This window comes from Balaenoptera ricei, chromosome 7, assembly GCF_028023285.1.
Source record: "Balaenoptera ricei isolate mBalRic1 chromosome 7, mBalRic1.hap2, whole genome shotgun sequence".
NCBI lineage: Eukaryota > Metazoa > Chordata > Mammalia > Artiodactyla > Balaenopteridae > Balaenoptera > Balaenoptera ricei.
Window position 1 is genome coordinate 89,828,098 of NC_082645.1, and position 144,179 is coordinate 89,972,276.

Consider the following 144,179-nt stretch of genomic DNA (forward strand, 5'->3'; position numbering starts at 1 on the left):
GAATAAGAAAGGAGACTGAGATGCAGAAACTTCATTCATTCATTTATTCAACATTTAAAAATCCCTATTATGTCAGGCAGTTACTGAGCTGAAAAAGATGGTCTTTTTCTTTAGAAAACTTACAGTTATGGACAGAGAGAAGTATATTAACAGATAATTAGCTACAGATGTGAAAAGTGCTGTAAAAGATTTAAATAAAGAGTGTCAGGGAGGCAGAGAAGGATGGATGAGCAAGGTTAGGTTACCTCCTATTGGTAGCAAGGTTTGAATAGAGATACCAAGTGGTCTGATTCTTTGACTAATGCTTCTTTCATTAACAAAAATAAAGTTTACTTTTCACAAATTAATTTTTAAAACTATACAGGCTGCTCTCAAAAATATTTAAGGAGGCTTACAAAAATGTACACGTAAGACAAATTATTTGTACATGGATTTTTAACCTTTTCAAAGTGGATTCATGACACTATGCCTTCAAACAAACCGGAAAGGTATTTTTCTTTTCTCATTTTCTTACATTTTCCCCCCAATAGACTGAACACAAGGATGGCTAAGTCTATCCCATGATGTCAAGAAGCTTGGGAAAGTTTGATACCAATTCTTACCCTCCCCCTAACAGTTAACATGCAAAAAGTGTGGGAGTCCCTATTGGCCAACAGACATATGTCTCACTGTCCCTCAGCTTTGTCTAATCTTGATCCACACATCCCCTCCCCTCGATTCCAAGATTCTTCAGTTTTCAAAAGTTGTCATCAAATAGTCTTTACTGTTTACTTTATTTCTAATGTCTTTCCAGGGCAGGCTGGAGGGTGGATAGGGTGAGGGGAGAGGTGACGAAGAGCCATTCCTTTTACCAGTAGGACCCCGGGGACCATTTCATATGTAATCGTTTTCATAATCCTTCACTGGAATGGCTTCAGCTACTTGGAATTTTCCTTTAAAATTTAGTAGCAATCTAGTTTCTACTGCTTGGGATATGGTACCCACGAAAGGAGCAAGAGGAGGAGAGGGGGGAGAGAGGTGGGGAGAGGAGGACAAGGAGACAGAAGGAGAAGGACCAGCACACACTCTGAAAAAGGGGAAACAAGAGTAGGAATTCAGTGTAGTAAAATCTCATGACAAATTTGGATGAGAGTTGGACATGGTACTTAATCTGTTGGACCAAATTAAACCAAATGAGAACAAGCTATTACTGAGCTTTTAAGTAAAATGTTCAATTTTTGTTGTCCTTTACCACTTTCCTTAGAAGACAAATGCATTAAAAATAGCTCCTCTTTTCTTAAAGGAGGTGACTGTCTTATTTTCCGGTTCAGTCTTCCATCCATCTTCACTTTCTGTCTGTCTCAGAGCTTTGAGAAATGTCTTGCTGCCTAGAAAAACCCATTTCTTCAACTTGCCATCAGTTTTCCCATTCCATTCATTTAGGCTTCAACCACTTGAGTTATGGGAAGCTATTGTAGCCTTTTAACTGTCGTATCAGACAAACTCCAATTCCAGTAGTTAACTATGTGCTAGATTCACTCTTTACATGCACGGAAAATCATTTAAAAAAAATGGTGTTTCGAACACTCTGCTGGCGCTTCAAGCTCCATTTCTAGTATGTTTCAACAAAAATCTATCTGTGGATTCTTCTCTTCTCACATCTCCCTTTTCCCTTCCCCCTTAAGAAAGCTGGAGAACCTGTAAATTAAATTAATGCTTGATGTAATTTCTTGTAATACAAGACATAGGCTCCAGCACTAACTATCCTTTAATGGAAAAAACAGCTCATGGCCCCTGGATGTGGAGTTACACCCTTGAATTATGAGTCTTGAGCATTGCTGAGTGGATCACTTTGGAGCCAGAAATCAGGGTGGTAGCAGGAGAAAGGAGTTGGCAACTGAACGGGAGAGAGGTTTGCTGGGAGTGAGTGCCAGAACAGTGTTTAAGAAAAGCAGAAATGCAGTGGGCCAAGGGAAGGACCAGTATGCTACGTGGACAGAACTGAGAAGCCAGGAGAGAGTTGACTGTTCTGGGCTAGACTTCAGCCTGCCATGTGGCTGAATCTTTAACTGAACACTTAATTTCCAATGTTATTGATAAATAGAAAATCCCAGGGTGATAATGCTTTTCAAGAGATGATACAAACCACAGTCTCTGAGATGTCAAGCAGGCAAATAAGCTGACAAGGTGAATGAAATCTATCTGTGGGATGGGTTAAAAGCAATCTGTATACATTTGTAGTTCTGTGCTTATACCTCTTTTTAAATTCATTTCTAATCTCTTAGGTCTGGAAATGACGCCTACATGCGAGACTTTCCTGTATTGATTTACCTGTTTATCCTGATTTAGGTCAGGTCAAATTGCTGTGCAAATAGGACTTATCTGGTGGTAGATTATTATAGTTTCTATTGCTTCCTGACTCAGCTTAAATACACATCAAGAAACATTCATTTAAGTTACCGTGGTTCGCTCTCCTAAACTTCCAGGGACTTTGGGTTTGAGTGGATCCAATATTTGAATAAAGGGTCAAACTGGTGGGCTACCTTTCTTTTGAAATAATCTCAAACTCCATTTTTCTGCTCAAGGCAAGATATAGTCATATGGAATATCTACTGTGTCCTTGTTACCCAAACAGCAGAGAGTAATAAATCAGACCACTCAGTGAGGTATGTGTACGGCTGGGAGGCAGGGATCAGATGGGCACAGGGAATCCTTGGGATAGTAGTGAATCTTTAATCCATTTTAATTTACATTCTTCTCTAGAGATTGTTTTATAAAGACAAAGGTGCTACAAAAAGGGATAAGAAGAATAAACAATGACATTATCATTAAGGAATAGAGAAATGCAAGTTTCTAAAGTACTAAAGAAGGGAGGAAAATTGGGAAAATAATGGATTTCTGTGCAGCCAGCACATGAACTGGTCTGCAGCGTTTCAAGTACGGAGAAGCTTCAGTCATGTATACCCCAGAGCAGGAGTTCTCAGCCTCAGGACTACTGACACTTTGGACTGGATACTTCTTTGCTGGGATGCGGGTGGAGGGCTGTTCTACGTACTGTAGGATGTTTAGCAGCATCCTTGACTTCTACCCACTGGTTGCTAGTAGCACCTCCTACCCTAGTAGGAGTCAACCCAAACTGTCTCCAGACATTACCAATTTTCCCCTGGAGAGCAAAAGGACTGCTGTTTGAGAACCAGTGCACTGGAGCAATCACTAAGACTAGTCTAGAAATTAAATAATTAGACTTTTTTTATTATTATTATTATTTTGGGGGGGGCTGTGTTGGGTCTTCGTTTCTGTGTGAGGGCTTTCTCTAGTTGCGGCAAGTGGGGACCACTCTTCATCGCGGTGCACGGGCCTCTCACTATCGCAGCCTCTCTTGTTGCGGAGCACAGGCTCCAGACGCGCAGGCTCAGTAGTTGTGGCACACGGGCTTAGTTGCTCTGCGGCATGTGGGATCTTCCCAGGCCAGGGCTCGAACCCATGTCCCCAGCATCGGCAGGCAGATTCTCAACCACCGCGCCACCAGGGAAGCCCAATAATTAGACTTTTATTTGATGTATCTCAAGCAAAATGTAATGACAGGCAAAATGTAATGACAGACAAAATGTAGCGGAAAAGGCACAGGTTTTAAAGTCAGGCAAATAAGGGTTCCAAGCTAAATTTATCTTATCTAAGTCACAGAGTTTATCAAATGAGAGACACTGAAGATTGCAGAATGTGAAAGAATTGAATAGGAGAAAAAAAAAGAATGCAACAAATGTTCAGTATTAAAAAGTGGATACACTTTTTTTAAAAGTTTCATTCTTGTGTTTCCGCAAGAATGCTTGTATGTGTGTTTGTGTGTGTGTGTGTGTGTGTGTATGTGTGTATGTGTGTGGTTTACCTGAGCTTTTAGAATATAAAATCATTCATAGAGTGAATCACTTAGGTCTGTTAGTTTATTTGGATTATGAATTAATTACCTACCATGTACCATGCACTGTGATAGGCCCTTGGGATCCAATGATTGGAAAACAGATTTGGTCCTTGCCTGCCTAGTAATCCTAATAAATTTCCTGGTGGGCCATTGATGTTGTCTAGCAGAATTGGGGAGTGCACAAACTAGGTGTAGCACATATGGGTGTTGGGAAAGGCAATCTGCATGGGCTCTGAGTGTTCCTGCACATTCTAACTTTGCCAAGAATGCAAGGCCCTGACCCATCTTCACTAGGGCCATTTCTCAGGGTTATATCTGCAGCAAGCAACCTTCAGGGATGAGGCCATGTGTCCCTCTAGGACAAGGAGCAGCCTTGCTTATTGTTTGCTATAATACAAGTTCCCAGTCTCCTGTAAAGCAATTCACTGTGTGCACGGCATTCACCTGTGTGCTTCCATGTTGCCTGCATGGGACTTGAGGCAAGGGGACTGGACACAAACCTGATTCTCATGCTGCTTGCTGTGCCATGTTTAGTATAGTCCTTTGTTTCTGACCCAGGAGTCTCTTGTCTTCTTCCAACAGTTATTTAAACATTAGTAATAGGCTAACATTAAGTATTAGTAAGGGTAACTTATTATCTTGTAGGGAGAGTAAAATCAAATCCCACATCCTGACAATGGGATCCAGGAAACAGGGGCTTTAAAACATCAGCAAGTAAAGGAGGTGAATATGAAGAGAGATGTCCGTGCTTCCTCTGTGCAACAAGACTCAGGAACAACCAGTCCCAAATGAAGCAGTAGAGCATGGCTTCAGGAATGATCTCTTTAAGAAAAAAAATGAAAAGAGGTTCCTGGATGTGTTTACACATAAAGAAGGAGATTTACAGTTCTGATGGACAGTTTGAGCGTGAAGTATTTCTAGACTCCAAGAGATTTCAAGAATTCTCAGTTAACTGAAGTGATTCAACCTTAGAGCAAAGACCACATTAAAGATGTTACCATTCCACCTAAGCCTCTGGGTGCCGATGGCTTCCGGTTAGCCACTGTGAGTTAAGAAAGAGAAACAGGGGATATAAAGAAGTCAGGATTAAGGACTGTATCTAAAAAAGAACTTTGAATGAACATGGAAATGACTGGCAGCAAATAGATTAGAAATCTAATAAATTTTTGAGGGGATTGTATTGTCATGATACCCTAAACCTAGCCTCAAAAGACCTATGACTATTTGGTGAGTCTTGAAGCAACCCCCAAGCAGAAACTGTGTTTTAAAACCTACACAGTCCCCAAGGAAGACATACACGTCCACACTCATTTCAGGTGTGTCAGAGGAAAATAATAGGATAAGGAAGAATTGCCCAGAGGGCAGAATCAAGACGTATGGAAAACAATGGATAAAGGAGTTCTTTCCAGAGAACAGAATCAGGGTCTAAGCAAAGAATTTGCTAATACCCAGGAGCTGGAATCCCATCCACAGGATTCCATAATTGCTATGTACCAATGACTGCTCTGTGCCTTCTATTCTTTAGTTTTCCTGCTCTTTCATTGTCTATAGAGTGTGTGTATTGGGGGAGTGAGGGCAACAAATTACTTGCATTTTTAGGTCATAGTTTCTTAGACCTTGAGGAGTCATATCTGAACCCGACAGCAGACTGTGTATTATCTGAGGATCTTGATCTTTGATGGGGAAGCAGGGACTGCTAGGGCTGTGAGGTACTGCCCTAGTAGAAGGACTGATTATGTTTTATCCGTGGGAAGAAGAGTGAAATACATATATGTTAATTGGAATGACAGAGACAGCAATATGTTTCCCAAAACCCAACTCATTTTTAAATGTATGCTTTGAATTCTGACCAATAGGCTGTGAATGAAAATTATGCATACCACTGCGAACCTATCTCATAGAAATGTTCCTCTCAATTGTCCAGGTTTCTCTCACCCTGGCTTGCCTGCAGATATAAAGAATCCAACAGGAAACTTTAAGGTCCAGGGGATAGAGGAACACCAAGGTGGAAGGAGCCTAGGTCCTTGATTCATCCCAGAAAGGGTTTCCCACCAACTAGGAAAATCTGCTTTGAATTTCTTATTGGTAAGAAAAAACCTTCTGTTGTGTTAAACCACTGAGATTTGGAGTTTTCTTTGTTATAGCAGCTAGTAAACTTAATAAACAGAGAGGGAAAGTACAGCAATTATTAAAGCAGGGAAAACAAAAAGTTGTACAAAAAAGGAACTGTAATCTTAGTATACTATGGAATTTAGCATGAATAATACTTGTATGCTTATAATAAAGTAAATACTGATTATGGATTTAACCAAAATTTATGCTATAATTTCTTGAGAGGATAAGAGATAAAAGAGAAAGAAAAAGAGGAGATGGAGAGAGAGTATGTTTGGCAGGAGAAGAGAGTACAAAAGAGTTAAATACTCATCTTCCTAAGTTGGAAATCTAAAAGGGAAAAATCCAGAAATAGCATGTTATTTAGAACTATGGAGACAAATATCAGAGCACACTCTTTTAAGAGGGAGGAAAGGAGATCAAGGGGAGAATCAGAGGGTGTGTTTTTCACTAGAAGATTTGTAGGACTATTTGTTAAAATCATGTACGATACAACTTTTATAAAAATCAAAAGAATATAAAAGAAATAAAAAGCATGGTAAAGTAAAAGCCATTGCGGCTGGAGAAAAGCTGTGGGCTGTTGTATTCTAGAAACCAAGTAGAGAGCAAGTTTTGAGAAGAGGATGTTACCAGAGCGGGAAATGCTATTGAGACGTTAGGACTGAAAAGTGCCCGTTGGATTTAGTGTTAACGATGACCTCAGTGATAGGAGGTAGTAGGGTGGAGCACGAGGGAGGTGAAAAAATGGGTGAGTACCTTTGAAACTGCTTTAGAAAAAGTTAAGGTCTATGTATATAACATGATTTAGAGCATTCATTTTCTAAGATCCATGATCCATTTCTGCATATAAACCTCACATGGATGTGTAAAAAGGGAAAAGAAGATAAATGAGTTTACTTAACATTTACACAAATCTTCTGCCATACTTCTGAAACATAGAATTAAGGAGTTTTCTACAGTCCTGAAGCAAAACCAAAATCTGAGGCCCCAACTGCTTGGAAATCTGGGTTTGAATGGTCACACGGCTTCTAGTATGAATCTTCACTAGATGTTTCCATCTAGCAATTATTTCTTTTAAAGGAAGGCAAGATGGAGTTACTTGGAATGCATCGCTCTTAACAAATAAAATATGACTAGATACCAAAACACATCATCCATCTTCCCAGTAATTAGTGCTTACGAGTATTAGCTCTGATTGCTTTTCTTAGTAAAAAAGATTTTCGAATCACTTTCTATATTTTACACATACATCAGGAAAACAGAAGCTCAGGGAAATCCCTGCTTGACATGGAAACAAAGAAAATTAAAAATTCAAAGAAGAGGGTTTACATATTTTCATAAGGAAAAAAAAAGTAGACCATAAATCCTCTTAGTATTTTTATAAAATGTGATGCATTTCTGGTTGTTTCTAACAGGGAATTAAGGGATACACTTTTTCTTTTTCAAGTAAAATAGGGTTACTTCCCATTCTCAAGAATGGAAAAGTACAAAGTATTTTTTAAAAAGAAAGGAGAACACATGTTTCTGTTAAGTGAGGATATAAAGGTAATCACCCTGGTTTAGAAAGTAGACTATTAAGAAGAGAGAGATTTATAGAAATGAATTTGCAGAAATAAGACGAGCTATTTTGGAAACATAACTGGGATGAATGTCTGTCTCTCCAGGTGGCCTGTTCCCTTAAGATAAATATTCTTGCTTTGGGTAACTTGTCTTTACTTAGATACCCTGAGAATCACTTTCTCTTATTTACCTTCAGGAAAAGTCCTACATTAGCTATGCTCCTGGGATAACTTCCTCATAAATTCTAGCGCAGTCTGAATGAGCACTCAGCCAGGAACAGGATAAGGCACTTTACATTCACACTTCCTTTGAATTCCATTAAATTACCCCAACTACCTAATGAGATAGGTACCACCATACTCATTTTTCAGTTAAGGAGTACAAGGCCAAAGAGTTTATAAGACTTTGTGCAAGTCAGAGTGTTTGTATTAGGTTGGCCAAAAAGTTCGTTTGGCTTTTTCTGTAAGACGTTACAGAAAAACCCGAATGAATTTTTGGCCAATCCAATAAATGGTAGAACCAGGATCCAAACCAGGCTCGGGGGCTCTGAAGCCCTGTGCACCAGAACATCCTCAGTGTATCCAGGGGTGAGCCTTTCCCTCACTCCTGTGTGGTCCACATGTCTACGATTGCCATCTTGGAACACAGCAACCACCAACAACCATGCTTCATCTCTTTTCCTCATCTCTAATCAAACACTTGTCTCCACTTCCTGAAACTCTTTTGTGAAAAGAGTAATATTAGTTTATATTACTCCTTCAGCCACTGCCTGATGGACTGCGGCGGTCCCATGTTCTTCTGGAAGTATGATCTCTCCCGTTTGTGTGTACGGTGTCTATCTCTTGCTTGTTGTTGTCAGTTGGATTGTCTTCCTCTCAAAATTCATATGTTGAAGTCCTACCCCCCAGTGCCTCAGAATGTGACCTTATTTGGAGATAAAGGGGGTCTTTACAGAGATAAACAAGTTAAAATGAGGTCATTAGTGTGGGCACTAATCAAATATGACTCATGTCCTTATGAAAAGGGAATATTTGGACACAAGGCATGGACACAAGGAGGACACCATGTCAAAATGAAGGCAGAGTTCAAGGTGATGTGTCTACCAGGCAAGGATGGTCAAAGATTGCCAGCAAACCACCAAATGCTAGGAGAGGATTATGAATATTTTTCTTCAGATCCTTTGGGAGGAACCAGCCCTTGACACCTTGACCTCAGACATCTGGGCTGCAGAACTCTGAGACAATAAATTTCTGTTGTTTAAACCACCCCATTTATAGTACTTTGTTACGGCAGCCCTAGCAAACTAATAACACACCTGTCCAACATAGCAGCCATCTTCAAGGCCTTGACGTAATGAGAGAAGCCTCTGACTCTTCTTCCAAGGGCTCTCTCCCTCTTGGCCACACTCCCTGCCTTTCTGCTCACCTTCTTCTCACCTGTGCTGTTCCTCTAGACACACTGCACTCAAGACCTGGCATGTCTGCCATCTTGCCCTGTGCCCTGGAGAGAATTGTTTATGCAGCTTTTGCCCTTTTTTCCCCAGAGACTCTGTGTATGCGTGTGTGTGTGTGTGTGTGCGCGTGTGCGCGCACGCGTGCACACACGTGAGATGAAGAGCTAAGCAGGAAATACTTGAGTGCTCCCTGGAGTGCATTGCTTCATCACTTTCTCTAATTTCAGCGGGACTGGAGCTTGATCTTGAACCCTAGTCAACTTTGCTGGGGCTCTGACCACTAACCCAGTGTTCATAGACCTATTTCTGTCTCAGTCTGGATTCAGTTCCAGTACCCTCCAAGCCAACCACTAAGTCCTGCTTCATCTTTGATGGCTCCTTCTTGAGCTAATGTGTTGTAACCCAACTGCCTTTGATTTTCCCATGACCTTAAGGTTTGCCCCCCCTGCTAGATCAACCTCTTAGATAGCAAAGCGAGTTTGATTGATATTAACACTAACAGTTAATGTTTATTGAACTGTATTTTACATCTAATATCTTATTTAAAATCACACAACATCATGTGGTAGGTACTATCATTATCCCAATTATTTCATATTTTCATAATTAATATATCCCAATATTTCATATTCATTAATTCAACAAATATTTGTTGAGCACTTTCTGTTCTAGGCATTGCGGGGGACAGCAGTGGACAAACCCGGTAAAGTTCCTGGTCTCATGGAGATAACCATTTAGTAAGGGAATATAGAGAGTTAATAAATATGTATGCATCAGATGGAGTGCTAGGAAATACAAGGAAAGGAGGTGGAGAGTGCTGGGGGAAGGGGTGATGTTTTCTCTGGGAGAGTTGGGGAAGTTATTCTAAAAAAGTGACATCTGAGCAGAGCTTTGAAGGAAGGGAGAGTGTTAGCCTGATAAATATCTAAAGAAAGAAAGTTCAAAGAGAGCGAATCGCTTCCTTAGCTTGTGCTAGGACTGGCAGGGCGGTCAGTGAGTCTGGAGTAGAGTGAGTAATGGGGAGAATGATAGGATTTGAGGTTAAAGAAATAGTAGGGGATCGTCTGGTAGGGTCTCATAGGTCATGATGAGGATTTCAGATTTGACTCTGAGATGGAAAGTCACTGAAGCTGTTTGAGCAGAGGAATGACACATTATAACTTGGACTTAAAAAGAATATTCTAGATATTCTGAGGAGGAGGGACTGCTAAGGGACAAGGCTGGAAAACGAGGGACCATCTTGTAGGTTATTGTAAGAGCCCACGTGAGAGAGGATGGTGGACTAGGGTGGAAGAAGTAGAGGATGTGGGAAGGGGTCACCTTGAGGATGTATTTCTAAGGTTGAACTCACAGGATTTTGCTGACATACTGGATGTGGGATATGAGAGGTAGAGAAAAGTCATGTATGACTCCAAGCTGCTTTTGGTAGAAGGAAGTTTCCTTCTACTGAGTTGTGGAAAACTGGAAAGAGCAGCTTTGTGGGGATGGAAATAAAGAGTTTGGTTTTGGACATGTTAACTTTGTCATGTAAGTAGAGTTGTTAGGTGGGCAGCTGGATACGCAAATCTGGAACTGAGACATAGAGAAATTAAGTAACTTACCCAAGGTCACACAGCTATTTATGGCAAGGTGGTGGTGACATTTGAACCTAGGCAGTCTGGCTCCTGCCAGGCTCTTAAATAATAAACCACATCCTGAGTCAGAATCCCACACCTTCCTTTATGCAATATTTCTATGTTGATGGGTACATTTCTTATGAGCCAGTCTATATATCTCTAACCTATAAATCTCTAACCCCATTCCTGCAGCCCACTTGGTCTCAGTGTTCTCCTTTCTCGTTACAGAATGACTGTTGAAGTCAGTTTTCCTTCTAAAAATGAGTGCGATGATCCAGTAATGTTTATATGCTGCTATGCTGGAAAGGAAAATTGTTACAGAAAAATTAAAATATCTCCTTCTTTTCTTACTCTTGGACGCTGCTCCATTTAGTATATTTGCACTGAGTAGAATGAAGGAACAGAAATAACCCTGGGGTCCCACAACACACCTGTTAGAATGGCCTACATCCAGAACACCAACGACACCAAATGCTGATGAGAAAGCAGAGCAACAGAAATTCTTGTTCACTGCTGGTGGGAATACAAAAATGGTTCAGCCACTCTGGAAGACAATTTGGTGGTTTCTTACAGAACTAAACATACTCTTATCGTACCACTTAGCAGTCCTACTCCTTGGTATTTACCCACATAAAATGAAAACTTATGTCCACACCAAAACCTGCACATGGATGTTTAGAGCAGCTTTATTCATAATTGCAAAAAACTTGGGAGCAGCAAGATGACTGTCAGTAAATGAAAGGATAAATAAACTGTGGTACATTTGGACAATAGAATATTACTCAGTGCTAAAGAGAATGAAGGAACAGAAAAATTTCTCAGGAAGTCACTGGCTGACGTTGACACCTTGCTTCTGGACTATCTTACAATTCTGCATATTTGTATTTCTTTGGGCTTGTTTTATTTGGGCTAAAAGTAAGTGGTACAGAAGACAATGGTATTTATAAGAAATATTAAGAACAATGAAGCGTCTTAGTTTGGGAGACATTCTGAATGGTTGCTTTTATATCACATATCCATCGTAATAAAGAAAAATACTGTGAATAGTGCTGTTACTTGTATATAACTATTCATATAGAAGATATTTAATAAATGAATGACCATTTCTTATGCATTCCTATACCAGTGATTACCAGCAGCGACTTTAGAGGTCTTCCAGCCCGAGACCCTCATATGATAGATGAGAAAGAAAACTGAGGATGGCAGGGCTGGGAGGAGGGTTCAGACGCCCTAAGCCACAGCTCTGCTCTGCCATAGGGATTATGACTGTCTTTTGACTAGAAGCTGGGCCTGCTCCTTGCAGGGCCTTGTTCCATTAATTCTCGGTCTATTCCTTTACCAGGCCTAGTGGCAGCCCTGAATATCATCACCGCCTCCACGCTCCTGAAATCTTGCCTCTCCTACAAGCTGTGGGCCATTTCACAGCTGTTCTGAATGGGGAAGTCTTACTGAAAACCACTACCTCCAAGTTGCTTTGTACATTTTCTCTGACCTGATCACGCGGCCGTCCCCCTGCTCTCCCGATCCATTCAGTTCATTGTCATAAGTATTCAGAGGCTCCCCTTCATTTCCGTCCATCAAGAGTTAATGTTCTCTGAGAGAGTATGAACTGGACTTCTGCCCTATTACACTTAATGTGAAAAAGTGCCAGTGGAAATAAAAGAGCTCGTACATCTAAATGATTTAAATTAAGTAAAATAAAATTTTCCACTCTTGAATTAGGCCATTAAAACCATAGCTTAGTCTAAGTAAGTATTAATGAGCAATGTCACAAGGAGAGTATTAATTTTGCATTTCCTGACATAAAATTTTAAAACATGTAATTTTAGCTTTGCTTTAGGTAATATTTTATATTCCCTTGACTTTTATTTGGGGACACCAGAAATTAGGGTAAAAAAATGGGATAGGTTCAAAATTGGATGCACTGAGTCTTTATTTAGACATAGGCTACTGTCTCACCTGATGGTATATTGGGGGCTTAAACCAGATCTAGGATCATGTGGCATTTCACACCATCAAAGCAACAGTAGAGAAGGTATAAATGAACCAGACAGAGCTATTGGTTTAATAGAGTCAACATTTTTAAGTTTAATGAAGCATGGTTTAATAAAGATAGGCATGGGTACAAAGATTGTGTGACATCCTCAAAGCAATTGGGACCCCTAGTGGTTGGGGGGACAGCCTCTTGATATCCCAGTGCTAATGGGGTCCCTAAGTTGGTACAGTCTGGTATCCCTGCACTGGGACAGCCTTCCTGATCCTGATAAGTCATGTGTAAGACTCCGGGTCTAGGCTCTGCTGAGCTCTGGAGAATCCTTGAGACTGCGGGAAGACTGCCCTCACCAGTAAAGTTGCTTTGAGAAGTCTCATCATTTTCCTTTGGCTTTAGACACCACTAATCACATCAAATCAGAGGTGTAGGATTACACACCAGAGGCCTTTCCAGCCACCAGAGGACCCCAGTCTAGCAATTGCCGTCTTGGAACAATGTCCATGTCCTCTAATCAGGCAATCCAATTAGCCACACACAAATTAGGAAGTCAATGTACCTAAAGCAATTTGCCTGCAAAAAACTTAAAACCTCCCATATGAATTTGCAATCAAGGAAAACCTTCTTCCTCTCTCATTTATTTTTTAAACTGAAAGTTGGACACAGGACAGAATCAGGCAAACATTTTCGACATTGAGTATTGCTTAAGAGATTCTAAAGTATCAGCTAACATTCTGTTTGAACCAGTCGTGAGTGAGAGAAGAACACAGAGGGTAAGATTGGTGGTTTAATTGCATCATGTTCCCTAACAAGAGATGGCAAATATTGTATTTGATAAAAAATAGAGGATGTCTTATTTCCATTGTTATCCAGTCTTGCAATGAAAGAGTGCTTGTCATAGCCTGCAGCGCTGTCAGTCACAAAGGAGCAAAGTTAACCCTTGTTTTCCTGATCTCTGCAGCACCCAGCTTCTCTGAGAGCAAAATAATAACCAGGAGCCTGCATGGCAGAGCACTGATACTTGCTTATTTTTCCATTTAGCCCACGCATTGTCCTTCACCATGCACAAATCACCCTGAATTTAAAGATGTCTGAATATTCTCCCATACCCAACCCTTTATCAGAAAGGAAATTCTACTGCCTGCTTTACAGGGTTTCCCTATTTGGTTTATATAATTTTAGAGATGGAAGAGTTCTTAAAGTCAAGTACTATTTTACAGATGAAGATTCTGTGGCCCAGGAGGTAAAATGATGTGTTTAAGATTCCACAACTAGCTATTAGAAGACTCGAGATTAAGTTTCAGAGTGCCTGTCTCCACAGCCTGTGCTTTACAACACTACCATGAACCAAGTGGACGAGAAATTTCCAGGACCTGTATTTATAGACATCTCTATGAAGTATAAGGAAGAATTTTGAAAGGTCCCATGCAGGACGGCATCACAGCCTTAGGGAGATCTTTGAAAAGCAGAGAGAGTACTGATTTCCTCACTCAGGCAATCCAGATGTAGCTTGAATGTGTGTTCCAACAGGGGAGGAAACTATGTTCAGGAGAATGTCTGTCATGGAAAAGAGGGAAGGAGTGTGGGTAGCTCTGGAAACTCTGCAAACCCATATCAACCTCGGGCTAGAAGTGTGAGAATCTTGGAGTAGGCACCATCTCCTCACAGGACTGAGCCACGAATAGTGTCCAGGAATTGGCTATTCCAGAAGCTTCTCTGAGGCAAGCTGTGGTTTGTATGAAATATCTACATACCAAACACCCCAAAATAAAAAGATGAGAGATATACACCCTGTAATTATGTTGTACTGGATTTTCTCAACTAGGCTAAGGCTCAGAACTATGTTTCTCACAATTCCTTTGCCTATATCATTCCAAGCTAGAGTTGATCAAAACTTGCGTGATATTGGGAAAGCAGAAATGAAACAGAAACTAATACTCTTGGAAGGTCATCATGGTCAAATCCTGTGACCATCAAACAAAAGGGGCCCAGTGAGCCCTAGCCTCTCCTTTTTCTCAGCTCTGCATCCAGTTTGTCAGCTGACTCCTGGCAATACTGACCAATAGTGGCCCCTGTTCTGCCACGAAGCACTTGACTACAGACCCACAGAGGTGACAGCTACATTGCGGCAGTCGCCTCCCAGCAGTGGTCATTTTCATGGCTCTGTCCATGAGGTCTCCCATCAAGCTCCCATGCTGCTGGCCTGATATGCTTCCATCTCCTTCTCCATCTCCTCCTCCTCCATCTTCCCCTCTCTGGCGCAGATGTGGATAGCGGGGGAGGTTGTGAATATATTGCTGGGGGGAACATATGGGAAATTTCTGTACTTTCCACTCAGTTTTGCTGTGAGCCTAAAACTGCTCTAAAAAATAAAGTCTATATATAAAAATAAGAAAAGCTGTTCATTATACAGATTTTAAAGTTATAAAATAAAATAAAGAAGAGAATAGAAATTAGGCAGAGATAATCACTTGATATTTTGGGGTATTTCCATGACGTCTTTTTTCTATCCCTCCTCACCCCCAATTTGTTGGTAGTGTTTTGTTTTGTTTTACTTTTTACAAATTGGGGTCAGACTGTACATTCTCTTTTGCATCCTTCCTTTTTATTTAATATCGACTATTTTAATATCCTTAAACATACTTTAAAAGAGCACTTGATCATATGACATGGCATAATTCACTTAAGCAATTCCCTGTGGTTGGACAGTTAGGCTGTTTCCTTTTCTCCTTTTGCTGTTATAAATAATTTTATAATAAACATCCTTTTCCATAAATATATGTGTCTTTTTTTGTCATATCCTTGGGATAAATCCTGGGAAATGGAATTTCTGAGAAAAGACATGACATTTTAAAGACTCTTCATATGTTGCCTTCTACAAAAGTGTATCCAGCTATACTTTCATCAGCAGTGAGTACAAGAGCCAGTTTTTAGCCAATTTATTTTCAAAATTGTTAGTTAGTGGACTACATTTACCTTGATTTTCACATGGTGGTATAAAACACTGGAAAAATAAGGCAAAAATAATATCTCCAAAACTCTAATCTATAAGAAAGAAGAGTCAGGCATATATTGTACTAATAATGGCCACTAATATTGTAACAATACTTTCATAAGGGTCCTTAAGTAGAGTGTGTCATAATAGGAAGATTGGCTATAACTTCAGAGGGTGGAGGTGACAAGGGTGAGAAGGAAGAGGAATTATTGATGAGTGGTCAGAAAAATCTGGAGTATCACAAACATTTCTGAGTTCACATTTCAGACAGCAGAGGTGTCATGCTAAGGAACCCCTGTGTATATTTAGCCCGGAAAAGAGAAGATGCAGCAGGCATGTGATACGTTCCTTAAGCATCTAAAGGGCTTTCATATGGCTGAGAGATTGGAGGTGACTCTGGCCAGATTGCAGATCTAGGACTTGTGGAGAAAGCACATGGATATGGATAGATTCAAACCCAGGAGAGCGCTTTCTAACGAGTAGAGCCATTGTTGAATGGAACGGACTTCCTGTGTGACTCAGAGGTCCTCATCAAAGGAGGCTTGGTGTAGAGGACAGATGACTAAAGGGGACTCTGGTTGCCATGGAGATTGGCCTGGTTGACCAACTGCGTCTATGGGTTGTCTTAGCCAAAGAGAACTGTGACACTAGGAAGGAAAGCACATTTTCTTTAGGAAAATGAACTTTGTCTAATGAAAAGTTGGATTACCTGTACATATATGAGAAATCCTGAGACTAATAATACAAACTGCCAGTGGAGGTGATGACAACAGCTAGCATTTATTTTACGCTTATTACTTTTGAGGCGCTGTTTTAAATTTACTATGAGCATTGTCTCATTTTATTCTCAACCCTTGGGGTGGTATGGTAAATAGTAGAAGAAATAATGCCTCCTTCCCCCGTCCCCTCCCAAAACTGTCCAAGTCCTAAGCCCTGGAACCTGAGAATATGTTAATTGATGTGGCAAAAGGAACTTTATAGCTGTGCTTAAGTTAAAAATCTTACATGGGGAGATTAACCTCGGTTATCTTGGTGGGCCCACATAATCACAAGTGACCTATAAATGAAAGAGGGAGGCAGGAGGGTCAGAGTCAGATTAGAAGATGTGAGAACAAAAGCAGAGGTCAGAGTGACATGTTTGCAGTTTTGAAGATGGAAGGAGGCCAGGGAACCAAGGCATCTGGCAGCTTCTAGACTTGAAGAGAAATAAGGAAATGACCTCTCCCCTCAAGCCTTCAGAAGAAATGCAGCCCCACAGACACTTTGCAGCCAAGTCAAACCTTTTTCTGACATATGACCTTGAGAACCGTAAGACAATAAATAAATTGGTATTGTCTTAAGTCATTAAGTTTGTTGTGATTCGTTACAGCAACAATAGAAATCTAATCCAGGTGGTCACTATTACCTTCCCCAGTTTTCAGATGAAGAAACTGAGGCACAGATAGGTAAAGGAACTTTCCCAGGACCTTCAAACTGGTAAGCAGCAGTAAACAGTCCAGCTCTCAAAAGTCTGTGCATCAAGATAACATTTCCATTTATGTCTTCCTTATGCTGAGCAATCTCAGGGCCTCAGCAACAAAGTCCTTATGAGATCTCTTGAATGCATTTTATAGTCAGATAAGGAATATAAACATAAGATTTTTTATGGGTCGGACCCAGATTAATCAAGTCCAGCCTTCTCTCTCTCTGTGGAATATACCACAAATCACCATAGTTCCTCTTAATCCATTTATGGATCTCGTATTCACGAATTTAAAAAAAAAAACAACTTTACTCTTGCTACATAAAATAGAACTCTCCTTTGATATACCTAAATGTGCCTCTCGCAAAGTCAGTATGTGTCTCCTAGTACCCTAGAATTTACTGAACAAATCAGTGTTCAGTTTATCCACTATCATATTTACAGACTGAGGCCCTAATATTTAAGTCTTTCTTCATATAGTGTCCTCCCATGGCGGAATCAGTGTGGCTGTTCTACTCTGAGATATTTCTAGCTCTGTTTTTCAAGGACTTGGGGGAAAAAGTAAAACCAAGTGAACTGATGGTTTCTTAAGTTATGCTGGAAGTCGCTGGCAAAGCCAAGAACCAAGTCCAAGCCTTCTGTTTCTCGGTAAATTTCCCAACTCCCAGTTATAAGTGCTTTGTTCTAAAAATGTTCTTTTGGTTTAGTTGTTTGGCAATATGCTACTAAAGGAATTCAAGTCAAAAATACAAATGTCAATAACCTCAGGATTCAACGGCTGAGCAGCACTTTCTGAAATGAGTGGAAATTCATTTTGGGATATTGTGGTAACATACCAAAGCATGATGGTGAGAAGGAGAATGTTTCTGCTGGTGAAGAAAGCCTGTGAAGACTGGCCAGGAAAATTCAAGGGAAGAGTGAAGACACTAAGTAACTGTTGTCCTCGTGTGCGGGGTAGTGCCTTAGGCATGGAGTAACTGAGAGCCCCCAGTCTTATATGAGGAAATATAGTTTTCATTTTCCTCCGTGTCTTGGCACTACTTCCTCTTGCCTGCTGGCTGGGGGAGTTGGATTTCCTACAAATGAAGTGTTGAGTGAAGATGAGAAAGAACAGTATTGTTGCTGACAGGGATGTTTAAAAAATCGGTACTGTTTCATAAGTATTTATTGAGTGCCCACTATGTGCCAGTTACCAAGTTAGGTTCTGGGAAAATAGAGTGAATAAATCGTAGGTTTTGTCTACGTTAGATAGGCTCTTTAGTGGTTCACATAACTTAACAGTTTAGGGTACTGGTTGACCAGTCTTCAGGTGATGTCAATCAGGTCCCGGCTTCTCTTTTTTTTTTTTTGTTCCCTGACCAGGGATGGAACCAGGGCCCCCTGCAGTGGAAGCACGGAGTCCTAACCACTGGATCGCCAGGGAATTCCCCTAGCTTCTCTTTTTTTAATCTCTTACCTCTACCTTCTAATATGTTGACTATTTTTAAGGAAGGATCTTGTGGTGCAAGATGGCTGCCACTGATCCAACACGTCCCGTGGGAAAGATGCAGAATTTCATGTATCTCATTGGCTATTGTTGGGCCATATAGCCACTCCTGGGGAATGCAATGCTTTGATTGATTTAGTTCTAGTCCCATCCAAACCACATGGGCTCTACAGGAGGAAGTGGCTCTTCAGAAGGAAATTGGAATACTGTTACCATTGGATGTATGGATATTGAACCCGAGATTCCTATTCTACTCTCCTTGAGGAGCATACATTCTAGTGGACATCAGTTACTTGTCATTTCCACTGCCTTCCTAGTGAAACTGTAAAGCATGAGGAGAGCAAGAGGAAAGAAGGATTCTAGTGATGAACAGCAACTTAGAGATCCATCAGTGGATCGCCAACAGCTGACTGGAGATTCCCCCAAGCGGATATACAACAAAGAGCATGATAATACTATAATTGAATCATCCCACCAAAACAGCATTGTGTCCACTAAGTAATCAAAGTCTAGTCCCTGTTTGTTCAAGTATCTCTGCCTGCTATCTTCTCCCTCACTGACTTCCCAACTCTTTAAAAATATCCACGTTTTGTTCCTTCCCCCACACTTCTGCCTCTCCCTCCCCTCCAGCTGTTAGTCAGACTGCATGCCTAAATTTTGTAGGACAGAATTTAACAAATTAGAGTGCATTGTTTGTTTTCCTGTTTTAATTCTTGAGAACATTTTGGGAGACAGGGTGTACAAAAGATCTGATGTGCCTCAGAGCTATAATATATTATCAGGTTTGAAATGCTAATAAGAGTTTACGGAAAGGATAGTTAGTTAAAAGAAATAGTGAGCTTAAGTAGGAAAAAAAGCAAATTTTGAAGAGATGTGAAAGGTGCTCCCCCCACCAAAATGGTTACAGTTTAATAATAATGGGACAGTCCATCACGGAAAAGAAAGAACTATTTAAGATTCAACTGGGAGGCTAGAGTCAACATTTTTTTCCTATAATCAAAAATCCCATAGGGCTGTTAAACTAGCCTTGGAGAAAAGTGTCAGTGGCCCAAAAAACAATACCAAGCACAAATGTGTGAAATGCATACATTGCTTATTTCAATGAGGTATTCACTTCAAAGTGGAGAAGGAGATTGGAAACATTATTAAACATGTCAGGGTATAGATTAGAACTCATTTTAAGGTTAACACAAACTTTTTGACTGCCTTACTATTGTTGGATGCTTTATAGGTTTTGGCAAGTTTCAAAGCGTGGCTCATTAGAAGGAATGGAATGTTGGGATTTACTGGCTAATACTTGAGAGAAATCTCTCCTGGGAAACTGTGCTTTGCCCAGAAAGACAGTACTTTGATAGGAATCAGAATATTAACTTGTTCCAGCACCTTCTTTCATGACAATAATATTACCTTGATTTAAGTTGTACTCATTTCTCTCTAGGAGCTCAAACTGAGTTTTATGTGGAAAATTATTTCTGTTTATCATCACAAATTCGCTTTGAGGAAAAGTAAGGGGTAGGTATTACTGTTCCTATTTTAAAGTTAGGGAAACAGAAGCTCAGAGAATGACTTAAATAAATACCACTGCTTTCATATGTAGGTGATAGCTTAATTCTGATCCAAATATCCTCATCAATCTAAAGAAGCTGAACCAGCCCCCAAAAGCTATGTGATCATTCTTGAGAGATTGCCATTTAAGTTTATAAGAGAACTCAGAACCATCCCCTGCTTTAGAGGCGAGAAAGGAGAAATCTGTGCTAGCATCTTCCACAGCTGGATGTGTTGAGTTTGTGTCTAGTTTTTCAACTCCTCACTGAATTAGACCATGATTTTGGTCTGATTTGTAATTTGGCGTCTCCTTTTTGTCCCAGCCCAGTTTGAGCACTAACTCAGAACTCCAAACTCTTAGCTCCCTGATTTTTTGTTTCCTAGAGGAACAGGGGACGCTGAGAAGACACTTGAGAAGAGCCAAGAGTTCCCTCCTATTTGCTACCACTTTCTTCTCTCAACCCTCACGAAGCCTTGGTGCCCTGCTCTGCGACCCTCCCACCGAAAAGCTACCCGCCTAAGGTGCGGGTCAGATTGAAAAACATTGTCCCAGAACTCTGCCCACATCTTATATAGCCTGACAGACTTAGCAGAATCACCTGTGGGCCAACCCAATGGCTGGCAATCACAAAGCAGCTGATTTCTATTAGATCTTAAGTCACAACCAACAGAGTCTGTAAATCAGTGATTCTCAACCTTGACTACTCTTGAGAATCAACCCGTGGAGCTTTAAAAATATATCAAGGCCTGGGTCCTACTCTCTAATGACTGTAATTTAATTGGTCTGGGGGAAGACCTAGCTCTTAGTAGGTTTTTTTTTTCTTCCATTTTTTATTTTTTATTACATTTTTTTAAGAGTAGTTTTAGGTTCGTAGCAGAATTGAAAGGAAGTTACAAAGATTTCCCATCTACTCCTCCAGCATGCACAGACTCCCCCATTATCAGTATCCCCCATCAGAATGGTACATTTGTTACTATCCATGAACCTACATTGACACATCATAATCACTCAAAGTCCATACTTTACATTAGGGTCCACTCTTGGTGTTGTACATTCTACAGGTTTGGACAAATGTATAATGATATATATCCTTTTTTATAGTATCATACTGAGAATTCTCATTGTCCTAAAAATGTTCTGTGCTCTACCTATTCATCTCTCCCCCACCCCAACCCCTGACTTTAGTATTTTTCAATGCTTCCTGGAGTTGAGAGCCATGTAAGTCCTGAATGTGAACCTATGCATCTGTGTCTACATCAACAGTCCCTGATGCTCTGTAGGTACAAGGGGCCATAATAAAAGTGATAGCACCGCAGACCTGGTTCTATGCTAAGCCCCCTGCATGCACTCTCTTATTGCATTCTCTCCATATCTCCCTGGGACAGTTACTATTATTATCCTTATTTTACAGGTGAAAACACTGAAGCATACATAATGAGGCTAAACAAGTTGCCTAAGATCCTGCCTCTAGAAATGCCTCTGGCTCCACAGCTGAAGCACATCAACCCCTGGACTACAAAATATTTGTAGCCATGTAAGTTCTGTGCCTCTAAATTTAAACCTTTGCTGCTATTAGTATCCTTCTCTCAATGGTTGTAGACTCTTCAAGTCCGGACAGGAATATTGAGAAGACCCCAATCTAGAAACTTGGGAACAATTTTTTTTTACCTACCATCATGGAAACAAAGCTATAGATGCTTCCAATCTATCTCCAAAGAAAACAAGACTTATTTACATATAAGTCCCCTTCTCCATTGCAGTATTTCACAATCCACTCTCAGTTCTAGGTCCCTCCCACCACATGGTAAGAAGTAGAAACATTCATAGGAACAAATTTAATCTCTAGGGATTCCTACAGTTTTCTGAGTTTTAATGTTTCTGTGGCATGTAGCATCTACCCAGAGCGCTTGAAAAGTTTACGGGTGGACCCTGGCTTCCACTAACACCAAAGAGATCTTTATTGTCTCATTTGATTGATAGATGAAGGTGTAAGGTGACAGCGGGCCGGGTCATTGCCTAATGTAGAATAACAAAGGGGAAGGAATCTTAACCCAAGAGCTTTGAATCCATCTGCGTGCTAAACTGTTCCTTGGTCAATGGCAGGTGGCGGTGTGCTGAGAAGTTCATGTACGGGGAGCCCTAAATCCACCTCTGTTGGGTACAGATTAAATCACCTGCTGCACCTCCACCAACATCTGTATATGAAACAGTTTGAATAGGCATTAAAACCAGGCTTACAGGAAAAAAAAGGGGAGTAGCCTGACACCAATAGATGAAGAAAAGGATAAGGGAACCTAATTTTTCCCTTGGGATAAGGAGTTGGGGATGGCTAGGTTACTGGGGCAGTTCATGGGCTGATTGTATTTAAATAGCCCTTTTTTTAAAAAACAAAACCTAGCACTTCCTCTTTCTTCTCCTGGAAATATTGACAATATTCTTTTTATCCCAACAGGTTAGGTCTCTCTATTCCTAATCCCAATTCCCAAAAGTGAGATCCTAGAATGCCCCCATTTTCTACACTAGAAGAGTTGCTTTGTGTCTAAATAACCCTAACTCAGTGGGGCCCAAAATACATGTAATCACAAATGGACAGTTTTTATCATCAAATGCAGGATGATCATTCTGGTTTGCCCAAGGCTGCCAGTTTTTGCACTGTATATCCCACTCTTTGAGAAACACCTCAGTTCCAGGCAAACTGGTTGGGGGCGGGGGTGTGGGTCATCCCATAATGGCAACCTCCCTCATTTTATTATGGGGACTCCGTCGCAGAAAAGAATACTTGCTGCAATGTATTCACACATATTTGCTGCTCCCTTTTCCAGCCGTTATATAAATGCTCATGGAAACGTCCTCTGGTCCTGGAGGGATTTCAGGGGTTGTGCCTTTCTGACACATCTATGAATTAGGTGAGGAGAGAATGGTTTCCTACAGCTAGTACAGAGCCGGGGCTAATTTCAGGATAACCCACTCGCCTGTCTCCTGAGACATTTACGTGACCGTGTGATTCTCGTGAATGCATTTGTGTTACCCAATGGAGTAAATACCCATTAGTTCTTGGTGAATTTGAGTTCTCTCAGGCAGTTGTGAAAAACCTTAGCTGCATTGCGATTACAGGCAAATGCACTGGTGTTTTATCTCTTCCTAATGTAATGTGGAAATCACTGTTGATATTTAATGACAAGGCCTTTCCTGAGGAAGAATGAAGAATGAGAAATTCCACTTTCCTCCCCAGCATCCTGATTCCCTTTCCTTCCTAAATATGTAATTCCACAAAGGTAATTTTTAAATCTCACTTCTGAGGCAAAGAGCATTGTTATAGTTAAGAGTCAAAATGTGACCGGTTGAAATCCGGTATTTTCCACTCAGAGAAAAAAAACAGACTATGGATTGGCCAAGAAATGAAAATCCCATTTTAATAAAATTCTTGTTTAAAAAAATCAATACCATTAGAGGTAATTACTGAGCATATTTCATTTTAATGTAAATTCTTTCATTCATGGCTAATTTCCTCTTGTTTTTGTGGTAAGGTGTAATCAGGACTTAATACTCATGCTTTCTTCTTATGAGACTAGACTAAGGCAACAGTTTTAAGAAAGGCCATTATAAGCCTCTACAACTTGATCCTCAGTGCTCAAGTTACTGATGTGAAGTGCAGCTGAATGTTAAAAACAGATGTAAGAGTACTAAACAAAGTTAAGGGTAAGCAATGAGGCGGGGTGATATAGTTGGGTCATTCATTTGATTGAGTCATTGAGTACGTGCGGGTACAGTGTGCTGAGCTCAGACTACACAGGATTACAAAGCTGAATAAGACATTGCTTGGCCCCAAGAAGCTTAGAGTAATGTGAGTACGTCCATGTTTATATAATGCAGGAATGGAAATAATACACCAGGTTTTAGAATTAAAGCCAATATTTTTGTTGTTGTGAAATGATTTTATGTTTAGAATCAATTTTCCTATTAGGCATATTTTAAAGGTAAGTCCCTTGAAATATAGCCCTATTGTGAAAATTGGCTTGGTTTGGGATGCTGGGGTGAAGGGTCCAGTAGATTCAGGGTGCAGGAACAATGTTGGCATGCCACCTGACTCTGGCTCACCTCCGATTAGGCAATTAGTCCCACATTATTTGAGTATCCAATTTACTTTTACATTTTAAAGTTGTAAAATGCATAATGATTTTTTTCACTTCCTAATTATGAGTAATAAAAATTTAAGGGAATATAAAGTTTAACTTGTCTGTTAATTGAGGGGAAAAAGCCATGTTAAATCAGTCAAGAACAGAACGGTCACCGAAGAAACACAGAAGTAACTGCCCGTGAGGATCCCGTTTGCTATTTTAATTAGAGTCTGTCAATTAGAAGCGAATGACAGGGGGTAAGGAATCCTGATTAACGAAATCATCATCCCAAATTGAAGGGGAAGGTCACAAAGAACATGATGTCTCATTCGACTTCACCTTGAGGGTCTTATACACCGAAATTTCTGGAATCCTCTTTTAGACCTCACGAGACTAGACTGTTAATATGACCACTCAATTAACTCTGGGTATAATTAACTGCCTGCCTGGTCCTGCCTACAACCAAAGCTCTCTGTCAGCAAGATTAGCGCAGGGCTTCCCTGGTGGCTCAGTGGTTGGGAATCCGGGTGCAGGGGACACGGGTTCGAGCCCTGGTCCGGGAGGATTCCACATGCCGCGGAGCAGCTGGGCCTGTGCGCCGCAACTACTGAGGCCCGCGTGCCTGGAGCCTGTGCTCCACAGCGGGAGGGGCCACCTCAGTGAGAAGCCCCTGCACCGCAACAAAGACCCAACGCAGCCAAAAATAAATCAATAAAATAAATTTTTTTTAAAAAGAAAAAAGATTAGTGCAGCTGGCACACGTGAGGGGGCTGACGTGGCTTTCTCTCCTGCATACTGAAGGAGGGGGACCAGGGAGAGGACATTACAAGTCATCACTACATAGAGGACATGGTTCCTCTATGATTTGTCCAGAGCAGGCAGGGGACCTGTGAGAATATTAGCTGCTGTTTGAACAAATTTCACAGTGTTATAGGCCAAGTTCAGCAGCTAGTTTGGCAGCTAAACTAGTCTAAGTCATAAAAGGAAGCCTTCTAAAAAGCACATTCAGTCACTGAGAAGCGGCCAACCCAGTTTCCAACCAGTCACCCCTCCTGTGAAGTTAGTAAGCAGGGCATCCGTCCTCTATCTTAACCAACAAGGCACAGATGCCAATCAGAGCCCCGCCTGGCTCCACTGAACACAGCTGGCAAGCCACCACTCTTCAAGCTCAGAACAAAGTAAAATCTTAATTTGCTGGCAAAATTTAAATTTTTCTCCATCAAAATGTTTGCTTATTGAAATAATGCTCTGGCTGGAGGCATTGATGATTTCAATGACAGTGTTTTTATGACAAGAGCCTTACTCTGCATCTCATGCCCTTCTATCCCAAAACCCTTTTTCTAAGAGTATAACATGGAATGAGAAGCATCAGCTGTTAACAACATTAAATGGGAACCATTTGGAAATATCTAGATGAATGATGAACATTTTGAGGTCAGAGGTAAAAATGTTTGGAGAATGTTAAGAGAAACATAAACACACAAATGATTAGTATTTTTGTTTGTATTACTATCTTCGTCATTTACAGACGCAGTCAAGGCCTTTTAGTTACTATCAGGATAACTGAAAACATTCTAAAACAAAAATGGTTCAATGGTCATCTTAGTGGAAATAAATATGAAGATAGTATGTGTGTAAGAGTCCTATTCACTGAAGTGATTTTGTTTTTAAGTAGAGAAAGAGGGGAGAGAAAGAAGAGAGAGAGAAAGGATGAAATGAGCAATCAAATGATAGAATAAATCTATTTTAAAACATGAAGATGTGAAGATGTAACTTACTCAAGTGGTAGCTGATGGGAGAAATTTATATCATTTATCAAAATACCCAAACTCCACAGAGACCAACTGAATAAGGAGGGCTGGTGGAGTGATGTCTAGAAGTAAGACTATGAAAACTTAAGAAAATGTTCTTTTCTAAACATTTCCTCACAGGCACAGCAAATTCTATTTGACTAATTTTTTTTTTTTTCACTTGTTAGAATTCAACTGACCTGTAGGATGGATGGTGTTAAGGCAAAGCTCTGGAGTGCGACTGTCTCAGTACCAGTCCTGGTTCCATGCTTATCAGCTCTGTGACTCCAGGCAGATTACTGAACTTCTTTGTGCTTCCATTTTCTCACCTGTAGAATGGAGGTGATAATAATAGTCCCTATTCCATAGGGTTGACACTAGGATTCCATAGGCTAATATGTGTGAAGCATTTAGCACAGTTTCTAGCACATAGCAAGTCCTCCATAAATGTTAGCTTTTACTATTACTCAGTTTGGGACTGATGAAACCTTATAAATCCTGAAACTTGGGAGAAAGAAACAATGCATATGGTGGTTGTGCAACTCTGCGAATATACTAAAAACATTGGATTGTACACCCTAAATGTGTGAGTTGTAGGGTATGTGAATCACATTTCAGTAAAGATGTTACAGAAAGAAAGCAAAGTAAGAAAAAGCTTTTCCTTTTTCTAATAAGAGTTTTCTTCTCTCGTGTGAATGTAGTGAAATGGTGGAGTCCTATTTCTTTATAGAACAAATGTGATTTTCCTAAATCTGAATTTAATGTTTCCTTCATTTGTGAGGGATACCTGAGATTGAAGTAAATATTTTGAACCACCAGTGTCTGAAATAATGAAAATAAAGACATATACAATAGAATTGTGGAAAGAAAGAGAGAACAAACAGAGGCTATTTAGTCAGAGCTTTTTATAATATAGCAAGGGAGTTAGTCACCATCAATTGTGTTTTGTTAGAGATTCAAAGGCAGGCAGGGCAATGGGAAAGCTTTATGGTGAAAAAAATGGAAGGCTTCAAGTATGCTCTGATTGGAGGTCACTGGCGTGGGGAAACTGGAGGTGGGCTACCTAGAAGCGGGGCATGTATGTGCCTGGCTTAGGGAGTATATTTGGCTTTCTCTGGTTGATCCTAAATTGGAATGGGGGGGGGGGAAGGACAAGAAATGGGGAGCTGGCAGTTATTGACTAGTCCTGGCTCTTCCCGGCCAATTGCTGCGCAAGTTAATGTATAGCTTTCAGGACCGATGGCTGCAGGGATTGTGGGTCAGCATTCTAGTGCAATATATGGTTTGGCCAATGTCCAAATTGACACATATTTGGATAACAGGTCACATATTTGGCCAAGGATTCCTGCTAAAAAGGATGGGAAGTCTTAACAGAATTCTTTAACTATAACAATTTTCTATAGCTCCAAAGAATGGCGATAGGGCACATAAAAGGGATAGGTAGAGGAGAGGAATAAAGTAGAAAAAGAGAAAAATGCAAATCATCGAAGTTGCAGTTGAAGGTTTTAGAATTGAGTACAAGCACGGTATTGCAAAGTAAGAACTTAAGCTGCTCTGCTGCCAAACCTTTTTCATCTGGTTTCAAATTGCCCCAGGTGGCCCCAGTTTCACCTTCTTTCCTCTTCCCTCTTGGACTGTATGGCTGATGCTCACAGAAACCTCCAGAAGCTTAAGCCAGGAAGTGGACTTAGTGGTCTTTGAGGATATAGCTGTGAAATTTACCCAGAGGGAGCAGGCTTTGCTGGCTCCTGCTCAAAGGAACCCCTGCAGAGATGTGATGCTGGAGAAAAGCTTCAAGAGTCTAGCCCCAGTAGATTGCATGACTCGACTTAAAACCATGAGTCCGTTGTTAGGCAGGATATTCGTGGAGAAAAAGAACCCAATGAACATAAAATAGAAAGAATCACAAAGAATCATTCCTGGTTCTCCATCTTAGGAGAAAACAGAATATTATGTCATTAAAATTCAGCACAAGAACAAGGGAGATATTTAAGAAGTCATAAGGTGGCGAGCTTCTGCAAATGTAATGAATGCAATCTATGTGGAAAAAGCTTTAGCCATTTTCCACATCTTACTGTGCTAAAGTGTACCTCTATTGGAGTAAAATCCTATGAATTCAGTAAGTATGAAAATGTCTTTATGGATCATTTATCTCTTGAGACTCATGTCAGATCTCACCTGGACACAGGTAAGAAATGTGGACAAGCCTGCCACTGTATCTCATATTTAAGGACTTTTGTGAGGATTCATAATGGAGAGAAATGTTATAAATACAAAGAATGTGGAAAAGCCTTCTATCGTTCCTTATCCTTTGGGGCATATATGAGAGCTCACATTGGTAAAGTTCAATATATATGTAAATAAAGAATGTGGGGAAGCCATTAGTCATTCTTCATACATGGCAGGCAGACTCTAAGATGTCCCCCAAGGACCACCATTTCCTGGTATTCATATCTTTGGGTAATTCCCTCCCTTGAGTTTGGGCTGGCCTAATGACTTACTTCTAATCAATAGAATGTAGCAAAGGGGATGTAATATCATCTTTATGTCCTGGTATCTTAGTCTATTTGGGCTACTATAACAAAATACCACAGACTAGGTAGCTTATAAACATCAAAAATTTATTTCTCATGGTTCTGGAGGCTGGAATTCCAAGACCAGGTGCCAGCGTGGTTGGGTGAGGGTTCTCTTCTGGGTCACAGACTTGTTATTGTATCCTCACATGGTGGAAGGGAGAAGACAGAAGGGCCAGGGATCTCTCTGGAGCCTCTCTTCTTATAAGGTGCTAATCTCATTCATGAGGGTTCCACCTTCATGATTTAAGCACTTCCCAAAGACCCCATCTCCTAATATCATCAGCTTTGGGGGTTAGGATTTCAACATATAAATTTGGGGGGACCACAAACATTCAGACCATAGCATCTGGCTACATGAGATTGTGACTTCTAACTTGCTAGCAGACTCTCTCCTTTGCCAGCTTTAATGAAATGAACTTCCATGTTGAAGAGACCAACTTGGCCAGAAATTAAGGGCTGCCTCTAGCCAATCGTCAGCAAGGAACAAACGCCTTCAGTCAAATAACCTGCAAGGACTGAATCCTGACAACAACCATGTGAGTTTATAAGCAGAACTCCCTCAGCTGAGCCTGAAGATGAGCCCCCAGCCTTGGTTGATGCCTTGATTGCAGCTGTGAGAGACCCTGAGCAGAGGACTCAGTAAGTCATGCCCAGACGCCTGATCCACAGAAATTGTGAGAAAATAAATGTGTGTGGTTTTAAGAAGCTAAGTTTGTGGTTATTAGTTATACAGCAATAGATAACTAATACATTGTCCCTCACTCAACATTTAAGAATTTACAATGGAGAGAAGCCTCATGAATGTAAAAATTGAGGGAAAGTCTTTCACGGGATTTCAAAATTCACTCTACACATGAGAACATACACTGGAGAAAAACTATCAAACGGTAAGAAGCGTAGGCATTGTCCTATACACTTTCAGACATGTGAGAACTCACATCAGAGACAATACATGAAGATACGAAGTATGGGAAAGCCTTCACTAATTGTTTACATCTTACTGTACATGTGAGAAGTTGCACCATAGATAAACCATATAAATATAAGGAATTTGAGACTGTAGGAGGAAAACTTTTTTACCAATTACCATCCTGGGTTCTCTGGCATGGGTCCTGTAAACTGGACTAACAAAGACAAATTAACAAGACAAAAACAAACAGGAATTTATTAGCATGTGACCTGTGCTTACACATGGGAGCATTCAGAGATGAGTAACTCAAAAGGGTGGTTAGAACTTGAGCTTATGTAGCCCCTTAACAGAGTAACATCAAATTTTTAAAGGAGTGACTCAAAGGAGAACTTTGAGTTTCTAGGGGTGGTAAATTGTGAGAAGAAAAATACACAGGGAAACTAGTGGAAGATAAGGGTTAGTTAATAAAGTTTGTCATGTGGATTCCTGTGATGACACCTCTGGGCTGATAAGGGTCTAAAGTGTCCAGTGGTGAAATTTTGTCCTTCCTGGTAGAAAGGACAGGGGTCACATCTTTGAAAATTTACATTCTGCTTTTAGGCAAACAGTGGGAGGACAGAGAGATTGTCTTGTATCTGCTTCTTCTCCATTGCCGTTAGCTCAGAATAATCCTTATGCCAAAGTGGCATATTTCGGGATGGCATATTCTGCTATGCTACAAGACTATAAGTCTTTTTCTAATCTTAGGCAATGTGTGAGATCTCCCACTACAGAGAGACCCTATAAATATGAACGATGTGGGAAAGCCTTCAGTTGTCCCTTATTCCTGGGACACATACAAGAACACCTCTGGAGAGAAAGCAGTGTGGGAAAAGCTTCACACACAGCATTTCACTACTGTACACAAGAAAATACTAGGAGAGAAGTCGTATAAAAGAAAATTCTTCTAAATATGGATTTCCTTTATCAGTAACTCATCCTTTAAAAATGGATTGCTAACTCATTAATTTCCACTTTTTATATTCAGATATATACATTACAGTGATAAATATCTAAGAACCTTTTTAGCTGTTGCATATAGGTTTTGATATGTCATGTTTTGGTTATGTTTGGGTTATGTAGAGATTATTTTATTTCTATTAGAAAGTCTTTTGGACCCATGAGTGATTTAAAGTGTATCTTCCTCATTATCTCAATATGTTTTAAAAGTTTCAGATTATAAAAGAAGTACATATTCATTGTAGAAAATTTAAATTTTACATTGAAATATAAAGTAAAATTCACTCAGCATCCCCCACTGTTAATATTTTGGATTTTTTATTTTCAAACTTTCTGTGCAGAAAGTAAGGTTTTAAATGATTGTAGGGGGAGTGAATACAGGGAGAGTTCATTGAAAGGGAAAGTCTTTTCTTTTATGAGTAAAATAAATTATCCCTTGTAGATGATGGTAGTAAGTGGTAATAGAGGGCAGAGACTGAATATGTACAGTGAGACACACAGACTACACTCCTAGGATACTAAAAAAAAATCACAGGTTTTTAGTTATGTATCCCCTTGTGAAAGCAGTTTTGAATTTTTTACTTATTTTAAAGGATGGAAATACCGCGTCATTTTTCTTTCCTGTCATTGTAGTTCCTGCATCAGGATAAACAACTTACCCTTGCTTAGCCCTTCAGAAACCCTATTTCGGTCTAAGAAAAGTGGAGTTCCAATCCCAAGTATGGCAAATGTCTGTTATTCCTCCTTCTTAGTCAGTTTAGGGACCCATTTTAGATGAATAGTCCTCTCCATGCTTTACAATTTAAAATAGTTTATTTTCTTTTCAAATTATAATAATGACAGAAAAATGCTAGTCTGTCGGCAGTTACTATAGCAACCAGGAACAACTTACTTCTTTTAAATGGGAAATAGACACTTAACTCTAAGTTTTTGCTTCATTTTTGGAAGCCAAAATGCAGTCATATGCTTTGTAAAGACTGCACTTCTGAATAGTATATGCCATAAATTGTGTGCGTTTGTGTGTGAGTGTGTGTGGTTTGGGAATGCGTATGTATGCATAAATATTAATTCAAATCCATAAGAGACACCTATCGTAACTCTTTTTTGAACTAGTTTCTGAGAGAGACATGTGAAATTAATTGAGATGCAAACAATATCCAAGAGATAGATTTAACACATGGCTTCTCTTTATTATAATTTTTTTTTTTTGAAACTTACAGGAGATGGTCCCTTCCCTTAGAGGACAAAATGCTGCTTGATAGCTTTGAGTCATGCAAACGCATTTTTTTTTTCAGTGAAAAAGAATGAACCGAGATGACTACCAATATTTGCATTATTCAAGGCAGCCTGAACCACAGCATGGAGGAGATAGGTGGGTGGGGAAAAATCAAGTATTTTTAATCAGGAACAAAATAAACATCAAGAGACAACCGGAAATGTAAGATAAATCTGGTAGCCAAGCATGTCCAACCCGAACCTGTAGATGAACAGGTTAGGTTCAGGAAAGTAATTTGGTTCTTGGAAAATACACTTTGAAATAGACAGCTTTATAATGTAGAATGATTGAAAGACTTTGAATCTCCAGGCAAATTCATAAAAATATTCCTGCTCTAAAAAAAGTTCTGTTCAAATCTATCATGTCATTTTAAGGAGTGCTGCCTCCATAAATTCTGACTTTTATCAACAGCACTTCGGTAATGTTCAGAAAATAAACTTCACAGGAAAACCTCGGGTGTTCAATTAGTGTTAAACGTTTTAGGGCAGAAACTGAGATAATGAAATTATGAGGACAACGGCAGCTTAACGTTTTGTGGCTCACAAGAGATTTATGCATTCCAATATAACCTCGAGCTACGCATATGGCACCATAAAAAAAAGAATGGATTCCTGACAGGGGAACACAGGGCAGGGAATTTGACCATACTTGTCTTAATACTAGTTCTTTGGCTTAACGGAAAGAATAAAAATACCCCTTACTTACTCTTGGTACAAATTCAGGCTTCACTCCCCCACCCCCCAGACCACCACCATTATTACTCAAAAACATTTGAATTGCATATAGCTTCTTTCACAAGAATCATTTCCTCTTTAGTGCAAATTGCATTAGGCTCACAGGGGGTCCTGTGGGAATTGCTGGTCTAAAAAAAGTTAGTGGAGAAATGCTTGGCCTCTTCCCAAGCTCTGTACTAACAAGAGTGAGCGGTCATCCTCACACAAGTTTTTCAGAATTTTAGTGGGAGGTGAAAGTGGCAATCACTCGTGGTACCAGTCTTTATGTCAGAGGCATCTGGCTGTCCCCTCATCGTGCTTGCTGGTCCTGGCATGAACACACTCTTTTTGGGGGTATGGGAGAGGGCCTTCTTGGAGCGCTTCTGTGGATCTTTCAGGATTTCTCTCAAGGCTCATTAAGTTGGAAGACGGTTAGGAAAATTGGAAAGCTTTCTGAAACATGGCCATGTCTGACTATTGGGGCATCCCCCAGCAGTCTGCAGAAATCAAAGTATTGAATGCAAAGAGGCTCATTCCTCGTGGGCTTCTCAAGCAATTTAACAGATTCTAAAAAAAAATAATTTGGAAACATGGGGTGGCTTTTGTTTTGCCAGCTGAAGTTTACTCTTCCAAGATTAAGGGTTTTGACCATAAGGTGGTGTATCACCTGGGTTTTAGAAGGCCATCCTTGGGTAGAAATTGTCTCTTGGCTTCAATGACCTTTTGAGGCTGACTCTTTTGAATAACTGTTACTCTGCAAGGAGAAGTGCGTATTCATACATTGACATGATTATCGTTCATCATCCCAATACCAGCTCTTAGAGGGGCAGAGGAAATACAATTTAGCAGGGATGCATTCTCTGAAATTCCACATGGAATGAAGTGCAAGGAGGTTTGGAGTCAAGGAGTCCTGGGTCTGCATCTGGCCCCACTACTTGATCTTGAGAATGTTATTTAACGTTTCTGAGCTTGTGTTCTCCTCTGTGAATGGGAATAATGACTACTTCCCCTGACTGTTGTAAGGATGAAATAAGATAGTGTAAACGAAATGCTTGGCACAGGGCTTTGCACACAAGTAAAAGCCGAATAGATGGATCTTATTTTGTGAAACTCAGTTGGAAAGGTGTAAGCAGCTTTTGGCAGGAGAGAGCTCTCTGCAGGAGGCCCCTTTGTCTTGTCGCAAATCTTAAACCAGACACCTCCATGCTCTACTTATCTCTGGGCCAGGTACACCTTGCCTGATCTCTTAGTTCTTTCCATAGACCAAAGCAGTAGAAATGAAGAAGAAGCAATTAACAGATGACCAGATATCCTCCCTAGCTTCCCCTTCAGTAATCTCGTGAACAAACTGTGTGAACAAGATAACATCGAAAGAAAAATCACAAGAAGTCGACAAGCCTGCACACAGTGGGGGATTACGATCACTCTGACCCCCTATCTCAGTGATTAACTGAGATTACTTCCTTGTTTTCCTTTAAAAGCTTTCATGCCTGAGCAGAATCTTGGGAGATGGTTTTTGGGGGACACTGAGTCCACCATCTCCCCAGATTGCCCGCATTCCGATTAAAGGCAACTTTCCTTTCTACCAGCTTTTGCGAGTATTGATTTTTTTTCAAGTGGAGAGCAGCTGAACCTGATTCGGTAACAAGGGCAATACTCTCTTTTGAACCAGTAGCTGGCAATTGCCTTTGGTGATGCCCATATCTTTAAAATCCGGGGAAGCGTTAGCAGTGCCCTTTTCACCACCCTCCTGGGTTCTTTTTCTTCCTAGTTGGGATGCGCCCAGTATCCTACTTCCAGTGTCAAGCTTTGGGAAAGGTGGGAAGAGGCATATAACTATAGACTTAAAATAATTTCAAGGGGCCATTCTGCATCTAGAAATATAAAAATCAGTAATAATGGCTACCACTTATGGATTCCTTGCTATATCCTTGTCAACCTAAGTGCATTAAATCTCACTTAAGCTTCACTACAACAAGATAAGTCTCACTTTACCCCCATTTTATAGATTAAGAAACTGAGGTATAGGGAGCAGCTCATGGACTCATACCCAGGTCCATATGAGAGCACAACTCACTCTCTCAATTGTGCTATAATATTGCCCTGTAGCAATCTAGGTAGCTATCCATTCCCTCTGGAAATGTCTGTAAGGATGAGAGAGACAGTTTCAGTGTTCAGTCACCTTTGTAATCAAGAAGTCTTCTGCATAATCTAGCTGTGATTTTCATCCCCAAGTACTTCATTTGTTTTTTTTTGTTTGTTTTTTTGTTTTTAAATTTTATTTATTTATTTACTTATGGCTGTGTTGGGTCTTCGTTTCTGCGCGAGGGCTTTCTCTAGTTGGCGGCAAGCTGGGGCCACTCTTCATCGCGGTGCGCGGGTCTCTCGCTATCGCGGCCTCTCTTGTTGCGGAGCACAGGCTCCAGACGCGCAGGCTCAGTAGTTGTGGCTCACGGGCCTAGTTGCTCCGCGACATGTGGGATCTTCCCAGAGCAGGGCACGAACCCGTGTCCCCTGCATCGGCAGGCAGATTCTCAACCACTGCGCCACCAGGGAAGCCCGCTTCATTTGTTCTGATTGGTAGTCTTTTGAGACTGAAATAGAGAAAACAGTGTGCTCCCGATCATAGCAACCATTTTCAACCAAGGTAAAGTTTAAGTCACCTGTTAGTTCTTTTTCCTACCGGTAAAATTCTCCCCAATACTTCAGTTACACATGGAGGAATGCAGGAGAATAGGAAAAGTGGGACCTGGAAGGAAAAGAGGCTAAACAAGGGTACACCAGCAATTCCCACAGGGTGATTTTGGCTCAAGCCAGCAGCGGGTCTGGAGTCAGTGTAAATCACACCTTGGGTGTCCTATCAGGGACCAGCTAACTGAGTGTGGGTATATCTCCAGAACTGTCAGTCATTGGTTAAGTGTTGCCCCACTGAGGACATACATTTCCAAGAACTTCATGCTGTCCATGGAAACAAAGCAGGTTCCCTCAGCCTAAGGGCAGCCTTCAGACAAAGAGATGCAGGTGTTGGCAGCTGAGAGCTGTTATGCTTAAAAATGGAAAGAGGCCTGAGGGGTTATGGGCAGAGCACAGACAGCACCTGCCATGCTGACTACAGACAGTCCCTGACTTAAGATGGTTTGACTTTACAATGATGCAAAAACAAAGCACATTCAGTAGAAACTGTATTTGGAAGTTTGGATTTTGACCTTTTCCCAGCTAGCAATGTGCAGTATATGATATAGCGATACACTCTCTCCTGATGCTGGGCAGCTGCAGACACAGCCCCCAGGCAACCACGTGATCACGAGGGTAAACAACCAGTACACTTACAACCATCCTGTATGCAGACAGCCATCTGTATTTCACTTTCAGCACAGTATTCAATAAATAACAGAAGCTATTCAACGCTTTATTATAAAATAGGCTTTGCGTTAGATGATTTTGCCCAACTGTAGGCTAATGTAAGTGTTCTGAGCCCGTGTAAGGTAGACTAGGCTAAGCTATGATGTTCGGTGGATTAGGTGCATTAAATTCATTTTCAACTTATGGTACTTGCCATTAATCAGGACTTTCAACTTCATCAGGACATAACCCATTGTGAGTTAAGGAAGACGTGTAATGCTGGGGAAAGCAAAAGGATCTCTCCCTGGTGTGGGCATTTCACACTCTGTTAATGCTTCCCAGGGTCTCATTTATTTTCCCTCCTCTCAAGCAAAGAGACAGAATCCTTCCTCTATTACAGAAGCAGCAGAGTAGGGTTGAAAGACACAGGTTTGTGACTGAACAGTTGGGTCATAATTGGCACTCCCTAGCTGTGTGATCTTGGGCAAGTTGCTTAAAGCCTCCTTAAGCCTCAGTCTCCTCATCTGTTAGTTAGTGATATAGCACTTGCCTCACAGGTGGGTTCTAAGGATGAGTTGAGATAATATATGTAAGGTACCTAGCAGAGTGCCTGGCACATACAAAATGCATAGAAATGATAGGAGTCGTACTACTTCTCTTCCCTTCTCCTCTCCACACTACCACGAAGGCGAGCAGATAGGATGCTTCCTTTAAATAATCACCAACACTACGAAATTAGGGAACACCATTATGAAGAGTCAGCTTCTGTATATCCATGTCAGAAATACATTACCCTACATGGAAGCGAAAGATAACTGTTGGGCACATCTGTGTAACTTTAAAACTATATTGTTTTCTTGAATTGCGTCAAGATTGATCATTGAGCCCAGGATCAATCGCATTTCCAAAAGGTCACCTATATTCCTCAATGCTGCAGAGTGCTTATATTTGCAGGAGGGTAAATTCTACAATTCAGGGCTGCAGACTTGCAAAGATTCCTATAATTAGCTAAGTAGCTTCACGCTGCCACATGCCAGGGCCTCCACTAATGCAGGTCTGCACTCATCCTCCAACCAGGAGCTGACTTTTCTTTTCCTTGATAGAGCATGGCTGTCAAGCTGTTCACAAAGTGTTTACTAATTTGAAAATAACAGCATGACCTTGTAATTGTTAGTAGCCTTATCGGTTAGCATCTTGTAGAGAAAAAACAAATGAAAATGTTACTTTGCAAGTGCTTGCCACGTTTAGAAGCAAGAAGGGAGGGGCTCCTACAGGCTATAGCCATTTTCAGTGGCTTTCACCCACTGGATCAAATCTTGACCCAGGGATCCAGGGGCCTAGCTTGGATAGAATCTGAAGTGCACCCTGTATTCCAAAGTACTCCTTCGAGAATAGATAAGAGGGACTTGCAAGGAACACCTCTGCTTGGTCAAATCCAAGATATTTGCATTAGAACGTGTTAATTGCTGTCTTTACTTTTTGTGCATGTGATAAACTTATAATCCTGCACTGTATTAGAACAGACACCACACACGCACACGCACACACACACACACACACACACACACACATCCCCCTCTTTTTTTACTCAGTGCACATTCAGTTTCTCCCTTCTATTTTACACGTGGGTCTTCCCGGGCATTTATCATATAAGCACATGCACGTGTATAGTGTATAAATGAGTACTGCAAAGCCATCTTGGTTTTATTATTCCCTCCTAGTATAGAGTCATCAGACTAGTCGCATGCTCTCATCTCACAAGTTTCCAAGATTATGCTCGCTTATGGCTCACTGTGGGGTCTCGGCATCTTCCTCGCTGTACACGTGTTCCTCTCATTAATGCTAATGAAAGTTATGCATGTGTGTTATGGGGAGAAAGAGCCCTCTGGATGCTCTCTCCCACATCCAGATTGAAAGGCTGGGCTGAAAAACAAAATATCGCTTTACTGTTTATTTTTATCACACCAGTTTTTATTAACCAGATCTCCTATGATGAGGTCCAGGCATCTCGGCAGCATGATTCTGCTGATGGAGAACATGTGTAGCTGATCTCCGTGTGCTCTGATCCGTAGGCCAGGCTTGGGAAAACGGGTGTGCCAACAAGACTTCTAAGCCTTCCACCTCCGCCGTGGATGTGGAATTGTAAAAATCAGTTTTAGATTATTTGACTCACACTGGGATTTGTTCTATAACTGATGAGGATCGTAGTGACTTTTGGCTGGAAAACTGCAAAGGTCTTTATATGTCCTCAAAAATCCTCTCGGACTTTCACATCCTGAGCAGAACTCTTTCCAAAAGAAAATTGTAAAGTAATTAACCTTTCCCACTGATTGAATTTTTTAAACAAAAATTCTTTTCACTTTCTTCCCTTCTCTCCCCCTCCCAAAACCTCAAGTGACTCTCAAACAAGCCAGCCTTTTTGTAGTAGAAAATCTGAGCCTCAACATGGTCTCAAGGGTATAGATTATTAGCTCGTTCATCCAATTAGAGAAAATCAATAACTTCTTGATCTACCGCTATGGTCCCTGAACACTTACATATCATAATTCTACTCTTACTCAAGCTACTAGAGACATTTTGTATGTTGCTTTTCAAAGAAGACCCTTAAACAGCTACACATAATATGGAAAGAGATCCCTTTATAGTCAGGTGGGAGTTATTTGTTTTTGTCTCAATGTATGATTAAATATGATTAAAGATATTGTGTTGTAATAAGGTAACCTTGGAAAGTTGCCCTGGGGGAAACCGTAGCTGTTGGATTCATTAGTTTAAAGTTGGGAAATGGATGCAGCTGCTAAGCTGAATTCAATGAGTGGAAAATGGAAACAGGGGGCAGGTGCAGGTCCCCACAGCGAGCTCTGTAGTTGTAGTTGAGCTGGGAGCTATTGGTGTAGTAGCTTCTTAGGAAAACTAAGAAAATAGCAGTCAAATGCCTAGACTTCATTGATTCAAACTGATAAAATGGCAGCACTAACTTGACCATATAGAAGCTTGAGAAATAAATTCTGCATAGGAGCTTAGCTCAATAAGGCAAGGACAACATAGTTTTATGTGTCTTTGAATCATCTGCACACAGATGTGTTGAAAGAGAGGCAACTGTGATGTACTAGGAGGTGTGCAGGGTTTGAGGGAGGTCAGGCCTGTTCACTTTTCAGCTTGCCCAGCAGAGTGCCTGGCTTTGGATGGTCTCATAGGCACTTCATAGAGGACTTTGTGAAGCAGATGTTATGGTCCCTTTAGGGAGGAAGTGGTAGAGTTAGACCCCAAGAGATCTCAAGACACTAACTAAAGGGCATCAGAAACCAGAGGAAAGGGTTATCTTGAGAACCAGACCCAGTAGCCAGGGTAAAGTAAGAGGCAGTGTGGAGCCCACCTGTGGGTCCCAGAAAGGAAGTCCCTCCTTCTCCTTTGCAGACAAGGGATCAAGGCAAATTTAAGAAGGAGACGAGCAGATTCAGACTATATGCTATGGCAAATTCTGAATCCTGAGTGTGCTCTCCTTCTTCTCTTTTCTCAGACTACACTCACTCACTAGGTGGTTTCATCTTGTCTCATGGCTTCAGTACTACCTCTATACTGCTGTCTACGAGATTTATACCTCTAGCCTTGATCTCCCCATTGCCTGTGTGATGTTAACTTATAGAAAATAAGTTGTACAATGCCTAACAGGCATCTCAAAAATTTCTACATCCTAAACTGGACTCTTGATTCCAACATCTCCCACCCCAAACCTATTCCTCACTAGGTCTTTCCAATTTCAGTAAATAGCACCAACATCCACCCAACTGCTGATGTAATTCGTAGTATCATTAATTCTTCTCTTTCCGCACCTCAACCATCCCCCCCTTCCATTCAGTCTATCAGTAAGACCCGTGAGACGGGTCTCCAAAATACTATACATCAGGGTTTCCTAAACTTGTCTGCGCATTGGAATTACCTGGGGAGCATCAAAATTTGACAGCTGTGTCCTACCCTCAGTGATGGTGATCTAATTGGTCTGGGGTGTGGCCTGGGTTTTGAAAACGCTAAATGATCTACACCCCAGGTGACTGTAATGTGGAGACCAGTATGGGAACCTTGATGTATATTTCAAATCATATATACCACATTGCTTCATCTCCACTGCTTGGACAATTGCAGTACCTCCCAACTACTCACTCCATTTTTTCATTCTTTCCCTCCATCATCTACTTTATACACAGTAGCTAGAGTGCTCTTTTAGGAATGTGGGTCATATCAAGTCACCTCCCTGCTTAAAAGACCCAAGTGACTTTTCACTGCAGTTAAGAGTGAAATCAAAACTCTTTACTGAGTCTTCCAGGTCCTGTAGGATCTAGTTCCTTTGTTCTCTTCTGATCACACCTCTTTCCACCTTCTTTTCTTCATTCTGTGCTACAGCCACACCGGCCTTCTTTTTGGATTCTGTAACATGCAAGCTTATTCCTATCTCAGAGCTTCCGTATTTATTGTTTCTTCTGCTTTTAGCCTCTTCTCCCAAATTTTTGCACTTCTGGCTTCTTTGTCATTCAGGTTCCAGCCTTAATGTCATATCTTCAGAGAAAACCTATATAAAATAGTATGTTCCACTGCAATCATTCTCATATTTCCTTCTATTTCTTTACAGAACCAAAATAATGCATTTGTTTACTCGCTGTGTGTGTATGTATGTGTGGGTGTACAAGCATGTTTCTCTCCCTGTTAGATCAGAAGCTTCATGAAAGTGTAAACCTTATTTCTTTTGTTCACTCCTGTATTGTCAGGTTTTAGCCCCTGGACTGTAGTGGTTACTTATTAAACAGATGTTGACTATCTGACTCTCTGAATGACTGAATATCTTATCCAGACAGTAGCATGATTAGCAAAAGATGGCTTTGTCCAGGAGCTTGTGTCATTGCACATCTGTGATTCAAACAATGGTGCTAGGACTTGGTGCTTGTGACCAACAGTAAAATGGCAAGTTAAGGCCTAGAACCCAGATCTGGTTTCTATATTCTCTTTCCCTTAACTTCTTTTAGGATATATCTTTAAATCCATTATTGGCCTCATGTGTGGACTTGAGTAGGAGACACAGTAATAGAAAGTAGTAGAAGAAATTAGCCAGAACAGTCTAGTTTATGCTGAGATAACAAACGGCACCAAAATTTTTAGTGACTTAACACTGAGCAGTGACTTAACAAGAAGGTTTCTTACGCATGCAAAGTCTGCTGTGGGTCTGGGAAACTCTCCAGGAAGCTGTTTTCTTTCTGGGAAGGCTCAGCATTCCAGACTGCTTTGTTCTTAAGACCACTCCCTATCAACATGGTCACAAAGGAGTAGATAGACAACTGTACACAAATTTACACATCGAGTACAATTCTTAAGTTCATATCCACTGGCCCAAACAAGTCACATGACATTCCCAGAGGAGAGAAGAATTGTAAACCTTGGTGAGTAGTAGGAATGTCTACTACAGAAGGTACAGATCAAGGTGGTACAAAGAAAAGAAACAACTAGGAAGCATTTTTAATGCCTGAGTCTGGTGTTGGGTACTGTCTCCACTTCTGGTCAGTTTTAGGAATATAATGGTGAAACTAGACTTCCAAAACCAGATAAACATAACAGAAACAAGAAACTCCAGCAGAAATAATTTGATCTGAGAATAATCATCCCACTCATTTCCCCATTACTCCTCACACTCTGTGGCAAGAAGAATTAAAACACTGTAGCTGGGGCACAGGTTCGATCCCTGGTTGGGGAACTAACATCCCACAAGCCATGAGGCACGGCCAAAATAAATAAAATTAAAACAAAACAAACAAACAAACAAAAACACTGTAGCACAGGGAACTATATTCAATATCTTGTAATAACCTATAATGGAAAAGAATTTTTAAAAAGAAAATATATATGTATAATCATATATATGTATGTATAATCAAATCTCTTTGCTCCACACCTGAAACTCACACAATATTGTAACTCAACTATACTTTATAAAAAGAGAAAATAAAATAAACTAAAACAAAACGAAAAAAGAAAAAAAAGAAAAGAAGAATTAAGATACTAAGATTGTAACTGCTTTGTCCTTAGGAGATCAAGTAAGTCATCCTTTGTGATGGGAAGATATTTGACGTAGAAATTCACTTTGTATCCATTGGTTTACTGTGGCAAGCTTTCCCCATAGGGTATATTATATACAGCAGAAAAACAAACCAAATGGACTCTGCCAGACTTCTCAAACAAGTCCCAGACCTTTGTGGCCTCAAAATTGAATTATTACAATGTTTGTTATCAGGGCCTCCCTTGATCCATCGGCTGGTAATTCAGGGTGTAGTTTGACAGTCTCCTAATTGGTGTGTCATATAGAGCCTGTTACATCTGTATTTGAAGACTGTATTTACTGTCATCTTGCTTCAGGTGCAATTCAACTCAGTAACTTTGATCTTTCAACTCACTCAAACAATTTTGTAGGCTACTTTCTTCTTAGGTTTCCACTAAAATAGTGAAATAAACAAAAAAAACACTTGGCTGTAAATGCTAACCTGGAAAACTTAGGATGTCTTTGAATCCAAATAGATAATACTGGAGTCATGATTTTCAAAAAGAAGTCCCAATTTTAAACTTTCTCATGGCTCAGTACAAATTTCTCTGTTCCCTTAGGCTCACATAATGACTATATCAGAAAAATTTCACTTGGCGACTTACTTTAAAGATACTTTGTAGTTCTAGACAAAAAGAGAAGAAAATAATGACAGGGATGGTTTCCACTCTTTGGTAGTATTAGCATTTGTGGTCACAGGAAGGGCATTTAGTAAATTAATTCAGCCATTCTGTCAATGCTGTCATGAGAAGGAGCAATTTCCAGCGTTCAGCTTTGCCCCAGGAACATGTCTCTCATCCAGCAAGATGTGTTCCACCCAGTATTTGTGTTGTAACTATAAAAGGCTAGGTTGAGCTATGATGTCTAGAATATTCTGCTAGACTTCAATATCTACCTGGATGTTTCACAGGCACATCAAACACTGCAGGATGCTTCTCCTTGTGCATATCCTATCAATTTCCTATTTCCTATTGCAGTGAACTGTAAGATCCCTTGTGCCTAACACATTGCTCCCCACATCTTTATGGAATGAATGAATACATATTTGGATGATATAAAAACTCTTTGATATGTATAAGCATTTACTTTGGTAATATTAACAGTATTATTTTCATGTGCAGACTGGCAGATCAAGATGGTCTAAAGTTACTTTCCTGGCTTTTTTCTCAGCAGCCTCCCCTCTTAAATATGTCTCTACTTGCAATTGTTTGAGTGATCTGGCAATGCATGGTAGGCGTGCATTCCTGTATTTCTTTTATAGCTTCCTACTCCAGGAGAAGAACTGTATTTTCTCTATAGAATAGAGAAAATTCTCATATTGGTGTTTTGTAGGGTCAAACATAGTAAGCACAGGCACTCAGGACATGTTTTTCTGCTGGATGGTAGATTTTGAAATGTATTTAAAAAAATACATCTATAAATATGCATAAATGTATACTTTCTGAAGCCTAGTTTTTAGGTATATATTTACACATTTATAGCTTACCTTATTTTAGAAAGAGTATAAGGTCACTGGACAAGATATATGTGTGTATTATAACATTCAATTCAATTAAAAATAAATAGTTGAGAAAATCAGAGTAATAGAAAAATAAGGGCCATTAGAAAAAAAAGGGTAACTGCATCAAAGAATCTAGGGTACAAAAATGTATCACGAGTTCCTACTTATTTGCTCTAAGCTCTCTGATAGGCAATACATAAATCAGAACTCCATGTTTAAACTCTATAAGATAAAACTAGGTGCTCAGGCATGGCTCAGCTATTCCTAAAGCCTGAAAGAAATTTGTCCCTCAGTATAGGCTGATGTCCCTCAGTATAGGCTGATGACACTGAAGTCAATGTGAAAGCAATTCTACAGAGGAACAGTGTGATGAGGTCCAGGGACACAGCTCTCTGCCATCTAGCTGAATTTCAAGATATATTTTCAGAAGGTCAGAGTCATGGGTGGACATCCATAAATTGTTTCTTTCTATTAAGCTTCGGGTAACTATTGGTGGAAATATACATCTGAGTTCAAGATGATACCGTTACTGATAGGGGGATGCCCTAGGAGCCACGGGCTCCTGAGGTCTCAGGAAATGTCATAAAGATAGAGACTAATCAGACACAGAGATTCGAGGAAACCCGCTGGCTGTTGGAGATCCTCCAGTATCAAGTAAAAGCCATGACTCAAATATAGCTCTAACTTGTTTATGTAAAAGAAAATTCAATATAGTTTCCACTTAAAAACTTTTAAACTTTTTTTTATTGTTAAGGGACATGCGTCAGTCCTAAGCATATGCCCTGAAAGTTAAAGGGTAGTAATAAAAAATATCTAAAAATGGAAAACCTGCTTTTCAATAAATGGTAACTTCTTATTAATTCTGAGATCAAAATTCCTTAACTGAAAGATGACTTCAGCATCTGTAGACTCACAATAGAACCCCAAAGATTCAATTAAAGATACAATTAAACAATCTCATCTCTGAAGCAATGACCCAGAAGAAAAGTGTGTCTGTCTTCAGTAAACATGTAGTATTTAGAATATACTTCCAGTGCAGTTTACATGCATAAATAAGAAAGAAAAGAATCCTGGAGCATATACCAGTGGTGTTTGGATGGCTACATAAAGAATTCAGCAACCATGCCCTGTCCATTGTGTAAGTGGTTGACTGTGGAAGCAGAAAGAGCAGACCGACAGGGTTCATGGCAACGGGGAGAGCGTTGGTGTCATTTATATTGGCCTTGCTGAATCTACACAAAGCTCTTCCTTAGTACTTAGGGTTTTAAAAATCTGTCAGATGGCACCACAGCAGGCTAATGTGGTGGCATGTTCTGGAGGCATTCATTTGGTTTGTTCCCCCCTGCTAAATAAGTGGGAAAATGTGAATTTTAGTAATTAATAGGCACTTACCCTTCTTTCGTCATACTGTCAGCTTCGTTTGGTTTCTGTCTTGCCATTAACATGTCTAATGCATATGTCAAGTGGAAGGCTGACATGCTAGTGGCAAACAGAATATTATGTGAAGGCGGCAATGTGTTAAAACAATTGAGCGAACAAGCACTAAAGTTTGCCACTCAGGCCATATGTTGCAGTGTTTAATTTCCCGTAGTGGAGAAACATGGTTGTCAGAGAAAAAGATGATGAATACATTTACTTTGGGCAACTTATTACAATGAAGAATGACTTTCCAGAGGAAGAAAACAGAAGAATTAGGCTTGCATCGGGAGCATATGGGAGGCATTCAGACGTAGGCAAGGATAACGGGACTGCGTGCTTTCAAGTGAAAGACATTTAATCAATGCATGTGGCTGGTGTTGACATATGGAAGTGAGAAATGGGTTTTGATTTGGAAGACAGGAAGAAGGTCAACGGTAGTACAGGTGGTTACAGAATGATTGATAATTTGAGTAACTAACAGAGAAAGACTATGTGACTCTTTCAGTTGGGCAACAGACTCCAGAGAACAATGTAATTTAGAAAAATACAGAACATGAGATGATCCAGGGCAGGTCACCTGGCTACAAGAAGAGATGACAGACAGAAGAAGCTGATGATCGAATGGTAATAAAAGGGATGCACTGGGGAAGGAGCAGTTGGCAGAGGCTCTAGGTGGGCAAATCAGAAATGGCTGAGGCTGGGATTGAACCTTGTCCACACCAAGGAGGGAATGAGGGCAAACAATCTTCCCAGGCTGAAGTTGGTACAACTTTGATTTGCTCCCCTACAGCTGACCTGGAGACTCAGAAATTCTACTTAAAGTTAGAGAAAACCATCATCTGCCGATATCAAAGTCTTGCTGCAGGGGCATGAAACACAAACTAAATATTGTTTGTAAATTTTCTTCCCTGCAACAAGGATTTCTAGGTAAACCCATAGATTCACTTTCTTTTCTTGGTTCCAAAAATACATAGGGTAGAGCTCTTAAATTACCTTTATCTGAGTTATATTTAATCCCATCCTTCCAGAGATGAAAGGTTAGCTCATGAACTTGGTGAAGCAACAGATGATTTAGTATTTAATTCCTGCAGTCTCCATTTGTTTTTTTGTTACTTGGTTAGGGACATGGCCTTGGAAAGATAATGTTTCGAGAAAAGCGATTTTGATCACTAATGATTATTACAAAGAATATGTAATGACCAGATCCTACTCAAAATACCACAACTAACTACACCCTAGAAATAGTGTGTTCACAAAGATTATATAAATCAGTGCCTCATAATGGTTCATTTAAAGTGTGATTAGGGTAATGGATTTAACAGTCAAAGGCAGCACATTGTTCTTTTCTAAACTGAAAGCACTTCCTAGACACTTAAAGTGTTGATTTAGCTAACAAGATCTTTCTTTTCTTAAAAACTTCCACTTCTCATGGGTCAAAAAAGTTAGAAGTCTTCCTTCAGATGTTTCAAGAATAAAACATTAAAATAAAGGCTGAACATAAGCAGCTGCTTTCACACTAGTTTAGTGTGAGAAGGTGAGGAGGGAGGACAAAAAGGAACTATTGAAAATGGAGGATGGGGATTTTAAAAATTGGTATTTACCTCTAAGTCAGAGAGTAGCCTATCTGATTCTACATTTTGCCTGTGTATGCTCTTTTAGTCCTCACATTTTTCCGAAGATTAAGCTTTAGCCAAGGACAGCCTGCAAGTTGCAGATGGGATTGATTAAATTCTGAGAGGGAGTCTAAATTGACCTAACATAAATTACCCCTGAAATCAAAGAGTAAGAATGAGTAATTAGGGATGGGGCCTGAAATAAAGATAATTAAATTTAACTACCAGTTAGTTCTCTTGTAGAGAAGTCCTTACAGCGGTGAACAAACAGTGCCTCAGTTTCCTCTATCTGCGACTGAGCAAAAACACTTCCCTTTCTCATCAAGGGCTGTGAGGCTCACTTACTGCCTGAAACCTACTTGGAAATCTTCACACAAAAGGTGCTATGGATGAGAAATGAAATGTTAGCATCCAATAGCATGAAGGTCTCACTCTCTTTAGGCCTTTTCAAGTGTCTACCACTTCTTCTTTCAGCCTTTTGTCCTGCCACCCTGAGTCCGTTGACTAATTCTCTAATGTCTAAAGATTGCAGATAAGGTGAGCACAGACATGGAGCTGCCATTACACTCCTTAAAAATTACCTAAATCTGGGCTTCCCTGGTGGCACAGTGGTTGAGAATCTGCCTGCCAATGCAGGGGACACGAGTTCGAGCCCTGGTCTGGGAGGGTCCCACATGCCGCGGAGCGGCTAGGCCCGTGAGCCACAACTACTGAGCCTGCGCGTCTGGAGCCTGTGCTCCGCAATAAGAGAGGCCGTGATAGTGAGAGGCCCGCGCACCGCGATGAAGAGTGGCCCCCGCTTGCCGCAACTAGAGAAAGCCCTCACAGAAATGAAGACCCAACACAGCCAAAAAATACATAAATAAATAAATATTTTGAAAAAAAAAATTACCTAAATCATATTTTTATCTAAACATGTGCTACACTCTTGGGAGTTTGATGAGTGATACAGAAAGTAGCAGGCCAAAACAATAACCAGAGAAGTCATCAGAACCTGTATGATTTAAAAATTGGCAATATGAGCTTCAGAAATGACATGGGTGGATCATTATCATTGTCAAAGTTGCATGGGCTATGCACATCCAATATGAGGAAGGAAAAATAAGAAAGTCAGTCCAGTCACTGTAGGATCTGAGGAGAGCAGGCTAGCCGGGGACTACGGTGAACTGGCAAATTCAGATCTGATTTTTTTTTCAAGAAAGGCTGGAAGCATGGATTTTGATGTAAACTCTCCAAAAATTTAAATGTTGTTGACAATTAAATTATAACATGGTGTGTCGAACAAAATATGTATGGAGGCCACATGTGACCTCTAGATCACTTGTTTACCACTTTTGATTTGGAAAATGTTCCATGCCACAATAATGTACTTTTCAGATAAATGCTCAGAGATGTGTGCTCTCTCTTACCTTTTGGAGCAAAAGAGCTCTTTTTTCAAGTGCCTGTAGCTGAAATTCTCCCCATGTTTAGAACCGTCCAGTTCAAAAACAATAACTCCTGGAGACCAACCATGTGCCAAACACTATCAGGCATACAGTGAGCCCCATCCTCAAAGTACTCACAGAATAGCAGACAGGATCAAACAAGTTCACTAATGCCCGCAGCATAAGGAGGAGAGAAACAAGTACTGAAACAGCAGCACAGACCAAGTGCCATGGGCTCCAAGGAGAGAGTAAGTGATGCAGTTGTGGATTCCAGGGAAGAGACTTCAGGGAATGTGCAGCCTGAAATAAGCCATGAGGTTGGATGGGGTTTGGACCCATGGAGATGCTGGAGGAGGGCATTTCCGGCAACAGCTTGAGCGAGGGCATGGATGTGGGAGAGGGTGGGGCACAGTTAAGGAAGCATGCAAAGCCAAGTTTGTCTGGAGCATAAGGTAAGTGTGGGAGATTTGCAGAGACAAAAGCTGAGCACAGCGGCGGGCTCCATATTGCGGAGAGCTTTGCATGCTCGGGTGGGGTATATATACCAACAGTGTAGGTGATAAGGGGCAAATGAAGGAGATTGAATTGGATAGACTTGGGGCTTGTCCGTTTCTGCTTACCTGAGCCCATCTACCTACAGATACTGAAGACTGTCCACTGGCATGACTGCACTGAGGTCTTGAGCTAATCTTGCCCAGGTGGGCTGTGTCTTATGAGCTCATTCCCACCAGTGAGTGAGGTCTAAAATTAGGTTGACTTTCCTAACTCTAGCATTCATGATGTCCCTTGGGTATCCATCTTCCCCCCCCCCCCCCAACACAGACTGAGATGCTCAGTCCATGAGATGGCATTTTCTCCCATGTTCCTGATGTATACCAAGGACTGGAATTCAGCCTTGAACCCTAATAAGCCTGCCTAGAGTTTTAAGCAAACCTCCCTGATGCTTGCTGACTTCCTTTTCATGACTGAGTGTGAGAGGAATGCATTGTGCTCCATTTTATCTCAGTAATTATCTGGAAACCATCTCTAATCTGGGGGGACTACTCCTCCTCCTCACAAAGCAAGAAGCCTTCACCATCTCATTGGCATACCCAAGATTCAGAGACTCCCATAACTGTGGCCTTTCTGCCCTTGGAGGCTGCAATTTGGATGGCTGGCTACTCTCTTTGGGGCCATATACCTTGCATTCACATCTTATCTCTCTCCTGCCAGCTTTTCAAATTTCAATTAATTTAAATAAAATCAAGCTAAAAATACAACTTCTCAGTTGCTCTAGTCACATTGGAAGTTCTCAATAGCCACAAGTGGTTACCAACTGCTGTATTGGACAGGACAACCAGAGAATGTTTCAGTCACCACAGAAAGTCCTATTGGACAGCCCTGAAAGCACTGCTTTGTTTCATTAACCAAATGGGCTCAGTTCTGAACTCCGGTGATGTAATTATAGATGCACACACATTCATGCCCAAACACACACTGAGCCTGAAAGCTTTCCCAGCAGCTCTTAGCTGCTTGAAATGGAATAGGAGGACAGAAAAAGAAGGCAATGCTGTTCAAGGCCCTGATATGAACACCCAGGCACAGATATTTGGCTGGAAAAAGTAATCATAATGGAATGTAAACTAATAAAACTAAGAAGAAAAATAAAACAGAAAGGAAAGGAATGTAGTGATACGCTGTATAATACTAGAACATTAATAAAAAGCCATCAATGTAAATCACAGGAAATTATTACGACCTTAGATAAGTATAAGCAAGGCCCATTTTTGGAATAAAGTTTCAAATTATATTGTATTATACACAATAAAAGATATCGTGGAACTTTACAAAGAGGTGCCATTGAGAGAAACCAAAAATGCCTTCAGCCTGTATACATCTTGTTTGCTCATAAAAATCAAGGATATTGAGTTTTTGAATTCTGTACCAATGGAGATTTAGTGTGCTTGCACTTGAGATATCATAATGAAGTGAAACTTGTCGATATGGGTCCTAGAGTCTTTTCATGCTAATTGGGGACCCCCTGCCCTGACTCCAAATAGAAGAGACCCTGGACGAGAACGTGGATTCCATGAAGCAAAGATCTAGTGGGTCCTATTCTCATGCATCCCCAGGGTCTAGTACAGCACCTGTGACACAGCAGATTGTAAATAAATAACTGTTAAATGAATGAAGGAAAGAAGGACAAATGTGTGTTTCAAGACTCTGGGCAGTGGCATATTAATCTGGAAATCTTAACCTTTATACTAACAGAAACCTGTTGGCATCCTCAAAGTCAAACAGGGGACTCAATTATTTTTTTCTTTGATTTAAAAGTGTAGCTTTTGAAAAGGTCATATATTTACATGGTTCTAAAAATATAAAGAGGCAAACTATTATATATAGGATGGATAAACCACAAGGTCCTACTGTATAGCACAGGGAACTATATTCAGTATCCTGTGATAAACCATAATGGAAAAGAATATGAAAAAGAATATATTTGTGTAAATGAGTACTTTGCTGTACAGCAAAAATTAGCACAATATTGTAAATCAACTTTATTTCAATAAAATAAAAAAAAATAGTAAATAAAAATATAAACAGTTTGAATCTTGCTATTTCTGTACCCCCGTATTCCCAGTTCCTATGCCCAACTCTTACTAGCAACCACTATATTTAGTTTCTTGTAAACTTTTCCAGTTTCTTTATGTGTATAGTAACAAATATAAACTCAGGTTCTTATTTCTCCTTTTTAATATCAAAGGCAGCTTACCTTACACATTATTCTGCATTTTGCTGTTTTTTTATTAAATAAGGTCTCAAGGATCTTTCTATGTTCCTATATATAGAATCCCCTCACTCTTTTTTTTTTTTTGGTTTCATAGTATTCTAGTGTATTAATAGATCATGGTTTATTTAAGCAGTTAACTGGATTTAACAATTTAGGTTATTTCAATTTTTTGTGTGTCTTACAAACAATACTATGATGAATATCTTAAACATATGTCTTTTCATTCATTTGCAAGTGTATTTGTAACATACATTTCCAGAAGTGGAATTGCTGGGGCCAAAGATAGATGCATCTGTAATTTTGATGGATTTTGCTAAATTGCTCTCCATATGGGGTTATGCTAACATATACTCCCACAAGCAATGTTTGAGAGGGCCTGTTTCCTACAGCCTCACCAATGGAGTGGTTTATCAAATTTTTGGATTTTTGCCAACCTGATAGGAGAAAAATGGTATCTCAATGTAGTTCTAATTTGCATATCTTTTGTTATGAGTGAAGTCTGAGGATATTTCCACATGTTTAAGAGCCACTCATATTTCATTTTCTGTGAACTATGCTTATATCTTTTACCCAGATTTTCCTATCAGCTTGTTGGGCTTTTATTTCTCTATTTGTAGAAACTTTTCGTCTATCGGGGAAATTAGCTCTTTGTTTATACATGAGTTGCAAATATTTTTTCCTAGTTTGTAGATTTTTCTAGCTTCTGACTTAGCTTATATGTGTATGTGTGTATCTTTGTCATGTAGAAGATTTTATTTTTATGTATTCAGATTTATCAATTTTTTTATGGCTTCTGGATTTTGGATCAGTTTTTAAAAATCTTTCCATTCCATGGATTAAAATTTTTCCAAGTTCTTTTAGTAATTTTATAGTTTTATTTCTAACATCAAAATCCCTGATCCATTTGGAATTTATCATCACATAGAGTAGAGGTAAAGATCTAACTTCATTTTTTCCAGATGCCTACCCTTTTGTACCAACACCATTTATTAAATAGCCCATCTTTTCCCTGCTGGTTTGCAGTGCCACTTTTAACATATACCAAATTCAGGAATGCTCATCGTTGGGCAAAGTTTAAAGAACACTTGAACATCTTACTTGCCCATTATGAAATCTGTTGGGTCTGCCTTATGGGACAGGGAAGAACTTCTCCTGCATCTCCTAGCTTTGTCACAGGTCTCCTATAGGCCCTCTTATGGCTCCAGGAACACTGGGTAAGGAAGGCAGAGTTTTGCTGTCTTGTCGTATAAACACTTAGGGTTTCAGGTCTCTGTATTTAATGCTTCTGGCTTCCAGGCAGGAGTATAGGCTATACCTTCTTAAAGAGATTACAGGGGCAGGCATTCCAGATGAGTAGAGAGAGGAAGGTGTGTAACTTTCAGGAAAATCACTTCACCTGTGTTTTTATCTTTACCTGCAAAAGGAAGGAGCTGAAGGAGGTGCACTCCAAGGTCCCTTTAAGCACTGACATGCTGTGAACGGTAAGCAGGAATGGTATGATGAGAGCATTTCACCTGCGTGACAAGAGGGCTGGATTGTATTCCACACTCAGTCACTGGCTCCACTACATAAATCGTGCCCTCCAGTGAGGTCAGTTCCAGGACTCTATGTGTAAATCTGAGGCTAAGACTGACCACTTGTGAAATGGCTAGAGAATAGGGCATGAACATAGAAAGATTTATGACATAGCAGAAGATTTGCAAGACTATGAGGGAATGAGAGAAGGCAGATATGCTCTCCCTCATTGTGATTTCTAAGCCTGGAATAATCCATCTACCTGCAAACTTTTGAACCTGTCCTATTGCCCTCCTGGGCTTATATACTTTGACATTTTCAAATATAGTAGGAGCTCTTCTAGTGTGAAAGTAAAGACTCTTGCTCATTGCAAGGGCAAATTTCAAGATGACATGATCAAAGATGGTAGAAGGACCAAATGTTGGGGGTAGTTATTTATATCATCCTGGATAAAGAGCCCCACGGGTACCATATCAAAGCTCTGTTTGTGACATTCTAAAACCCCAGCCAACTAGCAGCAGGAGGTATTATTAGATGGGCTGGCAAACATTCATTTTTTTAATGTAGATACTAAAAGCATCAATATATTTGAATCATAGATCAGAATAACATATCTAAAAATGGCTGGGAGGCAAACATATTTGAGTTTAAACAACATGCATTAAAAATATGAATAACCATCTTCCTGTATTAATCATATCAAAATGATTTTGTTTTTCTACCGTATGCAGATGTCTCTCACTAAGCAAAGTAACACATTTCTATTTCAAGGCTATTAACAGTGGAGCAGCTGTACACTATCAGAGAATTTTTAGAAATTATAATGAAATTAAACAGCAGATAGAAAAGAAAAAAGAGAAGATGGTGACTTTAGAGCTATGCTTGGTTGATGGTGTTATCATATTAAATATATATTTCAAGTACATGATACATTTCCATAGGGTGATGCTAGATCAGTATATTGTAGCTAATTGGAACACAGGCTTGAGGTTTAAAAAAAATACCATGTTTAAGAGAACAAAATGCTTTCCTCTGAAGGAGCAAGACAACCTTTTATTTATATATTATGACTCTCTACTGAATGTGTAAAGTTGTTCTGTAGGTGAAGCTGTAGTGGATGCTCTATGAAGTTCCTTATAGCATCACTGGTCAACAGTATTTGCCGAATACTGAATAACCGTTGTGCACCAAATGTCATTCAGCATTCAACCCTGGAAATTATTTCTATTTTGCCCATTACTTCCAATAAGGGGGATGGAGTGTTCTTTGTTTTGTTTGGCTTTGTTTTCAAGAGAGAGAACCTCTGTTGTGTCTAATCTTCTTATGTTCTAAAGTGACTCACTAACCACTGACTTTTGAAACATTTACCCGGTTTTTAGTTGTGCTTATTTTTCTCACCTCTGAATAAACTCTTGGAGTAGTCAAAAAGTGCATCTATGCTGACATATCATAACATAAGTAGGGGAAAATATCTCAGAGGATAAGTTTTTATGAAGGAAAGTTCATATTCTGAGTTAAAAATTGTATAATAATAATGAGGGTGTATGCTAGCAAAATAAAGTAAAAATGAAAACCCCATCACTATACCTTATATATATACATACATATGTATGATTATTAAGAAATAGTTGAAGCTTTGAAACTGAGATATGTATATAGTTTTAATTTTTATTTATTATATATATAAACTTAATTCCACAGTTTCAACTATTTCTTACATCAGGCACATAAAACCCAAATGAAATAATAACAAATTTTGCCTTTGGAAAGCACTATTTTATGGAAAAAATAACTTCTTATTTATCATATGTCAGTATCTAATGTCAGTATCTTTAACTCCAGAAAAGCAAGACAATGAGTTGAATATTCAGATATTGTATTGTCGATGAATTAAAACAGACAAAAAACAAAGAATAAAAACAAACAAGTTATGTTGGTGGCTATGAGGTTACAGGTTATTTTTGTTTGTATTGAAGAAATATTTTTAACTCTTTTATCCATACTACCTGTATGTGCCACCATTTTGTTTTTACAAAGCACAACTGAAAACCTGTTCCAAGCATTATGATGTATCATAGATAATTGGTTATTGTTGGGTTGCTTATGAAAGCAACTTGAACTCCTGTGGTAGGAATTTTATTTTAGAGAAATATTAATCTTCAGTTTTATGTATTTGAATTTCATCTTAAAATGAGCTACCCAATTTATTACTATTTTGATTTTACAACATATTTTGAATATCACTAAAAATATCTCTCACTGGAGTTGTACACACTAATTTTACACGAAGCAAAAATAGAGTTTGTGTAATGGAATTGTGTGACAAAGCACACTGTTGGTGACCTTCCTTGCTCTTGCAAAGTTTTGGTAAAGCCAACCCATAGAGTAGACACCAACCAAAGAAGTCAGCCAACAGCCTCTTCCTCTGGCACGAGTAGAAGAGAAAGCATCTATATATTCGATGTCATTTTGTCCCCATTCCTAGGTTATCCAAATTAAAAGCTAAATACATAACAAATATGCTGGTAGACCACATCCTTTTTATTTAGGAGGTGCTGGTGTTGAGGACGGGGCCAGGAGGGAATAACATTAAGCCACTATTTCAACTTGGGTCCTCCAGGGAAATCAAAACAGGACAATGCATTTCAATGGATTCCAGACTTGCAAAAGTATTCTAATTCTCCCAGACAAGCCTTTTTTATTTAAATAAAAAAGCTCAGGTTCCAATCTTCTTTTCCTGCCTGACTCCAGAAAACTTCTAAGGGAGCAAAGCAAGAGAGGGCTCCAATTATCTCCAGCTCTCTCAGGGAGCCTTTTTAAGGGCAAAATACAATTTGTTCTACAGCAAAGCACCTCCAACACACGGTCTGTAAGAGAACTTTGATGTTGTGCCGTGGATTCTTTTTGCCTATCAGAAATAGTCTCTTCCTTTTTTCCCACAGAGTCAACACACAATATTAAACAGCCTGTCTGCAGTATCTAATTAACAAACTGACTGCAGAAGATCACTGACAATGTAAAATATTAACTCATTCTAAAAAGTAATATTCTCCACACCTCAAAAAATAAAATAAGCAAGAGACTGAAATGAAATAAAACCCTGATGCATATCATTCCGGGCTTTTGCCCCCCAAAGAGGCTCTACTCCTTGAAGCATTTAACCATTTCAAAGAAAAAAATACACACAGACACATGCACACCAAGCAATTTTAAAATGCTTTCTACCCCCAGTCTATACTTTATGGTAGAGAGTCCGACTTGAGAGCTCAGTCTGTACTTCTCTTGATCTTATACTTCACAAATCATTTTAAGTTCAGATATGGAACTCATCAGTTTTGTGTCTTTTCATTATAATTGCAAAGCAGTCTTAGAGCTTGGTTCTGTTCCTATTGGCTCAATGGTCATCATTTATCTGCTTTGTATATTTAGGGCATTATTTAACAGAAGCAGCAATCTGTCTGAAGAATGCAAGGGCTGTTTGATATTAACACAGAGAATGATTAATCAAAGAGCCCTTGGTCCTAAAGCATCAAGAGAGAGCTGAGGTCATTAGCAGGGCAAAACCGGGAAGCAAGCTTTGACTAAGAAAATGAGACAAGCCAATACTTTGAGGATTAAAAAAAATAAATAAATAAGGCGGTTATGGTCCTTCATTTCCAGAGCTTTCACTTTAAAGGATCACTGTGTTAGGAGATCTGAAGAAATATTATATTATTTCTAATGCTAGAAATCATTTCCTCTACAGTAAAATATGAAACTATTTGCATCTAGGTAGTAGCTAAATCCACTAGTGTCTGGAACAATAATTATTTCTAATTCTGGAATGTTTAGGTTATTTCATGTTTTAAGTGAGAAATATCAACAGATACAGAACCAGGCTTTGGATATGAGACAGAGCTGGGCTAATTAAAACTGTTACCCGATTGAGAGAGACTTCTTTGGTGCTCCAAGGTAAGCGCTTCTCTGCCGAAGAGACAGAGGTTTAGTGTAATTAGCCAGACATGATTCCAAATTAGTTCACTTTTCTACATGGTTTTGGCAGTCAAAACTGTAAAACATTTACCCCCTCATATATCACGGAAAGTAGGACTGAACATCCCAAGAACAATAAGAAAAGAAATTATCATCTAAAATTTGGGTTTTCCCCAAAGTGAATCCTGAGACAAGGTGTATTAGTTTTCTACTGCTTCTGTGACAAATTACCACAAACTTAGTCATTTAAAACAACAAAAATGTATTATCTTATACTTTCATAGATCACAAGTTCTACATGGATCTCCCTGGGCTAAGACCAAAGTGTCATAAGGGTGGATTCCTTTATGGAGTTTTAGGGAGAATCCATTTCCTTCCCTTTTCCACTCTCAATAAGCTGCCTGAATTCCTTGGCTCATGACCCCCTTCCTGAATCTTTAAAGCTAGCAAGATCAGGCCAAGTCCTTCTCACAGTAACATCCCTCTGTTTATTTCTTCCAATTCCCTCTTATACCTTTAAGGACCATTGTGATTAAATTGAGTCCACCTGTATAATCCAGGCTACTCTCCCTACATTGCAATCAGCTGGTTAACAACCTTAATTCCACCTGCAACCTTAGTTCCCCTTTGCCTTGTAATCTAACACGTTCACAGGTTCTAAAGATTAGGATGTAGACATTTTGGGGGCAGCATTTTTCTGCCTACTACACAAGGATTTAGGTGTAAATATTTTATTTGGGAGGTGATCCCAGGAAGCACTATGAGGGAGTAGGGGAGACACTGAAGGGAGAGAAGCAAACAAAGGAAAAGTTCATGAGCAAGTTACTGTTACTATTGTGGGCAATTGAGGCTTAATCTACTGGGGACTCTTTAGAGAATAGGTAGAACATGCCTTGGAATTATACCACTGAGTGATAAGAAAGCTGGGGTATATATTCACCAGCTTCCATTGTTTACTGCTTGAGGGTTATTCCAGGAATATTATTTTCTTGTTGCAGGTATCTTTCTCCATGGAGTTAGAAAAGACAGCTGCAAGTAGATCTAATTTACATTGTTCTCACAGTACTCAATTCCAGAAGACAATATCTAAATATTTAAGCTCATTGGATACTCTGACACTATTTGGGTCATGTGGCTATCCTTGAGCCAATCAGTACAGTTCCAGAGGGATAAAATGCCCTGATTGGTCAGGCCTGAGTAATGTGCCATCAAGTATATGATTGCCAGTTCCACTGGAGTTGCAGCGGGGTGGAGGAGGAGAAATACTACAATGGAAAGAGGGGTCTTGTGCAGAAAAAAGTAGTCAATAGTTTCTGGAAGAATGAAAATAATCTGTAGGGTTCAGAGAGGCGAAGATCAAAGAATAGGCATCAGGGCTTACAGCTGCAGTAAGACCCTCTGGCATCCAGAGGTCCCAGCTCATACTTCTGTGTCTACAGAGACGAGGAGCATGGTTGCCAGGAAAGAAGAAAGCAAAACTACCAGATGCATATATCGCCACACTCCAGGGCTGTGAGTTCCTGGAGTGCAAAAGCCAGGTTGTAGACTTCCTTGATGTGCTGCTTTAGGCCTGATCCTAGGAGCTTACAGAGAGAAGCTGCCCCAGAAGGCAGTGGTAGAAAGGTCAAAGCTTGAGAAAGGGCAAGAAAAAAAATGTCATGGAAAAGGGAAAGAAGAACCACAAACAAGTAAAAGATACATTAGAAGATAAAGCAATAAAGGAAATGAAGAGAATAAGCCATGGAAATTTAGGACAAATGGGGTAGGAACAAGTATTTTAAAAAAGGAGTAGGGCATGAAATTAGGAGGACAGGTGAAATGACAGCATTGTTTAGGAATAAATTAGATAATTGGGTGCTTACTTGCTAGGCCTTGTATCTATCAATCTATCTAATCTAATATCTATTTAATCTGGATCTTCTAGGGTTAGGATTTGTCTCTGAAAGCTAATACATCTTAAAAAAAAAAAATCAAACCTAACTCCTAAGTGCTTTGAAAAACCTTTTATTTTGAGAACCCTTTTGAAAAAGTTGCAAAGGGAGAATTTTAGGATATAACACACTGAACCTGTTCCTAAAAATCTTAACCTCTTTTCCCGAATGTGTGATGATGTCTCAGTCTGTGTCTATGCCATTTCCCCCTACCACCTGACCCCCAATTTCCACCCCTACTGGCCTACTGTCCTAGTCTTTCCCTTGTTCTCCCACTTTCCAGATTTTTTTCTCTAAGGGCAGCTTCTCGCCCTCAATCAGTTCAGTTGAGTCAGCAGCCAATCGGCAGCATAAAGTATCCTCTCAGGAAGGAGGGAAGAGAGGCTCTGAATTCTGCACTTGAATCTTCTTGGCTCTGCTTCTCATGCATCATCTCCTTTAATCCCAACGACAGAGTTAGATGTAAGGCGGATTATCGTCATTCAATAGATGGGAAAACTGAGTTTTAAACTAAGATCTGTCTGATTCTAAAGTCGATGTTCTTGAATACTACACTACCATATATATCAGTGGTTCTCAGATTTTGGCATGAGTTAAGTCACCTGGGGATACTTGTTATTTGTTAATAAGGATTCCAAGGCCCTACCCCCAGAGATTCTAACTTAATCGTTTTGCGTTAAGGGTCAGGAATCTGCATGTTTCACAAGCACTCAGGTGACTCTAATGCAGGTGATTCTAATGCAAGTCAGACCCAGAACATACTTTGAGAAACATTGCTAATAAATCCTTCACTGGGGAGGATTGCTTGGGAAGTGATGTAAGACTGAGCCGTCATATGCATACATGAGTTTACATTTTTAAAATACAGCATGTGCTACTACCCACAGATGTATGGATTTTTTGTTTGAATCCTGCTCGACCATTTGTGGTCTCTATTGGGTCTGTGCACAGTGTACTAGTATACATAATATTCTTATTTAAAACCTTGCACAATATGAGAAAAGAGTTCAGTCTCTTGGCTATGATTCCGAAATAATACGCAGACATACCCCGAGGTGTTTCAGGTTTAGAAACCATTATAAAAAGCCATTTGTGGTCTCTGACAATGCCTTTAATTAAGAAGAGTGCTGCTTCTCCAGTGGAAACTTTTGGGGGAGAAAAAAAGAAAATGAAAGAAAGTTCAGCTAAATGACAACCCTCAGAGGTTAATAGCTCTGAAGAGTTTTGTTTCTAAATTGATAACTCCTTTGCGGAAACTCTTCATCTTTTGGAAGTTGAGTAGGGTCACCCTCTCTCAGAAGCAGAGAGCAGTGATTCCGTGGGTTCTTAGAAGCGGCCAAAGTGCCTGGGGACAGAACGCTCCCTGCAATGGCGGAGGTGAAGATTGCTACAGTAATGAGGCTCTCTAAAGGAAAACTCTTCCCACTTCAGTTTTGTCTTTTCTTGGCTTTGGGTGGGAAACAAGCAGGGCAGCTCATAGGGCTGCCTTCCCGGACATATGGGTCTGAATCCAGGCCCTGCCACTTACCAACCAGGGGAACTCTGGTGGGCAAACTTCAGTTCCTCCTCTGTAAACATTGATGATCACTCAGGATTTCTGTGTAGGGGGTCCAAAATGTAGCAAGTGGCTCCATAAATGTTAGCTCTGATCAGGTTAATCTATAATAACGAAGATTCACTGTACGCCATTAAATGCCGCAAAATAGGCATGTGTGGAATTTTCACTTACCCTGGCCCAACAGTGAGTTCATCAGACATGGCCCTGCCCTGGGAAACTGACATCCTAGGGAGGAAAAGAGACATTGGTCAAATTCTGAGCGCATTTGGATAATTCTTATATCTTAGGTGTAACACTTTGTTAAGGTAATTCTTCCCCAATTGATAAGGAAACCAAAGTTCAAATGCAGTTAGAGAGCTTGGCGAAAAATCAAGACCTGTAGGCAGCATATTAGAAACTGGAATACAATTCTGCTTTACTCCCAAATCCACATTCCGTTCACTGCTATGTGGTTTCAGCAACAGATGATTGATCTTTTGTCAATTTTTAACCACCTTCTCACCAAAGGGCCTGGATAGCATTCCTCATGCTGTGTGTGTAAGCAATTTCTAACTGACAGGAAGCTTGGATGATTATGTTTTATTTAATGTTTGGGAAATGTAGAAGTGAGGAGAAACTTTTAATTCATGGGATTATTTTGTTTGTTCAAACCCTGAGTAAACAAAAATCAGAGACTGGGGAAGAGCAAAGGTCTTAAAACATGTATCAGTTATTTTTGGTTATACCTCAGGAAGCAGTAAGCAGAAAGCTATAAATAAAGTGCTCAATTCTGCAAAGTACCCATCTATTAGGAGGGGACCATATTATGTAAACATACCCAAATGTCATATAATAGCAGAGATAGAAACAAGCTTTAATATATATCACGGCTTATGGCTAAATTTGGTGGGGAAAACTCCCCAGCATTGCTAAAACAATGAAAGAAAATATTCTTTTTATTCAGTTTTCTTAATTTAAGCTTTATAGTTTCTGTGACGTGGATAACTTTTGCACATCTAAACAAAATCAGAGGAGACGATGACTTCAGTATCCACCACAACTGTGGATGTACAATGAAACCTAAAAATAATTGAAAGATTTTTAACTATACTATTGGTTCAACCTTCTTCAGCACCCAATGCTTTCTAAGGAAGTTGAGGATTTCTTCTCTTTGCTCCCCGTCACCCTCTAGTGATAATATAGAGAGCAAAAGTAAGGCAGTAAAAGAAGTGAGAAGAGAAAGTAGGAAGAGTAGAATCTAACTAGACCAAATGAACTAATTAGACCAAAGGGTGGGACTGAAAACACTTCCATTCACACAGTCTTCCAAAGTCTTTTTGTTTTTCTGCTTTCAACTACTGTCACTGCAACCAAGAATTTAGCAAAGAGGGTCAGAATATAGTAGCCAAATCTAAGATTATTTTAAAAAATACTAGTAACAAAAACAGAAGCTCTTATTGGGGGAGAGTTGGTAAAGGTCAGCTGGACCCACTGGAAGATGCATTAATTCTTTCAAGGCACCAGGGCAGAGTTAATTGAATGTCACCCCAAAGGGTCCCCCAGAGCTTTACCAGGCTCACACCCAGCTCTACATCCCAGATGCATGACAAACAGCCCCTGATTAGTTAAAATAAATCATTTTAATTTTATATAGATTTTTCTACTTAAATAATAAACTCCTTTTGGCATTGCCATTTGTGTGGATGGTGACCCTCTTCAGAGAGGGAGCCCCCAAAAGTCATAACCATCCCCAGTGCCTGTCAAATTTCCAGAGTAACTCACAATCAAAAGGACATATTTTGAAGAGGCTATTTATTCTGCATAAATCTTGAGTATTTTTGTTTTCAGCAGTTTTCCTTTCTGTAAAGAAATCTTACTTGACATCTAAATAGGCAACCGTATATTTTAAGCTTCATCTGAATTTCTTCTCCTGTGGGATCACAACAGTCTTCATCGTGGACGGACTGCAGTCTTTCTCAGCTTTCTTTTCCTTTAGAGAAGCAGTTCTCAACCTGGGCTCTATGTCTTGGCCTGAAGAATTCTGTGAGCATCTACAATTGTGTGTGCACCTAGGTACTTTTTTTTTTTTTTTCTGAGAAGTGGATTCACTAACTTCATCAGATTCTTAAAGATATCTAGGAACAAAATATGGTTAAGGAAGCTGGCCTCCCAGTCTCTGTTTCTTGTCTGCTACCCGGAAGTCCACTCACTGTCTCGATCCTTAACCACGTGGCAGCATCTTTGGTTCTTATCGATCAGTACAGGTCTTTTCTGGATTCCTGATCACCACCACTCAGAAAAATGTTTATAAATTATATGCTGAAAGATCTGCAGAGTCTGGCAAGCTTTAGAAAGCTACAAATTAAAATGCTTGAATCTTGGGTTCTATCCCCGTTTCTGATTAAGTTTTCTGTGACATACATTAAAAAAAAAAAAAGAAATCAGATAGAAAGCTGCAGGGTTGCATCAACCTAGCCACATTCCTTGGTACAAACAAAACTCCTGTTGAAGTCAAATGCTCTCCTTAATGCCCTTTTTTTCCCCTTCTTTATAGAGAATAAGGTACTGACTGAAGTCCTGCTAATTCTCCATGAAGCCTCTAGGAGCCTCACTATTGCCTAGGATGACAGCCCAAATGCCCTCTCCTTCCCGGGACACTGCGGGTGGAGGCCAAACGCCCGAGAATTTCCCTCCTCCTCCTGCAGGGGTCAGTAGAGGCCCACGCATCTGCCTCCCTCCCTGCCCCCTCCCTGTCCATTCATAAAGTGGCGGGTGATTTGTGACCGCCTCACTGTGACTGTAGAGGGAAACAGCCATCTTTGCTTGGCTCGATACTAGATTTGTTTTTCTAATTTCTTTTTACTTGAAGGTTTACCAGCTGCTTTATTACCAGAGCGCGGCTTCCTTGCAGTCTCTTTTCTTTTTCCTCTCCTCCTCTGTTCCCCTCCTTTTTGTTCCTAGAGACAATCAGTGTCTCTGGTCCCAGCTGCCACTGCTGATTTTTCATTACAGTTTAATTTAAAACTGGGATTGGAATGGAAATGCCTTTTTGCCATTTGGGGTTTGCGAGGCCTGTGGTTTTATTGCCAAAGGCACAAATGTTAGTTACTACTGTTTTTCCAGCGTTTGCAGGGGAGGGTGAGGGGGTGTGGGAGGGAAAGACAGACTGATGAGCAGAAGTGGGAGGGAAACAAGAGGGAAAATCCCTCTCAGAGGCAACAGTATTCTGCAGATTGTTTTGTTTGATGTTTTGAAGAATACGAGTTGGGTTAGGAGGAGGAGAAAATAGTGTCTCCTCTCCTTAAATGAATGCTTCTGCGGGTCAAATACTTGTCAACCCTGGGAGAGAGGAGAATGAGGGAGGGACATCACACCCATGATTTGGGACTTTACAGAAAAGCATTTTTTCCTTTTATTATCATTATTATTTTTTTTTTTAAAGAAATAGTAACATCTCCAGCCCTTCAGTTGGCCACAGCTCCACAGCTTTAAATGGGAACACCTGAGGAGGGACTAAATCGTATACAACCTCGGAGGGAGCAAACTACGTATATATTTATATACTTTCACCTAGAAGGAGACATCAGGCATCTTTCTCCACCAGCTTCTGTTTTCTCTCTCCTGTTACACTCTTGAGCTCCAGTCCTGGGGTTAATTTACAAGTCGCCCTGCAGTCATGAAACCCAGCCCAACTACACAATTAATGTCTCCTATAATCTCTTAGAAGCCTCTTGGTGACTTATGGTTTTGATCAGATTAAAACCAAACAGTCCTCTACAATTATGCTTTTACCTATCTCAGTGTGAAATTACGAAGGCAGGGCATTCTTATTTACGAGTAATCTTAAAGGAGGAGGTGGACAGAAGTCGAAGACTGTGCACGCCCTCATAAATATCAAGCTAGTTTCCCGGATGTGGGGCATCCGAGGAAGCCAGATCGGCTTATCTATCATGCTAAAAACAATTACTGTCTCCCCTCGCAGCAAGAATCCCGCTTCTCCTGGAGACTCCAGGTTCGGGTGTCAAGCTGAATGCTCCATTATCTCTACCGGTCACGCTGCTTCCTGCGGCATCCGTGAACCTGTCTGCGGTAGACTCATCTCACTGTAAGGGAGCAGCTCCAAGACACCTCACGGGCTGCTTGGGGCCCCGGCTGCCAGCGTGCTCTGTGTTGTGTGCTCTTGGTTAACGGAGACATCATTTTACCCCAAAGCCTACATTTTTTCGCTGCTGGACATCTCAGCCAGGTGCCCTCTCCTCCTGATTTGCCCCCATCCACTCCTCTCCCACGTGTCTGGTGGCTTCTCTTTCCACTTGGAAGGGAAGAGGGACTTGGCGAGGGGGCCCAGCCATCACTCCGCAGACAAATTTCCAAGACTTCTGCGGTCGTCTTTGCAACTCACGGGACATTCCAGTGGTTGGAATTTCCTCACAGAAGCCACTCCGCTAAGCAAAAGTGGAGATCTCGTTTCTGCAGGTCAGAGTTCAGGACACACAAAGGGGGAAAGAAAACAATAACAATGGAAACCGTGTTTAACCCCAGCAGCTGCCCTGACTCCACTCCAATAACAACAAAAAACAAAAACAATCAGAACAACAGCAAATCTTCTCCCTACCCTGGGCCTAATGCGGTTAATGCTAAGCTCACTGTCATAGACATAGCCACAGCCAGTGTGTCAGAAATTGCGTGCGGCTGAACTCAAATATGTGCAGAGGAAATACCTCCCCAACCTCTGAGTGAAGTTTAAACCTTCAAGGAGCCAACTGACATTTGAGGAAGATGGTTCTTTTTGCGTACGGGTGCGATCTTCCTGGATGAAGAAAATTCCACAGTTATCGCCTTTGGTTGATCAGCCCTCCCCTCTGGGATGAATTTAATACCAGGCAGGACGCTCTGAGGGCTGATCTACGTGTGTTGTGAGGAAGCAGGCTCATCTTGAGATGCTTTCCTGCTCTGGGGCACTGCACAGTGCCGTCAGCTCCTTGCAAAGCAGATACTGCAGCCAAATTTTCTTCCCGTGTTTACGGAGGGGAATGCAGGGGGAACTATGGATTGAACATTCCTTGTCCTGTTTGACAGGAAAAATGAGAGTTTGATCTTATTTTGTGCTACAGGAATTTCTTCAGAAACCTCTTGGAAAAATCTCATAAACCTAGGTTAGTGGCCACATATGGAATCCATTAACTCCTCATTTCTGCTTGTTCTTAGCAAATTTTTGTCTGGTGACAACACACGAACTTTGGGGTGTTTTTGTTTTGCTTCACACCGCAGAACTCTGTTGACTTGCTTTAGTTTCGAGAAAAATATTTAGGCAACAAAGGCTGTGGTCGGAGTGAAATAACTGACCGCAAGTAAAAGTGGGTGGGATGTTTGGTTTGTGAGAAATCACGGGGACAGTTTTCTTCAGACTTCAGGGGGATTCCAGGGTTTCCAGTGTTCTGGGAAGAATGTTCCTTCCCTGATGAAACAGTAAGAAATCTGGGTTCTCTTCCTCTCTTCATCCGCGCCTCATGGTGTAATGCTGGGAGAGAGGAGTGGTCTCTCTTCCTTTCTAAATTGTTTTCTAAATATAGCGTAAAACAGCAATGTACCTTTGTCGCAAGACAGCCCTATATCTCCAGCTTAAAAGATGTTAAATAATTACATCACACCAATATTTGGAACTAAAGTTACTCGTGTATGACAGAAAAAACAGATTGGAGGGTAATTCGAAGAAGGAAGACAGGCTGAGAAATTTAGAAGAAAATTAGCTTTTATTTTTCTGTTTAAAGTAATTAATAAACTAAACATAACAATCAGCCCTTTCACCCACAGTCAGCATCAGGGGACTTCAAACATTGCTTTTGAAGTGGGCCCCCAGTCGGGGGGACCCCACTGTTCAGGCTACTTTATAGTGGTAATACACTGCCTGGAAAAAAACAGATGCCAAGAAAATGCACAGATTGAATCTCTGAGCATCTGAAACCCTGAAACTTCAGGGGGCCAAGGAAGGTCCCAGTCTTTTGATTTTTTTTTTTTTCTTAAAAAAAAAAAAAGGCCTAAAGTATTAAATTGAAGCAGGCACTTCATTTCTTTCCCTCATTTTCTCCTTTCACCTCAGGAGACCTACGTTAAATTCCACTTAGATCACAGCTAGACGTGGGTTTGATGGTCTCAAGCCACCTTTTAACTGTACGTTCATCCCATAAATAGAAGATGAATAAAGACGTCAAACTTCATCCATATAGTATTCTGACACACGTGGCTCTCTGTGAAAGAGGATCCCGGATGAAGGTGGATTGCAGTGGCTTCTAGAGAGCAGAGAACTTCAGCATAACTTGGTGAATTTACACACATAAACAGGAACGTGTGGGTTATGAGCCATAGCAGGTGGGGCTTCAGCTGCCAACACTGTCCTGAACGGACATTTGTGGAAGGATAGTGATTGTGCTGATACAGTATGTGTTCAGTGTGGGCCACTTTCCCAAAGCCATCATTGTCAAACTTTGTGCTTAAATGGCTTTTTTCCAGGACAAGCCAACTAAGGCCTACACTTAAAGCAAGGTGTCCTGAGACCAGATTCAGTTATGTTCTGAGTAAAAATATAGGGATTGTGATTTGGAGATTATACTATTAAGATTTATTCATCTATCTGTGTCCTAAATAGGGAAAGAACCAAATCTAACAACCGGAAAGCAAGGAATACACGGCTAAATATTGATAATTCTTTCCCTGGAATACTCAGAGCTATTTTTAGTTTGTTATGTAAAAAGCCAGTGAGATGAAAAGTGAAGTGATCCGTTTCCAGAAGAAAACCTAGTCAAATCTTCATTAATAATTCCTTGTAGAACGCTCCATAGGCCTTTATCTGACAGCCTGACAAGCTGAACTAAACAACAGAGACTGTAGGAATGTAAAAGACATAATCTTAACACCAAACCTTCTGAAGTTGTGGCTGTCATTTTACATTAAAGGCAAGGAGTAAAAAATCTCCACTGAAACAGAAAGAGCTTGCAGCATGATTATAGAGCTAGAATTTAGTCGGGGAACTAAAGGCGGGCATCAGAGTTAGCAAAGGGTGGTATGAAGGGTATTGAACAACCAAGCTTCCTTTCCATGTCTGGCTTGGGATTTTTGAGAGCAAAAGATGAGGCAGGTATGACAAGAGACAGTTTAGCTGTTCCTAGGCCTGGTGACAAATCTTCGTTGTCAATAAAGACTATGTAACAAGTATTGGGCTCATCATTGTATCAATATAAAAACAAACACAAAGATCTAGATTCTGCTTATGTTTCTATAGCAATGTACACTTTCCAAAGTCTTTTCACATGGGAGAGTCTCACTGGACTGTCATAACACCACAGGGCAGTCAGGATAAACACTGCTGTCCTATGGTACACCTGAGTAAACCATCATTCAGAAGTACTAAGGGACCTGTCCAGGGTTAACTAGCTGGTAAATATTGGGGTTGAGAGAAGATCCAGCTTTCCTGCCTTTATACCTGTGCTCCCAGTACATTTTTAAAATAAAAACAAGTGCAAGCAGCAAACTTCGGATAGTCTAATGTCCATCAAAGGCCCAAGATCTGCAGAGAGGAATTGGAATCAGTGAGAACAGAATATTGTCAAAGAGCAAGGAACTATGGGAACACCTGGCTGTTGCTGCCCTTCTGCACTGAGGGTCTTCTTGCCCATAACTTGAGCAGAATCAAGGTGAGAAATTGTCTGTTATTGTTGGTATGGTTACTTTCCCCCAACCATGTTATAATTAGTATTAAAATACTGACAGTAATTCACTCCTATAAAGTACTTAGTTTATGTAGGCTGTATTCTAAGCTCTTTTCATTGATTGGTTCATTTACTCCCTATGAAGTAGGTTTTAATGTTATCTCCATTTTATAGGTAAGGAACCCATGACTTTTTCTGACAGAATTCTTAACTGGGAGCAATTCTGCAACTGGGTGAGATGCATTACAGAAGTCTCTCAGAGCCAGCCTTTAAAATAGCCCACATTCCTCAAGCTGCAGGAGAGAGAGTGTGTGTGTTTAAGTGTCGGTAGGGGTGGTGTGGGGAGGCGTCCCTCTCTCTCCTCATTCTCTCTCTCACGTTATCGATATTTCCTGAGCACACCCTGTCCTGTGGCCCCTTTGTTAACAACCTTCCAATGCTCCCGGAGCAAAGGTTGGCTTGCAGCTTTCTCCCCTTCCTGCCGCCTGTCAGGAGAGGAAATCACAACTTTCAGAGGGACCTGCTACAGGGGGAACTGGATAGCACCGAAGGGTCAAGGGTAAGAATGCAGGGAACAGTGAGAAATCCCAGATAGCGTCCAGCCGGGGCTAGGAAGGAAGGACTCCTTCACATGTGCTTCTCCTGTTTGCTGCCTCTGGTTCCTGCAGGAAAGAAAACCACAGCAGATTTTGCTGTGACGGTGCTAGAGAAATGTTGAGGGCTTCAGGGGAGGTGTGACCCTAGACAGTGGGTTTGCCAATCTCCTAGTTCAAATGAGCCAGGAAATTTAACTGAAATAGTAGTATTAGTTAAGTAATGCCAATTTAATGTGTAATCCATCACCAGGTCCTATTGCTCTAATAACCTAGATGGCTAATCACACTGTGTGCTAGTAACAACGGTGCATGGTGAAAAGGCTTCATGAGAAGAGCACATGGTGAAACCTCCCTATAAATTCATCAAAAGAATTCCCCTCCCTTCCATGCCTCTCATGCCGGACCGGGATACTGACACAGTTAAGGATGGGGTGCGAGGCACACATCTCTCCTCCTTCCCATCTGTCTTAGCTTCTGCTCTGCTATGAGGACCTGGCCTTGATGAGAATCCGTCTTTCCCATAAAGGTCAGTGTATCCTGATGTTATTTCCTCTGAGCCGGTACTGCTCAGGGTTAAGGCTTCCCTAGTTAGGACAAAATGACACACCAAGAGGTCATGGGTTAAAGGTTTGGGTGTCGATTGTTTGGCTAGTGATATTTCTAATTCCCATTAACTTTCATTAAGAATTATGTATATGGAGCAGGAGAAGTCACGCTTATTAACTGAGTCCTTCTCTCCTACCGGCAGTAAATACTACTGTTTCTTGATGAAGCTGCATGTTCCCAAAGCATGGAATGGTAAAGATCATAGAATTTTAAACCTAGAATGGGCATTAGAGGTCATTTAGTCTAACTCTTTCACTTCAAAGAAGAGGAAACGGGTCCTGCGAGACTCATCAATTGCTTGAGGAAGGCCATTTAGTTAGTTAGTGACAGAGTCCCGGCTACACCCACAGTTCCCTACTTCCACCCCACCTCTGCCACACTGACAAATTAACAAGTATTAAATCGCTCCCAGCACCTCAGGAGCCAGAGGGTAATGTTAAATCTGTATGGCTTCCAGTGTGGGTGGAATTGGAAGCATATTTAGTAGCCAGAGGCTATGGGCATGATATCTTTTTAAAATGCAAATTGCTATCTACTAAATAAAACGAGTGTAAGTTTGAGGAAGTTAGTTCAGCTGGAGCTAATAGGCAACAGTGTTAATTAGTCCAAGGGCATGGGTCCAATTTCCATAAGGGCCAATTAGCTTCACACAAAGGAAAAAAAAAAAAAAGACTGTTTTCTAGTTTTGGTCTGGACCCCAAACTCAGCCAACTGGGTCCCCGGGGAAGCCAGGTGAGAGAGTGAGGATGACACAGCACAAATTCCCCCTCTGCTGCTGGAAAAACAACTCAAGGCATTTCTCAGTGGAATCACCTCACTACCTTCAGGGCAGATGTTTTGTAAAAAGTTTTACTGAGGTTGAAAGATGGGGATTCCTTGGAGCATTTTTTCACATCCGTTCGTTCTCTTCACATCTTTGGATAATAGTAGCAAAAGGGATTTTTATTCCAGTTTTGCAGATCAGCACCTAAAACCCAGAGAGGTAAAATTATCTTTAAAAACTTTGTTTTTTTACCCAATATCAGGCACTGAGAGAATATTGGATTCAAGACCTAAGCCTAGGTGTCCTAGACTTTGTATTGCACTAGATGCCACAGCTTCTTACAAGCGCAGAGCTACTGCTTCGCTGACAAAAAGAGAAAAATAAAGGCATTTTGAGTTGCATCCGTGTGCCAGGTCACTACTCAGCTGGAAAGCCAGCTGCTTTCCATGATTGGGCCAAAGATCAAACAGAAACATGTAGTCAACAATTCAACTGCAGTTTTCTTTGGCAAAATATAAACAGGCACCAATGAGAGGTCTCCTTTAGTCCTACCTGAAAGGCCCCAGCCCTGTTTCACAAGTCAAAATCTGAGACACGTTGATGAGGACAGGAGCAAGGCAAGAGTGTCCTCAGCTGAGAAAAGAAACAAGGGAAGGCACATCACATAAGTCTCACATGTCTGTATGGTCCCTGTGGTCTTTTATTGTTTTATTTCAGGCCATGCTAGTTTGTGCAACGATGACCTAGTTAACCAGATAGACTTTGTCCTTTTTAGAAATAACTAAGAAGTTGTCAATATCAAACATAGGCAGTCAAAAAGAGGCGCTGGGGGGGGCTACAGATATAAGGTGGAGCCAAGCGACTAAATAGTAACTTAGACCTCCCAAGGATATATAGGCAAGACACCACATACCATTTTCCCCAATAAAGCAGATTTTAAGCATCATAACAGAGATGGCACCTGATTTTCACTCTGTTGTCTTTTGACAACTTGAGCAAGTCAGCCATTGTTCAAAAAGAATTTTACACATTACTACTCAATTCAGCCAGCACTTAGATTAAATTCTATTTAATCCAAGAATTTCTGACCATGATGCAGAGTTTTGGCAGCTTCTCTTTTATTCCTACCTAAGGTATTTTATTAAGTGCTTATGGTTTCCTTGAGACTTATATTCGTAGGTGAACAGAAAGCAGCCAAGGCAAGTAGTAACAGCTTCTCAACGGACAGGGTGAGGCAACCTCACCCATTCTTTATCCCCGGTGTCTCACATCCGTTTGGGTGGGAGTTGTTCTCAGATAGGCTAGCAGGCTTCTCTCTCTTTGTGCTCATACGAGAGGCCTGATCTCATCTGGTTGTTCAGTGCTGGGATGTTTAAGGTCGGGAATTACAATTAAGAACCTACTGACAATCAGGTTATTGTTTGATCTAAGCTGAAGTGGTAATAGAAAGGTAAAAATTTGGGGGAGAATTGCAGGTATCACCTAGTCAAGGCCTTAGTTCTAACCTTCCGGTCTCTCTTCCACATCTCTGATCATGGGAAATTCATTCCCTCCCAAGGAAGCCGATTCCAGTTTGGGTCAGTTCTAGTTGTGATAAAGTTGTTTCTTAAAATAAGGAGATTATCTGCTTCCCATGTAACTTTGAATCACTGGCCCTAGTTCTGCCCTCTGGAGCCAAAAAGAGTAAATTTAATCTCTCTCCCACCTTATAGTTGTATTAAAACCCAACTGTCTTTAATTTGTGAATTTACTCCTTAATCCACTCAGTTTGAATTTATAGTGTCTATTTTGTCACATACAGAGTTGAATAGACCTACATTCTCACTTAAGGAGTCTTCAGCACATTTGTGCTTATTTCTCTTCTTCAATCCAGAAATCACTCGGTTCTCTCAACTTTTCATAAGACATGGAGGCCTCCACAATCTGGATCTCCTCCTCCAGACCTCACAATGGAAACACTATTACTGAGTATAGTTATTGAGGATCCACAATGTCTAGGTTCTGAGCTAGCTCCTATAGTATTCTCAACTACCCTGCAAAGTAGGTGCTGTCAATCCTCTATTAGCCAAGAGGAGCTGTGGCTCGTAGAGCTAAAGTAACTTACCTTGGCTCATATGGGAATGAGCCAATATGTAGTAGGTAGGATGTGTGACAAAGGCTGATTCCAAAGCCTCCAGTTCTGGGGTGTTCCTTTTATGGGCAGTACCTGGAATTGAAGATGGCCCTGGCATTTACCTTGTCCATGTAAGAGAAGACCATCGCTTCCCTCATGTGATAGCAAACAGCGTAGCAGTCGCCCTTTCCTCGGACACTCCCTACATCATATAAAACATAGTAAAGTACTTTGCTAGCCTACATGAAATGTATTTTCTCTTGTAAAATTTCTGAAGGGATTTAAAAAATCATTTGCTTTTGGGATAAGATTTTTTTATCCAAGACTAACTCATTTAATTTTCGATTGGCAATGATTTCTTGACCAGCATCAGGCATACTCAGGAATTCTTACAAAATGAGAGAATCTAACCTACAAATTGCTTTCAAATGTAGTGAAATTTTTATGAACACTAAATATAAAAAATAATGAAGTTGACATCATGTTACATTTTGTAGATGTTTAATTAAACATTTAATAATTTCAGTTTATCAATTTTCTATTTTGGAAGCAGTAAATCTTTTGAGATCTTAAAGCATTTTTATAGGCCTTTGAAAGAAACAAAGCTGTGAGTGCTGTGTTTTCAGTGACTGAATAATGCTGAGACTTCTGTATTCTTTGACAGAGGTAAAGAGCCAATACAGCCATATGTGCAGCTTACGATGGCAATAGCTTCTTTTGGAGAACACTGTGGCTTCTTCTGGCTGCCCTGTTTGCTCACCTTCTACATGATAGAAACCAGATAAAAGAGTACTCTTTTGGACAACTTTGTGTGTCTTTCAACTTTCCTTGATCACATTCATCTCTCTCTTTCTTGGTCAGCACCCCATCCATGGTGCGTTGCTCCTTTGCTCCCAATCTTAGATGAAAAGTGAGATGGATGCATTTGATTTCATGATCTGGTTTCAACTGAGGGGCTGGATCACACAACCTGAAAGTGAGGAGAGTTCCGTTGGCTCTTGCCCAATAGGAAACAGGAGAAAGGAAGGAACCAAATAAATCTTCCGTCCATTTTCCCTTCTTATCTCTCTTCTGGAAAAGTCCTGTTGGCCAAACAGATATGCCTGCTATACTTCTTCAAGACTAGTGAAGCAGGGCCAGCATGCAAATGTGTTGATCTGCATCTTTCTTTATCTTATATCCTTTTTTCTTTCACCCCCAGCATCCTGGGTTTGTACTTTAATTCTTGCCTCTAGCTTCACCTTCTAGACGAACCCAGCCAAGAGAGTGCCAAGCACCCAGTTGTCGTTCGTGGGTCTAACGTGGGTCCAACATCCTTGGCCTGTTCTTTAAACTGTATCCTAGTCACCTTTCCAGCTTCTGACTATTACTTTTTGTTTTCCTGTTGGTTTTTATTCCCAGTTCATCCTTGAGTATCACGTTTTGTAGGGTAGACCAAGAAAATATTGAACTTCCTATTGACTAAATGTCCAAGCCAGGTCTCTCTTTTATCTTGCCTATATACAGTTATATTTTTTTCAGCCCAATTGCAAGACCTTTTATTTATCCCTGTTAAATCTGATCATTTTAGTCAGCTCATTATTGCTCTCATCTGTCAAAAACATTTAGAATCCTGATACAGTCATTTTCCATATTCCTCGCCGTTTTGTGTCATCCGTATTTGATGAACCCTTTTTTTTTTTTTTGCCTTCATTCACTAATATGAGATTATACAATCCATGGTGGATGAAAGGGCCTGGGACAACCTGTAGAAAACTTCTAAGCCCTAATCTTCACCATTTAAGCATATTTGTTTATTCACTTACTAATTCAATTATTCTTTGCCTTCAGGCAAAGTAACTCAATTCCATTTCACAGACATGATTGCCTAATTTGGGCAAACCTCAGTGTGGTGTTACTTGCTGGGTCACAGAGATAAACAAGATGCTAGAGAATTTTTATTGGTGGGGATTTCTCTTCTTTAAAGGAAGATAGGGGAATTCCCTGGAGGTTCAGTGGTTAGGACTTGGTGCTTTCACTGCCTAGGGCAGGGGTTCAATTCCTGGTTGGGGAACTAAGATCCCACAGGCCGTGTGGCCAAAAAAAAAAAAGGAAGATAAGACTGTGGTAGAGATATTGCAGAAGAGACCAGCCTTTTTTGTATACCCCTCAAATCACACAGGATGGTCGCTACTTATTTCTTCTCCATGAATACGGCTCTGATGAAGGAAAAAAGAAATGCAGTTTAATAATGCTCTAAAAAACTAGATAAACTAGAAGAAGCACCTTCTCTCGCTGAAAATTGAGTTTACGAAGGTGTGAATTCAGAAACTAAAAATAGCCTCCTTCCTAAGCACCTACCCATGTCGATAAAAATTCTTTGCCAATTCACAAAGTCCTATCATGGTTGCAAATTCCTCTGTCACAATAATTGTTTCCTGTTAAATTTTAAGGCAAGAGTGAGAGGTTTATTGAATGGCAAGACGAGCATCTGGCATTTCTGGTGTAGTATCTGGAATTTCAGTAAATGTCAAACACATATTTCTTAGATGGAAAAAGGGAAGAAGTCACTGGGAAAAGAAAACTAAGAGATAGCAAAAGTATTGGGAAATTACATACGAATTTTCAGAAGTGTATAAGAACTTTTCTTAAGCTTATTATTATCATTTAAAAATGAACTTTTATTTGTAGTCTGAGAAAGATGCTACTTCAAAGTAATTAGTATAAACTGCCCTAAGGAGTAGAAACAGGAAAAAATGCATATCTCTGAAAAGGACCTACTAATAAAAATCATAGACTAAATCACCTGGATAATTTAGTAGTTACCGCAGTGAAATCCATAGAGAAAAACAGAAGCCAAAGCATAATTCAGTATATGAGTCAAAGGATATCTTCAGGAAAAAAAACCAAACAAACCATCATTACTAGGTGACTCAATTCCAGAGAAACCATTGATTAACCAGGATGCCAACTAAACACGAGGGGGGCAACACGCTATCTTTTTCAATTTTAACGATTCTAAACTCAGACAATACTTTCCTCCCCTTTTATTTGTCTTTTTCCTCTTATTTTAATGGCTTGAGTCTTGTAGAACATGGCTAACTGATTCTCATCCTTGTTAGAGCAGGCAACCAGCCACTACATAAGCACGTACATATAACACACACACACACACTTGGGAAGAATATTTCATGAACAATCTGTTAGACATTGAAAGCCCAAGCTCCCCTGATGATGTCTGGACTATGATAGAACTGAGATGGAGAGACGAGCCTAAATCAGACACGGGGAAGGTGGTGGGATCATATATCTGGTCTCAGCAGCTGCCCGGCCGCTTCCTGACAGTGGCCTCATGGGTGGCAGCTCAGCGACCTGTTCTCCCACAGGGAACTGAAGAGGAAGAAAACAGGAAAAATTACACTGTTTGCAACCCAAATAAATCCCTAAGGATTTATGACTTAATCTTGGGGCAGCATCACTGAAAGAAGCACAAGCCAGTTAGCTGAAAGTAATTTAAAAAGCAATTTTAATCTTTGCTTGTTCGCTCAAGGAACACTAAAGGGGGGCCAATTCATTATCTACAGCAATACATGGAAAAATCCCCTCTTTTCTCCTTTCCTTTTACACACACAACACCCTACGCACAGGGTCTCTGGAATTTCTCTTTCCCTAAAGCCCTCCCTCTCAATCCTCTATCCCTCTAACTCCCAGAGACACTGCACAGTCTCTTTCTTCTTTCCCTGGGGCCACCCAGACGCACCTGTCTGATGGTCTAGGAATGCTGGAGACTCTGCAATTCCTTGCTGAAGGAAGCACAAAGATTCCCCTTGCTGACTCTTCCCCATTGTTCTCGTTCCTTCTGTGGCATTGCCAGATAAAACACAGGCCACCCAGGTAAATTAGAAGCTCAGGCCAACAAGAAGTAATTTTTCAGTGTAGGTCCCACGCAGTATGTGGGACATACTTACACTGAAAGATGATTTGTCATTTATCTGAAACTCAAGTTCAAATGAATGTCCTGTGTTTTTATTTTCTAAATCCAGAAATCATATAATTCTGGAGAATACTATTCCCCAGAAATTCTTGTTCCCATCAGGGAAACAAATAAGACACCTTTTAGACACTCCCAGAGCTATCTGAGAGGAAATTGGTCTAGAATTTCCACAGAATGAGCTAGAACACTATTTAATTTTGTTATCAGGCACATGAGTCACTTTGTCCAGCTTCACCCATAAGAAAATGCTTGGCCAAAATTAATTTGCACGTATAAATTAACTATGTTTTCATATTCTATCTAGAAGTTTAGGATCTGCCTAGCATAGTATTTGCTATACAGCAGAGGATACAAAATAGATCTTTTTGAGTGTAATTAAAAGATTCCTCTGTTATCTAAAAAAAACTGTGTCCAATATACATATCAACAGTATTAATCGCATGTGAAATTACATGAGACTGTGAGCTTGGTCTTTGTATAAATGTACCCGAATGCTGACATGTGAAGGCACAATCTCCTTTTCTGAGGAGCCACCTTGGAAGGTGATGAATTTTCTCTAATGATGTTGCTCTAAACATGCAGTGTCCTCTCCAGCCACTCTCAGCGCCCGTTTCCGGTCCATGCAGAAGAATCACTCTTCTTGTTTTATGTTCTCCCTTTGTTTTGTCCTCAGACTGTATTCCCCAGCTGGTCTCCCGCGTAACCCACCCTGCTTGGTTCTAAATGGCTCTTTCCAAAAGGTCATAGCAAGCCTCCAAGGATGAAGATTCACAACCTCTGGGAACCCAGTGACACCTCAATTAACAAGCCCCCCTGGGAGCAATGCTCTTTTATAATAAAGTCCCCTTATTAAAAATGAGATTAACTCCTTATAAATCATATACAGTAGAGCGCCCTATATGTGCACCCTGGGCAAAAAAGCCTTCTCAAAGAGCTTCTGTTTGTCCCCGTCCTGTTCAAAGCAAAGAGATTGATTCCACTCCAAATGGCAAGTCGGGGTGAGGGTCACTCTGCCCACCCCCTCTCCCTGTTGGGTGCCCTTCACCCCACCCCCTACCCCAGAGGCAATCTCCTCCTGCCTTCACACCCCATCCCCAACTTCAGGTCCCCAATATCCTAGCCACACTAACAAGAATTTACACTGACTTATTCATTACCTGATTATATTTCACTGGGAATTCATTTGCTCAGAAATATTTATTTAGAGTAAGTTTCAGTCAATGGGCATATTTTAACCAGCAACTTGAATGATAGTTGGCATTAAAATCTTTGTCCCTATTACAGGAGAGCCAAGAATCATCAGGCAGATGTGGATATATTTTAGGAAATGAGAATGCATCTGAAATTACTGTCTGTTCCTGAGTGATCAAACTGATTTGAGAGGGAGTGGAGAGAGGGTCAAAAGTGTTATCTTTGATACTCATATGGTGCCCTTTGTCTTAGACAGAAGGAGAAGGTAGGCTGAGTTTAGGTTTCTGGAAGCCCATTTCTCAGAGCAACTGGGAGAGACTTTATAACTGTCTTCTCTGAGAACCTCCCCTGACACCCTGCAGTGTCTGAGGAAGTAAATGCCCCAGGGTGGTGAAGGGCAAAATGAGAAAGGCATATGGATTTTGGTGAATGTGCCTTCCATTAGTAAGGAGGACAAAGTAATACTTGGTCCATCTTCAAACCCAGTAAAAGTTCCCTTTTTGCATCACCAAGGGCATCACTGTAATTAAGAAAAATTATGTGACATCCTAATTCGCATCCCTGACATCATTAAAACCAACCGTATAGCCAACCTTAATATCAACAAATATATTTATATTCTTTTTAATATTTCTTAACCAAATGTTGGGCAACTATCTGGAAGATTCGGTACATAATTACCTTAATTCTTTGCCTTAAAAAAGTAAACTTCTAGCTAGTACATTGCTGAGAACATTCAGCATTTAGAGGTTCAGGAAAGTGACATGTGGGTGATGGTGAATGCTTAATATCATTCATTCGTCTATATTCAGGGAGAAGTGGAGGTGTTCCTACCCTATTCATGTCTCTCTCTAGACCATAAAGGCAGGAATAAGCAAAATTATGATGCATCGTGATGATGAATAATAATAATGCAAAACAGCAATACCTGTCTTCAGGTTGTGATGCAATTTCTTAGCCTTTTTGTATGCAGATGAAGAGCTGGATTTTTATAGCAAATCTGCCTTTAGGCCCCCAATGTCTCCCTCCCCATATCTCACACCCACTTCCAAACACACACTCACATGTTGGGGTTGGAAAGGTGACTTTCAAATTAGGATGTCAGAAATGATACAAAATTGGTTTTGTACTCCTCAAAAAATTATCCTGCTCATTTTAGTTGGACATACTTATATAATTGTTATTAACAGTCATTTATTGGGTGTCAAAAATGATCTGCATTGACATTGAGGAAAACATAGACCAAACGGTCGTAAGTGACTATTTCTTGATTAATGTATCTTCTGAAAACTTACTAGAAATGAAAAAACACAAGAACAGAACCTATGATGGCAATTTTTTCTATCTAAAGGCAAGAAAGAACTGAAAATGCTCAAATATATCAGTATGTACAACAGGTTTTTACAGAATCTTAATTTTTATTGAATCCCAAACCACTTGTTAATTCAAGTCTCTTCAGAACCTCTAGGAGATATATTCTGTACTGACTTCTCCGAAAGGTCTCTCAAATTACTGTCGAAGTAGTTTGAGGGAGACTGAGAAAAATATCTTAACCTTTCTAGTCGTTGGTTCAAAACTCCTTTCTCTGAGGGTCTCTTCTAAAGAATTCCTAACTTTTGCCTCTGTGGAATTTGCAATCAACTGCAAACCACTTCCTTTTTGATTTTTACGCTTAGTAAACAGAAGAACACCGTGAAGATGACTCTAGGAAATTCCAGCATGCATGCAAATTATCATCAAGTTGACAGGATCCACTGTTTTAACTCTTAAATTGATATCTTAGAAAATGAGGGAAAATAATTTATGCAGACCATGTGACTAAACTGACCTAATTCTAAAACTTTACTCTGGGAGGTTGTGTGTGATATGATGAATACATTAAAAAAAGAGGTTTTGTAAATTAATAACCAATTTGGATTCGTAATAGATCTTTAAAGAAAGGAAGGAATGATCAAAAGGGTATATTCTGTATAGATTAGGGATTATAACCTATTTTCCTATGGAAAAACTTATGGTTTTAAACACGGATTTTAGATATGCTAATATTTGCATGAAGAGGAGGACAGGTGAGGTAGAACGGTAGTAATACTGGAAGCAGGGAGACCAAAAGGCAGCATAAGGAGAAATAAGAATGTTTTGGGAGAAAGTGGACAAAATAGCAGGAGAACCTGTTCATTTCTTCAAGGAGAAAGCATAAGAGCCAGGGAAAAAATGAGGTGGAAGGGTTACGTAGGGAAGCTGGCCAGAGAACTATAATAGCTGATCGAAGGAAAAGAAAATGTCTCAGGGAGAATAGAACTTTAACATTGGAATTAGTGCAGCTATGTACAGTTTACATACTTCAAGTTCATTTCCCATAATAGTAGGTGATTTTTCCCGTTTGTTTATTGCCTATTACCAAACAGTGTCTGGAACAGGTGTTATGTGGCCAATCAATGGAGCCTGGAAAGGTATAAAGGAAGGGTCCCAGGTGCATAGTCTTTGGGAGGTAATACTAGAAATTTACCACAGGTAGGTCATCAGGAGATGTTCACCTTGGGAGTTATCCTGAGCTTCTGACTACTCTAATGTCCCTTGAAGAAGCCCAGTTTCTGGGCCCAGCTCTGCCACTGATTTCCTGTGGGACCTTGACCAACTGGCTTGAATCCTGTAGCATCTTGGTCTCCTTGCCTGTAAAATGAGAAGTGGCTTTCACATTATGCTCACAAAGCCCCACGACCCTGAACAGGTGCCTCTGGGTGGCTCCACTGTGGACCCTTTCACACATACACTTGAACCACTTTTCATCCATTTTCCATATTGTGAGTTCAGATATGATTTGCTTTTTTTCCTGCTTTGAAATGATTTGGAAACTACTATTAAGCAGACAGGCTCAAAAACTCTTTTTTTTTTTTTTTTTTGGCTACAATATCCTTCTATATGATTCTTCTCCACAAAACATTTCTTTATCACTTGTGCCTAAACAAACACTGAGATGTGGGGAAGGTCATTTTTGCCACAGAGATGCTGAGTAACAACCACAAAACTTGGTACAACGGTAAGCATTCATTCACACATTCATGTGTCCCCGGGCTAGTGATCTAGGCTGGTGGAGGTGGGTGGTGGGCTGATGTTCAGGTCTCAGCTGGCAGTCACCTGGGGACTTAGCCACCTAAACTCAGCTGCAGGTGCGCTGGCTGTTGGCAGAGCAACTCGGCTCTCCTTGTATCTCTCACATTCCTTCAGTGGGCTAGCCTGGTCATAATCTCATGGGGATGGCAGGGGGTAAAGAGAGGAAGCAGAAAAGCACAAGAGCTTTTTCAAGTCTTTGCTTGTGTCAAGTTTGCTATTATCTTGTTGGCCAAGACAAGTTACGTAGCCTAGCCCAGTGTCAGTGTGGCAAGGCACTTCCAAAGGGTATTGATACAGGGAGGTGTGAAAAATAGGGCCATTGATACATTCAGTCTACCATGGGGAAATCATAAGTCTTAGGTTCCAAAATGGCCAAATAGGGATGAGACTCTAGGTTGGTCATTTATAAGCAAAAAAATATCTGATGGTAGTCTGGTTTATCAGAAAAGAAGAATTTCCAGCAAGGTTCTAAGCAGGCGAGTATAAGAATATGAAGGAAATTACTCTTCTAATGAGCCTAAAAACCTTGATTTCTCTCTAAATTACTCTTGTAAGCCTTTAAAAATTTTCTTGATGTGACCTGCGAGGTCACATCACTCATGTATTTAACGTTGAGAACTCAAATATGCGTGTAAAGCATAAAATGAGTGAACACTTCAGTTGTTCAACAGAGTAAAGCCCCTTTACTCATGCGTGCACGGTCTGAGTATGAGATGGGACATTCTTAGCTGCTGTGTGTCCCTCAGAGTATAAAACAGAAGCCAGGAAAATTCAAGCTCACTGAGTCATCTTTTACTAAAGCAAAGAAATGGTGGCCTGTACTAATAAAGGGGAAAAAAACCTGCACGTATTTGAACAGTGATTTCAATCATGCCCACTTTTGGCTTCACCTACTGACTTTAGAATCTTGTTTAAAATAAAATTCTATAAATCACCCTTTGTAGAAACAGCAGACTTTCTGGTTGAAGTTGGGACACCCTGCAGACTCATCACAGACCTTCCATCTGATGAGCCCTGGGCTAGTCTGGAAGCACCAACTCTCTGGGAATCCTGCTCCACCCACGGAGGAGAAAACCAGGACCTTCCTGCCCAGTGATGCCTTCAAGCTGAACCTGAATGCGGATTCAGGCTGAGCCGGTGGTTCAGTGGGTGACACTGGTTGACTTTTTACAAGATTAAAATAAAAAACCCTACACCAAACTGTTCAACCTGGATGACAACTTCAACCTGAATAATTGAACGGGTCCATCTGCGTTCACTGTCAGAGAAGCCGGTGAAGAGCGATATCACAAATGTTGAAGAGAACTTGTGTACTGCTCGAGTATTGTTTAAGTGGTACATAAATAGAGTCGTTACTTCTCTAGATGGGTGTCTGTCTAGCTTTCTGCCCAAGAGATGTCATTTAGGGTGTCACATCCAATTTCAAGGATGTCAGTTAGCAGCCTGTAAAATGTTCCTGGGATAACCCCTCTCAGGAAGAAAAGCATGTCCTGGGCACTGACAAGTATGACCTTGTCCCGGACACACACCAAGGCAACCACTCAACATCGGCATCCGTTTCTGCTCCTCTTTAAGAGTTCTGAGTGACAACTGTGGTCAGATGAAGGTGGGAAGGGAACAAAAACATGAAACACAGTGGTTTCCAATACATCTTTTTCCTTGTCTTCGGGCAAAAAATTACACCATTATGTCATTTTCGTGATGTGCTCATCAACAGGCGTGGAAACCTCATTTGTCATCTTTCATTCTGATAGAAAATAAGACTTTAGGGAATTCAGCTGGGCTGTCAGCATTCTCTGCTGTCAAGTAGAGCAGCGGAAGGAAGGCAGCAAGCACTTAGGGCCAATGAGGCTGCTGGGCGCTGGTGCCAAAGCCGAAGGTAGAAATCCGCGTAAAGATCTTCCGTTCCTCGGCATTTCTATCCAATTTGTTGGAGCTGTTTATCAAGTTTCCATGCAGACAGGATGTAAATATGCCACTTAAATCTGCAAATACAATAATGAAAACTGATATTTGTAATTGTATCTGTGTGGTCCTACTGCCTCAAAACTAAATGGATTTCCAACCTAATATTGCTAAATGAATCCTTGAAATATGTGAGGTCCATTACAGCGGAAGGGTGGCATCACTTCTCACATCCTGACACAATAGGGACATCTCTTCATTTTGCATGATTGAAATATTTTTATCTGTCTCCCGAAATTGCCTTACCACAGTTTTAACCCCATCTTTTGTGCTGGACAAGTATGTGCTGTGGAGGTGTTCTCTCCATTAGCTCTAGTCTACAGAATAGCTGCTGTGCCGTGACAAGGAAAGAGTTCTAGGTGCTGGAGAGAGACTTCTAGACACTCCACCTCCCATCTGCATTGCAAGCATCCTCCCACAGGTGGCCTCCACAGAGTTCTTACGGTAAAAGGTTTGAAGCCAGATTCTGTCCTTTACCATCAAGTGTGTAGCAAACGATGCGCTACCATCCCAGAAACGTCATTTCAGCATTAAAGGTCACCAAAGTGCAATTAAATCTTTACCGTGCACTCTCTTAAACAGGTAGAGGGGAGAATACATTCTTAGTGAATATCATCTTAATGTTTACCGTCCACCTTTTCCCTTCTTTCCCTTTCAATATTTCTATGGCAAGATTTCTTTTGCCCTTGCAAATTCCTCAGAACTCTTCTGGGTCTCAGCCCACACACATTCTCTAATCTCCTCTCTTCTTTCGTCTCAGACTCAGCTCTTTATCTGGTGGAGGGACTTGGCTTCTCAGTCCTCAGTCCCCAGGTTCTGTGACCCAGAAGACCCTGGATTGCCCAAGAAAGGAGCAGCCCCTTTCCCCTCAGGTTGAGAGGAGAGGAGGAACGGGATACTCACACAAATTTTCAGCTTCCTTTCTTTTTCTGAAATCTCCATTACACTCCCGAGCCTCAGCTTTCTCATCTGTCCTTGGATATAACAGCAACATGCCCCATGGTATGGGGCACCTACATAGCTGCACAATGAAGGTTCCTACATAGCTGCACAATGAAGGCTATCTTCTACCCCTGACCCCAGTGACGTTTCAAAAATGCTCACCTTTTATTATGATGACTCTTCTTCTGTGGATGATTTTTTTAACCTGCAGTTGCGTAGGATTATTTTCTGATGTAGTAACTGTCATTAAAGCATGTTATAGTTTATACTATTACGTACTTTTAACATTTTGAGGGAAGGAATCATTTTGCTTATTTTGCTATTCCCTGTAGTATCCATTAAAATGCTTTCAATATATTTAGTGCTCAGTAAATATTGGACCCAACTTCACCACTGGGTTAGAGTATAGACTGGATCTCAACTCATTTCCTAGACATACATGTCACATCTGGCTGGACAGAGTCACTTTAGAAACCTCAGGAAGCGACTAGGTATGGACAATGAGGAAACTGCTTGAAGTGACAACAGCGCCTATTGGTTGAGACTTAACATCACTCCTTTGAGGGAGAAGATTTCACTTTGGTTATTTTTCCGGCAATTAATGAACCTGTTTTCTCTAGGCAGGCAACGCTGTGGTGAAACTAGGCAAAACCTTCTGTGAAAACTTATAAATTACTCAGACAAGAGGAAAATTTTAATTCTTTTTAGAAGAAGTTTCTGTCCAGCATAGTTACATGTTCCTTTTGGGGAAAGTTAAACTTGGACACTACTTTTACCCATACAGCTCTCTTCTCTCTTCCTGTTAAAACCCCACAGCTCCCAAGCAAAAAAAGGATCTGATTCACAAGTCTTGTTCGAGAGTAGCATAGACTTTCAGAGTTTTGCAAAATTAGGTATTTTGGTGTCCCCAATCTATGATGAGATTGTTTTTCTTGTTCTATCTGAAAAACTGTGTGTGCTTTGGCAAACTTCATTAAAACTTCAATGTATTACTATTCTGTACTGGTTCTTCTTGTGTCCTTCACCTTCTAGCTTCCTCATTGAAGGGAAGTTTTCAGTACTCAGAATCTGCCCTGCACTTCTCACCTCCTATATTTTCAGGCAGTTACTATATAAAGAAAGATATATATTTTAAAGCAATTAAATAGTAAATCCTCAGAACACACAACACTGTCACATCTTGGGATTCAGATGTAGCCATCACAGGAAAAAATTCCATTTCCTTGGAGTCATTTTTGCCTCTTTTGTTAGAGAGAGTGCAAGTTTGCCAGCAGACAGGGAGGCATGAAGAGGGAAATGGCAGGCAACTTCTCCATTCTCCACCTCAGTCTGTACCCCTGAAAGTGATGTTGAAATAGACCACCACTGTTAAGTCTCTAAAGCAAGAAGGCAGACACTTCCAGAAATATAAGTAAGAATTAATTTTCTCATGGACCTCTCTTCCCTACTTCACTCACCTCCACCAAAGATAAATGGTAATATTAATACTTCCAGTTTCTACGCTAATCTTTCTCTAGAAAAATGATCCACGTAAAGAAAACTTTATTTAATGTCATTTTATGTGTATTTTTTTCTGATTATATTGGTGATACATGATGAAGATAAAAAATTAGGAAGTACAGAAAAAAATCTTTTAAGTCACAATATCTAGAATCAGTCGTTCTTAACTATGACATATATCCTAACATGTTGTGAGTGTGTGTACACACATGCATGTATTTTGCATTCATGTTAACTTGCTTAAATGATCACTTTAATGTAAACAAATGAGAAAACTGCTTGAAGTTACATTGCCATTTTCTCCCTACTTCTCCTAACTGTGCTTAAGAGAAACATTTTTCTAAACTGGATGCAAAAGTAAGCGTGGAAGGCATATTTTCAGAGAACTAGTAATTTGGGAGCTTCTCAGAGCCAAATTTCTTGAATGGTAAGAACCAAAAAAAGCACAGAAGGCAGCAAAGGGTAGAGAAAATGGTTGAATAATCAGCTGTGTTGTTGAAGTGGGCGGGGGAGGGAAAGCGTCAGCCTATGGCATCGCAGCCTTATTCAAAGGGAAGTGGGCTCCGCTCAAAGGGCAGGATGCCAGGACGTGATAATAAAGGAGCTCTGTAGGACTGCAACATGGTACTCTAGAAATACATTTTCCAATTAGTCATAAGTGTTTCTTCATCAAGGCATACCACAATGCTTTTGGTAACTGAGTTGTACAAGCAGCTGTAATTGGCAATTGAGAAACATCAATGCAAATGTTTTCACGTCTAAGCCTGAAATGGTTCACGCTCCACATTTCCACTGAATGGTCTCTCTGTCCTGGAGTAGTGCGGATAGTGTGCCTGTGACGACAGGTTTAGATCCTTTATAATCATCACGCATTAAATTAGGTCCATCTTGCAGATTTAGTCCTTTTTCCTGATTGATTTGAGGAAGAGAAGTTGAAGCAGATTGAAAAATATTCTTACAGCGAAGTTTTGGGATATTTTGGTTAAGCATAAAGGGAGGCTTGAGGGGATGGTCAACTTAGAAAGACTTTTCCAGATCTTCAGAGGAAAAGAAGTACCAGAAGCCTTCACTCCCCACAAATTCCAGCAAGAAGCTCAGTTGGACACACTACAGATGCCTGCCGACCCTCCTGGGTGACAGCTCCTGATAGCTCTGTTTGGGCAACGTATCACATTTGTGTTCTAGCCATTAATCCAGAACAATTTTTAAGGTAGATAAGAAGCTCGGGTGAAAAGAAGAATCCCACAGGACGTTTCTTGACCTTTAAAAAGAAAACCATCAGGACTGACAGGCTTTCAAATTAAAAAAAAATGTTTTTTGTGCTTCTTAGTAGCACAGAGCTGCAAATGATTACTTAAAAGGCTCTCCTCCTTTTATTCCCCAAAGTTTTCAGATACTTAGTCTGAGAGGCTTGTGACAATTAAATCAATTTTCACTGGAGTCCCCAGAGGTGGGGCTTATCCCAGCTCCCTCAAGGAGACTTCTTAGACTAATAAGGAGCTGGCAACTTACCTGGGAGGATGCTGCAAAATAGGAAAATGGAACTTCAGGTCAAAGAAAAACTTTGTCACAGAATACCGCTTCCTGCAGACTGAAAAATCACGCTTATAATAGAAAGAGAGTTTTATTTATCATGGGAAGAAGAGTGTAGCCAAAATTAGGCTTTGAAAATAGCTTCCTGATAACCCTTTAAATCTTGAAAAAAGAGAGGTCATTAAAAAGAAATTTACTTCGCTCTCCCTCTAAATTTAAAATGTACTTTTCATTTCCAGAGGTAAAATGCAACCCACTGCATGCATATGGAGAGTTATAGATACAATAGCCTCAGCATTCAGTTTACAGTTATAGAAGCAAAAGCTAAGAAAATCGCCACCTGATTACCCTTTGCCTGTGTTTAGTCCAGGTAATAAAACTATGAAGCTGTTTCGAGACCACAGACAGCTGTCTTCTTCTTTATACGGCTCAGGCATGGCCCAACCAAGGACCCCAGTGCACACCTGCATCATCAACAGGCTGCCTAATCTGACAGATAATCCCTCCCAGCCCTTCTCGCAAGCATTATTGGGCACCTTTTACGTGCTTCATATACACAGCCAGGAAGATTGCTGTGGAAGTAAATAATCAAAGAGTTAGAAGATGTGATGTACATTCTTTCTGGACCACCTGGCCATGCAGCTGATCAGGAAGCACTGGCCAGGTCACCAGGCGACATTCCCATGAAGCACCTGTGCTGGGCAGGTCACAGTGCAAACTGATGGCTGGCTGAGAGCATGCAGGCATCGGAGGCAGTCTGAACATCTAAGGTGGTAGAGAACCATGCGGCAAAGTTGGGCTGTATCAAGAAAGGGTTTTAGAAAGCTGAGGACCTAGCATCCAGGGACGATTCTCAGAGGCTGTTACTCTGAGGACCCCTGAAGATGTCGTAATGCCTTCTTGCTGTTTCCAGCAACCAGCTTTGTTTCCTCCCTCCACCCTGCCTAGTCTCCCACAATCACCCTTAAAGTCTCCCATTTGAACACAGCTGGACTTCTCCCGCCACCAGGAAAGTATGGAGGTTTTCTTCCTGTTGCATGCAGGCTTGTCCTCTCTCTCTTCCTCCCTCGTCTGTATATACGCACAGTTCTCGAATCTGCTCTACAATACTTGGGATCCTGTCTGACCAGGGATCCTATCTGACCTGCACCCCACATCTTCCCTGGCCACCACCCCACCTGCACGAGTGCACACACTGACTGCTGAGGTTCTGTAAGCTTCTTCTCCCACCTCCAGACCTTTTCCCTTTCATCCTATTCCAGTTATAATCCTCTCCACGTCTCAAGCAGCAAATTCCTAGAGTCAATTGTGGCACATGGGGGTGAAGGTAGGTGTCAAACAAGGAGCTCTGTGATCCTGGGCTGGGTCTGGGAGAGGTAGTAATGTCATCACTCCAGACCTTCCTATTCTCCATCTCCCGGGATCAGGCCTCTAGAACCTATGTCTAGAACAATCTTGTACTTTTCACCTAGAGAGGGCGCAGGAAGGTGGGGAAAGAGGAGGGCGGGACCTACAGTTTGCTTGGCTCCAGGAGGTCTGCCCAGGCTCCTGCCATCTCCATCTTTGTACTGATCACTGTTTGTGCCGACCTTTGTCTCTCCCATCACAAGGGACCTTCTTTCGCATAGGAGCCCTACCTTGTATTTCTGTATTCCTAGCATCCAGCTACAGTACTTGGCTCACCATACTTGTTGAGTTAATCGTTGAAACAGGTTTTCCTTCAAGGCTTTGAATGATTAGTTTGGGAGAAGAGAGGTGGCCATATTCCTCACAGGGGTTGGGAGGTCAAAACTAACTGAAAAAGTTGAACAAAGAAAGGGGAGGAATCCGGGACCATCAAACACAGCCTGCTTCATTGTTTTGTCCACTTACCTTTGACTCATCAAAGCAAAGATGGGTAGGGAATTAGGCTTTTGAATAGCTCTACATTTGCATGGCGTAGAAGGAATACTGCAGACAACATGTGCTTTAGCCTTTCATCTATCTGGAGGTCTTTGGCGGGCAGCATGGCAATGCAGCAGGAAAAGTGCAAGGACCAGGCCATGGGCCACAGGTCAGAAATTCTGGGGCTTGTTTCTGGCCCTGCCGCCTACCAGCCATCTGATTTGGGATAACATCATCCATCTTTTTTCTACCTTTTGATTTTCGCCTATACAATAGAGATTATAATACCTACTTTGCATGCGGCCCAGGACTACTGGGAGGGTCATGCGAGATAATGCAGAGAACTTTGCCAACTAAAAAGCATGAGACAAAGGTGAAGCTCCAGGACCAGTATCTACCCCCTGACTTGCTGAAGCCGGGGGAGGTCCAGGCCAGGAGACACACCATCCTCGAAAGAGCAAGTGAGAAGAAGGCAGGTGTGCTGAATTCATTCCAGGAGTTAACTGCGTGCACTCTGGGGCCCTTGACATTTCCCAGCCCCATTTTGGGGGCAGGGAATTTGTGTTCCTGCCCATGAGGATTCCCTCTTGCTCCCCAGGGCTGTTTCTCTCTGTTTTCCCCTCTAGGTAATTACTCACTACTTTCTCTTCTCGCATTGACTTCTGACCAGACCCAGGTGTTTGACTCCAGAATGACTCCCGCGGATGCAGGCTTAGACTCAAAACATTTGGTTGGAAAGCCGCTCAAGGCTTCTACCATGAGGGATTCTTATGGTTTCCAAATACATCCTCTTGTAGACATCATAATATCTTAGGTCAGAATGTTTTCATATTGTGGTCGTGTGTGTGTGTGTACCCACTCACTGGTTGTATTTAGGGAAAGAAGGCTCATGGGTCAAAAACCCATTTGTGTTTGTTTGGATGAGTAAGAAATGACGGGAATTCAGAGTGTACAAGATTATAAATATTACAGAGGCTATTCAAAATCTCATTTACTTTAGTCTGACTGCCTCTTTACTCTACATATTTAAATTCCATTTGCAGCCACCAACCAGACCCTGATACTCTTAAAGAAAATAACAACAAGCAAGCTACTGCTAAGGGAAATGTAAATTGGTTTGTTTGCTCCTTTACACTCCTGGGCAGCGAAAACACAAGCAATTGTTATTCCAAGGGTCTCATTGAATATACAAAATATTTGTCTTTCTTAGGAGCTGCTTTAAAGGTTAACCACTTTCTAAAGAGTTCTTTGTGTCTAGAAACCAATTTTATGCTCCTTTGGTCCAGCCACTAAGTTCTTATAAACTTGTTAAAGTTTCCCATACAAACACATTTACACTCATTTAGAAAATGGAGAAAACAGTTTGCTTTGGGAAAATCTGTTTGTTGTTCTTCCCTGACATTTACAGAGTCCTCATAGTGTGCTGGGAGCTGCATGCAAACTTCTAGAAGCCGACTGCCCCTGGAGGTGTTTGTGCTTGGGGCCTACGGGTCAGAATTCTGAAATGCAGGCACCCTGGTCCTGGGGTGGAGCTGGTGTACACACGACAGTGATCAGGGCAGTAGGAATCTGTGCTCACAATGCGAGCACATCCACGCGCATCCCACCAATTCCCAGGCCCCAAGGCCCTTCCTTCTTGGATAATTTTTTTCTAGAAGCTTGTTGCATGCATTCAGAAATGTCTCTTCCTATGTGAATTCCTATTCAACTTCTATTCACTTTTTACTATAAATGATTGTCTCCAAGCCAGGATAGTGTGCTCTATATTCTAATGCTACCATCGAAGAGAGAAAGTACAATGTCCAATATCCTCAACCTGCGTGGGGGCCATAAATGAGCAGCATCTTGGCAATGGAGAGGTTTTCTGCTTTCCCCCAGCCTGAGAAAATATCATGCCTAAAACCCAGAACCTAAACTATCCAAAAAATTCAATATTTTCATATACACAGATTACCCAGTTTTAAAAAGGATTCTTTTAAATGTGAAATCACTCAATGGACATTTAAAATGGGATTTGATTTACAGAAATTGCATTCAAGAATGAGTGAAGAGAGGTACATTTGTACTGCAATATTTCAACTTATATACAAGTCTCATATGAAATGGTTACCAAGCATCTGCCAACCACCAATGATGGCTGATTGCTCAGAGTTAGATTTGCCTTCTTGAAATGTTGTTTTCCCAGCAATTCAAGAGGAACCCCCCTCTGCCTCACAATACGGAGACTTTTTCTATTTAACCATAACTTAGGCACTTTCCTTTGCCCTAATGATTTATCAAACATTTTTCTCAAGATATGAAATGAGGGTATTTGGGCTTCCTGTCTGTTTCATAGTATACTGTATTTGTTCTTAATTTCTCATGGCTCAATGATACAGACTGCAATTGTAATTATAGCCTGTATAGGCTGTAATTGTTCAACAAAAAGGAATTCAATAAGGTCAAAACAGAATTTGAAAGCCATTACAGCAAAGTAGGTTGAGCTGATGGCAGTAGTAGCTCAGTGCCTTGCTAACTGGGAGGCACAGATGTGGGTACAGAACCCACGAAGCCCCCTTGGCCTGGGTGAAAGACAAGCTGACATCATTAGCCAGGGCTCGTCAAGAGCAGACAGGGCTGGTGCTGTAACGCCCACGTGCCACAGCCAAGAAGGTGACCTGACGTCGGCTTCTGGTTCTGCCATGATCCTTGGTCCCATCTGGACTTAAAAGAAAAAAAATCATAAGTATGAAAACCCAACCAAGGCTTTGGTTCCTAGTAACCTGAATTTGCTCTCTCTCAAAGAGAGCAGAGAAAGATAGGTATGTGTCACAAATATTACATCACCAATGCAGCCACTGAAAGATAAACTTGGAACCGTACAATTTGTTGGAGTCAGTGTGCATAACCATGACAATATCCTAGCTGCATCTGTTGTGAAACATTTGGCTTCTTTTCAATTCTTAGAATCACAATTCTAAGCATCAAGTCCTCATGTGATCATTTCCACAGGCAAGGAGAAAGTGGGTGTGAGACTCCAAGAACTCTTTCCCACAACTCTTCCCCCCATCTCGATGGCTAGAATAGGGGCAGATGCCTACCTTTAAACCAACCCCTGGGAAAGGGGAAGAACTGAATGACTGAGATCAGACATTGCTCATCTTGGGAGGCAGGAGTGGGAGAGAGGGGATCCCACTTTTCCGGAAAACATTGCCAATGCTATCAGAATGTAATTAGGGTTCTAAGTTTTATCCAGTCCCCACAGGATACAAAAGAACGATCACATGCTGCTGAAAACATTGCCTCCTAAACAAAATTGAAGCTCTATAGCCTGGTAGAGAAATGCTAAATTGGAGAGCTGTTGCTCTGGGTTGCTTTGTCAAATGACTCACGCCCTGCTATGTGTCCTTGTGCAGCAGCTCTCCATGGCTCCAGGCCCCAGTCTGCGCTTCCATCGAAAGAGAATAGTGTCATATACCACCTCCTGGTCTCACAGTTGGGTTGTATGATGATTAAAAAGAACCTCAGAAGTCCTGTGAATTTCTCAGATTAAAGTATAAAGTGCTGAGTTTTCTGAGGATGACACAAATATCAAATCGCTGAGCATAAAACCAGCCTTGGCTCGCCCCTCAAAGTGGCCTGGAAGCCACACCACCCAAGGCTGGGCTTCTCCCTTGACAACCCTGATTTGAATCCCTCGTGGCATGTGGGCTCCCATCCTCAGCTTTTCTCTGCTGCACCTGTACTATCATTTCTGCCCCATAGCCCACCTCCCCCAAAAGCTAGGAGCGCAAGGGTGTGAGTAATAGGTGATGGTTCAGACTTAACAGTGGGACGAGAGAGTTGGAGGAAGAGGGGAAAAGGAGAGCTAAGAAGATCTACTCTGGTTTCCTTCCACTAATTTCAAATCCTGTTCAAGCCCACTATTTTAACACTTAAACTAGACCGTTAAATACTTTCATGGTGCCTTTTGGTCTGGCACATTTTGGTCCCTTGATGGCAGAGTTTTTTGTGTTTAGGGCTGAAACCAGTATGCACTGGTTTCCAAAGCCACCCTGACTGATGGTGGGGTGATCCCTGGTACACTTATGTCCAGATAAGCTGTTCTGTATATCCTCAGTTTTTTTTTTTTTTTTTTTTTAAGATAATTCTGTTAAAGATGCACCCAGAGAAAACACATTGCTTCTTATATTTATTTTTTACCTATTCCTCAAACAAATGGAAGTGGTTTACATTTAAAGTTATAGGAAGTAAAAGTTTAAAAAAATAAGGAGAGCTTAGAAATAATTTAGAGTAAAGATATATCAGATGGTGATCTAAAATTAAATAGAAGGATTATAAAATTCCTCAGCTTAAAACAAAAGGAAAACCCGATGGGTTATATAATTCTGATTCTAATTTGTTGTTACTGTTGTTTTCTTTTCTTATGTCCCACTCCTCCTTCCTTCCCCCCCCTCCACCGCCTTTCTCTCTCTCTCTCTCCATCTCTATTTCTATCTCCCTCTTTTTTAAAATTAATTTATTTTATTTATTTCTGGCTGTGTTGGGTCTTCGTTGCTGTGCACGGGCTTTCTCTAGTTGCAGCGAGCAGGGTCTACTCTTCGTTGCGGTGCGTGGGCTTCTCATTGCAGCGGCTTCTCTTGTTGTGGAGCACAGGCTCTAGGCACGCGGGCTTCAGTAGTTGTGGCACGCGGGCTCAGTAGTGTGGCTCACGGGCTCTAGAGTGCAGGCTCAGTAGTTGTGGCGCACGGGCTTAGTTGCTCTGCGGCATATGGGATCTTCCCGAACCAGGGCTCGAACTCGTGTCCCTTACATTGGCAGGCGGATTCTTAACCACTGCACCACCAGGGAAGCCCCTATCTCTTCTTCAAAAACACTCTTTTGCCTGGAAAGTTAAACTGATAGCTGCCATTAAATTCAAAAGGAGATTTAATCATGTGTATTGTCTTAAATTATTCTTGGAATTAGATATAGCACTTGCTGATTTATTAGTTGGTCAATCACACTCCTTTTTTTTCTTATTATTTATCCATTTTACACATATTAGTGTATATATGTCAATCCCAATCTCCTAATTCATCCCACCACCCACACCGCTTCTTAAAGAAGGGACATTGTGGAACAACCAGGAAGAATGTATCTTTAACTCTGGTTTGCAGGACATACGATGATGTTTTCCACATTGATGCTTCTTAAGACAATTTTTTAAAAAAGCAGATGGTGCATCACTTTACTGGGACTGAATGGAAATATTTCCATAGGAAGCTGGGCTAAGAGGAAGAACCAACTACTACATTTACACGTGATGATTCAGTTTTATTTCTGACCAACTACTACATTTACACGTGATGATTCAGTTTGTATTTCTGACCAACTACTACATTTACACGTGATGATTCAGTTTGCATTTCTTTTCCTGAGGCTTGTTGTCCAACTGTAAAATTCCCCAGTCTGCCTTTGGACACCCTGTTCCTCAGCTGAATCTGGTACCTCTTTTTCCTTCCTTTGTAAACAGCACCTCTCAGGCTGATTTGGGCAGTCGTGGAGGTAACATGGCTTCTTGGAGAGAATGTAAGCTCTAGAATCAGATGGGTGTGGGCTCAAAGCCTGCTCCGCCACTTAGTAGCAGGAACTTGGGCAAGTTACTTAGCTTCGCTTTGCTTCAGTTCTGTCTCCAGTAAAACAGGGATCAGGTCGCTTCCTGGACACTTTGTTACCTCCTGTCCCTCAGCCATCCCACCAAGTCCTATTGATCGGATCCCCTCAGGAGCCTCAGAGTTACCCTCCCCCCTGCCATTCCTCCCCACCTCTGCCTTAATTCTGCCCACCATTGTCTCTCTCTCAAGTCCACAAGCCTTCTCTCTGCTCCCCCCTGCCTCTATTCTCACACTTCTCCACTCCGTTCTCAAAGTGAACTTGCTAAAACACAAACCGAATTGTGTTACTACCAGATATCCTTGACCTACTTGACTGGACTTTGTCCAGGACAAGGTTCAAACCCCTTCACATGGATCTCAAGGCCCTTCTTAATCTGGCCCTGCCTACTCTCTCTTGCCTCTCCCACTCATCCCAACTCACTCCCCAATCCAGCCACAGTGAACCAGCTCCTATTCTGGGAACCGGACTAGGAATCTCCGTGTCCTCACCAAGACTTGCACAGATTTCTCTCTCTGCTTAGAACACCCCTTCCCCCTGGCCTCTGCTGACATCTCGCTATTCGAGGCACTGCCTGAATGTCGCTTTCTTCTGTAGAGCTCCCCTCCGTTTCCCCACCCCCAAGCCCAGCACTGCCCCAAAGCCCAAGGAGAAGATTTCCCCTCTGTGAGCTTCCTCGGCACCCGGTACTGTCATGACCCTGTTTCCTTTCCATCTCTCTCACTAGCCAGGAGCTCCAGGAGTGAAGAGACCACCTTTCCCCATCTTCATATCTTCAGGGCAACAACTCTGTGCCTCATAGAATATGCTTAATAAACATAAAATTAATGAAAACTTAAGCTAATGAATATGTTTTAGGGTTATGTAGATTAAATGAGATAAAATTGGAAAGGCCCTGGAAACATCACGTGCACTCAATAAATGGGAATCCTTATTATTATTATTATTATTGCTGTACTGCTACTACTGCATGGAATTGTCCTGCTTTTAGAAATGATTTTGTCCTTTGTCTATGGAAACCCACATGCAAGTGTCTCAAAGGCTTTTGACATTTCTAACTCCAGAAATGTGATGAAAACTGCTATAGTACAGGTGGCCCTTTTATATTCATGGGCTCCCCATGGGCAGATTCAACCAACCAGGGCTGAAAAATATTTGGGAAAAAAATTCTAGAAAGTTCCAAAAATCAAAACTTGAATTTGCCAGCATACCCGGCAAGTATTTACATAGCATTTATATTATATTTACAACTATTACATAGCATTTGCTTTGTACTAGTTACTGTAAGTACAGAGACGATTTAAAGTATAAGGCAGGATGTGCCTAGGTTATATTATATGCAAATACTACACAGTTTATATAAGGGACTTGAGTATCTGCAGATTTGTTATACTGTTGTGGGGGGGGGGGTCCAGGAACCAATCCCCCATGGATACCGAGGGGTGCCTGGAGTAGTTTTGTTGCATCTTTGTTAAAATGTGCCCCTACTTCCACCTCCTTTAGTTTCTGATTTGAGTGCCTCTTGCAACCTTTTACAAATAAGTGGGTTTATTCATTCGAACGTGCACTTTCGCCAGTTGGTTCATTTCTAAGTAACCCCTTGTGTCCCCATTCAGCAGAGGCTAGTAATTACCATAGCAACCGCAGTATGTGGTGCCTACGCGCTCTCTCAGAAACAAAGCATTTGCTTGGAAAAAAATCACACACGCACACGTTAATTTGTAACATGAAATTCTACTTCATGGTATTTATGGAGGCAAATCATGCCTTCAAGTAAGCCAGCTTACCTTCCTCACTGGCGGAGGGACTCACGCTGTTCTTCTGTTTCCCGCACCCCGACTGCACTCGTCAGGCACATACTGATTCATTTTAAAGATGAAATTTTTGGTGCAACGGGGGTAAAAAAAAAAGATGGGAAGGATTCAGTTTCAGCGGGAAGGTACAAAGGTCAGCCAGAGGGTGCAGAGCCCCACAGAGCAGTTGTTCCTGTCTGAGTGATGACTGTACTACCAAGGGGATTTATTAAAATGGAGCCTGCTGTTGTTACACTGAATAAGGCTCTCCGTAAATTCTGTGTGAGCCTGTCAGTGGCTAAGCCCACGTGTAATGCTTAAATACAGCACCTGCATCTGCCTGCTGGTGTCTGCATCCCAAGCCCTGGGTGCATGTGCATACACGCCCCAGCCCAATCAAGAACCCAGGGCCTCAGATGCTGTACGTGCCCAGAAAGGGAGACCTCCCATTCTCACAGAGGATGCGTGTGTGTGTGTGTGTGTGTGTGTGTTTCCAGCAAGACATTATGTTTTAGAATGCGACAGAATCAAATGTGACACAACCACTTGTTCTGGGTCTTGATGATCTGGTGGGGAGAGAAAGGGGAAGAAAAGAGTGTGGCTATAGCAATTTCAGGCCGTGTGGTACCATGACCTCCTTACTCTGTCCACTTAAAAAGCAGAAGGGGGGAGGTATGTGCCAGGGAGTGTTCAAGGTTCCGATAACTCTCAATGTCATTACTCATAATCAAAGGGCAGGGACCAGAGGGTGAACTCTTTCTGGCCGGCCTCCTTAAGTCACCTGAAGAGAGACGAAAACCAGGGGAGAGACTCTGCTTCCAAGAGACCTTTTTTTAGTTGTTGTTTAAACCCAGTCAGTTGGAAGCCTCTTCATGAGTTCTCTAGTTGAAACTCTGATTTTTTTTTTTTTAATTGCTTTGGTCTGAGGAAAAAATAATGCATTCCAGTCAAAGGCTTTGCAGGGCCCCAGAACAATCTGAACCTTTCACTCTGTTCCGCAGGAATTCGGCTAGACAGGCTTCTTTAATAACATGAGGACGTTCTCTCTTAGAAAACCGAGCTCAGCGAGAACTGAGAACGGGGCCATGGGGCGAGGGGCTGCCTGGGTGGGTAGGGGTGCAGGGTGGGCAGACATCGTCTCATCAGCTCTTACCAAATATCTGATGAAATGCTCTCAATTTACTCCTTAAATGGTCTAGTTATTAACTATTTTTTCCCTGCTTGGATGGAGATGATATTGACACAGGCATAAGATAACTTACAGTCCTTTATTAACACCTTGGAGAGTCCACCGAAGATAGGCAACTCCCTGGAGCCACTGCCTTTAGCCTTCATGGCCCACTGTCTCCAAAACCAGGAAAGGGTTAGAAGGCTCCTCTGGGTTTGGGTGGGCAGCACTTGAATCTGACTCCCCTCCAGCGTCCTTGCAGAAGTCGCCATTAGAGGGCGCCTGCCACCCAGCGATCGCTCTAAGCGGCAGCCTTGCTTCTAAGGCGAGAACATTCAGCTGAAAAGCAGAGAAATCGGTGACGTGGGGAATTATTATGCACAGTTCATTTCCTTGTAATTTAACTCTCAGAGTAACAAAAGCATAATGTATAACCTAGTTTTTGGGTCTGATTTACAATAATTTAAACTCAAAGATGATTTCGACCTCGCCCCACCCCCTTTCTAATCACTTGCGCTGATATCAGCAGCTGAGAATTTTGTTATTTCCTCCTGCCACCCTACCCTCCCGAAAGCCACACATCCGAGAAGAGGAAAATGTAAAACAGGATTCCTGCAAGCAGAGCCGGACGCACAGTTTCACTTTCTCCTTCAAATTCCATCATAGCCTTATTGTCGGTTTTAAAATATGTTTTTATTGAGGTGGTTTGGTTAGTATCCCCCACTACTTTTAAATATTGTGAAGTCCAAAGGGGGCGAAGCACTTCTGTCCTCAAAGGGTCGTGGTGTCCATTTCAAACCCAGAGGTAAAAGGCGTGCGTTCCAGCACCCCGCCCCGCCCCCAGCCCGGCTCGGCTCCCAGGCCCCCAGATCAGCCATCCTCCGCCCTTCCCCGCAGACCTCAGCCTCTTTGATCTCTCCTTCCTCTGGCTCCTTGCGCAATTACTGACTCTACCAGGGATTTAGCATTTTGTAGCTATTGTCTTGTTCTCTAATTGCTTCATACGTGCACTTTTTTCTCCCTAAGGAAAAAGAAATAACATTTTTTTTTGGAGTGCTTACTTTGTCTCAGGCTTTCTGCTAAGGGTTTGACATGCAATTTCCTTTAATCCTTTTAACAACCCTCTGGCTTAGATGCAATGGGTTTCATTTTACAGATGAGGAAACTGAGTCAGAGGTTAAATCACTTGTACAAGGTTAGACTAGAAATAAGAGGGAGGATTCAGACACAGGTATTCCTTCCTGTTACTGCATCATTCTGAGCCCACCTTGATGGTCAACTGAAATGAGCGTCTCACTCGTACACATTTTCAGCACCAAGCATAGTGGTAGACACACACACACACACACACACACACGCATATACGCACATACACACACTTACAAGATACTTAAGATCTGTATGAGCTAGCCCTATGTCTTGGTAAGCAAGTTGGAATTATCCCTATTTAAAAAATTAAGTAACCTGCTGAATATTAGCGAACTTCTCAGGCTCCGTGGACAGGACTCTGTCCGCCATACGCTTAACAGGTACTCACTAAATATTGTTTATTACAGTCCCATTTCCTTGAACCTGAGCTGTTGCTGCTTCCTTGCTGGGCCTTTCCGTCCAAGGGAAGGAGAACCTTATGTTACTCCAGAGATTTATCATGAACAGCAGAGCCAGAGCCCCTTTTATGCGGTCCAATCAGCTATGAGTGTAGTGGGGTAACTGGAGACCAGTGTGAACCCAGGTCTCTAACTCCTGGCTCAATGTCCTATTCTTGGCATTTATTGTCTTCTTTCCCCTTTATGCTGTTCAATTTGGATAGATTTGGTTTTATCTTAGAGTGTTTTCAGACCCCAAATCTACCCCCCACCCCAAATATTGGAGGAAGATCAGTCAGGAGGAAGAAAATGGACTGCTTTCTTGGCAGTGGAAAAAAATAGACTGGCTAGGGATAGGGAGCTATCAATAGGTCCTAAAGCCCTTTAGGTGTGTGCCATATCCAATATGTTTGGGAACAGAATATGGTAGATGAAGGGGACTGAGTCAAAGTGTGTGTTGAAAATGGAAGGAGAATTCTTTTTATCTGTTGATTGGGATTGGCAAGTGAGTAATAAAGTGGCATCCATAAAGCGACAAGAGCTTTATACACACATCTGGCACCTCCCAGAACTCTCAGCTCGCTGGACCACTACAAAAACCACCCAAGCAAGTTAAGATAAAGCCACTGAATGAAGTCAGCAAGTTGGTGGTCTCTAAAGACCCAGGAGAACCTACAAACCAGGAGGCTAGTTCTCATCTCTGGGGGACTCTGACCTACAGGGAGGGAAATTGGGGACAGAGGAATGTTGATTTCTAACCTCTGAGACTACATTAGTAAAACATATGGAACCAATAAGGAAATGATCATGGTCCCTATAGGGTGGTTTTAAGAACTCAGAATTTTACCACATGTGGGGACTAAAGAAACAAAAAAGGAAACATCTCACACATCTTGGGATTTTGAGTGTTACGGTGACTTAAGGCTAATGCCCAACTTTAAGGGAGTGTTCCAAGGTCTGGACGATCACAGCGCCCTGACCAGCTTTGACACACATCTCTGGCCCTTTGTGCCATTTTTGTATGAAAAGCTCAGGATGGAGAAGGAGAACTGCTGAGCTTTGAGGACAGAGAAACAGAGAGGCTTAATTCTTGCTCTACCTCTTACCTCCTCTGTGACCTTGGGCCTGTGACTGTATTTGTCTTAATCAAATTTGTCACATATAGAATGGGAATGATAGTACCTACTCCTTAAAGTCATCGTGAGCATTAAATCAAATAAAGCATGAGCAATACAAATCCAGGAAAACACTGGAGCTAGGATTTAGCAAGACTGGCATGTAGATTACCCCTCAACCATACGGACCCACAAGGTATTTACTATATCTTATCTCATCTAAGACACCTGTAAAGCTGTAAGATGTAGAATGACTGTGTATTGCCAAGAATGAAAAAAAACACTGCCAATGAAACTTTACTTTTCATTGATTATAAGATCTATCTCAATATTAGCAATGTTAAAACAGGATAATTAATCTTAAATTTATTACAGCAACAGAAGCAATCAACTGTGAAAAAGACAACCTGCAGAATGGGAGAAAATATTTGCAAATCATACATCTGATAAGGGGTTAATCTCTAAGATAAATAAGAAATGCTTATAACTCAATAACTAAAAAACCTAATAACCTGATTTTAAAATGGGCTAAGAATTTGAATAAACATTTCTTCTAGGAAGATATACAAATGGCTGAGAGGTATATGAAAAAAATGTTTGGTGTCACTAATCATCAGGGAAATGCAAAGCAAAACCATGATGAGATATCATCTCATACCTGTAAGGATGCCTATTACAAAAAAAAAGGACAAGTGTTCGTGAGGATGTGGAGAAAAGGGAACCCTTGTACACTGTTGGCAGGAATGCAAAATAGTGCAGCTGCTATGGAAAACGGTATGACGGTTCCTTAAAAATTTGAAAATAGAACTACCATGTGATCCAGCAATTCCACTTCTGGGTGTGTATCCAGAAGTATTGAAGACAGGATTTCAAAGAGATGTTAGCACTCACACATTCATTGCAGCATTATTTGCAATAGCCAAGATGTGGAAACAACCTAAATGTCCATCAGTGGATGAATGAATAAGAAACTGTGGTAGACACATACAATGGAATATTACTCAGCCTTAAAAAGATGGAACTTCTGTCATTTGTGACATGCAAAGAAGTGGAGGGCATTAAGCTGAGGAAAATAAGCCAGTCACAGAAAAACAAATACAGAAAAACAAAAAACAAATGACGCCACTTACATGAGATATCTAAAATAGTCAAAGTCCTAGAATCCAGGAGTAGAGTGGTGGCTGCCAGGGGCTTGGGGGAGAGGGAACGAAGAGTTAGTAGTCAAAGTCTCAGCGAAGATGAATACGTTCTAGAGACCGGCTGTTCAACATTGTACCTATAGTCAAAGATACTGTACTTTACACTTAAGAGAAAATCTACCCTCTTAAATGTTTGTGTTCTTAGCATAATAAAATAAAATTTTCAAAAAAGAAAAAATATCTTAATTAGTGAACTACGGTGCATGGTCTCCTGACTTACCTGGAGCCTCTCGGGAGAAGTAGCTGGAGTGGCTTCTGTGACAAGGATACTAACATATGGGAGGGAGTCTGATTGACGGGTAGGCGTGGGGTAGGGACGGGAGGCTCACGGATAGCAATCTGTAAGCTGGGGATGGGGTGTGGGATGAAGGGCCCTGGGGGCTCCTGAGATCGAATTTATTCTAAGGGAAGAAAATGTCTAAAATCTGAAATGGGCCTGAGGGTCGGTGGGACGTGCCGATTTCAAGAACGGCAACACTGTGGATGTTTCTGCATCTGAATTCTGACTCTGACCCAGTCGCTCTAGAGAAATATGGACATCCTTAGGAGGAAAGGGTACAGGTGAGAAAGAGGAGAGGTGTCGGGAAACTCAGGAGATTTGAGCGCAGTCATTCCGCTGAGGACCCTCCAGTCAGGCTCCGGCAGAGAGGAAGGGGCTGTGCTCCACCTCTGGTCACGCTGGACTGCAGACACTGGGGACTCCTGAGGACCGAGTGATGCTGCTTCGGCTACCTTACGTCCCCCGTGTGCCCAGCAGCCCGTGAGCCAGTGGAAGCAGCGCTGGTGACGAGTGACTGGCAAGGCAGAAGCCAGGGTGCGGGCCACATCGGCTTGGGGCGGGCGCTCAGGCAGCCGAGGGAAGCTGGTAGCCCAGCAGGGCTGACGCCTAAGTGCATGGGTGACACCTCCTGCCCTCCCCCCCGCCCTGCACCCCACCCCCCAACACCTAGCAGGAGGAGGAGACTTTGGAGGTGAGCTGGTAATCCTACATGTGCAGGTAGGGGCAAGAAGCCAGAGGGCTGAGAGCGCTCTGGTCAGTGGGATCCGATTAGTATTCCAAAACTTCTAGGCTTGGCTTAAAAAAAAAAAAAAAGAATAGACGGGAACTTCAAAAAAAAAAAAAACTTCTAGGCTTGGGAGGCTCCTAGTAAGCTTTTAAACACGAGTGCAGACTAAATGCTGAATAGCTGTTAATTTCCTTCTATTCCCTTCTCTTCTCTAGAAAGCTTGTATTTGGGGAACTTAACCTAATTTATCAGTGAAGTTTTAAGACTATAAGTCTGTCTACTATCATTTCTTTATAAACTTTACTAAGCAAAAGTAAAGTGTTGAAAAAAAAATTCCCAAGGGGCCAATATTCCCCAAGGTGTCAGTTCAAACAAAATGTGTCTTGCCAATGCTACATCCCTCATCTCTGCCATAAGCCACTAGGAATCCAAATTGATGAAGTTCTGGGAAGCCTACTAGGCACATTCCTGTCCCAGGGCTGTTGCACATGCTCTACCCTCATCTGTGGAAAGAATATTCCAGGTAGTCTGTGAGACTGCCTGTCTTGGGGGTCTTTGCTCAAAAGTCACTTTCTTAGTGAGATCTTCCCAACCATCTTAATTAAAATTGCAGCCACTCACCAGCCCTTTCTCTGTCCCTCCCTGCTTTATTTTCCCATAGCGTTTATCACCCCAGACACATGTTTTGCTTATAATTTATTTATTGTCTGCCTCCTGCAGTAGAAGGACAGAGAGTTTTTTCAATCCTGTTCACTGGTGTATCTGCAGAGCCTAGAGCAGTACCTAGCACCTAATAGGCTCTCAAATATTTGTGTGAACATCATTAAAATGTCACACCTCTCATTAATATTCTGTCACTCAACATTGCTTGGATTGAAAGCAACCTTTTATTTTCTTAGCATCTTAATCTATCTGAGCATTCTTTTTGGCTGCATTTAACTCTGGGTAAAGAAAAAAAGGATGCAGAAAGGAATAAGAAAAATGCCTTATCAAAAAGAAAATGAAGGCACACGAAGCCTGGCAACAAAGCCAAAGGAAGATAATTCAGTCCTGGAAAGCTACAGTTTTAATTTAACAGTAACAATAATAACAGTAATAGTGATAGCTGTTAGCGGGTACCCCCTGCAGGCTGGGCTTCATTTTCCAGACATGTAGTTAGTATCACAGACTTGTCTTTCAGGAGCTTAGAATTCCCATGACCTGATTGGGGCAGGGAGAGGGGGCGCCATGAGGAAACCAGGAAGATACATAATAACAGGAAGTAGGAGTAGCAACAGGAAGAGGAGGAGGGGAAAGAGGAGGAGAGTGGAAGGAACAGGCCAACATCCCCGGGGGACTCCCACTCCCGCCCGACAGCACCCCTAGAAACGGTCCCTTAGCAACCGCCCCTGCTTCCACCCTCTGCTTCACGATCAGCCAGGACTCAGGCAGGATTCTTTTCCCTCCGTGGGTCAAATATCTTAAATCACCTGCCACCTCTTCATGGAGAATTAGTCACAAATAAGGCATTTAAAAAAATTACTTAAGATACTGTGCTATAATGCTCTAAAATTATGAGGACCCCACCTCAAATATAGTTTGTAAAGCTTCTGAACATCCCAGGATAAAGGAGATATGGGAATCCTCCACGCTGGGAGGAAGGACTGTGTCGGCAGGTTTGGAAATTTGGCCCTAAGCTTCTGGCAGGAACTTGAGTGGGGAATGGGGCAGAGTGACTTTGGGACTCTACCTCCGCAGTTTGGGCACACAGGCGCGCACAGAGTCATCCAATGTCCTTTCTGCATGTTGTGCAAAGTCAAAAACACCCAGTTGGAGAAATACATCAGGAATCTAGGCACGGTAACTAAAATGCAACTCTGACCATCTTCAATCCTAAAGAAACAATGGCCAAGATTTGGAGCTGAGAAACCACAGTGATGAATCCAAGAGAGGAAGGGAAGCCTCAAAAACTTCCGTTTATGAACGATTTAACCCCGAGAGGAGCAGAGGGCCACTGCTCTCGTTTCAGATGGAGAAATTATGCCAGAAGGGAGAGCTGCCGTGATCAGCTTCAGACTGCACAGGTGCAACAGAGTTTTAATAATTACTGGCTGACAGCAACCGTGGCTCTGATTCCATAGCAACAATCAACTTCTGGTTTATTCTGAGTTGATAAAATTATTCAGGCCACAAAGACATTATTAAAAACAAAACAAAATGAGGAATATCTATTCCATGGCTGGAAGGCAGTGCTTCTCAACTTTCACTGTGTTTTGCTGTCAACGGGGCTGCCCATTAAAAATGCAGATTCCTCAGCCTTAATCTCTGACATTTAGATCATAGTCTTTGAAGGTGAGGTTCCAGCAGTCTTTATTGTGACCAGCCACACTTTGAGAAGCACTGCATTCAGTGATGCCTGTGAGTTGTTGCTTCAAACCCCAGGTCCTCCAAAAGCAGCAGTAGGGACAGATTAGACCATCAGTGTCTGCTATGGAAGCCACCAAACACACATGACCACTGAGCCCTAGGTATGTGGTTAGTCCAAACTGAGACGTGCTCTAAGGATAAAATACACTGGATTTCAAAAAAGAGCATATGTAGTCAAAACACTATATATAGTAAAAACAGATGAGTGTAAAACATCTCATTAAAAAATTTTATACTGATGATATGTTGAAATAATATTTTGACTATGCTGTGCTTAATATTTAAAATATATTACTAAAGTTAATTTTACCTGGTTCTTTTTACTTTTTTAATGTGGCTACTAGAAGATCTGAAGTTATATGTGTGACTTACACTCTATTTTTCGAGCTGCTCCAGACACACAAGTTCCAGATCATTGAGCAAGTCATAGAAACTTTGCAGAGAAGGAGCATTTCCAGTTTTATTCTCTTTCATCTTATCTATACCCTTACAGAGAAATGGAGGTAACTGAAGCTGGTCTAGCTTTTATAGCAGAGGTTGAAAACAGGCAGCTTTTCAGCTCAATCAAATCCACAGATATGTTCTGTTTCACCTACAAAATATTGGCCCACACAATGTTTTCTAAAAATATAATGTCAGGGACATAAAAAATAGTTTAGTACATATTCTTATGTCCAGCATCTACTGAAAAAACGAAAGATCCAGAAATTCTAGGCTCACCATCCCAAATGGAAAAACCCTGCTGGCCCCAGGCAGCACCTGCTTCATCAGGAGCAGGATGTGTGCTCTTCAGTTTGCCACAGTCCCTGCCACTCTTTAATGCCTCCCTCTGGAAATGGGCAAGTCATTGCCATTTTCATCTTTCTTGTGTCGCCTTGTTTTCCTTATAAAAAGGGGGAAGGTGAAATATTTCTTACATCCATATTTCTGTGGAAAGTGGGGAAGTAAAAGTTAAACCAAGTCTACCACAAGTAGTAAGGAAAACACCTACCCTGCTTTACACATTTGCATTGCCTGCCCAGGCTCAGCCTCAGGGAGGCGTTTGAGTTTGCAATCCTTGCTCAAGAATCATTTACAAACTGATGTCTGCCAGCCCTTTTGGTAACTCTTGGCTGTCACTGTGATGTCTCAGCCCCTCCTGGAACAGTCCTTATGCTACATGGAGTGCAGCTCTTCCCCTTCCAGAGCAGAGAATGTCCTGCCACTATCTATGTTCCTTCCTCAATGACAGCTTATTCTTCACTGGCAGGAATTCTGTAAAGTCTTGTCCTTAACATGACCCATCTCCAGCCTGGGGCTGGCCAGCTTTGGTGTTAGGGGTGTGGCGATGGCAAGATTCTGGATGTTACAGAACTGCTGCTCTCAGCAGCAGCTTAGCTTCCCTTGTTCCAACAATTCCTAGTTAATCCAAGGAAAAATCAGTCTAGGTGTCATTACCACAGTTTTTTTTCTGCTTGTCAACTTTTATTGTGGCTCTGCTTTCTAAGATGTTCATCAGATAACAGGCAAGAGAAGGCAAAGAACAAGATGCATAGCTCTTATACAGAACTGGGTCTGAGAGCTTCATCTAACCCTGATGCCTATATTTTCCACTGGCCCCACCCTTAGCCAGAATCATTATTCATAACTAAGAGTGGTTTCAGAACTGAGAAGACAAAAAGATCCCAAATACCAAAACTGAAATAGATGAAGGTCTAATTCACATAATTAGAGAATAACTACATAATTATTTCCTACCTAATGATTTTTTGACAATATATTAGGACAAGTAATACTAGCTACTGTAACTTAATACAAGTTTATTTCTTGCTAGTATCACAGTCAACTGCAGATTGGAGCAGAGACTTTGTTCCACATAGTCATTCGGGGATCCAGGCTCTTTCCTAGAAGATGTGGTTCCACCATCTTCTAGGGATTTGGGCTCCTCCACTGGCTCCTGTGAGTCTGGCTGGCAGATAAGACAAAAACACAAAGTATAGGTTTGTGTGAGTGGCTTTAGGGCAGGCAGGAAAGTGATGTATATCACTTTCATTTAGTTTCTATTGGCCATAACTCAGTTATATGGGCCCATCTAATTGCAAGAGAAGTTGGGATATAAAGGTTAGCTTGTACCCAGTGAGAAAAGGAAATGGATTTTGTCCATCCATATCAGCATCAAGCTGATTCAAGCTTAATAAGGAATGGAATGGGCAGGGAGAATCGCAGATATAACCCTGAAAGTCCATGGGAAGCAACCAAGATCAGATCAATCCGGTTTGGTGTTGGGGCTTCCATAGCCCTTGCCTCTCTGTCCTTCATTCATTCCAAACTTGGATTCATAGGGCTTACAAATTACTTTCTGTACCTCTACAGGCAGCAAAATGAATTACTCTACTTTTCCCAAACACATTTAATAAAGAACACAAGGACCTTTCTGTTACTCAGGATCCCGTGTTCAGTTCTGGCCCAATGTGACCTGTGCCTCCAAACATCTGCTCCAGTGATTAATATCACTTAGGTCCCAGAGGAATATTTCTCCAAATCTCTTGCCTTGCATCCTTGAATCAAAAGGCAACTGCATCCAAATGCTGTGAAGGTTTGTGGGTTATTCTGCTGACATCAAAGATGGACTTTGCTTTAAACTCTGGGGAGGATTTGATCCATGAAAGCACTTAAATAAGAGTAAAAAAATTGTCAAAGTTTCCCTCTCAGTATCATTGAAATAGATTCTTATGTAATAAAGTATTTGTTTTTAATAGTTTTGAGCACTATCTTCCTCTCCTGTTCCAATTTGTGGTTTCAGAGGTCCTCACAAATTAGGCGGTGTTAACAGCAATGTGTATGGTAGCTGAGGACCAGTTTGCAGTGTTAAACAGTTCATATTCCTCTTACTTTGCTTATTTGTAAGTCTAAACATAGTGTGCATAAAAGAATGATAGCAATTCTTTACCTGGGTAACTCCATAGACATCATTGCTAGAACAAAAGTAAGAATATTTAATAAGATTAGTAGGTATTTAATAAGATTTTAACAGCTTTTTGAAGGTATAATTCACATACCACACAATTCACTCATCTAATGGGTATAATTCAGTGGTTTTAGTATATTCACAGAGTTGTGCATTTATCACCACAATCTTAGAACATTTTCATCAGCACCGAAAGAAACCATATTCCCCTTAACTGTCATCCCCAATCCTTTCATCCCTGCCCCTGAGTCCTTGGCAACTACAAACCTACTATCTCTTATAGATTTGCCAGTTTTTGACATTTTATATAAATGTAATCATACATCATATGGTCTTTTGTGACTAGCTTTTTTCACTAAGTATAATGGTTTCAAGGTTCATCCATAATGTAGCATGTATCAGTACTTGATTCGTTTTTATTGCCTAGTAATATTCCATTGTATGGCTATACCAAAGATATTTTGTTTTTCCGTTCATCAGTTGGTAGACATATAAGATGCTTACACTTTTTTGGCTATTATGAATAATGTTGCTATAAACATTCATGTACAAGTTCTTTTGTGGATATGTTTTCATTTCTCTTGTGTGTGTACCTAGGAGTAGAATTGTCAGTAAGATTTAATTAAATTTTCAAAAATCTAAAATAAAAATGTTAGTTTTATTAAAATAATTTAACTTAAATTTTTGATATTCATTCATTGTAATTTGAAGTTATCTTTTGTTCTTAATAGATAATGTAAAGTATCTTGTAAAAAATAACATTTTGGAAATATGAAGAATAAGTATAGTTTTTATTTTAATTTGCTTTTTAATGAAAATATATTTAACTTGTGTTTGCTTTGAATCCAGTATACTTTTTTAATCCTTTAGATCATTACTGTTAGTAGACTATAAGTTATGGGAAAATCTTGATTATATCACCATAATTAGTGACTTTGCAGAAAAAAGGGCAAAATTATATGGAATAAATGTGTCATTATTTTTGAATTTTATATGGATCTTATTACTCACCCAAAATTGCCAACCCATCAACAGAGCATATAAGCATGAGCAAAATATTTAAATTCTGTCATTTAAAATTCAGTCATATAAAACTCACAGATTTATATGCATCTCTCCATTTTGTTGTCTTTGTTCTATATGCTTTTATGGAAATGTATTTGTCAAGGGAGGAGGATAAGAGCTCATGTTATTTTGTAGTTTGTTAGCTTGATTCATAACTTTTGAATATTGAGTCATATCATATATGGACCTCCATTTCTACTCTTGACACAGGCTCTGTAGGATTTAAGGCCGGATCTAGTGCTGGGAACCTAAAGGAAGATTACCGAATACTTGTTGACTGATTGGTATAGAACTGGAACAAGGGCAAGAGGACTTTTTTTCAAATGATGTTTAAGAATTTTAAATTTCCTTAAACCCCATGCTTCAGTCTCATGGAGGGACGTTTGCATTCCATGACCCTGACTGGTATGGACAGGTGCAACCTGTTGGTGTGAGACCGCACATAACGTCTAATTCACACTAGAAAAAAGGCATATAATTAAATCCTCCATGTCAAACTTGTCTAGTTGGGTCTCATTGCTGATCTTATGGAATTCTGCTTGCCACTCTAAGAAGTAAATTACTTACTTGAGCATTACTAATTATTTTACATTCTCCTTTCATGAACCTAGGAATCCTGTTGACTCAAGAAACTGTCCAAATAGATTTTCTATTTTTTATCTTTCTCTGTATAAATTGCGATCAGAAACTCTGTACTATCATTAGCTAAAAAAATATATTGAGTGAATACTTTGTGTTGAATGCTACACTGGTTCTATGCAAGGAATTGAAAAGTAGGGAATACACTAAAATAGGAGATGAAGCACATTGAATATCTGACATTTTGGAGCATCTTATAACCCTTCCTATGTGGGAGAAGTCCATTGCATCAAACCACTCAGTGGCATACAGTCATATGCATTTATCATCATTGTCATCATTCTGTGGCCCAGCTGGGGCAGCTCTGTCTTGACTGTGAGATGGAGAGTCAGCTGCAGGGGCTCAGCTCCACAGGTGCTCATTCTGGGATCCAGGCCGCTTCTCATGGCATGTTCTTCTCATGGCAATGGCAGCAGCATAGAGGGCAAGGCCCATGATGTAGATTATTTCAGGTCTTTGCTCATATCACTCCTGGTAATATCCCACTGGCCAAAGCAAGTTGCATGGCCAAGCCCATGGGAAGGAAAGAAAATTGAATATTTGTAGAACAAAAATATAAACCATCACAACCCTCTTAGAGTGAGCCTTGGTGGATGCAGGCCCCTCCACCTCCCACTTCAGAAGCTTAAAGAGGTAAGACATTCCCTTTTCCATTCCCTTCTCTGATTCCTGCCCTGGCTCAGCCACGAGATAATCCAGAGGGAATGACTTAAAAGAGGAGGAACAGTGGGAGAGATCACTCACTCAGCAGTGGTGCCATCAAGCAACAGTCATGTCCTCAGTAGCTTTCTCAGCAGATTATTCCTGGGGCAAGGACCTGGGCTATATGTCTCCTTTGTCTAACCTTCCTTGGGTCCTTCTGGTTTTCTGAGCCTGGTTCTACAGGCTTTCAGATGACTCTGATATTGATCCAGCTAACAGCTTTCTCTTTGATAGCTAGGGATAGTCTTGGTTGTTTGCTAACTGGTACCACTAGGCACAATAAATATTCTGTAGTTTGAGGAAACAACATTCTCAAAGAAAACTCTTGAACAAAATTGCACATGTATCATATGATATTCTAGGAAGCAAGAGTATGAAATTTAGGGCTGAATAGCAATGATTTCAAATCTCAACTCTGGCACTTCCTTGCTGTGTGACCTTGTGTAAAAGACTTAACTTCTCTAAGCTTTGGTTTCCTCATCTCTAAATAGGAACAATACTACTTACCTCAATAGGTCTTTGCAAGGGTAAAACAATAATAAATGTTTAAATCTCCCAGCACAGTATCTAGTATGCAGTAGACATTTAATAGCTAGTATGTAGTTATTACTTTTACTATGACAAGGTGTTATTCAGAGTGGCGTAAGCTTTCTGAAGGAAGGGAGCTTTGAGGAAAGTCTTAAAGAAAATCGGTGGCATGGACTGATAAAGGGAAATAGAAGAACATTCCAGAAAGAATTATATGTAAGAGTCAAAGTACAGGGGCAAGATTTGACAAGATGTATGTGAGAGATACGGAGGAGATTTTCATGGCTATTTAGAGGGGGTATATCTGCATGGGAAGGAAAAGAAAGTTATAAAGCAAGAAAGGATCTGATTCTTGATAGAGTCCTTGAATCGTAGACAAGGTTTAAATGTGATGGCTTGGTAATAGGGAGCCCTTACAGACTTTTAGGCTGATGGAGAATACATGTATGTGTAGAAGGAGAGGTTACATATGTCTTAAAAATATTTGGGGTGTTATGTGTGAGATAGTTTATGATGGAAATGGAGTCCAGTTAGAAAGCAATTGCTGTAAATCCAGTATAGGGTGATGAAAATCTGGACTGTGATGATGGCTGTGGAATCAGAATCCTAGGGAAGAAACCCTTCTGAAGAACACAGTGGGCTCAGTGACTCTTTAGATGCAAGGATAGAGAACAGTGCAGGGTCACTGTTGCGTTTGGAAAGGGACTGAATTTATAAAGCTAGAATAAATAATTGTTTCTTTTTATTGACATATAATTCACATACTGCATTAATCAGGGTTCTACAAAGAAACAGAACCAATAGGATTGATTTATTGATTGATTATGATTGATTGGCTCACGTGGTTGTAGAGGCTGAGAAGTTCTACTACCTGTCATCTGTAAGTTGGAGACTCAGAAAAGTGATGGTATAAATCCCTGTCTGTCCAAAGGGTAGGAGAAGACTGATATCCCAGCTCAGGCAGGCAAGTAGGAAAGGAATGAATCTTTCCTTCCACCACTTTTTGTTCTATTCAAGCCCTTAAAGGATTGGATGATGTTCACCCATATTGGGGAGAGCAGTCTACTAAACTGAGTTCACTGATTCAAATGCTAATGTCATCTGGAAACATCCTCACAGACACATTCAGAAATGTTTAATCTGGGCACCCCATGGCCCAGTCAAGCTGACATGTAGAATTAACCCTTACACATACCATACACCTTGCCATTTTAAAATGTACCATTCAGTTGTTTTTAGTATATTCACAAGGTTGTGCAACAATCACTATTATCTAATTCCAGAACATTTTCATCATGCCAAAAAGAAATCTCATACCTACCCCTGCAGCCCCTGACAACCACTAATCTACTATGTATCTCTATAGATTTGCCTATTCTGGACATTTCATATAAATGGAATCATACAATATGTGGCCTTTTGTGCCTGGCATCTTTAATTTAGCAGAATGTTTTCAAGGTTTATCCATATTGCATTATTTCATTCCTTTTTGTGGTTGAATAATATTTCATCGTATGGATATACCACATCTTATTCATGCATTCATCAGTTAATCTGGGTTCCCATTTTTGACAGTTGTACACAAATGCTCATTGCAGTATTACTCACAAGTTTCTGTATACGTACAAGTTTTGTTCATATGGCTTTAATTCTCTTGTGTATATACCTTGGAGTGAAATTGCTGGACCATATGGCAGCTATGTTTAACCATCTGAGCAACTGCCAAACTGTTTTTCACAGTAGCTACATCATTTTACATTTCTACCCGCAATGTATAAAGGTTCCAGTTAGTTCACATTCCACCAACACTTGTAAGTTTTTGGTTTTTTTGTCTTTATAGCCATCTTAGTGGGTATGAAGTGGTACCTTATTATGGTTTTGAGTTGTATTTCCTTAGTGGCTAATGTTGTTGAGCATCTTTTTCTATGTTTATTGACTACTTACCTTCTTTGGAGAAATGTCTGTTGAGATCCTTTGCCCATAATAATGAAATTTTTGCCATGTCTATGACTTGCTCTAAGGCCAGCTCCACCAAATGCCATATTTGATAGCTCTTTAGGGCATACTCTGCACTAGGTCAATCAGAAAATTCTGAGATTTCCAAAGTTTTTAAGGAACCACTGTGATGCCTCTTTCATTTTGTTTGGTCTGCAAGTATGTGATCAAGAAGTTTAAACTATACTAGGGAACTATTTCTATAACTGTTCCTTCTTCCTCATTATTTTTAATTGATATTAACACTTTGGATTTATTTTTTTAACTTTCTTTCATCTGATATTAAGGACAAACCAAATAGAATTCTTCACAAAAGTTAATTAATTTAACTTTATTTGAACCTTCTCCCAAATGGAGCTTGATGTTTCCAAATGAGTGGCATAGAAGTTAACTACACAAGGTTTTTAAAAGTAGCTTTAAAATAAAGGAGTTGGACTAATTTTTCTCAAACTTTTCTTTCACCTTTAACATTCTGTGCTTCTAAAATAGCTGGTTGTTAACTGAGATGGAATGGGAACCCAGGAATGCTAACTTAAGCCCCTTTCCCTGGTCAAGATGCCATTCTTATTTGATGAAGTAACCTTTGCCAAGTAAGTCTTAACTCATCCCTTGGAGGCTGAAAAGTCTGGAAACATAAGAAACAGGTCAAAGAAGGAAAGATTCAGAAACTAATGTATGTACTTAAGAGAGTGGTCGTAGTAATTATTTGGTGGGTGAACTGTATTTATAGATAAAAGTCATGGTTAAAAAATGCAAAACAGATGGTTGTTAGGCAGTGGGGTGAAATTCTTCCTCGGAACCCAATGGGATTTGGAATGAGACATTTTTGAGAAGTCCAAAATGCTAACAGAAACCTTGACATTAGATTTTAAAAAGAATGTGGAAAATATTATCCATTTGCAATCTGCTTCCATCTAGCTATTAGAATGGGATCAAATAAACCTGAAAATAGAATCAGGAGGAAATGGAAGCTAGTCTAGTGCTATGAGTTGGAGGTGAAATGGATTTCAGAACCATGGAAACATTTGCGTGCTTTAAATGCTAGGTTGCTCTATTGTCCACACATATCTGGTTTTCTCCTGGACCTATTTGAAAGAAGAGCTAAAGAGAATGAGGAATTTGAATTTGAATTGATTGGGTATGTTTTGTGCTTAGGACTTTTCCAGGATCCTTGGGCTATTTGAGCCCTGGACTAAAGGGCCTTATAATCTTATTCCTGCACGGAACCTGTTAGCTAAGTGGAATAAGGAAGGATATGATTGAATGTTAAAATGTGCATTATATAAATTACATGCTATAGGAAGTCAGAGCACAGTGATTGATCCAGGTAAGAGAAAAGAGGTTCAGAAAAAGCATTCAGGACAAGGTGACCTCAGACATGGATGTGATTAATGAGTGGACTTCAGTCAAGAAAAGCAGAGAGATGAGGACCTTCTATCGAAGGAGTGAAGACTATAATGAGTGACTCTCGTAATGAGTGAAGATTTGGTGTTGAGGATGGGCCCAGTGTGTTCAGGAATTAGAAAGCAGTCTTCTGTCACTGGGGTGGAATATCTTATTAGAAGTGGAAAAGCTATAGAGCTAGTTACCTCAAACAGGCCTTGATGTGAGATGTGAAAGCTCTTGTTAGCAAAAGACTGAAGGAGCAGGGAACTGGTGGCTGGATGCCCACCCTAAAAGGGACAAAGCCTATATAAAAAAGATAAAATGTTACCTAGGAAGAATCAACATTAAGATTTATTTTTTTTTAGTGCAGTTTCAAACCTCGCCTTCATCTAATTCCTTGATAGAGTCATGCTATCTATCACAACATAGAATCATAGAATCATACAGCAGAATGTAAAACTTGAAACAAAATTTTAAATTTTTTAATTCATTCTTCTCATTATAAGTAAGAGAACTGCGGGTCCCGAGGAAACAAGGGACGTGCTCAAGGTCACATGTGGGAAATGGTGGGAGTCTGCTCTCTCAGACCCTGCCTTCTGTACAACAATAAAAAAATACATTGTTTAAACTTCAGTCCTGATTTGCTGAGATCCTGACCTTGCAGCTAATATTTAAACTAGCCAAGGATTTGCTTCACTTCTTTCCAGTATCTTTGTGGGTAAAAGATCATTTTATATAGAATAGTCTAGAACCATGTCCCTCAAGGTTTAATTCATAAATCAACTGCATCAGAACATTCCTATTTCCCATCTCAGAATTATCCACATTAGAATTTCTAAGGTTAGGGCCTCAGAATCTGCATCCTCAGATTCTGCATTTTAGTCAAGAATATGGATGATTTTATACACTAAGTTTTGAGGGTCACTGCTCTAAAGCAAAATAGAATTCATCCAGAATGCTTTAATTTTATTTTTGAGCCTCAGGTAAATTATACAGCAAAAACAATTTAAATAATCACTAATTTGTTATTTATCAGTTTAAGAACTAGGGATCTTTTGTTTTAGTGTTAATACATATACTCATGTATTCAACCACTGGAATCCTATGGGGGAAAACATAAAAATGTGAGTGATTTTTTTACTCACATAGCTGCAAGGTAAAAGAGGATACATGTCTGAAATATGTGTGTGTGAGTGTGCATTATGTGTGTATGTATATATATACATGTAGATTGTGACATAGATAATACCCAGTGAAGAAATTGAATTGATAATTTACGATCTATGTTTATGCCCAAAATCCTTGATCCAGATGGTTTTACAGGTGAGAGTTATCAACATTTCAAGGGACACATCATCTTTGGCTTATATGTGTTGTTTCAGAAAGAAAAAAAAAGCTATTTTAATAATCTTATGGGTCTTACATAATTATGGTTCAAAAATTAGATAAGAACAAAAGAACAGAACAAGAAAAGAAAAAATCAGAATCATTACACTCATAAAATAGATGCAAAAATCTTAAATAAAATATTAATTAACCAAATCTAGTCAAATACCCAAAATATATTATAATCAAGAAGTATTTATTCCAAGAACGAAAGAAAAATTTAACAGCAGAAATTCACTACATTAATAGACTAAGGAAGAAAAAATCATTGACTATCTCAACAGAAGCAGAAAAAGCATTTTATACAGTTAGATACAGTGATAAAGTCAGATTACAGTGATCAATTCAGGCCAGAGAAATCAGGCTAGATTGTTATGAGATATATAGATATATATATGCATTATATATTAATCAGACTTATTTATAATAAAACCTATAAGTAAATGAGGAATAAAAGGAAAGATCCTTAATTTGATAAAGTCTATATGCCTAAAACCTGGAGCAAAGATTATATTAACAGAAAAACTCTAGATTTATCGCAATTAGTATCAGGCAAAAAACTATTACAGTCACAACTGGTAATATAGCACTGGCTGCCCTGGCCTATTATATGAGACACAAAACAAAGTTTGGGAAAAGAAGAGCTCAGACTCTAATGTTTTACTGATGATATGACTGTTTCCTTCAAAAATTCAATGGAATCAAATCAACAAACTATTAGAAGTGTTAAGAGCTCAGCAAACCTGATGGATACAAAATTATCTAATAAAACCAATAATGTTTCTCTCTATCAGCAACAACAAGCTAGAAAATATCATAGACACTAAAATACCATTTATAATAGCAAAAGGAGTTGGTAAACCATGGTCCATGGGATAAATCTAGCCTACTACCTATTTTTGTAAGTAAAGTTTTATTGGAACATGGTCATGTCCATCTGTTTACGTATTGTCTATGACTGATTTCACATTTCAACTGCAGAGTTGAATAGTTACAACAGAGATTGTATGGCTCACAAATCCTAAAATGTTTACTATCTTTACAGAAAAAGGTTGCCAACCTATCCTATAAGATATTTAGAAATCAACATAAAAGTATGCATAACACCTTATGAAGAAGTTTGTTAAACTCCATTAAAAAACATTTGAGTAAAAGATATATCATGTATAGGATGGGATGATTTATCGTTGTTACTTCTTCCCTAATGAATCTATACATTCAATGCAATTATAATCAAATTCCTGTCTGAATTTTGAGGAACTTGAAAAATTCAGTTTAAATTTATGATAAAGGAATAAATGGCCACGAATACCTAAAGGTAAAAAGAAACAAAGAAGGGAGACAAATTACCAGATGTTATTGACATAGTAAAAACCATAAAATAAAAATAATATGTAATGAACGCAGGAACAAATAGACTAGTGGTATATACTAGAAGGTTCAGAAATATCATAAACACATACTTTTGTGTGTGTGTGTGTATGTAAACTTGATAGTTTTGCACCACAAAGCAAGAGGAAAAGGAAAAATTGTTTAGAAAATGGCATTGGAACAATTTGTTCAGCATATGTGGAGAAATAAAGTTGGATTTCTACCTTATACCATATACAAAGGTGAATTTCAGATGGGTTAAAAATATAAATGTAAAAGGTAAAACTAAAAACCTAATGCTAAAACCTGTAAGAATAGCTTCATGACCTCTGGGGCAGAGAAAGTTTTCTTAAACCAAACCTGAAAGGCACCAACTACAAAGTAAAGATTTAATGGGTTTGATTACATCAAATGGTATATTTTTGTTCAATGGAAGACACCACTTAAAAATGTAACAGATAACAGGCTGAGAGAAGTTATTTGCAACCTCAAAACAACAAGGGAAAATATCTAGAATTTACAAATAACTCTTATAAAGTAAGCAAGCAAGCAAACCAAATGGAAAAAGGGACAAAGAAAATAAATAGGCAATTCATAGAAGGGGAGGTCCCCAACAAATAACTAGTATGTAAAGAGATGCTTAAATTACCTTAGTAGTCAGAGAACTTCATTTAAGATAATATATACCACTTCACAACAACAATCATGGCAAAGTTAAAAATAAGAATAATAGCAGGCGTTGGTGAAGATGTAGAAACAGGGGAACTGCTATGGGACTATAAAGTGGTATGGCCACTCTGTCAGCAACAGGTAGTATCCAGTGAATTAAAATATGTATATATCCTACAATCTAGTGACTCCAATCTACTCTTTACCTCAGAGACTTCTTGCAAAGATCTGTAAAGAAACATGTGCAGGGATGTTCATAGATGCATTGTTTACTCTGAGAAGTTGGAGGTAACCTAGTGGTCTCTCAGTAGAATGTATAAATCAAATGTACATGCTCTGCAACTCTCTGCAAAATGCAGAAGCAATACACTCAATATGTATACAGCAGCATGTATGGATACCAAAACATAGCATTAAGTAAGAACTATTGGGAACAGGACATCCCTGGTGGTCCAGTGGTTAAGACTCCGTGCTTCCAACTCAGGGGGCACGGGTTTGATCCCTGGTCGGGGAACTAAGATCCCACGTGATGTGTGACACAGCCAAACAAAAGAATATTGAGAACATAATATGATTTATTACATAATACCATTTCTATAAATTAAAAATATATGGATTGGGATTGACATATACACACTACAATATATAAAATAGATAACTAATAAAAGCCTACTGTATAGCACAGGGAACTCTACTAAATACTCTGTAATGACCTATATGGGAAAAAAATCTAAAAAAGAGTGGATGTATGTATATGTATAACTGATTCACTTTGCTGTACAGCAGAAACTAAGACAACGTTGTAGATCGACTATACTCCAATAAAAATTAATTAAAAAATATAACAAAAAACAAAACAAAACAAAAACCAAACCAAAAAACCTCAAAATTATACACATAGAAAATAACATTAAACTTTTATAAGAATAAATATATATGTAAGGATATATATCAGATACATTTGATTGGGTACTTGTAGGGTGGAGGGAGGAAAATAGAAGCATGGACATTTAGGAAGAGGAGGGGGAGTGAAAGTACTACAATAAAATTTGTTAAAGAGCCTTTCATCAGCTGATGGCAATATTCTGTGAACCTAAGAGTGGAATAAATTTTGTGCATCCCAGGTTTAAAAAAAAAAAAAGTAATGATAAACTTTTAGCCAAATTTTAAAATAATGAGATTAGCAGTGTTCATAAAATGTGCATTTGTTATTTAAAATTCATCATCCTTGTATGTACTTACAGAATTTCTCTTCTTTTGTGGATATTTCCTAGTTCAGTCAGAAAGCTGTGTTTATGGGCATTTTGGAGGAATTGAAGGTTGAGAGGGTTTTGCTCAGCTGTTGCTCAGAATGTCATGTCTGACCAGGCTATCCGCTTGGCTATCAGCAACATTAGTCCTCCGGTGAATCAGAATTCTACAGGATGTGGATTAGCATTTAAATGTAATAGGATCATACCGAACACTGCTGTGGATGAGATGCCGAAGCTATTTATTCCCTTAGTAACCAGCTCAGACTTGTATCACACTAACTGAGAATTTCTTTTTATTCCTAATGATTCTAGCATGGCGCTAGGCATACATTAGATATTTTTTCAAATATTGAAAAATACTAGTTGAATGAGTAAGTAAAAGCAAAACAAATCAGGCCCTTGCCTCAAATGAGATTTAAAAATTTTTACCACTAAAGCATATAATAATTGCAAACCTTGGAAAACTTGAGAAATATATTTAACGAACAAACCCTCCCTTTCTTAGATTAAGAAAACTCTCTTTGGCCCTATGGGGTCCATCCATCTCCTTGTTTAGTGACTGGTAATACATAAGATGATGGCTTAAGCTTAAGTGCAAGGACTAGAATTGTTAGACGGAATAAGAGATCTCAGCTAATTCAAGGACAAAATGATGAGGTAATACGGGAAGAGTCATGAGCAAACAAGGATTGGAAGAGTTCTGTGAGAGCTATTGAACAAGAGGGGAGTTGGCCTGGGCATTCAACCTTGGCTAGGAGAAGGTAGCTGCTCCTTCCCAGGATAGAAGGTCAAATGGAACTCGGGCCGATGGAAGTAGCATTTTTGAGAAAATCTATGAGCTAAGTGCTTTTCAGTTGTTATCTTCTTTAATCCTTACAACCTCATGAGGTGGCCGAGGCAGCTATTCCTGTCTTCATTTCAGATGGGATAGCTGAAGGCTCAGAGATCTGAAGGATCTTGCTAAGGTCAGGTCAATGGTAGAAGTAAAATATGAACTCACATTTTTTTTTTTGACCTCCAAAGCAGGGGCTATGTCCATAATATCACAGTCCGTTCTTTAGCTTAAGCTGAGAGTGAAGGCAGACCAAGGAGAAAATATAAAATGTTAGTATCCAGAGAAGAAGGATTTGAGTTCAAATGGGCTGGTCTCAGGTAATGGGAAATGATGATGCCTTAGGTAATGTTTATTTACTAAATTAGACTAACATTGCCATTGTGTCTACTGTATGTACCTGGAGCTGTCTACCTGGGCATAATTTTTAACATTTACCAATCATCAAAAACTTTTACAGTGTGTGTTATGTATAGGAATACTCTACTAGTTACTGGGCTAGGGGTGGGGTAAGGATTCAAAGAAACATTCCTCACTCTCAAGAAGTTTGGAAAGTAACTAGAAAGACAGGACAGATAAAAAGTGGACAATACAAGACATAAGGGTAGAACCGCCAAGTGTTATCAGAATACAGATGCAAGAATGATAACTACCGAGGGGTTTAGGAAGGGAAAATTTCAAGGAGATAGTGAGATTTAAGAGAGGACATAACAATGAGAAAGATTTAGATCAGTGGTTCTCAAAGTATGGTCAGAAGACCCCTGGGGGTCCCAGACAGCCTTTCAAAAAGTCTGCAAACTCAAAAGTATTTTTATAACAATATAAGACTTTGCCTTCTTTGCTGAGTTGACCGTAGTATTGATAATGCAAAAAAAAATGCTGGTAAAACTTCAGTGGCACCAAACTGTATAGGTCGTAGTATATAGCTATTCTTCACTGTTCACACTCATGGTTTAAACAAATTGCCAATTTCACTTAAGAATATTCTCGATGAAACAACAAAATAATTTTATTAACTCTCAACTCTAGAGTACAGGTCTTTTTAATAGGCTGTGTGATAAAGTGGGAAGTATACAAAAAGCACTTTTGCTGTGTTTTGAAGGATGACTGTCTTCAAAAAAAGTACTTTGTGATTGAGCTGCAACTTGAAATAGCTGCTTTTTCTTCACAGGACAACATTTTTTTCTTGAAAGAATGACAAACAGACAAAGTGTGGCTGTTCAGGCCTAGATATTTGGCAGAGATTTTCTTGAAACTGAAGGAAGTCAGCCTGTCACTTCAAGGAAAACAACTGGCAGTATTTGTTGGCAAAAATAAAATTTGAGATTTCAAGTGAAAAATTAGGATTTTGGCAAAACATATCCACCACCATAAGCTTGACAGCTTCCCAATACTTGATGAGTTTTCTGATGAGATAGGTGATGATATTAATGAATGCAATATATATATATACATCATATATCATATATATTATATATAAATAAAATGATGAAATGGGCCAAAATTTGAAAGATTTGCATAACTCAATATCTCTGAAATGCATTCGATGTGCAAGATAGACCAACAATTTTTTTTTTTTTTTTTTTTTTGATAGACCAACAATTTTTAATGTAACAGTATGGAAAGCTTCATGGTATGATTTTCGATTTCACATTGCAGCTATCTTTAAAAAAAAAACAAAAACTACTGCTTGAAGAATTTTGGTGCAGCATCAAAGACAAATAGCTACAATTATCTGAGAAATATCAAAATACTTTTTCCTTTTCTAAATACATATTTGCAATGAAGTAGGATTTTCTTCATATACTCCAACCAAAACAAATAAAGCAATAGATTGAATGCAGAAGCAGGCAGGAACATCACAATGTCTTCTATGAAGCCAGACAACAGAGATATTTGCAAAAGTGTAAAACAATGCCACTACTTTCACTAATTTTTTTGTTTTTGAAAATAGTTATTTTTCATAAAAGTATATTGGTTATGTTAATGTGTAATGAGGTTACTATTTACTATTTTAGTTGAATTTGTAAATATGAATTAAAGATGGCTTTCTCACCATTAGCTTCTTTTTTTAAAAATTAATTAATTTATTTAATACACATAGAGCTAATTCAAGTAATCTCCTTCTTCTTGAGTGAGTTTTGGAATATATACATTATGTATAAGGAATGAAAAAAGAATATCACTAGAGATCTACATCATTAGAAGGATTAAGAGAATATAATAAACAACTTTATGCTAAAAAGTTCGATTACTTTCTTGAAATGGGCAAATTCCTTGAAGACAAAAACTCACCATTAGCTTCTAATACGATAAATATTAATAGATACAACCCATATAAAAATGAACTCTTTGGGTTCCTTGGTAATTTTTGAGAGTGTAAAGGAATACTGAAACCAAACCCTTTGAGAACCACAGGCTTATATATATGTGTGTGTATTTCATGTTGTCTTCCTTTTCTTTTAAGTTAGGTTTAATGAGGTATAACTTACATAGAGTAAAATGCACCCATTTTTGTGTACAGTTATGAGTCTTCACAAATGCAGTGTAGAGTCATGGGTCCACCACCATATTCAAGTCCTAGAACATTTCCATCATCTCAAAAAGTTCCCTCGTGCCCATTTTTATGCCCCAACTCCAGTACTTGGCAACCACTGAACTGTTTTCTGTTTCTATACAAGGAGACCTCGGAGATATTGTGGATTTTGTTCTAGACCACCACAATAAAGCAAGTCACATGAATTTTTTTGGTTTCCCAGGGGCATATAAAAGTTACGTTTACACTATAGTCTACTAAGTGTGCAATAGCATTATGTCTTTAAAAACAAAGTACTTACCTAATTAAAATACTTATTGCTGAAAAACACTAGCCATTATCTGAGCCTTCAGTGAGTTGTAGTAGTGACGTCAAAGATCATTGATCACAGATCACCATAATAAATATAACAATAATAAAAAGTTTGAAATATTGTGAGAATCACCAAAATATGACAAAAACATAAAATGAGCAAATGCTTGTTGGAAAAAATGGCACTGATAGACTTGCTCGATGCAGGGTTGCCACAAACCTACAGTTTGTAAAAAATTCAGTATCTGTGAAGCGTGGTAAAGCGAAGCACAATAAAACAAGGTATGCCTGTAGTTGTATCTTTTCCATAATGTCAAATAAATGGAATCATACAGTACATAACATTTTGAGTCTGGTTTCTTTCACCTGGCATAATGCATTTCAAATTCATTCACATTGTGGGTTTTGTGGGTTATTCCTTTTTATTGCTGAGTAGTAGTTCATTGCATGGACCACAATTTGTTTATCCATTCACCAGTTAAGGATGTTAGGGTTGTTTACAGCTTTGGGCAATTATATATAAACATTCACATAAAAGTCTTTGTGTGAATGTAAGTTTTCATTTCTTTTGGGGAAATACCTAAGATTTTAACATTGTGAGATGGTTTAGGTGTTTGAAGACACAAAGAAGAACATTCTAGATAGAGGGAAAGTATGGGCAAGCTACCCTGCCTTTTGATCCCATTTGTTCTCTTTTGTGGATATTTCACAGCTGAAATATCATCTCTATTTTATTTGCCTCTTCCACAAGTGCCCACCATTTACTAAGTTCACATGTAAGAGATGTCGCAGCTACATTGCTGCCTTGCTCGTAATGTAAGATTCTACACAGCACTTCTCGGATCCGGTAAATAGACCAGTTTAATTGTTGCAAAAGACTTGTGGAGTACTGGGAGAAGATCCTGCAAAGATAGTTTGGAGCCAGTTTGTGGAGAGTGCTGAGTGCCAAACTAAGGAAATAACTTTTTCCTAGTAATGAGTGAGAATTAAAGACACTTGGGAAAGAATAAATGCTTCTTACTCCTATTAAGCAAGTGGCTTCCAAAGACAGAAGTTTGGGAATATAAGGCCTATGGAAATTACTGGGTGATGGGTAAGAAGTCTGCTCTTCAAGGATATATAAGGCACATGTTAAGTCCCCCCTTAGACTTCTCTGTGTCGCTGACCCCAGACCCTCAGCTGCTTGCTTCTCCTTGGCTGTCACCTCCAGCCAACAGAGGACACCTGGGTCTGGGTAGTTATCGTTGCTTATGGCTAAATACTCACTTGCCTGAGAATCAGGAAGAACCAATAAATTTGGAAGAATTAAAACAAGTTTGTTTTAAGTTTTTTCATGGAATTTATCTTTTCAAAATATAAAAGTAATTCACGGTTATTATAGAAATTCTGGAAATTTAGAGTTTAAAAAAATCCTTTACCCAAATAAAATTACTCTTTGCATTTGGGTTATTTTCATCCTATTTTTTTCCATCCTTATTTCTAAATAATTGTGATCACATCTTCCATATTATATTGTATCTCATGTTTTGCATTAATATTCTATCACAATCATTTTCTCCTTGTAAAACTCTTCATAAAAATTATTTCAATGGCTGCATGATAGTCCACCCTATAGCTCTAACATAATTTACTTGGTCATTTCTTTATTCCCGAGAATTGCTTTGTTTCTGTTTCACCACCAGTAAAAGTAATGCTATGGTAAACATCTTCCTTCATAAAAATTTTTTTAAATCAAATTTTTTCTTTATGTTCCCAATAACAAAATCACATGAACGCTTTTGAAACTTAAGAAAAAAAAATTATAAAGAGAAACATTTTGAATGGCCCTGGGAAACGTTTATTTAATTTTCTCTCTTTTCCCCCTGAGTCTAGCAACATTGGACGCCTACCATCTGCTGATTCCTCGACTAGGCATAGAAAGAAAGAGTTCAAAAGAAATGCAGTTTGAGGTTCAGATTTTGAGTATCCAATTCAGTTAAGCAAATATCGGTTGCCTATTGCACCCAGCGCTGTGCTGGGTGTTGGGATGTTATGTATCCTAACAGCACCTGGTTTCTCCCAACTGGTTTCTAATGAGGAGCTAGGTCTTCCCAGTGCTGTCAGAGATGGTCTCAGTTCATCCTCACACCAACCCAAAATGCTCGCAATATTATTAACCCCACCTTATAGCTGAGGAAGTAGAGGCACAGAGAGATGAGCTGACTTGTCAAAGCCATGTAGCCCATAAGAGGCAGAGCCCATAAGAGGCAGAGCCAGGATTTGAACCTGTGTGGTCCAGAGCCATTACCCCTTACACTACATTATTCCCGCAAGAGAGCTTGTGGTTACAGGAAGGAAAGGTCCACTACATCTTGTGTTCCAGAGGGTCTCTTTCCTGCCTGTGTTTACGTTCCAAGAGCAGTTCTCTGGAGGAGTAAGAGAGGAATGGTCAGCTCCAGGACTCCAGCTGCTAATAGGGGAGGGGGTTGGCATTCACTACACCATTGGGTTCAGCTTCCTAGAGTGGCTTAAACAATTCCGAGTCACTGGGATGTTCTGCCGCTAACAATTATTTGTCATGTTTTGAAATGTACGTACATTTTAAAAAACACATACAGGACATGGAAGCAACCTAAGTGTCTATCGACAGATGAATGGATAAAGAAGTTGTGACACATACATATACAATGGAATATTACTCAGCCATAAAAAGAAACGAAACTGAGTCATTTGTAGTGAGGTGGATGGACCTAGAGTCTGTCATACAGAGTGAAGTAAGTCAGAAAGAGAAAAACAAATACCGTATGCTAACACATATATATGGAATCTAAAAAAAAAAAAAAAAGGTTCTGAAGAACCTACGGGCAGGACAGGAATAAAGATGCAGACGTAGAGAATGGACTTGAGCCATTGTAAAGCAATTATACTCCAATACAGATGCTTAAAAAATTTTTTTAAAATAAAAAATAAAAAACACATGCACAAGGAAGCAACAAAGTTTGAAGTGCAGACAAGAAGTTGAAGAAAACCTGAATTCTTAAGGAAAAAAAGTTCCGACTGGATGAGACCATTTCCCCAGCGGTGTTTTATGTAAAAGAGTTTTGTGGGTTGGCCAAGTTTAGGACATGCTGCTGTCTTTATCTTTCTTTTAGAGATTGATTAGGCGAATTCAGGAATTGAAGGCTCTGACAAGTACTGCCATGAAGCAACCTGTTTCAATTTATTTGATCCAGGATTTCCAAGACTTATTTATGCCCAAAACCATTTTCTCAGGTGACCTCTACCTCACCCCCTACACTCGGTGAAATGGTGGACTATACTTCTGCTAATTGAACAGTAATTCTCCTCGGGTTGCTTCTGAGAGTAGGATCCAAGCCCCATTCTTCAGTGGGTTCCTAGAAGTGGCCGAGGGGCCCAGCTGCGCTCTGGTGGCTGTGTTTTCTCTCATTCGTCAAGTCTCAACAATGGGATAAAACAGAGCAGCGAAACACGACAATTCTCACCACACAGGCTAACATTCCCGTTCTGACTCATTTCCCTTACGCTTTTGAAAACTCCGGAAGCCAGAAGGAGCCGCGCTTACAAAGCAGAGGAAGGGGCCCTTCTCCACGTTTCATGTGAAGCCTGGTGCAAGCGTGTCGCCTTTACAGCGAGCACCTGCTTCCCTTCCCGCGGCCCTGCGGCTCCGCCAACTCACCCAGCTGGTCCCCCACTCCCAGCACACGAACTGCTCAGGGGAGTGTGATGAAGATTGGCCTCAGCCCCCAAACCGCCTCCTACCCTCCTCCCAACCCCTTTGGCTCTTGTTTGGATGGAGGTGGTGATTGAATTACCAAAGCCGTTAAAAGCAGAAATGGAGCGCACGGAAAACGACTCAGAGCCCTAAGAGGCAACTTCCTTTGCTCTCTACTCTGGAGCGAAAATGTGAGCTGCACTTACATGGTACCTGGTGATTACAGTATTAGGGGAGATTTGCTCCTCAATGCCTGTCACTCACCGCTGGAAAGAGACCTCAACGGGGGAGGGACAATGCACAGCCCTGTAATTATGATGCTAATTCCCCAAAGGTCAGACCTCCTTAATCAAACGTTAATCAAACCATTTTGTAAATGATGATGATTCCATCCAGGGTGGGAGGTAGATCAGTCAGGGGCTGAGCCCTGAGTCCTCTTGAACCAGAATGGATTTTGAGGATAAGTGTTGGTAAAAGCAAATAGCTTTACTCAGGAAGAGAACAAATCAGTAGCAGGGTTTTTTTTGTTGCTGTCGTTACTGTTTTTAAGTTCAAAACGATCATATCTTCTATGTCTTTTTACCTTGAAAAACCATGTCAGAGGACCAGTTAAAGGATGAGAGTCCAAATATGCAGACATCCCTCCTCTCCCCTGCCCCCATTATCCTTTCTAAGCACATTCCTTTAAAATAGCGCTTAGATTTTCAAAGCCCACTTCAGTTTATGGAACCCATCCATCTGCATTGTCTTGTTCGCTCTTTGCAGCAACCTCAAAGCCAGGCCTAATCCGTTACAGAGGTGAGAAAACTGAGACTCAGAGATTCAGTTGCTTTCCTTTAGCTGGCGCAGTAGCAGAGGGAAGACGCAAACCTAAATCTTTTGTTCCAAAATGCAGTGCTTTTTGTGCACACATAGCTTCTGTTAGAGGAGATCTTGGATTCTTGGATTCCTGAGCCATCTGGGCCCCTTATTCAGTAACCAGTGTTCCTCCCGACTGTCCCCCAAATAAGAATTCAGGAGCTGACTTTTTTTTTTTAATTCATTTATTCATTTATTTATTTATTTATTTATGTAAGAACACTTAACATGATATCTACCCTTTTTTTTTAACATCTTTATTGGAGTATAATTGCTTTACAATGGTGTGTTAGTTTCTGCTTTATAACAAAGTGAATCAGTTATACATATACATATGTCCCCATATCTCTTCCCTCTTGCGTCTCCCTCCCTCCCACCCTCCCTATCCCACCCCTCTAGGTGGGCACAAAGCACCGAGCTGATCTCCCTGTGCTATGCGGCTGCTTCCCACTAGCTATCGGTTTTACATTTGGTAGTGTATATATGTCCATGCCACTCTCTCACTTCGTCCCAGCTTACCCTTCCTCCTCCCCGTGTCCTCAAGTCCATTCTCTACGTCTATGTCTTTATTCCTGTCCTGCCCTTAGGTTCTTCAGAACCATTTTTTTCTTTTTTTAGATTCCACATATATGTGTTAGCATACGGTATTTGTTTTTCTCTTTCTGACTTACTTCACTCTGTATGACAGACTCTAGGTCCATCCATCTCACTACAAATAACTCAATTTCGTTTCTTTTTATGGCTGAGTAATATTCCATTGTATATATGTGCCACATCTTCTTTATCCATTCATCTGTCGATGGACACTTAGGTTGCTTCCATGTCCTGGCTATTGTAAATAGAGCCGCAGTGAACATTTTGGTACATGACTCTTTTTGAATTATGATTTTCTCAGGTTATATGCCCAGTACTGGGATTGCTGGGTCATATGGTAGTTCTATTTTTAGTTTTTTAGGGAACCTCCATACTGTTCTCCATAGTGGCTGTGTCAATTTACATTCCCACCAAGAGTGCAAGAGGGTTTCCTTTTCCAGGAGCTGACTTTTGATGGCTAGGGTTCTTCCTTGCAAAACTCCCAGTTACACATAAGTAAACTATAAAAACAAACAAAAAATTTCTCCAGTTTCTGGGTCTATAGAGATACATTTAAAACACACATACACACACAGGGTTTCTTTCATATTGAAAAGTATGCATATTTGTAGACTGGCCCCATGAAAAAGCATGATCTTATTCACTAGATCCCTTATGTCTCATTACACTTTTTTAAGGCTATAACTTTGGCCCATATCATTTTTTTAAGCATTGCTGATCAGCTGAGGTCAAGCTAGTGGTCAGCTTCTAGAAGGTCTCATTATGCAACTGGTCTTGGTCATCCTTCTAGGCAAAGCGGGTTTCTTTGTGGTCCTGTGTTGTGGGCACCAGTCTGCAAACTCCAGGCAGAACACATTGGCAAGCAGCCTCCTCTTCCAATCCTCATTTTCTCTCCTTCCCGGGGTGTGAGCTCCCCAAAGTGTGATTAATCCATCTATTGATCGCCTCCTGCCATACTGAGGGTGAGATATGGATAGCAATCGGTGCCAGGCCGCCGATGTGACCGGACTGCTAAGGCGAGGTGAGAACAGACAAGTGCTAGCAGGGGCTTTCCAACCCTGCAGACGGAGAAGGCATCAATAACCTCGCTTCCCGCAAGCCTTGCGAAATGATCCTGCTCATCAAAATACAGCTGATTTTTTTTTTTTTCGAATGAATTATAATGTATATTCCCTGCTATCTTGATTGGCTTCACAAAGGTCTAATAAAAGTTTATGGGTAAAGGGAAAGAAGAAGATGCAAAAAAAAAAGTAACCAGACAGAAACCTCCTGGAAATAGAGCCAAACAAGAATGTGCTGCTTTGATTGAAGCAGTCCAGGCAGATGTAATGGATGACCACGTGCATGCCAACCAAAGGAATTAGAAGAATAAGAAGGCATTTATCTAATATTCAGAGGCACTGCGGTGGGGGGAAGGTAGGTGAAGATAAGCCCAGGGGATAGGCAAAGACTCTAGAGAGAAAACCTTCTTCTACCTGCAAAAGAGGAGGATGATGTGAAAAATATGGGTACCGAACTCATTCCCAAGGGGAGTTTTGGTCAGTAAAATGAGGAAAGATAGTTTGTCAGAAAATTGTCAGAAAAGCTTTTTTTCCCTCTTCTCTTCTGCCCAAGAGAAAGCAAGCATGCCTGTCCTCAGCCTAAGATGCCACATTGTCTTTCCTATTGCCTCATATGTTTGGAAGAAACTCTGGTCCACAAAGTCACACACTCTTCATTTCAGCAAGTCCTATCTGAAGCAGGAAGTCACCTGGGATGCTGCAGCAACTTCCGGTTTCCTGTGAAATTGATTTGCAATGTACCCAAGCCCAAAACAAATAAGTGGAAAAGTTCATCAGTGGTTTAAAACCCAGTGGCCCTTCTGCCTTAGGGAGAGTGGCAGTGTAAGTTTTTTTTTTGTTCTTTTGTTTTTGTTTTTAAATTTATTTATTTTTTATTTTAATTTTGGCTGAGTTGGGTCTTCGTTGCTGCCTGAGGGTTTTCTCTGGTTGCAGCGAGCAGGGGCTACTCTTCGTTGCAGTGCGCGGGCTTCTCAGGCTCTAGGTGCGTAGGCTTCAGTAGTTGTGGCACACGAGCTCTAGAACGCAGGCTCAGTAGTTGTGGCGCACGGGCTTAGTTGCTCTGTGGCATGTGGGATCTTCCCAGGCCAGGGCTCGAACCCGTGTCCCCTGCATTGGCAGACGGATTCTTAACCACTGTGCCACCAGGGAAGCCCCTAGTGTAAGTTTTAAGACAGCCAGACGTAGCTCTCATGTCTCTGACTAATGTTAGCTTTCCTGCTTGTCTGTTCCAAAGGATACCTACAGACATCTGGGAGAGATAACCAGATTTGGCGAAGGACAAAAGAAAGGCCACAAGTGTAAAAGCTGCTAAAATGAAACTAAGAACAGAAAATAAGTCAATTAAAAAAATTTTAATAAAAACTAATTAGTTCTGACATATGTAGTATTTCTATGTAAGTTAGATATAAAGAATCTAATATATTTTAAGCACCTACCTAAATGTTAGTTTTTTGCTTGGGGCTGGATGTTCCACAGTGATCAAGGCACAGATCTTGCACTCAACAAATTTGTAACTTGCAAGGGAAGAGACCATTAGAATACAGGACCAAAATTCTATAGGAAGGTTTTCAGCTCAGGATGAGATGGGAATTTAACCTAGTCACCAGTCTGAGTCTTGGTGACTCTTTCTTAGGGTTCCTGGAAGAAATGATGCATGAACTGAAACTGGAAAAATGGATAGGAGTTTGCCTTGTTACAAAAAAAGCAGATGGAAGAGAGGTAGGAGCGTGGGTGGGGAAAACAGAAGATCATTCTAGACTGAAGGACCATCATCACACAGGCCTGGAGGTGAGACATCAGGGCAATAAACTACTAAACATGACCAGAGCTTAGTGTGTGAGGAAGACAGTGACAAGCCATGACTGGGAGTCAAATCAGGACCCTGTGGAAAATGTTAAAGGATTTGGACTTAATTCTGAGAGCAATTACAGAGCCACAGATGGATTTAAATAGAATAGTGGTATGATCAGGGCTGACAGTGTAGGGAATGGGTTGGAAAAGGACAACACTAGAAGCAGGGACCACTTAAGAAAGGACTGCCCTAATCAGAGCAGGTGGCCTGATCTCAGGTGTGGGCCATGGGGACGGGGTGGAGGAGAGGGAGGAAGCCATGGTGAGTCTCAGGGAGGAACTGTGTCCATTGAGAATTTATCTAGAGAATGTATACCTTCTAAATGGGCTCCAGGAAGAGCCCAACACTTCTTAGATGCCCAATAAATCGTTAACCAAAAATGTAAGTGAACATTTGCTCTTACCAGTGGGTTCTGTGAGTGGGACAACTCCAGGAGACAAGAAAACAATAGACATGTTAAGTTTATATTCTACTGGTAGAATAGTTCCAGAATATAAAAGGAAAATCTATGCAAAATTCAAGGGGAAAATGGAGTCACAGGCCACATGTGAAGGCCTGGCCATGCCATCCTGACTCAGAGTCACTTTAGGCAGGTTGCTCTCTCAACCACCAGCCAATGAAGGCAAAGTTGCATGTGTTGGTGATGAGCAAATCGTTTCCCACAAAACCAGTGTTGCAATATTTTGCTCGGCACCCAAATCACATTGGACTAGAGAAGAATGTGATTTGGAAATAGGCTGAGATTTAATAAATGCAACAGGCTGTGAGAAACACTAGTGTTTCCAAATACTAAGCATAGTCTCTGATAGAAATATTATTTCTTAGTGTCTTTATTAATAAATTGGAAAGAGGGATTCTCTTATTGATGCAAATCACAGATGCTTCTAAATTAGGCAACATTGTCAACACCCAGCAGATCACAACGTCCCTAAAGAGGTTAGAAAGGAGGGGCAGGAAATAATGAAACAAGGTTAAATTTGGCTGCATGGAAACTACATCTGGGGAAAGATAATTCAAAAAGCAGATATTCATTGGGCCAAAGAAATCTGGACCACACTGGTGCCAAAGGAGACCCGGGTATACACCGGATGGCAGATGAGGTGAGGGTCTAAAATACGCTATGGCAGCCCAAAGCCCATTTGTTCCTGGCCTGTCTCATCTGATCAAGAAAACTGATAAAGGACTGTTCTGCCTTAGCCTTCCATGTATGCAGGCCGTTCACAAAGAAAATTCAGTCCATTCACTGCTTTGGTTTTAGTTACTGAGATAAAGCAAAAGTCATCTACTAGAACTATAAAGCCTCTACCATTATCTCAAGTTCATGGCCAGTGCTCTTCAGTTAAAGAGATAAAGCCATGGTAATTTGCATATAGGAGCTTCATTTATAGTAACTCATGATATGTTGCCAGTATTCTTTCATTATTCTCCATTATTGTCTCTTTGTAATGGCCTTTCAGGTAAGCGGCTGGCCACTCATATCGTCCATCTCTGTTTTACATATTAAGCAGCTGAGGCATGGTTGCCAAGGGCGTTCGAGAATGTCAGTTATTGGTCTCTCCGTCTGATGTTTTGTCCATTACAGGGACATGTTCTTTCTAAATAATTTAGGGTTTGAGAGGCTTGATATGGCACTAGAAAGTTGTCATCAATGCCACCACAGCCCTAAGTGGGCATTATTGGATGACTCAATGAGCAGGTGAAGTATGTGGTTTAAGGTACTAAATTTTTTAAATTAATTGATACATAAATTTCAAACAGTCTTCACAGTAAAATTCAGAACTTTGGACACTCCTTAGTTTAAGCTTCATTATTAATCTACTTTGACTTATAAAAGGAAATATAGGTAGGAAATGATCACAATAATTTCAGTGTTAAAGATGTCTTAAGGTCTATATCAAGTTTAGCTAAAAACCTTGACAGAAAGAAAGGCAGGAAATGGAAGTAAACACTGCAATTGCAAAGGAAATTAGTTCATTATTTCCTTAATTTACTTTCATGACTTATCGATCACGCTCAGAGGATGTAAATGTTCCTAGAGCAAAAGCAGATGATTTTACCCAATTGTCAGGGCTCAAAATGAAACAAACCCATTGGCCATGGACAAGTTTGGGCAGAGTTCCAGGGCTGTTACTGATGTGCACGCTCAAAGGATCTCCCCAGAACTAAAACTGCATGTTGACCTTGACTAGAATCTGGGTACAGTGGTTTTGCAGCTTTGTTTGTAGTCAGATTCATTTCAGTCATATTATATAAGTGGCAACTCATTATTGCAATTCAAGTAAGGGATAGTTTGCGGCTTGGGTTTTAGTGAAGGACAGTAAATTTTATAGCATATGTAATTTGGAACATGTCTGTGTTCAGCCCATATGTGGAACATGTCTGTGTTCAGCCCATATGTGGAGATCTGCCCGGGTGCTTATTATTATGCTTATCTGCAAATGACCAGATGGCTTTGCCCAAATGTAGAGAACCATTTAGTGCCATTTTAAACCATTAAGGCTATTAGCTCTGACTTGAGATAATCCTTTGCCCAAAGGGAACTAGTTTTGCTGTCCTTCAAAGTCATCAAATGTAATTAAATGCCATATTGAGGAGTAGGCTTTAATGGATTAAGCAGACAGCACTATCAAACAGTCCTGAGTCAACCAAAGCAGAGGAAATGTAGGAATAGATCAGAAAGGTGGTGTATCAGGCAAGGTACTGGCTTAGCTTCTGTAACAAAGAATCCCTAAAGTACAATGACTCAAAAAAGATAATCCATTTCCCTTTGAGGCAAAAATCAGAGGTGGGTGGGTGGTCCAAGATAGGCAGCTTATTTCTTAAGATCAACCAGAGACCCATATTCCTTCTGTCTCATTGCTCTGACATCTGTTATGGTATTTTCCTCACCTACATGGTTGAAGCTATCTCACCAATGCAACTACATTCCAGTGCAGCTATGTGGGGAAAAGAGAAAAAGAGGAGAGCAAGCAATTTTATTTTAAGGAATTAATGGTAAAAATGTATATTTCACTTCTGTTTACAATTCCACTGGTGTGAACTTAGTTATTTCATCACCACTAACTGTAAGGGAGGCTGGAAAATGTAGTCTTCAATTGGCCATGTGTTCTGCAAAAACCCAGTGGGGTGGCAAGTTTTACTTCCAAAACGAAGAATGGAAGAATGGGTACTGAAGCTCTAGTCTCTGCCACAGATGTTACTGTTCCAGAAGCTATAAAGCCAGAAATAAAAATTGGGCAATTACCATTATGAGTAAGGAACTACGAGGAAGTTCGCAGCTAAGAAAGGATGGTGTCTGGTCAATGCACGTGAGTAGGACCAAAGGTTATACTGTGTCCTAGAAACTGCAGGCTTCTTTGTGTATATCAGATCATTTAAGTGTCACAGCAACTCTATGAAATTGTGTGTTAGTTCAGAGCCTCCAAGAAGAAGATACCAAGACAGAATTAAACATGGAAGACATTTATTAGGGGAAATATCTGTGAGAGAAAATGAGAAGGGCATAAGTGGAGGCTGGGAGAGCACATCTGACACTGAGTGAAGAAGAGAAGGAAGGAAAGATTGGTTGGGTCAAAGCACTTTAGACTGCAGTGCAGCTCTAGGGAGAGTTTGGAAAGTCTGTCGGGGAGTCCCTGTACCAAATTTGCCCATCAAAGGAGACCCACACCTTCCACGTCTTGCATTTGACCTACATCAGCCGTGTCTTGCTGTGCTCGGTCACTGGCTGGGAGAAGCCCATGTGAAGTGTGGCTTCGATGTGAAGGTGGTGACTTCAGAGAGCAGCAGCTGGGGCCATAGGTCAATTGTAGTCCCTGCAGCTGGAGATCTGAAAGGCACATTTTTGTGTCTGCCATGAGAGGTATTTCTTTTTTCCTTTCTCTCTCTTTTTTTTTAAGAAACAAGGTTAAGATATATGTCCAAATTTGATAGCTGATATATGGCTTAGATGAAATTGAGTGCACAGCCTATCTTTAAACTAGTCAATACACATACCGCCTCCTGAGCTTATTGGGAGCACATAGTGAGTGGTTTTCAGATATCAGATCAAAATGACCAGAGGACAAAAGTGTACATCATGCCCCCAAACCAAAGGCTTAAAAGTGAGGGAACTCCTCCCTCAGGCTGCCTACTGATGGAGAAACCAAGGCCAGAGCCTGTTCCTGAAACAGGAAATGAGGGTGGGAGGGCTTCACAGAGGAGCTTGTCATTTACACAGGATCCCTCTAATTCCTGCCTGAAGTAGATTTTGGAGACAAACCCATATCACAAGGCTAAGCCCTAAGCCTTTGGCTCAATCTCTTGTCCTTTTTAGGCTCCCATTGCACCCTGAACCCCTCCTAAAATGAGTTCCCTGGCCTTCGAACACTGGAGGGTGACAGGCTCCAGCAGAAATGTAGACTAGTCCTTTAAATCAAATGAAGCAGGTTGGGCATTACCCAGCCTATGCCCCATGTGAACTGGATAAAGGTACCCTCTGGGGGCAGATGCAGAAGCTCCAGGGTGAATGGCTTGGGCAAGCAGAGGGCAGGCTGAGTTTCAACTTCTGTTCATCCCCTCCATCAAGATATGTAGGGCACAACTATACCTAGTGACTCTGCTTAGGGCCCTGTGATCTGTCAGGCTTAGAAGCCAACAGAAACCCCCAGACTCTTAACATGGAAACAAGTCCCGGGAACTTCCAGGGCCAGAGTGCCCATCGTAAGCTGTGCCGTGTGCCTGAGAACCCCTCCCTCTGATTCTTCCACAGGGTGAACCCTGTTTCCTTCCTGCCTTGCAGCCATCTGAGCTCCTCTCACCCAACTGCCAGCTCCTCAATCCTGTCTTTACTTCCTGGCTGGCTAATGACTGACCTCTTTTCCTGGTCCATGAGCACATTTGCAATATTTTCATTTAACATGTTTTAGCTGAGCAAAAACTAGGTGCTGAAGAAACTTCAAACCCTGCTCTCAAGAGCTCAGTCTAGCGAGAGATCTGCTGTAACAGAGGTTTGCTTGCACAGGTTGTATAGAGAAGGGATGATGTCATTATGCCTGAGGGAGTCCTGGGAGGTCCCAGTGAAAGATGAATATAAGTGAACTCAGTGAGGAAATGAAAGGTCATCCTAGGGAGAGAGAACAGCATGTGCAAAGACCCAGAGGTACACAAAGCTGTGTGGTAGAAGCTCAGGCTACGTAGTTAAAGCAGAGGAGATGGGAGATAAGGCTGGAGAGGTAGAGAGAGGAGCAAGGTCCTGAAGGGGTTTGATAAGGAATTTGGACCTTATCTTAGAGGTGCTGGACAGGGAGAGGGTATGCCAAGATTGTGTAGAAAAAAATGGCTCTGCTTTGTCCTCTTTGTCTGAATCCTTTGCTGCTTGGACCACCTGGTCCTACTTAGCACTCTAGGGAGATAAGTGTAGCATGCTGGAACAAGGGTAGAGGTCTCGATCCTGAAGAAAGACTGCCTGTCCTCGAACATCTCAACTTCTGATGGAGTAGATCTGTAGGTTATTTAACCTGAGTGCAGGTAATGTTGGAGCCACTGCTAAAAGCCATCCTCTACTCTCATTGGTTTTAAATGAGTCTCATGGAGTCTCTTAATTTCAAAAGAGCCTTGTCCAGCAATATGTAATGTTAGACCAAGAAGACTTTAATTTCCATATTTTTTTATTGTTTGCAAAGTAGTTTAATATCTATTAGCTCATATAATCCTTATAGTGATAATATTAACTACTACTACAGCAGTAACTACTGTACCACTGTACTACTATTGTAGTAGTAGTTAATATTACCTACTCCCACTCGATGGAGAACGAAACTGAGAAAAATTGGTTAAATGTTATGTCCCAAGGTCACAAATAAGTAAAAGAACTAGTTTCAAGCAGAAACTTGAAAACAGGTCTTTTTGATTGCAAATGCAATGTTTGCCATGTGTATTAGCCGGGGATTTTTAGGGAAACAGAGATAATAGGATATACAGAGACGTATTTAAGGGGAGATTTATTATAGGAATTGGCTCACGTGGTTATGGAAGCCGTGATCTTCTCCATGGAATCTGGAAAACCAGGAAAGCTGGGGGTAAATTTCAGTCTGAGTCTGAAAGCCCGAAAACCAGGAGTTTTGATGTCCAAGGGCAGGAGAAGATGGACATCCTAACTCAAGAGAGAGAATTAGCCCTTCCTTAGCCTATTTGTTCTGTTCAAACTCTCCAGTCCACAGAATGGCTAATGCCCACCCACACTGGTGACAGCGGATCTTCTTTACTCAGTGTACTGAATCAAATGCTAATCTCTTCTGGAAGAGACACCCAGACACACCCAGAAATAATTTTTTACCAACTATCCAGGCATCCCAGAGCCCAGTCAAGTTGATGCATTAAATTAACCATCATACCATCATTAGAGAATGCTGTCTATAAAACTGTTTATTTATATTCTAATTCATTCCACTTTGGGCTTAAGTCTCTTTAAAAATACTTACAATAGAACAAAAAACAACATGCAGACAAGGGAATAAATAGACTAGGAAAACAAGGCAGAAGAAAAGTTAAAACACTAAATAGCCATAGATTTCTACATAGTAACTGAAATTAATCTGCAAATTGAGCTCTGAGCTCCCAGGCAGTCTAGGCAAAAGAGGCAAATAAGATTCATATTGCCCATAAGGAAAAGACATGTTATATCTCAAAGAAAGCAAAACTTTTTTTGGCACTCAGATATGAGAGAATTTTCTCTTGTAGGTCCTTCATGTTGAAGACATTGAGTGATGTGGTTTATAAATTTCTCAAACATTTCTGCTACCAAGAGGGCAGAAATAGGGATGTACAATTATTTCTTATATCAATAAATGCTCTCATTGAATATGAAAAGGAAAAATTAACCCTCTTTTAATAATCTTGCTCATTTGTGACATTTTCAGCAATGGGTGTGCTGATGTGTTCTTTTTCAAAGATGAGTATGTAAGAAAACAATCTCTTAAGACTGTTTTGGAAAAAGGGAAATTTCTGCCTACTGCAGTAGGAACATGGGAGGCCAGTGAATTTTCTCCCCTTGGGAAAATCTGTGGAAACTTCACTCCAATTTTTCAAAGCTAGCCTTGACTAGCTCCCTCTTGGGGTGTGTACATAAGACAAAACTCAATACCAAAGAAATCTATGCTCTGCCATTAACCACTTACCCTGAAGGATAAAGAAAACATATTTTATAAGACAAGTTTCCACTGCACGTTCTCTCAGAAAGAGTGCAGACAACTTTCCTCCACAAAACTATCTATTGGCTGCAACTGCAACAATGAACACATTACATTTTGTTTCTTAACCTTGACATGGAAGAAGTCAGTTTGATGGAACTTGGCCTGTCCAGAAAGTCAGTTTGATGGGACTTGGCTGTCCTACACTTGTTCAAAGAGCTACCAGAGAAGATGATGGGAAAAAACAGAAAGGCCCACCGTATTGTTATTATTGTTGCTTTCCCCTCTCAGAAATAAGACCCCTTCTAACTTATTTCCACGACGCAATAGGCTCAGCTCTGTCCTAATTCTGCTTGGCTCAGAGGACCCTGGTCTCCATTCATACGCCTTTTACTCCCAGCTTCTGTCTTCACAGACAATGTCTTCAATGGGAGAGAATTCTCCAAGCCCCTCCTGGATGGCTATGACAATAGAGCTTGATGATTTAATTATGTGTTTTCCAGGCTGCCTGGGAGACAGCTGGCTAGGGCTAGGATGCAATCTGTGGCTATGGAACTAAGCCAAGTAAACCGGGGTTGAATCCATGACCTTGGCCTCCTGGGAATTAACTCTAATCAATTGTACTAAATGTCCACATATATGGCAAGAGTGTTAATAATAATACATACATACTTGCATCTGTAAAGTACTTACTATGTGTAGGCTCTTGCTGAATGCCTTTAAGGGGATTATCTCCTTGGAGTCTCTCAATTCCTTATGAAGTAAGGATGTCTTTCGTCATTTCCACTTTTCATGCGAGGGAATAGAAGCTTAGAGAGTCTATGTAACTTTCCTAACGGCACGTAGCTAAGAAGCAGTGAAAATAAGAGTCAGACCCAGGTAATACAATTCCAGAGTTCACACCATTCCTGTGAGATTCTCCATAATGCGGACAGGGCAACAGAGACAGAGAAGCTATGGCACGCTAATAAACTAGCCAGCTAGCGGGAGCCTCCAGATTTTCAATTTAAGACTCTACTCATCCGGCTGAGAGTTTTTGAACTTGTAAGTTATGACATTATTGTTTTTCATGTCTCAGAACCCCACCTTTGGTGTTGGATAGCGACAGGCCCAGGAGGGAGTTGGGGATACTAACCAGGCCCACACAGACCACATTCTCAAGAAGTATTTTATGAAAACCCAGGTTTCCAAGCAGCAAACATTCAATCATCCCTGTGTTTAGTACACACAGCTTGTAGGATTATAAATAGTCTGGAAGATGGCTTGATAATAATGTATCAAAACCTTAACTGGGGATATGTATTTGACCCTGGAATTCACTTTGGCAAATTTATCCTAAGGAAATAACATTGGGGAAAAACACGCAATGATGGGATCAAGCAAGAATTTAGTCACACGATTGTTTGTGAAAGTGAAGAGTTGAACAAACCCTAAAGTCCATCAGTATGGGATTGATTAAATATATTTTGCTAAATCCTTACTATAGAATTGTACTTCACCATTTCAAATGGAAATGTAGATCTACATTTATGTTTGTGATATGCTGGTAAATTAAAGACGCTTGTAATATATTGATAAGTGAAAAAAGCAATCATCGAATAATCTGGATAGTATGGTGTACTGATTTCCCAGGGCTGCTGTAATGAAGTACCTCATATTGCGTGGCCTAAAACAACTTTATTCGCTCACAGTTTTGGAGGCCAGAAGTCTGCAATCAAAGGTTGGTTCCCTCAGGAGAATCTGTTCCGTGCCTTTCTCCTAGCTTCTGGTGGATGCCAGCCGTCCTTGGTGTTCCTTGGTTTGTAGATGCATCACTCCAATCTCTACCTCCATCCTTCCATGGCCTTCTCCCCTGTGTCTCTGTGTCTTTCCCCTTTCATCATTGGATTTAGGGCCCAGCCGATTCCAGGATGATCTTTTCTCAATATTCCTTACTTTAATTACATCTGCAAAGATTCTTATTCCACATAAGGTCACATTCTGAAGTTCCAGGTAGACAAAGCTTGGTAGCCACAGTCCAAGCCATTACATATGGCTCTATTTTTATTTTATTAAAAATATGTATTTATACATATATATACTGTATTTATATGTATGTATATGAGTTTACTATAGCTATACTGGTCTTTGGAGTCAGACAAATGGGCTTTTGATCCTGGTTCCATCTCTGACTAACTATATGGCCACAAGCAAATTACATTAACTCTTGAGGCCTTAGTTTTTTTATGTGGGATAATTCTTATTAATACCCTAGGTGAGTGGTAATACTTCACAGGGTTATTATAAGGAGATTAAGATATAACATACAAAAAGTGCTTAGCAGAGTGCCTGACTCGTAGAAAGTTCTTCATAAATAGTAATTATGATATAAATGAATAAGAGTTCAGGAAGGATAAGTCCCAGAATATTAACAGTATTCATTTCTTATGGGGGTTAATTATTATAGGTGGTTTTTACTTCCTTTTAAATTTATTGCTATATTTCATAAAAATTTTAACCACACATATATTACTTTTAAATCAGGAAAAGAAACAATAAAGCCATTTCTATTTGGGGAAAGAACAACAAGACTTATTAGATTCTGTATCCCCTTGATACTTGTACACACATATGAATAAGCCAGACACTGTAGATTAAATTATCCATGCAACTCATTTTAAAAAAATTCTCTCCTAGTCCTCTCCTTCCTCTCCACATTTTTCCATGTGCAAAATTTGTGTTGGTTTCCCTGACATTTTTCAGTGCCAGAGCCACAATATGCTGACAAACATTTAAGAAAAGCAGCGTTTCTTAAATGTCCACAGTGCAAAGGGTGATGCATGGCATGTTTCAAAAGATGGGCTCCTTCTGTGGAAAGATTTGCTGTCTCAACACAGTGATGCAGGAGTTCTGTCAGAAGTAGGATTTGGGGGAGGGAGGGAGATAGCAAAGTCAAAACCCAAAGGTTTAGGTCAGATGTGAAATTGTCTGATGGATGTGTCATATTTGAATGTACATTTTTGAGGTAGCTGCTCTCTGAGAATGGAAACAACTTACCAGTATATATGTATTAAAAATTTTTTCATGTTGAAAGTAGTAAGTTTTAAAAAATGTAGAAGACACACACACACACACATGTCCCCATCAGCATACATAGTGCCTGTGTGTGAAATAGAAAAAGACATTCCTCTTTGGGAATCAAATTTTGAAAAGATGACCCCACTGGGCAAATGCAGCCCCTGCAGGTGCATGTTTTGGCAGGTAGAGAGTACATCCATGCAAATTAGAAAAAGGACATCTTCTCCTCTGACCTAAAACATTCTCTTACCAGGATGTCCCTCTGTGCCCCTGCCAGGGGACAACTGGTACACCTGCATGCAGTGGCCCTGAAGATGAAGCTATATTACACCTACAGTTTTCAGTGTTTTATTATGTGATATTTGATACATACAAAGCGATACATGTAATAAAAATCCAGGTTATGGGGTAAAAATTTGAAAAAAAAGGACCTACCAACCAACTGAAGAACAGAATCATTACCAATCCATTGAGTCTACCTCTATGGTCTTCACTCTCCCAATCCTGGTCTTTTTCCCAGAGGAGGAAAGCGCTGTGTTGAATTTTGTGTTTATTATTGCCTTGACATTCTATCTATCTATCTATCTATCTACTTATCTCACATCAGATTGGAAGTAGCCAATCATCTATGACTTGCTTTTTTTAACTCACACTATTTTATAGCCTAGTTTATCACTTAATTTAACAAACATCTTTTATGCCATAAAATTCTATTCTACAATATTGTATACACTACAAAGTCTCCATTATATGTTTGGACCCTCATTTAACTAATTGTTATTATGTTAAATGAGTTAAATTATGTTAATTTAGCATAATTAGTATTTAGCCAATAAACAGGCAGATTTTTTATGTTATTTCCAATGTTGCTATAAAACTTTTGTAATTGTCTTTAACTTCCATCTGAAGCAAATCTTGGACAACATCCTTCATTATTTTCTTACAATAAATCCCTAGACATATAATTGGCATGTCAATGGTATGCTGACTATAAGGCTTTTGCTGTGTATTAATTCTGGTGATATTAAGGTGATGAAGAAGCTGCCTAACGGACAAGTAATACCTGCACCAAGGAAGTTCAGGGTTACCAGAAACATGCACACACCTTCCGGACCTGCTGACCTCAGAAAACTCCAGTGGGCAACAAACCCCACAGGCCGAATAACGGTGTCAGTGTGGGGGTGCCCATTTGGGGGAGAACTCTTAAACAGGAACTGAGGTGCATAAAGAATCACAAAACCAATCCAGGGAAACTTCACATCGGATCCAAGCGAACCACCGCAGAAGGCAAAAGCATCACTCCATGTTGTAGTCAAAATAAAGGCGGCCCAGGAAGGGGGATTTATAGACAGATTAGAATCTGCATACTAAACTAGAAAGGAGGTGTCTGAATAATCTGCCATCACAGCCCGATGCCATCCCACAGGGAGAATTTCCCTCACAGAGCAAAGATGTAGAGACTCAAGAACGGGCAGGAGCACCCACCTCTGCTTCAGGCCCAGGAACGGAAGACAAATGAGTCCTTTACAGGAGCAGACGAACCTGATGAGAAAGGCAGGCAAAGGTCCACATGGAGAGAACTTCTTCCTCAGAAGAAAATGTTTAACTCAGTCATTGCCTGCTTTGGCCTTGACAGGTATTTAAGAAACGGAAATATTATTTAAATATTAGTGCATTTGTTGCTTTACAAAAATAATTTTTAAAACTTTTTCCCCCAGAAAACATCTCTATTTTTCTAACAGATTAAATTATTCGAATACTACGCCTAAAATCTTTACAATGGAAATGAGCACGGCTTCCTTTCTTATGTCTGGAGATCAGAAATTAAATTTGTATGTTAAGTAGATTGTCAGTAATGCATTTCAAAAGGTCATAATGTCTGGACTTAAGCAAAATTGTGTTTTTATATAAGGAAATGTTTTCTGATCAAACGACATGCCAGCAGTTTCTTTCTGCTTCAGTTTGCGGCATTGGCCCAGTTTGCCATGTGATGAAACAGTGTTTGCTGTGAACAACCAAACAATAACAGCAGTTACCACTGTCCGAGCATTTATTACGTCTCAGGCACAAGTTAAATCCTTTGTATGTATAAAACAGTTTAAATCCTTTTAACAGTTCATCACGGAAGCTGCTGATGTTTAACCAAGGAGCAAGCTGAGGTTTAGTGAGGTCACCTAATGGGTCTACAGAATCACACTACAGAGGCAGTGACTCACCGCCCAGTAACCACCTTCCATCTGTAACCCTCGCCAATTGGGGGCAAGGTGCGGGGAGCACCAGCCAGATCCGAATGTGGGGTGGGCGCAGGAATAAGGGAACGGGGGGAGCCGGTATTGTGACTCGAATGGAGAGGAATCATTACAAAGGCTCCACCCTTAGACTCCTCGATCTGTCTGTGGGAGTTGCTTCCCACTGTTTTCCCTGAATTTTTTTTTTTCTTTAATCATAGTCTTAACGTTGTCATGTCAACATACTAGCTTTACTATTTTTATTTTAAAAATAACAATTATCTTTAGAGAACATATGTAAGAGAAAGGATTGCTCATCTCACCACCACTTCAGCTTTCAGTTAGAATTATGACCCAGGTTAGAAATAAAATCAAGCACTTCCTGAGCTTTGGATTGGAACCTTGAAGAATATGTCTATGAAATGTTTTTACCTATAGGACTTACTATAAATTGAATTTATGGACTTGCTAAGCTCTGTCAAGGTAGCTCTGCCTTCATGAGTATTTCATTTTGAATTTACAAAGAATGCTTGAACATCCACTATATGCCAGGAAGTATTCCACTTGCTGGGAAGACTGGATAAGATGAATAAGGCATTGTCTTTGCCTGCGAGAAATGAGGAGAGATAAAAAGATTGTGAAAAAGGAGGGACTCTGGCTGCCTATTAGAATCATATGGAGAATTTTTAAAAAATACAATGTCTGGTTTAATTGATCTTGGGGGGACCCAGTCATTTTTATAAGCTTTACGAATGATTCTAAACTACAGCCAGTATTCACAATCACTAGAATTGAGGCATGTATACGGATGTCCAGGGGAGACGATCTAGAAGCTTCTGAAGAGGTAACATTTGAGTTAGATCTGGAAGTATTGATGAAACGTGTGAGGCATTCCAAGGCAGAGCTGAGGGAAGGGCATGGTGGGAAAGTGGAAGAGCATGGACCAGACTCCAACGCGCAACAGGGAAGGTGACTTTTGGGGAGTGGATGAAGAACTGAGTGGGTCAGAGCTCAGTGAAAGATGAGGCTAGAGGTGGAGGGGAGGGTGCAGGGAGGGGTCAGGTGAAAACGATTGCATGCCAGACTGAGGAGATGACTCTCTCTAGAGGCAACAAGTGTCCACCAACAGTTTTGCACAAATCCCAGTTGCTATGAGGGCGGGTGGGCAGGGAGAGGAGGAAGGTCTGGGAAAGAAGATCTCTACAATGAGTGAGCCTGGTGATATACAGAAAGAAGCCTGTGAGTAAGTTCTCACAATCCTTCTGGTGAGATCTTGTACAAGAAGATAAAAACAAATAACTCATACACTTTATTGTTTGTTGCCTTGGGATTATCGTCCAGTAACTACAATTTATTAAAGCAACAAGCATTTTTTAGAGAACCTGCAGACACTGAATGAGGCACTGGGTAAACAGAGGTGGATAAGACAGATACAGACTCTGCTGTCCTGTTTCTTACTGTCCAGAGGGTAGGGTTACAGGTGGTGGATTTTCCAAAAACATCTTTGAAAGAAAAATTTCAAGAAGTGAAGCAGGTTGAAAATATACACAAATTCAAGAGAATTTGGACAAGTGCAGTGTGGGGATATTCTTGGGTTGTTAAAGAGAAGTTAGAGACATTTCGTATGCTTAAAATAAACTTTTTATATTTGGCATCATGGAGGTCAACCGTGGTCTCCCAGAAGACATTGCCCGTTGCATATATCAAAGATAGGACTCTTGGTTGAATTGACTGTTAGATACATCCTAGCATGGAATTTCTTATGTTCAGATCATTTTACTTTGATAAATGTGGCATATGCCATATAAGAAACTTGAGCTAACTGGAATTGTCCCAAACAGCCATAATTATAAGGTATTTGTTAATTTAGCCAAATGACCATTGCAAGTGTGCACATGAAAGCATTTGAATAGTACACCCCACAACTATTTCCTAACAGAATAACAGAAATATTATCCCTCAAGTGAACTAAAATATGCGTGAGACTTCTTACCCTCAAGTACTGTGAAATTGATCTTGAGTAATAAGTATGAGGGTGATAGGTTTATTATGATTTACTAACAAATATAACTTAAAACTCCACTTACAAATATCCATTTGTATGTAAAATCATTGTTCATTATAGTAAATAATTTTTTGACATTAAATTAAATTAGTAGAAGATTGGGAGGAATATGGATTCAATCAGCAATTCCTTGCCTTTTTTTGTTTTTTTTTTAATGCAAGCTCTAAAAGCTGATGAGGTGTTTTAATTATTTCGTTTCACATGTGGAAAGAATAAATCTAAAGGAAATAGCTTAGGATTCTTTCCAAGTTTAAATTACAAATTATCCCAGGACCCTGGAGAGAAGCAAGAGCAAACAAGATTCTAGGCGGTTCTTTGTCAGGTCAGCCTTTCGATTGGTATTGAAAGCTATCTTGAGGACCTACTTTTTTCCTGTGCTATTTCCCAGAGTTAAGAGAAGTTTAATCTTTCTCCTGATAGGTCTCTGATATGTGTTATTCATGTTATGTGGCTGGTGTCCCAGGTCCATATCCTGTGAAAGCTGCTTCATATGGCCACTTCCACCTCGGCTAAGGCCTATGGAATGAAAGCCCCATTGGCCCTTAAGCTTGAGGCCTGAACCAGAGACAGG